Below are 133,612 nucleotides of genomic sequence, written 5' to 3' on the forward strand. Positions count from 1 at the left end.
GTACTTGTAGATATGGTTAAAGTGACTATGCATATATGATTAACAGAAAGTAGCAGCAGCATAAAGAGGGGTTGGTGGGTGGCGGGACACAATGCGATCGCCCGGTTAGCCAATTGGCGAGAGCACTGGTTGGTCGTGCCATTTGAGGTAGTATGTACATATGTACATGAATGTAGAGTTAAATTGACTGTGCATATATGACAAACAGAGTGTAGCAGCAGCTTAAAATAGTGGTGGGGGGGGGCACACAATGCAAATAGTCAGGGTAGCCACTAGATTACCTGTTCAGGAGTCTTATGGCTTGGGGGTAAAAACTGTTGAGAAGCCTTTTTGTCCTAGACATGGCACTCCGCTTGCCATGCGGTAGTAGAGAGAACAGTCTAAGACTGGGGTGGCTGGGGTCTTTGACAATATTTAGGGCCTTCCTCTGACACGGCCTGGTGTAGATGTCCTGGATGGCAGGAAGCTTGGCCCCAGTGATGTACTGGTCCGTACGCACTACCCACTGTAGTGCCTTGCGGTCGGAGGCCGAGCAATTGCCGTAGCAGGTAGTGATGCAACCAGTGCTCTCGATGTTGCAGCTGTAGAACATTTTGAGGATCTCAGGACCCATGCCAAATCTTTTCAGTCTCCTTAGGGGGTATAGGTCTTGTCGTGCCCTCTTCACAGCTGTCTTGGTGTGTTTGGACCATTCTAGTTTGTTGGTGATGTGGACACCAAGGAACTTGAAGCTCTCAACCTGCTCCACTACAGCCCCGTCGATGAGAATGGGGGCGTACTCGGTCGTCCTTTTCCTGTAGTCCACAATCACATCCATAGTCTTGTTTACATTGAGGGAGAGGTTGTTATTCTGGCACCACTGTTGTCCTTGCACCACACGGTCAGGTCTCTGACCTGCTGACTATAGGCTGTATCATCGTTGTCAGTGAACATAGGGTATTATAAGAGTCCCTCCCCATCAGAGTTACAGTACATAGGGTATTATAAGAGTCCCTCCCCATCAGAGTTACAGTACATAGGGTATTATAAGAGTCCCTCCCCATCAGAGTTACAGTACATAGGGTATTATAAGAGTCATCAGAGTTACAGTACATAGGGTATTATAAGAGTCCCTCCCCATCAGAGTTACAGTACATAGGGTATTATAAGAGTCCCTCCCCATCAGAGTTACAGTACATAGGGTATTATAAGAGTCCCTCCCCATCAGAGTTACAGTACATAGGGTATTATAAGAGTCCCTCCCCATCAGAGTTACAGTACATAGGGTATTATAAGAGTCCCTCCCCATCAGAGTTACAGTACATAGGGTATTATAAGAGTCCCTCCCCATCAGAGTTACAGTACATAGGGTATTATAAGAGTCCCTCCCCATCAGAGTTACAGTACATAGGGTATTATAAGAGTCCCTCCCCATCAGAGTTACAGTACATAGGGTATTATAAGAGTCCCTCCCCATCAGAGTTACAGTACATAGGGTATTATAAGAGTCCCTCCCCATCAGAGTTACAGTACATAGGGTATTATAAGAGTCCCTCCCCATCAGAGTTACAGTACATAGGGTATTATAAGAGTCCCTCCCCATCAGAGTTACAGTACATAGGGTATTATAAGAGTCCCTCCCCCCATCAGAGTTACAGTACATAGAGTCCCTCCCCATCAGAGTTACAGTACATAGGGTATTATAAGAGTCCCTCCCCATCAGAGTTACAGTACATAGGGTATTATAAGAGTCCCTCCCCATCAGAGTTACAGTACCCTCCCCATCAGAGTTACAGTACATAGGGTATTATAAGAGTCCCTCCCCATCAGAGTTACAGTACATAGGGTATTATAAGAGTCCCTCCCCATCAGAGTTACAGTACATAGGGTGACAAATGGTATGTTATGTAAAGAAACTTAACCCAAATGAACATACTATGATCAGGACAGTGTGCAGGCCAGGCAGGGGTTCAGGCAGGGGTTCTGAGAACCATGCACTACTATAGACCAGGACCCTAAAGAACCCTATTCCCTACCCTACATGGCCCTCTACACAGTGCACTACTATAGACCTACATAGTGCACTACTATAGACCAGGACCCTAAAGAACCCTATTCCCTATTCAGTGCACTACTATTGATCAGGGCCCACACATCATAGGTGGCTGGTGGGAGGAGGTTAAGGAGGATGGGCTCCTGATAAGGACAATGTAATACATGCCATTCAGCTCTACCAACTGAGCCCCAGTAATAGGGTCAGCGGCAGAGATTCTCAGTGGAGAGAGGGGAGCCAGCCAGGCAGAGTCAGCAAAGGTGGTTCTTCTCTCCTGTGCCTTGCTGTTCACCTTCGCACCACTGGGCCAGACTACACTCAATCAAAGATATAAAGGACCAAACCGAGTCTGCGTGAATAGGCAGAACATTCCATAAAAATGGAGCTCTATAGGAGAAAGCCCTGCCTCCAGCTGTTTGCTTAGAGATTCTAGGGACAGTTAGGAGGCCTGCATCTTGTGAACGTGAATGTAGCGTACGTATAGGTATGTACGGCAGGACCAAATCAGAGAGATAGGTAGGAGCAATCCCATGTAATGCTTTGTAGGTTAACAGTAAAACCTTGAAAACAGCCTTAATTAACAGGAAGCCTTAAGTCAAATCTGTAACTCGGCCACTCAGGAAAACTCATTGTCTTCTTGGTAAGCAACTCCAGCGTAGATGTGACATTGTGTTCTAGGTTATTGTTCTGCTGAAAGGGGAATTCATATCCCAGTGTCTGGTGGAAATCAGACTGAATCAGGTTCTCCTCTAGGATGTTGCCTGTGTCATAAATACCTAAACTTTGATAATCATGTGCTGATATCTACCAGTTTCTTTATTTACTATAATAGACAATGTCCCCTAATGACTCACCTGACAGGTAGTCAAACAAATCAAAAATGTTCTGGCTCACGTTAGATACATGTTTACTATTCTATGTATCATTCAAGTTTTTTAAAAGCCTGAACAAACATGGCTCAAATGTTGTTGATCTCTGAATCTATAGGTTTTTACTGTTGCATTATTTAGTACAGAAATGTCCTGTAAATGAATTGAATTTTTCTGTTGGGGAGATGCACATTAACACAGGCTCAATTTTAGTTAAAAGTTGTCTTTACTTGCAAGACACACAATGAATCATCATGAATCACACCTATCCTGCTGGTGTTACTGCTGTCAGTGTGGGTTGAGCCAGAAAATAGCAGTTGCTCAACAGGAAACACAGACAGAAGCAAACATTTCACATGTTAATCTGTCCGTCCGTCTACCTATCTATTAAATTCATTGGAGCACCATCTCAACACCATGTCTCTCCTTTTAGGGTTTGGATTGCTGACCTGCATAGCATCATCAGGTAGGCTTTTGTGTTTCTCTCAGGTTATGTTGTCTGGGCCTCATAAAGAGCAGTCAACTGTCATACTTCAGTAAAAGTATAGATACCTTCATAGAAAATGTCTCAAGTAAAAGTCACTCAGTAAAATACTACTTGAGTAAAAGTTAAACAATTAAACTTTTTGGAAGCAGACAATGCTCTATAAGGAGGATGGGATCCACTCTAATCACTTCTGTGTCTGGATCCTGTCTCAACACTACAAGGCAGAGTTGAGGCATTGACTGATCAAATCAAGCTCCTCAAATTGTATTTACTCCCATTAAATAGCATTGATATCATTCTGCCACAGCTTCCCATGTTGATAGGTGTATTGTGAACAGTAATTCTGTGCCTGCTATTTTAATTTCCATTGATAGCTCTGTTAGCTCCCGTTAGCTCTGTTGTTAGCGCCACCTATGCTATTAATAGTTTTACAGTATATCAAGCTATCGTTTTGCTACATTTGCTCATAAGCATAGTGTTATTGTTAATAGTTCTATTGTACTGATTTATCTGAATTCTTATATTAGCTCAGGAACCAGGAAGCCCATTGTGGCTAGCTCAACCAGTTCTATTGACTCTTGTGTCACCATGGATACTCCTGCTGTTTTCAAATCTCGCAGAAGGCTTGGACTGTTACATTAAAATGTGCCTGATGTCTAAACTGGATGTTCTTGTTGTGCAGGTGAATGAGGACCCAAAAGCGACTTGGCGAAAACAGAGTCTTTATTCCAGTAAAGGAAATATGCAATACTCCTAGACAAATCGGAGCGGTAAACAAAGCATAAAAAACTAATTCCACTCGTGGTGACGAGGACAGACTGGAGACTCGACCATAAACTGTAGGTTGCCTCGGGAAGGCACCGACCGTAGCAGACTCAGACACCTGCTCACACGCAGCATCTGAGGGAAACACGACACGACAGGGCGAGACAAAGACACAGCACGGTGAACAATATACAAGGATCCGACAGGACAGAAACGGAAGACAAGGGGAGAAATAGGGACTCTAATCAGAGGGCAAGATACGGAACAGGTGTGAAAAGAATAGAAGATTGATTAGGGGAATAGGATCAGCTGGGAGCAGGACCGGAACGATAGAGAGAAGAGAGAGAGGGAGGGAGAGAGAAAAAAAGGGAACGAACCTAAAAAGACCAGCAGGGGGAAAACGAACAGAAGGGAAAGCAAAATGACAAGACAATATAAGACAAAACATGACAGTACCCCCCCACTCACCGAGCGCCTCCTGGCGCACTCGAGGAGGAATCCTGGCGGCAACGGAGGAAATCATCAATCAGCGAACGGTCCAGCACGTCCCGAGACGGAACCCAACTCCTCTCCTCAGGACCGTAACCCTCCCAATCCACTAAGTATTGGTGACCCCGTCCCCGAGAACGCATGTCCATGATCCTACGTACCTTGTAAATAGGTGCGCTCTCGACAAGGACGGGGGGAGGAGGGAAGACGAACGGGGTGCGAAGAAAGGGCTTGACACAGGAGACATGGAAGACAGGATGGACGCGACGAAGATGTCGCGGAAGAAGCAGTCGCACAGCGACAGGATTGACGACCTGGGAGACACGGAACGGACCAATGAACCGCAGAGTCAACTTACGAGAAGCTGTCGTAAGGGGAAGGTTGCGAGTGGAAAGCCACACTCTCTGGCCGCAACAATACCTAGGACTCTTAATCCTACGTTTATTGGCGGCTCTCACAGTCTGTGCCCTGTAACGGCAAAGTGCAGACCTCACCCTCCTCCAGGTGCGCTCACATCGTTGGACAAACGCTTGAGCGGAGGGAACGCTGGACTCGGCAAGCTGGGATGAGAACAGAGGAGGCTGGTAACCCAGACTACTCTGAAACGGAGATAACCCGGTAGCAGACGAAGGAAGCGAGTTGTGAGCGTATTCTGCCCAGGGAGCTGTTCTGCCCAAGACGCAGGGTTTCTAAAAGAAAGGCTGCGTAGTATGCGACCAATCGTCTGATTGGCCCTTTCTGCTTGACCATTAGACTGGGGATGAAACCCGGAAGAGAGACTGACGGACGCACCAATCAAACGACAGAACTCCCTCCAAAACTGTGACGTGAATTGCGGGCCTCTGTCTGAAACGGCGTCTAACGGGAGGCCATGAATTCTGAACACATTCTCGATGATGATTTGTGCCGTCTCCTTAGCGGAAGGAAGTTTAGCGAGGGGAATGAAATGTGCCGCCTTAGAGAACCTATCGACAACCGTAAGAATCACAGTCTTCCCCGCAGACAAAGGCAGACCGGTAATGAAGTCTAAGGCGATGTGAGACCATGGTCGAGAAGGAATGGGAAGCGGTCTGAGACGACCGGCAGGAGGAGAGTTACCTGACTTAGTCTGCGCGCAGTCCGAACAAGCAGCCACGACACGGCGCGTGTCACGCTCCTGAGTAGGCCACCAAAAGCGCTGGCGAATAGAAGCAAGAGTACCTCGAACGCCGGGATGACCAGCTAACTTGGCAGAGTGAGCCCACTGAAGAACAGCCAGACGAGTAGAAACAGGAACGAAAAGAAGGTTACTAGGACAAGCGCGCGGTGACGCAGTGTGCGTGAGTGCTTGCTTAACCTGTCTTTCAATTCCCCAGACTGTCAACCCGACAACACGCCCATAAGGAAGAATCCCCTCGGGATCAGTAGAAGCCACAGAAGAACTAAAGAGACGGGATAAGGCATCAGGCTTGGTGTTCTTACTACCCGGACGGTAAGAAATCACAAACTCGAAACGAGCGAAAAACAACGCCCAACGAGCTTGACGTGCATTAAGTCGTTTGGCAGAACGGATGTACTCAAGGTTCTTATGGTCTGTCCAAACGACAAAAGGAACGGTCGCCCCCTCCAACCACTGTCACCATTCGCCTAGGCCTAAGCGGATGGCGAGCAGTTCGCGGTTACCCACATCCTAGTTGCGTTCCGATGGCGACAAGCGATGAGAAAAATAAGCGCAAGGATGAACCTTATCGTCAGACTGGAAGCGCTGGGATAGAATGGCTCCCACGCCTACCTCTGAAGCGTCAACCTCGACAATGAATTGTCTAGTGACGTCAGGAGTAACGAGGATAGGAGCGGACGTAAAACGTTCTTTGAGAAGATCAAAAGCTCCCTGGGCGGAACCGGACCACTTAAAACACGTCTTGACAGAAGTAAGAGCTGTGAGAGGGGCAGCAACTTGACCGAAATTACAAATGAAACGCCGATAGAAATTAGCGAAACCTAGAAAGCGCTGCAACTCGACACGTGACCTTGGAACGGGCCACTCACTGACAGCTTGGACCTTAGCGGGCTCCATCTGAATGCCTTCAGCGGAAATAACAGAACCGAGAAAAGTAACGGAGGAGACATGAAAAGAGCACTTCTCAGCCTTCACGTAGAGACAATTCTCTAAAAGGCGCTGGAGTACACGTCGAACGTGCTGAACATGAATCTCGAGTGACGGTGAAAAAATCAGGATATCGTCAAAGTAGACAAAAACAAAGATGTTCAGCATGTCTCTCAGAACATCATTAACTAATGCCTGAAAAACAGCTGGCGCATTAGCGAGACCAAACGGCAGAACCCGGTACTCAAAATGCCCTAACGGAGTGTTAAACGCCGTTTTCCACTCGTCCCCCTCTCTGATGCGCACGAGATGGTAAGCGTTACGAAGGTCCAACTTAGTAAAGCACCTGGCTCCATGCAGAATCTCGAAGGCTGATGACATAAGGGGAAGCGGATAACGATTCTTAACCGTTATGTCATTCAGCCCTCGATAATCCACGCAGGGGCGCAGAGTACCGTCCTTCTTCTTAACAAAAAAAAACCCCGCCCCGGCCGGAGAGGAAGAAGGCACTATGGTACCGGCGTCAAGAGACACAGACAAATAATCCTCGAGAGCCTTACGTTCGGGAGCCGACAGAGAGTATAGTCTACCCCGAGGAGGAGTGGTCCCCGGAAGGAGATCAATACTACAATCATACGACCGGTGAGGAGGAAGGGAGTTGGCTCGGGACCGACTGAAGACCGTGCGCAGATCATGATATTCCTCCGGCACTCCTGTCAAATCGCCAGGTTCCTCCTGAGAAGTGGGGACAGAAGAAACGGGAGGGATAGCTGACATTAAACACTTCACATGACAAGAAACGTTCCAGGATAGGATAGAATTACTAGACCAATTAATAGAAGGATTATGACATACTAGCCAGGGATGACCCAAAACAACAGGTGTAAAAGGTGAACGAAAAATCAAAAAGGAAATAGTCTCACTGTGGTTACCAGATACTGTGAGGGTTAAAGGTAGTGTCTCATATCTGATACTGGGGAGATGACTACCATCTAAGGCGAACATGGGCATAGGCTTCTCTAACTGTCTGAAAGGAATGTCATGTTTCCGAGCCCATGCTTCGTCCATAAAACAACCCTCAGCCCCAGAGTCTATCAAGGCACTGCATGTAGCACCCGAACCGGTCCAGCGTAGATGGACCGACATAGTAGTACAGGATCTTGATGGAGAGACCTGAGTAGTAGCGCTCACCAGTAGCCCTCCGCTTACTGATGAGCTCTGGCTTTTACTGGACATGAATTGACAAAATGTCCAGCAAGTCCGCAATAGAGGCACAGGCGGTTGGTGATCCTCCGTTCCCTCTCCTTAGTCGAGATGCGAATACCTCCCAGCTGCATGGGCTCAGTCTCTGAGCCAGAGGAGGGAGATGGTTGCGATGCGGAGCGGGGAAACACCGTTAACGCGAGCTCTCCTCTATGAGCTTGGTGACGAAGATCTACCCGTCGTTCTATGCGGATGGCGAGAGCAATCAAAGAGTCCACACTGGAAGGAACCTCCCGGGAGAGAATCTCATCTTTAACCACTGCGTGGAGTCCCTCCAGAAAACGAGCGAGCAGCGCCGGCTCGTTCCAGTCACTAGAGGCAGCAAGAGTGCGAAACTCTATAGAGTAATCCGTTATGGATCGATCACCTTGACATAGGGAAGCCAGGGCCCTAGAAGCCTCCCTACCAAAAACTGAACGGTCAAAAACCCGAATCATCTCCTCTTTAAAGTTCTGGTAATTGTTAGAACAATCAGCCCTTGCCTCCCAGATAGCTGTGCCCCACTCTCGAGCCCGGCCAGTAAGGAGTGATATGACGTAAGCAACCCGAGCTCTCTCTCTAGAGTATGTGTTGGGTTGGAGAGAGAACACAATATCACACTGGGTGAGAAAGGAGCGGCACTCCGTGGGCTGCCCGGAGTAACAAGGTGGGTTATTAACCCTAGGTTCCGGAGGCTCGGCAGACCAGGAAGTAACAGGTGGCACGAGACGAAGACTCTGGAACTGTCCAGAGAGGTCGGAAACCTGAGCGGCCAGGTTCTCCATGGCATGACGAGCAGCAGACAATTCCTGCTCGTGTCTGCCGAGCATGGCTCCTTGGATCTCGACGGCAGTGTTACGAGCGTCGTCTGTAGTCTGTAGTCGCTGGGTCCATTCTTTGATCGGATCCTTCTGTTGTGCAGGTGAATGAGGACCCAAAAGCGACTTGGCGAAAACAGAGTCTTTATTCCAGTAAAGGAAATATGCAATACTCCTAGACAAATCGGAGCGGTAAACAAAGCATAAAAAAACTAATTCCACTCGTGGTGACGAGGACAGACTGGAGACTCGACCATAAACTGTAGGTTGCCTCGGGAAGGCACCGACCGTAGCAGACTCAGACACCTGCTCACACGCAGCATCTGAGGGAAACACGACACGACAGGGCGAGACAAAGACACAGCACGGTGAACAATATACAAGGATCCGACAGGACAGAAACGGAAGACAAGGGGAGAAATAGGGACTCTAATCAGAGGGCAAGATACGGAACAGGTGTGAAAAGAATAGAAGATTGATTAGGGGAATAGGATCAGCTGGGAGCAGGACCGGAACGATAGAGAGAAGAGAGAGAGGGAGGGAGAGAGAAAAAAAGGGAACGAACCTAAAAAGACCAGCAGGGGGAAAACGAACAGAAGGGAAAGCAAAATGACAAGACAATATAAGACAAAACATGACAGTTCTGGGTGCATGACACTAGTCCAGATGTTTTGTTTATCTCAACATGCAACAATTTCATAGATTTTACTGAGTTACAGTTCTTAAAGTCAATTGAAATAAATAAATTAGGTCTTAATCTATGGATTTCACATGACTGGGAATACAGACATGCATCTCTTGGTCACAGATACCTTAAAATAAAAGATATGGGCGTGGATCAGAAAACCAGTCAGTATCTGGTGTGACCACCATTTGCCTTATACAGCGCGACACATCTCCTTCGCATAGAGTTGATCAGACTGTTGATTGTGGTCTGTGAAAATGTTGTCCCACTCCTCTTCAATGGCTGTGCAAAGTTGCTGCATATTGGTGGGGAACTGTACATGTTGATCCAGAGCATCCACACATGCTCAAAGGGTGAAATGTCTGAGTATGCAGGCCGTGGAAGAACTGGGACATTTTTAGCTTCCAGGAATTGTGTACAGATCCTTGCGACATGGGGCCGTGCATTATCATGCTGAAACATGAGGTGATCGCGCGAATGGATGGATGGCACGGTGATGGGCCTCAGGACCTTGTCATGGTATCTCTGTGCATTCAAATCAATCAAATGCAATTGTGTTCGTTGACCGTAGCTTATGTCTGCCCATACCATAACCGCACCGCCACCATGGGTCACTCTGTTCACAATATTGACAGCACTTACCCACAGCGCCAGACACAAGTTCTGCGGTTGTGAGGCCAGTTGGATGTACAACTACATTGTAGTTGGCTTACGGTAGAAATTAACATTACATTCTCTGGCAACAGCTCTGGTGGATGTTCCTGCAGTCAGCATGCCAATTGCAAATTTGGGACATCTGCTGTGGCATTGTGTTGTGTGACAAAACTGCACATTTTAGAGTGGCCTTTTATTGTCCCCAGCACAAGTTGCACCTGTGTAATGATCATGATGTTTAATCAGCATCTTGATATGCCACACCTGTCAGGTGGATGGATTATCTTGGCAAAGGAGAAATGCTCACTACCAGGGATGTAAACAAATTTGTGACTGACTGCCTTGATTTACTTGACGTCAACATTGAAGAAGCGACTCCGGGATAGTGGCCTTCTAGGCAGAGTTGCAATGAAAAAGCCGTATCTCAGACTGACCAATAAAAATAAAAGATTAGTATTGGCAAAAGAACACAGTCACTGGACAGAGAACTCTGCCTAGAAGGCCAGCATCCCGGAGTCGACCTCATCACTGTTGACGTTGAGACTGGTGTTTTGCTGGTACTATTTAATGAAGCTGCCAGTTGAAGACTTGTGAGGCATCTGTTTCTCAAACTAGACACTCCAATGTACCTGTCCTCTTGCTCAGTTGTGCACCGGGGCCTCCCACTCCACTTTCCATTCTGGTTAGTGCCAGATGCGCTGTTCTGTGACGAGAATAGTACACAGCGTTGTACGAGATTGTACGAGATTTCTCAGAACAAGAATAGACTAACGTGTTTAAGAAGAAAGGTCTTTGTTTCTGGTTATTTTGTGCCTGTAATCAAACCCACATATACTGATGCTCCATATACTCAACTAGTCTAAAGAAGGACAGTTTCATTGCTTCTTTAAGCAGGACAACAGTTTTCATCTGTGCATAATTGCAAAGGGGTTTTCTAATGATCAATTAGCTAATCCAAGTTTATAATTTTAAAGGCTAACAAAACGTGCCATTTGAACACAGGAGTGATGGCTGCTGATATTGGGCCTCTGTACACCTATGTAGATATTCCATAACAAATATATATATATATTTTACAGTAACAATAGTCATTTACAACATTAACAATGTCTACACTGTATTTCTTACCAATTTGATGTTATTTTAAATGGACAAAAATGTGCTTTTTTTCAGAAACAAGGACATTTCTAAGTGATCCAAAACTTTTGAATGGTATACATTTCTGCACATTTGAATGTTGCAACAATAGGACTAGCGTTTGAGTGAGCGAGACAGAACATCATTTTGAAACAAGCCCTGATCCCAATGAATAGACTGCCCCCACATGGAGAAAAAGAGAACTGCTCATTTTCAGCCACTCACAAGGCTCATTTGAATTTCCTGATGCATCAGCAAAATTATCTGCGACAAAAGAGTGATCAAGTTAAGATCTGACATCTGTAGGCCCATCTGACTCGTTCGCTGTTGTCACAGATGATGGAACCCCCTGCCACATAGACAGAGAGCAGGGGGACAGTGGAGGTCTCAGCCCTTCTACTCTCTCCTCCCACCTGAGAGCAGGTGTTGCTGTTACAGCTGGAGGTGACAGAGTTACTGTCAGGACTGGTGACTCAACTCTCTCTGAAAACAAATAGAAACCCCTTATTGTTTGTTTATTAACCTGAGTAGATACCATAATCAGCTGGTGTACCAATGAATCTGATGTACTAGTGGAAAGTATTTTACCTACACACTATGTTTAGCTCTATTGATTGATGTGTATACAAAAACATAATAGAAAACATCTCAGTTTAGCTTGTATCAACAAAAACATATCTACTTTATTACCAGGTAATCATGCAAATATATTCACCTCAAATAACAATATGTGTGAGCTTATATAAAGATGAATCAAAGTTGCCCTCATCAGTTTTCCCACCAGCTTAAGTTACTGAGCACCAACTTTGTCATATTTCATAAATGTGTCAAAGGTCGGCTTGTATATACATTTGATGGAAATAGTTACAAATGTATATCTACTAGGAAGTTGAATAACCGGTTCAGCCCTGTACAGTATCTGCCCAATATAGCACATGGTTAGACACACATCACCATGGAAACTGTAAAGCAGCCTACACTCTTAGAAACATTTTTTTTTTAAAGGGGTCTTCGGCTGTCCCCATAGGAGAACCCTTTTTGGTTCCATGTAGTAACTTCTGTGGAAAAGGATGTAACTGGAACCAAAAAGGGTTCTTCAAAGGGTTCTCCCATGGGGCCAGCCGAATAACCCTTTTAGGCGTTAGATAGCACCTTTTTTTCTAAGAGTGTATGGTGGGACTTTCCTGTCAAAACCACCACAAGGTCACACAAAGAAGAAGTTGTTATTTTCAGTGACAGATTGTTTCCTATGACTCACTGCAGTGACATCGCATGAGCCTTGAGCACACTGCAGTTTTATTTCTTCAAGAGTCCCAGGGCAGATCTGCTCTAGGCCCAAAATTAATTTAATTGGCTTTTTTTGTGCTTTGAGCAAGGAAGCTAGAAAGCTAGCTACTTTATGCTAATGCCATGATTTACAGGTTACTGCTAACATAGCTGCGGGATGTATGTGTCACGAATATTACCGAAGGTGACTCCCCTTCTTGTTCGGGTGGCGCTCGGCGGTCGTCGTCGCCGGTCTACTAGCTATCGCTGATCCGTTGTTCTGTGTTCGTTTAGTTTTGTCTAATTGGTAGCACCTGTTTCTAGTTTGATTGTTAGGATAGGGTTATATATAGTCTGTTTAGCCCGCTTCTGTTTCGTGCGGGCTTGTTCGTCTGTTTTGTTGGTTGAGTGTATTTTGTTTGCATTTTGGGTTTCACGCTGTCCGTTTAATTTTCTGTTCATTTGTGTTTTCACTTTGTACATGTTATGTTTCCGGGACATTAAAGCGTGTTGTTTTTCCCACATCTTTTGCTCTGCGCCTGACTCCACACCTCTTCACTCATTACTGTGACAGTATGGGTGCTGCAGCACCCCCTGATAAATCACAATTTAAAAAAATAATAAGTGCACTAGGCTTTTATTACTCCTGTCTGAGCAGAGAAAAAAACCCGTCGACCAAAATGATCCTAATCAAAAGCATTCCAAATCTGATGTCATAGAAATACAATAATAATATGTCTACGACCCATACCTTCATCATCCAAACCATCATCTTCACTTCCAACAATTGTTTTCATTTTTTAAATTAAATATTAAAACATACAATCAAATTGTTACATACAAACAAACATACAATCTGCAGTGAAGCCACTCAATATATACATTATATTCAGTCATCTAGCAGACACTCCCATCCAGAGCGAACCACAGGAGCAACCAAGGTGAAGCGCCCCGCCCAGGGCCACATCAAACAGATCAGGGAGCCGGACCAGCGACCTATCAGCCACCGGGACAAGCTCCCAACCGCCAGGCCGACAACCATCCAAGATCCTCTAACAGTTCTTGAGAGCTGCCCCATAACTCTCCGATAACCCCCCTAACAGCCCCCCCACCCCGAAATAAACCTCTCATTACACTCAACCCCCACCAAGCCACCGTCCCCCAATGCGCCAACAACCAATAAAAAAGAAGAAGAGGATAACAAAGGAAAACAATAGAAAGCAACACTGCAAAAAACAAAAGACATCAAGGACAACAAAACTCTAAACAGCAAGAACAACTGGATGCGTTTGAGTGCATGTGTGGCACTATTTACGTGTGTCTATCAAATCAAATGTTATTTGTCATATGCGCCGAATACAACAGGTACCTAACAGTGAAATGCTTATTTACAAGCCCTTAAAACAACAATGCAGTTTTAAGAAAAGAGATGAGAATAACAAATAATTAAAGAGCAGCAATGAATAACAATAGTGGGGGTTTATACAGGGTATTACGGTACAGAGTCAATGTGGAGGCTATATACAGGGTATTATGGTACAGAGTCAATGTGGAGGCTATATACAGGGTATTACGGTACAGAGTCAATGTGGAGACTATATACAGGGGGTACCGGTACAGAGTCAATGTGGAGACTATATACAGGGGTACCTGTACAGAGTCAATGTGGAGACTATATACAGGGGTACCGGAACAGAGTCAATGTGGAGACTATATACAGGGGTACCGGTACAGAGTCAATGTGGAGACTATATACAGGGGTACCGGTACAGAGTCAATGTGGAGGCTATATACAGGGGGTACCGGTACAGAGTCAATGTGGAGGCTATATACAGGGGTACCTGTACAGAGTCAATGTGGAGGCTATATACAGGGGGTACCAGTACAGAGTCCATGTGGAGGCTATATACAGGGGGAGTCCATGTGGAGGCTATATACAGGGGTACCTGTACAGAGTCAATGTGGAGGCTATATACAGGGGGTACCGGAACAGAGTCAATGTGGAGACTATATACAGGGGGTACCGGTACAGAGTCAATGTGGAGGCTATATACAGGGGGTACCTGTACAGAGTCAATGTGGAGGCTATATACAGAGGGTACCAGTACAGAGTCCATGTGGAGGCTATATACAGGGGGTACCTGTACAGAGTCAATGTGGAGGCTATATACAGGGGGTACCGGTACAGAGTCCATGTGGAGGCTATATACAGGGGGTACCGGAACAGAGTCAATGTGGAGGCTATATACAGATGGTACCGGTACAGAGTCAATGTGGAGGCTATATACAGGGGGTACCGGTACAGAGTCAATGTGGAGACTATATACAGGGGGTACCGGTACAGAGTCAATGTGGAGACTATATACAGGGGGTACCGGTACAGAGTCAATGTCAAATCAAATCAAATCAAATTTTATTTGTCACATACACATGGTTAGCAGATGTTAATGCGAGTGTAGCGAAATGCTTGTGCTTCTAGTTCCGACAATGCAGTGATAACCAACAAGTAATCTAACTAACAATTCCAAAACTACTGTCTTATACACAGTGTAAGGGGATAAGGAACATGTACATAAGGATATATGAATGAGTGATGGTACAGAGCAGCATACAGTAGATGGTATCGAGTACAGTATATACATATGAGATGAGTGTGTAGACAAAGTAAACAAAGTGGCATAGTTAAAGTGGCTAGTGATACATGTGTTACATAAGGATGCAGTCGATGATGTAGAGTACAGTATATACATATGCATATGAGATGAATAATGTAGGGTAAGTAACATTATATAAGGTAGCATTGTTTAAAGTGGCTAGTGATATATTTACATAATTTCCCATCAATTCCCATTATTAAAATGGCTGGAGTTGGGTCAGTGTCAATGACAGTGTGTTGGCAGCAGCCACTCAGTGTTAGTGGTGGCTGTTTAACAGTCTGATGGCCTTGAGATAGAAGCTGTTTTTCAGTCTCTCAGTCCCAGCTTTGATGCACCTGTACTGACCTCGCCTTCTGGATGATAGCGGGGTGAACAGGCAGTGGTTCGGGTGGTTGATGTCCTTGATGATCTTTATGGCCTTCCTGTAACAACGGGTGGTGTAGGTGTCCTGGAGGGCAGGTAGTTTGCCCCCGGTGATGCGTTGTGCAGTCCTCACTACCCTCTGGAGAGCCTTACGGTTGAGGGCGGAGCAGTTGCCGTACCAGGCGGTGATACAGCCCGCCAGGATGCTCTCGATTGTGCATCTGTAGAAGTTTGTGAGTGCTTTTGGTGACAAGCCGAATTTCTTCAGCCTCCTGAGGTTGAATAGGCGCTGCTGCGCCTTCTTCACGACGCTGTCAGTGTGAGTGGACCAATTCAGTTTGTCTGTGATGTGTATGCCGAGGAACTTAAAACTAGCTACCCTCTCCACTACTGTTCCATCGATGTGGATAGGGGGGTGTTCCCTCTGCTGTTTCCTGAAGTCCACAATCATCTCCTTAGTTTTGTTGACGTTGAGTGTGAGGTTATTTTCCTGACACCACACTCCGAGGGCCCTCACCTCCTCCCTGTAGGCCGTCTCGTCGTTGTTGGTAATCAAGCCTACCACTGTTGTGTCGTCCGCAAACTTGATGATTGAGTTGGAGGCGTGCGTGGCCACGCAGTCGTGGGTGAACAGGGAGTACAGGAGAGGGCTCAGAACGCACCCTTGTGGGGCCCCCGTGTTGAGGATCAGCGGGGAGGAGATGTTGTTGCCTACCCTCACCACCTGGGGGCGGCCCGTCAGGAAGTCCAGTACCCAGTTGCACAGGGCGGGGTCGAGACTATATACAGGGGGTACCGGTACAGAGTCAATGTGGAGGCTATATACAGGGGGTACCGGTACAGAGTCAATGTGGAGGCTATATACAGGGGGTACCGGAACAGAGTCAATGTGGAGGCTATATACAGGGGGTACCAGTACAGAGTCCATGTGGAGGCTATATACAGGGGGTACCTGTACAGAGTCAATGTGGAGGCTATATACAGGGGGTACCGGTACAGAGTCCATGTGGAGGCTATATACAGGGGGTACCGGAACAGAGTCAATGTGGAGGCTATATACAGGGGGTACCGGTACAGAGTCAATGTGGAGACTATATACAGGGGGTACCGGTACAGAGTCAATGTGGAGGCTATATACAGGGGGTACCGGTACAGAGTCAATGTGGAGACTATATACAGGGGGTACCGGTACAGAGTCAATGTGGAGACTATATACAGGGGGTACCGGTACAGAGTCAATGTGGAGACTATATACAGGGGGTACCGGTACAGAGTCAATGTGGAGACTATATACAGGGGGTACCGGTACAGAGTCAATGTGGAGACTATATACAGGGGGTACCGGTACAGAGTCAATGTGGAGACTATATACAGGGGGTACCGGTACAGAGTCAATGTGGAGACTATATACAGGGGGTACCGGTACAGAGTCAATGTGGAGACTATATACAGGGGGTACCGGTACAGAGTCAATGTGGAGACTATATACAGGGGGTACCGGAACAGAGTCAATGTGGCACCGGTGTTGAGGTAATTGAGGTAATAATGTACATGTAGGTAGAGTTATTAAAGTGGTTATGCATAGATAATAATGTGTGTTAATGTCTGTGTGTGTGCACATGTATGTGTGTGTATGTCTGTGTGTGTGCACATGTATGTGTGTGTATATCTGTGTATATATCTCTGTGTGTATATCTGTGTGTATATATCTGTGTGTGTGCACATGTGTGCATTTGAATGCGAGTGCGTCTTTCAACTATGCTGTGATGTTTAACATACAATTTGAATCTATCTAATTGAATAGAATCCCCAGATTGCGAGCTGAAGATGAATACCTTTACTAAGAGTATTAGTATAGTAGCAATCGACTGACCAGGTCTCATCAGATCATCGAACAAAGCTCTTTCTAGGGTCAATTTTAGATTAATGTTAAATCTTGCATAATTTTATATATAAACTCTTTCACCCTGTGGCTTGGAATCGGTACATAAAAAAAAAATTTCCCAGCTATTTTGAAATCTGTAGGGTACAGCTGTCAACATTCTGGTCCTTAAATGAAACTGGTATACTTTCCTATTTCAGCTATTTTTGTTCCACTGCCAGTTTTGATCCTTTATATTGGGCAGACAGACTATGTCCCTACCTCCTCCCACTACCACCTGCCTCCTCCATTTTGGGGGTAATCCTGTAATCAATTGGTTGTAATCTTGGATTGAGCAGACATTCCCAAACAATTATGATATAAAAGACATCATTCTACCATTCCAATTTACAATATAATTTAAAAACAAAACTCCCTTTTCAAACATCTTTTCCATGAATACAGGTATTTTATCAACCAGCACAATTGAGTTCAAACATAATATTTGTTGTAATATTAGTTCTATCTTTTCTGGGGGATGAAATTGAAATTGAATCTGTCTCCTAGAGATGGATGAACGTACTTTGGTGCGAAAAGTTCAAATCAATCCCAGAACAGCAGCAAAGGACTTTGTGAAGATGCCGGAGGAAACAGGTACAAAAGTATCTACATCCACAGTCAAACGAGTCCTTTATTGACATAACCTGAAAGGCCACTCAGAAAGGAAGAAGCCACTGCTCCAAAACCGCCATTAAAAAGCCAGACTACGGTTTGCAACTGCATATGGGGACAAAGATCATACTTTTTGGAGAAGTGTCCCCTGGTCTAATGAAACAAAAATAGAACTGTTTGGCCATAATGACTATTGTTATGTTTGGAAGAAAAAGGATGCACTTCACTGGTGCACTTCACAAAATAGATGGCATGAGGTAGGAAAATGATGTGGATATATTGAAGCAACATCTCAAGACAGTCAGGAAGTTGAAGCTTGGTCGCAAACGGGTCTTCCAAATGGACAATGACCCCAAGCATACTTCCAAAGTTGTGGCAAAATGGCTTAAAGACAACAAAGTCAAGGTATTGGAGTGGCCATCACAAAGCCCTGACCTCAATCCTATAGAACATTTGTGGGCAGAACTGAAAAAGCGTGTGCGAGCAAGGAGGCCTACAAACCTGACTCAGTTACACCAGCTCTGTCAGGAGGAATGGGCCTAAATTCACCCAACTTATTGTAGGAAAGCTTGTGGATGGCTACACGAAACGTTTGCCCCAAGTTAATAAAGGCAATGCTACCAAATACTAATTGAGTGCATGTAAACTTCTGACCCACTGGGAATGTGATGACAGAAATAAAAGCTGAAAGAAATCATTCTCTCTACTATTATTCTGAAGTTTCACATTCTTAAAATGAAGTGGTGATCCTAACTGACCTAAAACAGGGAATTTGTACTAGGATTAAATGTCAGGAATTGTGAAAAACTGAGTTAAAATGTATTTGGCTAAGGTGTATGTAAACTGACTTCAACTGTACATATCTACCTCAATGACCTTGTACCCCTGCACATCGACTGGGTACTGCTACCCCGTGTATATAGTTATATTTACTCATGGTGTATTTATTAATTCATAAGATTTTAACTTTTCTAATATTTCTCTATTTTCTTTCTATCTGCATTGTTGGGAAGGGCCTGTAAGTAAGCATTTCACTGTTAGTCTATACCGGTTGTTTCTCTCTGCATTGTTGGGAAGGGCCTGTAAGTAAGCATTTCACTGTTGTTTCTCTCTGCATTATTGGGAAGTGCAACGATGTGTGCTGAGAGTCAGGAAGTAAGTTCAGGGAGTGAAGGGTTTTAATAAATAAAAGGAACATAATACAAAACAAGAAACACGAACAACTGTCGTGGAAATATCCTCTATTTACCAAATCGTCGGAGCAAACCACACACACAAGTCAGAGTTATCTATCAAAGTCCATCTTTAATTATATCAGCTCTATCACAATCCTGTGACTCTCGGGTAATTCAGTGTCTCTCAATGAATTCTCTGAGAGCCCCTTCCACATTGCCTTTTGAGTTTCAACAGTTCAGTATCTCTAATGAAAAGTTGAGAGTCCCAACACAATGGCAAATGGGATCCTTTACAGCAAAGATACACAGGATAAGAACGCATCGGCATAATTCATTGTTCAGCTTTGTCTCCTCTCTCAAACCCCAGAACCATAAACCAATCCTCCATATCAACAGGCATATATCAAATTGTCATTTAGATGCAACCAATTCTAAATACAACCAATCCTGGACAAGATCACAGAGACACACTGACTGGCACACAGACATTGTGGAGCAAAAGATATGTTTACACATGATGACACTTTGACCTCTCCCCTCTCTGCGGCCCATGCAACTTAGTCTTGACATAGAACAGATAACTGCAACCTCGCCACAGTATTATACAAAAATACCATTCTGATGAGAAGTAACTTACACACATTTGATGAATATAAAACATCTTACATATGTTACCAACAAATTCTGATTCTTCCACGACACAACGCACAGACAGAAAACAGAAACTGCAACAATGACGCCTGGGGAAGGAACCAAAGGGAGTGACATTTATAAGGCAGGTAATCAAGGAGGTGATGGAGCCCAGGTGAGTGTCATAATGAGCTGATGCGTGTAACAATGGTGACAGGTGTGCGCCATAGAAAGCAGACTGGTGACCTAGTGGCTTGAGAGGGAGCAGACGTGACAGGAAGGGCCCGTAAGTCAGCATTTCACTGTTAGTCTACACCTGTTGTTTACGAAGCGTGTGACCATTTTTATTTGGTTGTTACAAGAACATGGGAACATTGCCTTTAAAAGGATTGAATAGAATCCCGGCCTAAGATGATGTTCAAATTCCTGATTATTGTTGGCTAGTCTTTTTCCCCACCATAGCATATAAACTCTCAGGCATGGAGGTCATGGGGGCCATGGTAGTCATGGGGAGGTCTACAGGCAGGGGCTGGTGGTTCACAGGCTGGGGTTGGGGACGTCCCACCATACTGTAGATGGTGGGTGATGCTGGACCTGGAGACATCTGCTGTTCACCGCCTGCTTGACTGTTATCTGGAGTCTGGAGAATAAAATTCACTTCATTAAATATTTCTCAGTAGCTGTTCAATGCTCTACATATACGCACAAAATGAAGATGAGTTTGTTGTTAATTTGGAATTTATATGTTTTCCACTAACAACATTTTCAAAAAATGTCATCGACAGTATCAGTGATGTTAAATATCTTACCCCATCTGTAGCATAATCGGTGTTTATAATATCCTTTATGTCACCTATAAGTCAACCACGTAAAAATCCAACAAATATTTATTAAGAGTTACATTTTCAGATTCGCTATGAGCACCTTTGGAAACTATTCAGACCCCTTGACTTTTTCCACATTTTGTTACTTTACAGCCTTATTCTAAAATGGATTAAACAAATATACCTCAATCTACAAACAATACCCCATAATGACAAAGCGAAAACAGATTTTAAGTTTTTTTAGCAAATGTATAAATGAAAGACAAACACCTTATTTATGTCAGTTCTCAGACCTTTTGCTATGAGACTCTAAATTGGGCTCGGGTCCATCCTGTTTCCATTGATCATCCTTGATGTTTCTACAACTTGATTAGAGTCCACCTGTTGTAAATTCAATTGATTGGACATGATTTCGAAAGGCACAAACCTGTCTTTATAAGGTCCTACTGTTGACAGTGCATGTCAGAGCAAAAACCAAACCATGAGGTCAAAGGTATTGTCCATAGAGCTCAGAGACAGGTTTGTGTCGAGGCACAGATCTGGGGAAGGGTACCAAAACATATCTGCTGCATTGAAGGTACAAGAACACAGTGGCCTCCATCATTCTGAAATGGAAGAAGTTTGGAACCACCAAGACTCTTCCTGGAGCTGGTCGCCCAGCCAAACTGAGCAATTGGGGGGGATGGGACTTTGTCAGGGAGGTGACCAAGAACCCGCTGGTCACTCTGACAGAGCTCTGGAGTTCCTCTGTGGAGATTGGAGAACCTTCCATAAGGATAATCATCTCTGCAGCACTCCACCAATCAGGCCATTATGGTAGAGTGGCCAGAAGGAAGACACTCCTCAGTAAATGGCGTAAGACAGCCGGCTTGGAGTTTGCCAAAAGGCACCTAAAGGACTTTCAGATGATGAGAAACAAGATTCTCTGGTCTGATGAAACCAAGATTGGCCTCTTTGGCCTGAATGCCAAGCGTCACGTCAGGAGGAAACCTGGCACCATCCCTACAGTGAAGCATGGTGGTGGCAGCATCATGCTTTAGGGATGTTTTTCAGCGACAGGGACTGGGAGACATGTCAGGATCGAGGGTAAAGATGAACGGAGCAAAGTACAGATAGATCCTTGAAGAAAACCTGCTCCAGACCGCTCAGGACCTCAGACTGGGGCGAAGGTTCACCTTCCAAAAGGACACTGAACCTAAGCGCACAGCCAAGACAATGCAGGAGTGGCTTTCTCTGAATCTCCTTGAGTGGCCCAGCCAGAGCCTGGACTTGAACCCATTGTAACATCTCTGGAGTGACCTAAAAATAGCTGTGCAGCAACGCTCCCAATCCAATCTGACAGCGCTTGAGAGGATCTGCAGAGAATAATGGGAGAAACTCTCCAAATACAGGTGTGTAGAGCTTGTACTGTCATACCCAGAAAGACTCTAAGCTGTAATCGCTGCCAAAGGTACTTCAACAAAGTACTAAGCAAAGGGTCTCAACATTTATGTAAATGTGACATTTCAGGTTTTATTATTTATATATTAGCAGAATTTTCTAAAAACCTCTTGTTCATGAGGTATTGTGTGTAGATTGATGGGGGGAAAACTAATTAATACATTTTAGAATTAGGCTGTAACATAACAAACGTGGAGAAAATGGGTCTGAATACTTTCCACTGTGTAAATAATGTGGAATCATCCTGTTTATTAGCAGCATTAGGTAGCTTACCTCCATTTTGCTTCTGCCGAATCAAAACAATTAAAACAATTATGATGATGATGATGATGATGATGGCAATGCCACAGACTGTGAGAATGAGTATGACATGGTAGGTGTGGTCTTCTTGATCTGGAAATAGTCAGAAATCATCTAAATCACTACACGCTGAGTGTTACTTTGTGTGTCTGAATGTGTGCGCAAGTAGATAAAACATGTTGACACACCCTACTTGTAGAAAAACTCATGTTGATGAAATGGTCTGATGTTTTTGTGGTCTACGCTACCTGGCTAAATGCTCGCTAGCCTAATGTGTACATGCATTTGTGTCTTACCAGACTTCCCAGAATTAGATACACAAATGATTTTGATTTCCTTGGTGTCGTTGGCCCAGCTGACTTGGTTGCTGTGGTTACAGATGATGGAACCCCCTGCCACATAGACAGAGAGCAGGGGGACAGTGGAGGTCTCAGCCCCTCTACTCTCTCCTCCCACCTGAGAGCAGGTGCTGCTGTTACAGCTGGAGGTGACAGAGATGTTCTGACCTCTGCAGGCCACAGTCATGTTACAGGTGCCATTGATGGAGGAGACAGAGTCCACTGTCAGGACTGGAGGCTCAACTCTCTCTGAAAACAAATCGAACCCCATTATAGTTCATGTATTAACCTGAGTACATGAGTTAGAGTACTTATGAATATGCATTTAACCTGTACACTATGTTTAGCTCAATGTTTAGCTCTATTGATTGATACTGTAACTGTTACTTTATAATAAAATAGAAAACTGTCAAACATACCTTGGACTTTTATCAAGTATTTAGCAACGTTTCTGTCATTGTTACCAGTCACTACTGCAGTATAAAGTCCACTGTCTCCTTCCTGGAGGTTCTTCAGTAGCAGAGAGAAGTTTCCCACCATCAATTCAGCCCTACCTCGGTACCTTTCAAAGGTAACGTTTGGGGGGTACTTTACAACATTGTCTAATGTGTTAAACTTCCAAAATATCACATCAACATCTTCTTTCAGTGTAACATTTGTCTGGACATTCAGGTGAACATCCTGTCCCTTCAGCACAAACACAGAGGTCTCAGCACTGGGCTCTGAAATAAACACACAGAATACTTCATGTAAAAAAAAGATGAAAAAGCCCATTGTACAATGTGACAAATACAGCAGTAGGATATATGAATTTAGTAATGCAACCTCCTAAAGGAATATGTGGAAATGGATTGTTTTTGCAAATAGCCAAACTGACTGACACATTGTAATGATCCAATTTGCAGACTTTGTAGTTTGGGCTAACAATTTGTCTATACACCCTATTTGCTAAACGGTTTAAATATTAACCCATTAAAAAGATCAGCTGCCTTTAGATCAACAGAGTCACAACCTTTGTTACAAGTAATACAGAAGTACTTTTACAGCAAAGAACTAGGATATGATACACACTATCAGCTGTTCAGTTGGGGCGGCAGGTTGGGCCAATAACCAAAAGGTTGCTGGATCGAATCCCCGAGCTGACAAGGTAAAAAGTTAGTTAAGAACAAATTTGTATTTTCAATGACAGCCTAGGAACAGTGGGTTAACTGCCTGTTCAGGGGCAGAACGACAGATTTTGAACCTTGTCAGCTCAGGGGTTTGAACTTGCTACCTTTCGGTTACTAGTCCAATGCTCTAACCGCTAGGCTACCCTGCCGCCCCAGAAAATTAAATAAAAATAATAGAGGTTAAATAAAAATAAAGTTCAGTTTCAGAAAGCATTCAGTAAAAGAAACATGATGAAGTATAACTCCAGGAAGTACAACCTAATCTGCCTAAAAGCATAGATAACTTGGATGCTTATAAATATGGGCACATATTTGTGGTTGATTCTTACAGACACATGTGAAAACAAGTTGAGCTGTGCATTTCCGATAGTGAGAAGTTTTTCTTGCTTCAAATGGCGTTGTTGCATAGTTTCCTGTCAGTAACCTTCTTGTAACTGACACAGAACTTTTCCTCACAGTATTGTATACTATCAGTATACTATCACCACCCAAAATTGCTGTATTACTCATTACTTGTAAACACGTGTATAGCTTCAACATATGTTTAAAACTACAGTATCATCAAAAAATGATGCCCTAAAGGTAATTACACATTTTCAATTTAAAAGTCAATGAATTACTTGAATGTTGTAAAGTTAAACACATCACATGACCTAAAACACATCACATGACCTAAAACTTCAGTACTTCATTAGATTATGACTTCTTCTGAGTTCCTGTGTGATCCACTGGTTAGACAACCAGTACACTGATTAGACCGGTTATAAGCAGAGTAATCAGAACAAATGATACTGCCTGTTACTTACTAACCTACTAATCAGATTATAGACATTTGTCTAATCAATATAATCTATATCACTATACAGATGTCTTATAAAATGTTTTTACCTGAATGATGGAGGAGAGTTAGTAGAATAGAGAGGGTGAAATACATAGTCGCCATACTTTGACAAATGACTAAACATAAATGAGGAAGTATTGTCACATAGGCCTATACTTCCTCTTCCTCTAGAAGGCTTTTATAACAATAACCACAATTCTAAAATCAAATCAAATCAAATCAAATGTATTTATATAGCCCTTCGTACATCAGCTGATATCTCAAAGTGCTGTACAGAAACCCAGCCTAAAACCCCAAACAGCAAACAATGCAGGTGTAAAAGGTGTAAAATGGTGTAAAATGGTGTAAAATGTCCCATGGCATTTGAAAGGACTTGATAACCTGTTTCCAATACACTACACTTACATTTACATTTAAGTCATTTAGCAGACGCTCTTATCCAGAGCGACTTACAAATTGACTTATATAGGAACTGAAAATGCTCTCCAAACTCAGATGTTTGTGAAATTAAAGACATGGTAGAATGCATTTTTATCATGTTACAAATCAACTTAAAAATATTAGATTTGCTATTGTGTAATTATATTTTTTCTAACACGTTTTTAACATGTACATTTCTGGTAGGGCTCTACAATAAAATGCTAATGAATTACTTAAAAATCATACAATGTGATTTTCTGGATTTTTGTTTTAGATTCCGTCTCTCACAGTTGAAGTGTACCTATGATAAAAATTACAGACCTGTACATGCTTTGTAAGTAGGAAAACCTGCAAAATTGGCAGTGTATCAAATACTTGTTCTCCCCACTGTATACACAATAACCCATAATGACAAAGCAAAAAAAAAGATTTTTAGAAATGTTTGAAAATGTATTAAAAAAATAATCCCAACTGTATTCGATGGGGTTGAGGTCAGGGCTCTGTGTAGGCCTGTCAAGATCTTCCACACCGATTTTGACAAACCTTTTCTGTATGGACCTCGCTTTGTGCATTGGGGCATTGTCATGCTGAAACAGGAAAGAGCCTTCCCCTAATCGTTGGAAAAACAGAATCATCTAGAATGTGACTATATGCTGTAGCGTTTAGATTTCCCTTCACTGGAACTAAGGAGCCTGTACTATGAAAAACAGCCCCAGACCATTATTCCTCCTCCACCAAACTTTACATTAGGCACTATGCATTCGGGCAAGTTATGTTCTCATGCACTACATGCTTCAGCACTCGGCAGTCCCATTCTGTGAGCATTTGTGGCCTACCACTTCATGGCTGAGCCGTTGTTGCTCCTAGACGTTTCCAATTTACAATAACAGCACTTACAGTTGACTGGGGCAGCTCTAGCAGGGCAGAAATTTTACGAACAGACTTTTGGAAAGTCATATGACGGTGCCACGTTGAAAGTCAGAGCTATTCAGTAAGGCCATTCTACTGCCAATGTTTGTCTATGGAGATTGCATGACTGTGAGCTCGATTTCATACACGTGTCAGCAACGGGTGTGGCAGAAATAGCCAAATACTCTAATATATATACAGTACTACAGTACAGTCAAAAGTTTGGACACACAGACTCATTCAAAGGTTTTTCTTTATTTTTTACTATTTTCCACATTGTAGAACAATAGTGAATACATCATGTTTTACCAATCGTCTGTATACTACACCTACCTTGTCACAACACAACTGATTGGCTCAAACACATTCATATTTCATGCCTTGTTACTGTGGCAACGACGTTGCCTAATGTCTCTCTCCTTCCTTCCTGTTTTACTGACAGATGACATCTGCTACACTCCTTCTTCCCAAAGCTCCTCCCCTCAGAAGGTGTCAGTTCCAAACACAGACAGACGTTCTAAAGCCCCTATTGGGGGGCAGGCAGCCCTACAGAGTGCCCCGGTGGGGGCGGGACACGGAGGAGGCGTGTTCTGTCTAAGGATGGATGCATTAACATACTCATTGAGCACATCAATGGGCGGTCGGCCCTGTACCTGTGCGACCTCTGGAAGACCTTCCTGGATATGCAGAGGCATTAGAAGTTTTTCCTCCCCAGGCTTACCTTCATGGGGGCCTGGTTCCTGTTCAGGATTCTGTGGTATCTGGTGGCGTTTGTGCAAGGAGCTCTGCTGGGTGAGAGGATGGAGACTAACTGCCTCTCTCTGTGTGTGTGTGTCCTTAACTGCCAGTGTAGTCTTTTTGTGTCTTTTGCCAACAATTACATTGTGACATCAGGTTCTTACCAACCAACTACGAACAAAACATTCTCCTGTAAATGGGATTTACCTCATCGTGTCCCAGACAAATTTCCCCTTGAGGGCAATAGGGAGCCAATTGGGACGCACTCCCAACGTGACCCCCTAGTGAATGTGATGGAACGTTCCCTTCCAGGTGGACATGTCCAGCGACAGCCCCTTCCTCATCCTCCCCCCTCACCTTCTATCACATCATAGACGGCAGCAGCCCGCTCAGGACCTAGGCTACCAAGGCTACGCTACACCTGGTCAGGGCTGTTCCCTTTATAGTGCACTACTTTTAACAAGGGTCAGGGTCAAAAGTAGTGTACTACATAAGAAATAGGGTGCTAGTTGGAATGCAACTTAGAAGTGTGTGTCAGTGCTTTTTCCTGTCCTGAAACACTCTTTTCCCTCCCTCCCTCCCTCCAGCACTGATCATCCCTAACGCCAACACCTCATTTGGCCGCCTTTCCTTCCAGTTCTCTGCTGCCAGTGACTGGAATGAATTGCAAAAATCGCTGAAGCTGGAGACTTATATTTCCCTCACAAACTTTAAATATCAGCTATCTGAGCAGCTAACCGATCGCTGCAGCTGTACATCTGTAAATAGCCCACCCAATCTACCTACCTCATCCCAATATTGTTTATATTTACTTTTCTGCTCTTTTGCACACCAGGACTTGCACATCATCATCTGTTCATTTATCGCTCCAGTGTCAATCTGCCTAATTGTAATTCTTCTCTACAATGACTTTCTTTTTTTCTTCTGTGTCATTGACTTGTTTATTGTTTATTCCATGTTTTTCCATGTGTAACTCTGTGTTGTTGTCTGTGTCACACTGCTTTGCTTTATCTTGGCCAGGTCGCAGTTGTAAATGAGAACTTTTTCTCAACTAGCCTACCTGGTTAAATAAAGGTGAAATAAAGAAAATAAATGCAGAAGCCCCCATCTCATCTAAAGCACCAGATCTGTTCACAGATATTATCCATGCAGAACCAGCAGACGCTAAGTCAACCAGGTTAATGAAATGTGATAAAATGAATAAAGCAGCAAATATTAAAAAGCAAATAATACAAATAAATAAAAAAACGTGACACTGTCTATAGGATGCCAACTTTCCAACAAGTCAGTTCGTCAAATTTCTGGCCTGCTAGAGGTGCCCTGGTCAACTGTAAGGGGTGTTATTGTGAAGTGGAAACATCTAGGAGCAACAACTGCTCAGCCGCAAAGTGGTATGCCACACAAGCTAGAAGAACAAGAAACGCACACCTATTAAGGCGAGGTGCTGGCTAGCGGAGTAGACACTTGAAAATAAAGGAGAGCTTCACACTCTAGGAGCTCAGATGCAAAAATGTAATACCAACGTTTCGACAGCCAAGCTGTCTTCATCAGGGTGACAGAACGGGACCGTCAACTGTAAGGGGTGTTATTGTGAAGTGGAAACGTCTAGGAGCAACTGTTTGTCAGGGGACCTTCATGAAATGGGTTTCCATAGCCGAGGACCTGCACACGACACTATATTCATAAAGAAAATACTTTAAACTCAACATTTTCCTTGACACACAAAAGTACTTGTTACATTTTGATTGGTTAGCAGGACGGGAAAATGGTCCAATTCACGAACGTATTGAGAACACACGTGGTCATCCCTACTGCCTCTGATCTGGTGAACTCACTAAACACAAATGCATCATTTGAAAATGATGTCTGAGTGTTGGAGCGTGCCCCAACAAGAAAATGGTGCCGTCTGGTTTGCTTAATAATAGAATGAATTTCAAGTGATTTATACTTTTACTTTGTATACTTAAGTATATTTAGTACCAAATACTTTTAGAATTTTACTCAAGTAGTATTTTACTGGCTTACTTTCACTTTTACTTGAGTAACTATTAAGGTATCTATACTTTTACTCAAGTATGACAATTGGGTACTTTTTCCATCACTGCACACGAGCGTAATATCACCATGCACAATGCCAAGCATCGGCTGGAGTGGAGTAAAGCATACTGCCATTGGACTCTGGAGCAGTGGAAATGAGTTCACTGGAGTGATGACTCACACTTCACCGTCTAGCAGTCCAACGGATGAATTATGGGTTTGGCGGATTGCAATAAGTGCCATGTGATTTTTAATGACCACAGAGAGTCAGGACACCCATTTAACATTCCATCCAGAAGACTCCATTCTACTCGGGGTGATGTCCTCATCACTGTCCTGGGGTATTGGGAGGAGATCTGTAGTCCAGAGGGCCTCCTTCTGGCCCTCCAACACCACCATTGATACCATAAGTCAATTGTGCAACCTGTAAATGTTTAAGAGGGCAGGATAATTATGATTTAAAAAGTTTAACTGTCCAGATTCCGTCTACACTTGCAATACATCCAGACAATGCGTGGCTGACTACCTCCGGAGGTGAGCAGGAAGATCCCAATCAGATCTCAATTTGACTTTTGATTGTGTCCACCATTTTAGACAGGTGTAGACAATCAGAAAGTGGACAAGACCAGGACAAAGGACACATGTGAGAACCAGTTATAAGTAAACCAGTTTGTTTTCTTCACCACTCACTCCTGCGTCATAAAGACCACTGTCTCCTTCCTGTAGGTTCTTCAGTACTAGAGAGAAGTTTGCCTCACTAAACTCAACCCTGCCTTGGTATTTAGTGTATACTTTCACTGTTGATGATTCATTGGAGTATTTTTACTAAAGTGTGAGATTTGTTAAAAGTCCACTTTAAATCCTCAATATTATTTAGTTTAGCATATCCCTAGACGTCCAGACGAACATTTTCTCCCTTCAGCACAAACCGTTTCAGAGTCTCAATGCTGGACTCTGAAATGAACAGACAGAAAACTTCATGTAAAAATGAACAGTCTACCAAGAACACGTTATAAAAAAATATATATGGTGATTCAATGTACAATTGTAAGTTAACCAGGTGCAATAGGATTGTGCGTTTGCTCAACATTTGGGCATATACAGAGCCTTCAGAAAGTATTCTACATTTTGTTGTATTACAGCCTGAATATAAAATTGATTAAATTAAGATTGTTTTTGTCACTGGCCTACACACAATACCCCATAATGTCAAAGGAATTATGTTTACTGAAAAATTTAGCAAATTCATTAAAAATGAAAAGCTGAAATGTCTTGAGTCAATATGTATTCAACCAAGTTGGTTATGGCCTAAATAAGTTCAGTAGTAAAAATGTGCATAACACATCCCATAATGAGTTGACTCTGTGTGCAATAATAGTGTTTAGAAGACAATGAATGTTCCTGAGTGGCCGAGTTACAGTTTTGACTTTAAAGCTACTTAAATCTATGGCAAGGCCTGAAAATGGTTGTCTTGCAATGATCAGCAACCAATTTGACAGAGCTTGAAGAATTTATAAAATAATAAGGTTAAAATGTTGCACAATCCAGGTGTGGAAAACTTATAGAGACTTTCCCAGAAAGACTCTCAGATGTAATCGCTGCCAAAGGTTATTCTACAATGTACAGACTTATAAATAAATAAATATACTTATTTCATACTGCATTTCATTTTCAAAACATGTTTTCATTTAGTAATTATGGGGTATTGTGCGTAGATGGGTGAGAAAAATATATATATTTCATGCATTTTGATTTCACAACAAAATGTGGAATAAGTCAAGGGGTATGAATACTTTCTGAAGGCACTGTAGCTAAACCAACATACAAACTTTATATATTAAATTTTAGAGGGAGGATCCTAAGCTGACATATGGCATTGTTTTAAGATGTATCATTTAGCTATTTGATTTAGAATTTTAGGACCCTTTAGGTATAAAAAATATATACATACAAAAACAATGATTTGATATGAAATATTACAATTGGCTTTGACTACTAAAGCCCATAGAAATGCATTGAAAGACACATTTATAAATGGCAAAAAAGACAGTCAAAATAAATCGTAAGGAATGCAGTTAAGTGTCTGTCCAATATTTAGGAGATATAAGAACATTCAGGAAATATATATATTTTTTACACATATTTTGGCCCTTTTTTTAGGTAGGTAAAATCGCTGTACTTCCATAAATGTTTTACGGAGACCACCGGAGACAACCTTTGTGTTCGTGAGACTCTCCTCTTTCCATAGAGTGGTTCCATTCATTTCTAGGCCAAAATGTTCGGACGCTACAAACGTTTGCGTGAGAAGACCGATTGTCAGGATGTCTCATGGTCTGACAAATACCGCTGTAGCTCGGCCACCTTCCATCGCATATGTGGAAGGCCGCCATACGATGTGATGCATTGAGACGCAGCCCATACAAAAACACAGATATCTCTAGCTTGAACTGACTGATTTTGTTTTGATTGACAGCGGTGCGTCAACAAACTCTAGGGGTCAAATAAACAAACTAACACATTAGCTGAAATTGTCCTTTAGAAGTCCAAACTCACAGAATTGAGCTCATTAAGCAATTGCTTAAGTTGACTTTTTTTTACAGAGCAACAGTATGTTTATGGTAACTATAGTTGAATTAGCATGAATTACAAAACACTTTGCCTGTTTTCTGTGCATTGTACTAAATCCACCTTAATTCAGAGACCTGTTCTAAGATACAGTATGTTGGGTGATGTTTCATGCATTAAAGTGTTTATGTTCATTGTAGAGTTTGTGGTCTAAAATACAGTAGATATCCATCATGAAACCAGTTGGCTTATAAATGGCTGTCAACGTTCTGTCAATACCACCCCCACCCTCGTGCTGAAGCTGTGGTTTCCACATCCTGTAGCTCAAGGTGTTTCTCACACGTTTATACTATCTCTAAAACGCTATACATTTGCTACTTGTAATTACACAACAGTAAGATTCAACAAATTACAATTAGTTAACCAATTGATCAATGTTAACCGATAGAGCTACTTTCAATGAAATATCATAATATCTGAATTATATTCCATTTCAAATATCATAATATATATTTAAAATATCAGAATTGAATGACTTGCCTAGTTAAATAAAGGTTAAACAAAACAAATAAAATAGTGTTCTAACCACCTATCCCCATACAGAGAGAACCTCTGATACTGTTGTTTGGGATATGACATCAAGGCAAGTGGTAAAGTACAGTAGGAAGCATGACATATCAGGTGTATGACTGGATATCCAGTATATATACATTTGTTTTTGTTGGTTTTACAGGATAGTGACAATTATCTGAAGAACAGTGACTCGTGGACTCTTGTCTTGTGTGTCCTGGTAGGACCCAGGCTACCCTGCCTTGTCCTTCCCCCTTCTTGTCTTATCATGTGAATGTTTTTTGTCACTGTGCTGTTGTCTTTGTAAATAAAACATACAAATTATAAATAGCAAAAAATGACTCATCAACATGTGCGTAGCCCATCCCTAACATCAAGTGAAACTATCAGCACTAACCTATTGCCTGATACCTGCCTTTCCGATCAGATTATTGGTAAACATATCTTAATCAATGCAGCCAATACTAGAGCAAAGATAGAATATTTACCTGATCCTTGGACTAGAGCTGATAGAAAAACAATATAATGTAAGAGAGCTGCCATACTTTTTGTTGAACATACCCAGTAAAACAGGAAGTTAAAGTAAGTTCCTCAACTTGTGTAGCACTGTAACGGTTTCCTTGAGTCGAAGGAGAGGCGGACCAAAACGCAGCATGGTGATTATTCATGGTTCTTTAATAAAGCAACTACACATTAACAAACTAACAAAACAAGAAATGTGAAAATCCAAAACAGCCCTATCTGGTGCAAAAACAGAGACAGGAACAATCACCCACAAAACCCAACACCAAACAGGCTACCTAAATATGGTTCCCAATCAGAGACAATGACTAACAGCTGCCTCTGATTGAGAACCATATCAGGCCAAACATAGAAATAGACAAACTAGACATGTAACATAGAATGCCCACTCAGATCACACCCTGACCAAACAAAACATAGAAACATACAAAGCAAACTATGGTCAGGGTGTGACAAGCACATTATAAGTCACACGATGGGTGGGTTACATATTTTTCAGTCTATGAAGGCATGACTTGGGTAAATTCGAATTGGAGGCAGTCAATGCAGGAAGTAAACTGAAATTCCAATTCAATCATTTACAAAGGGCTTCTATTTACAAAGCCTTCTCTGTAAACTCAAAATGAGGAACTATTTGTGAAAGGTTTTCCATTTTATGATTGTAGATTAAAATCACTTCCTGCATTGACTGACTTTTATATTAAAATGTACCACAACCCTGCAATAAGGAGTCAACATCGTCATGCATTTTCAAATTATACAAGTATTTTGTCTTATGTTGCAAAAGACGTTCTGTAAGTCTGAAACCCTACTGTACCTCTTCAAATAAAATCTTAACACAGTAAGTCAGTCTTATGCCCCCCCCTCCCCAAAAAAGTGCTCTTGTCTTTTACTACTACCACTGATTTTGCTGAAAACTTAATTGTTGCAAAAAAATGGCTTGCTTCGACTGTGATATGTGGTTGTCTCGCCTAAGTATCTTAAAATTAATGCATTAACTAAGTGAACATAGATGCTGGGATTTGAGGAGCAGGTGCAGGTGGTAAGTTTAATATAACAAGAAGCATGAACAAATACAACGTAGGAGCAGCATCTAGACAACAATACTGCCTGGGGAAAGAACCTAAGAGATTGATAGATAAAGGGGAGGTAATGAGTGAGGTAATGGAGTCCAGGTGTGTGTAATAATGAAGTGCGGAATGCGCGTAATGAGGAATGCCAGGTGCGCGTGAAGACGGTTCCCAGGACCGGTGGTTAGTAAACCAGCGATATTGACCACCGGAGGGGAGGAGCGGGAGTAGATGTGACAGTACCCCCCCCCTCATCAAGAGGGACGGCCCCGAGGACGAGGAGCGGACTGGTCCGGGTGGTGAAGATGGAAAATACGGATGATACAGAATGTCCTCGGGACCAACACCGCTCCTTTGGGCCGTATTTTGTACCATTTTAAAGATAATCTTGTTGTTAATCCCATCACAGTGTCCAATTTCAAAAAGGCTTTACAGCGAAAGCACACCGCTGAATCACAGATGAACACAGCCATTTTTGCAGCCAAAGAGAGGAGTCACAAAAAGCAGAAACAAAGATAAAATGAATCACTAACCTTTGATGATCTTCATCAGATGACACTCATAGGACTTCATGTTACACAATACATGTATGTTTTGTTCGATAAAGTGCATATTTATATAAAAAAATCTGATTTTACATTGGCGTGTTATGTTCAGTAGTTCCAAAACTTGTGGTGATTTTGCAGAGAGCCACATCAATTTACAAAAATACTCATAATAAACATTGATATAAAATATACAACTATTATGCATGGAAATATAGATACACTTCTCCTTAACCTTATGAAAACCCAAATCTCTCATTTGGAAGCTAAAATTACATTTCATCTCTTCACCAATAATTGTATATTTAAACATTTAAAAAGCCTAACAATTCCATGAGAATCTGATAACTATAATGTGTAGCCTTTCCACTGTAGAGTTTATGTCATAATATCATTGATGAGAATGTCTCAGATGACAACCGAACTGACATCATATTCATTGGGGAAAGTTTGAATTTTATAGCATTTTATTTAAATCTGGCGCTCTGCATTTCCCCAGGCAATTGGCCAGTTGAGACGCTAGCGTCTCCCTATCAGCTCAGGTGAGAGATTTGTCTGCTTGGAAAAATCAGATTATTCCCCAGTGTCGTGTCTTTGGCTATGCCGGATTAAGTGATATAACATGCTATTCTATAAAATAATTTATCTGTAATTAATATTACCCGATTGAGCTAATCATGTAAATTCAATTAACCAGCCTTGGTGGTCCTTCTGTAGCTCAGTTGGTAGAGCATGGCGCTTGTAACGCCAGGGTAGTGGGTTCGATCCCCGGGATCACCCATACGTAGAATGTATGCACACATGACTGTAAGTCGCTTTGGATAAAAGCGTCTGCTAAATGGCATATAATAATAATAATAATAATAATATAATAATAATAATAACTAGAAAGTCGGGGCACCACGAAATAATATTTATAGAGCAGTTATCGTCCGAATAAATTCTTTAAGGGCTAGTAATATTTTACATCAATAGCAGTCAATATTAATCACCACCTTATTTCAGTCTCATCTGAAAGTTGTAAATTCTTGATTTTCTTCGCAAACCCTGGCTAACAAGTTGAATCAGCAATAAAAAAATTGGGTTTAATTATTTATTTACTAAATACCTAACTAATCACACATAATTACATTTACACAGAATGAATCATACCTTGATTACAAATTATGTCATAAAGGAAAACGTCCCTAGCGGACGGAGCAGATATGACAGCTGGTTACACAAAAGAAAGGGAGGCTGGGTTTGAGTGAAGCGGGAAGACTTGGGGAACAAAGGGAGAAGCCATGCTATCGTGAATACAGTATCTTATTCATTTTAAATGACCATTTGGAAAAGGAAAATGCAATAAATATTTACTCTGAGCTGCGCTTTGGTAGGTTGGTGGTAGATGGTAGATGGAAGGCTGTGTTGCCCAATCGAGTCCTTTGTCCTTTGAAGAATGTCTCTGGTGGTAAATTGATCCGTTGTAGTAACGTCGTTGTGTGGTAGACGGGATACTCTGTCTGTTCTTTCCTAGCCCACGTTTGCAGCTGCTGTTGCTAACTCAACGGCTAGGAGGTATCACTTCTGTAGTGAATAAGAGTTCAAAGTTCATACCATTCACAACCTAAGCTCACGCTGAGGTTGGCTTCGTTCTGTAGTTATTATCTGAACCATTCTGAGATCGGATTGTCATCCTAATGTACCCAGAACATGAGGTTGTAGGTTGTCAAGGGCTTATATAGTGGAGGGAGAAGGGCGTGTTTCACAGGTCTACAGCCCATGTCTCTTCACAGGGGCGGGTCACTGATTGAGCAGAGCCCTAACCTTATGAAAACCCAAATCTCTCATTTGGAAGCTAAAATTACATTTCATCTCTTCACCAATAATTTTATATTTAAACATTTAAAAAGCCCAACAATTCCATGAGAATCTGATAACTATAATGTGTAGCCTTTCTACTGTAGAGTTTATGTCACACTATCATTGATGATAGTCTCAGATGACAACTGAACTGACATCATATTCATTAAGTACCAATGCATATGTCCAACTGGTTGGATTAACATAATATGGTTCATTTCCCCCCAACTTCTGATGATCCCAGAATCTCTATGTTAATCAAGGGATTTTCAAATGTCACATCAGTAGGGTAGAGAGAGGAAAAAGAGGGGGAGAGGTATTTATGACACTGATCTTTCAGTCCATGGAGTCCATGGAGAATAAGAGCACCTCCTATGCCTTTCGCAACAAAAGCTCCAGCTGAAATATCATTGCCAGAATCCATAAATTAAATTGTATAATGAAGCATATGTGTAACTGTATGAAGCGACGGTCTAAAGCCATGGTTATACACATTTCATGTGATGGAACATTGTATCATGTGAAAAGACAGCCTTGAAAATGTTAATCTTGTCTTTTGTGTCATAAACAATCCTGGTTCCTGCGGGGCAGAACGCCCAGAATATTTTCTATATGTTAAAACAGGAGACGGTGCCAGACACATACAGGAACCACACCTGTGTAACTTGTCTGTGGAAGCAGTATAAGACATCTAACGGGACTGCCCTGGGGGGAGCTCACTTCAGACCAGTACTGTCATATTATCCAGGTCTGTGCCCAAACAATTCGAGCTTCTACTTATAATAAATCCACCTTTCCAGAACAAGCCTCTGACTGTTGCCACTTGTTGTAGACCCCCCCAGCCCCCAGCTGTGCCCTGGACACCATATGTGAATTGATTGCCGCCTATCAACCTTCAGAGTTCGTACTGTTAGGTGATGCTTAACACACCGGCCGACCTACAATCTAAACTAGATGCCCTCAATCTCACACAAATAATCAAGGAATCTACCATGTCCAACCCTAAATCAGTAACCATAGAAATCATCCTATCCAAACTGCCCTCTAAAAACACCTCTGCTCTCTTCAACCAGGATCTCAGCGATCACTGCGTCATTGCATGGGTCCGCGGTCAAACGACCACCCCTCATTACTGTCAAAAGCTCCCTAAAACACTTCAGCGAGCAGGCCTTTCTATTCAACCTGGCACAGGTATCCTGGAAGGATATTGACCTCATCCCGTCAGCAGAGGATGCCAGCTTGCTCTTTAAAAGTATTTTCCTCACCATCTTAAATGAGCATGCCGAACAGAAAACCTAGGAATGCACTCACAGCCTTATCTAAAACACCCCAGAGCTCAGTTTTGTCAGTTCAACCATAGGTTAATTACCTTATCTGTTTACTTAATCCACAACCCATTCCTTTCTTCCTAGTTGGAATGGTGTTCATTAACTTTAATTACTCCTTGTCCGTGTCACACAATCCCTTCTTATGAACTCATATTGTTCATCAGATATAATAAAACAGAGTATAAGTTTACTTAGTGACAGTTTCATTTAAAATAAGTCTATTGTTCAGTCATTTAATCATAATTTTCCTAACAGATACTAAAGTCCATGGAGAATAAGATCACCTCCTCCCAGCTGTCTACTGCACTGAGGCTAAGAAACACTTTCACCACCGATAAATCTACGATAATTGATGATTTCAATAAGCATTTTTCTATGGCTGGTCATGCTTTCCACCTGTCTACCCCGGCCAACAACTCTGCACACCCTGCAGCAGCTTGCCGAAGCCCCCCCCCCCCCCCCCCCCACTTCTCCTTCACCCAAATCAAGACAGCTGATGTTCTGAAAGAGCTGCAAAATCTGGATCCCTACAAATCAGCCAGGCTAGATAATCTGGACCTTCTCTCTCTTTCTAAAATTATCAGCCAAAAATGTTAGCCTGTTCAACCTCTATTTCGTATCGTCAGAGATACCCAAATATTTGAAAGCTGCCATTTTCATCCCCATCTTCAAAGGTGGAGACACACTAGACCTAAACTGTTATAGACCTATTTCCATCCTGTCCTGCCTTTCTAAAAATCTTTGCAAGCCAAGTTCTCACACAGATCACCGACCATTTAGAATCCCACCATACCTTCACCACTATGCAATCTGGTTTCCAAACTGGTCATGGGTGCACCTCAGTCACGCTCAAGGTGCTAAACAATATCATAACCGCCATCGATAAAAGACAGTACTGTGCAGCCGTCTTCATCAACCTGGCCAAGGCTTTCGACTCTGTCAATCACTGCATTCTTATCTTCAGACTCAATAGCCTTGGTTTCTCAAATAACTGCCTCACCTGGTTCAGCAATTACTTCTCAGATAGAGTTCAGTGTGTCAAATCGGAGGGCCTGTTGTCCGGACCTCTGGCAGTCTCTATTAGGGTGCCACTGTCATGCAGGTGAAAGAGGAATTCTCGGGCCGACTCTTTTCTCTGTAGTCTTTAATCCAGCTGCTGGTGATTCAATCAAAAAACACAACTTTCACTCGAAATGACGAGGACAAACTGGATACATCTCGATCTTTGAACAGCAGGTGAACAAGGTTGCCTCCAAAGGCAGCTTCAATGCCAGACAGACTCAGACACCTGCTCACCACTGCTTTTAAAGCATCTGATAAAACACGACACGATTGCTGGGCGATAGCATCAATCATGGTTCGGTGAATTGTGGACAACTAAAATACCAGGTCTGGAGACGTAAACACAAAGGAAGAAATAGGGACTCTAATCAGGGGAAAGGATCGGGAACAGGTGTGGGAAGACTAAATGATTGATTAGGGGAATAGGAACAGCTGGGAGCAGGAACGGAACGATAGAGAGAAAGAGAGCGAGAGAGTGAGAGAGGGAGGGGGGAGAGAGAGGGATAGAAAGAGGGAAAGAACCTAATAAGACCAGCAGAGGGAAACGAATAGAATGGGAAGCACAGGGACAAGACAAGATAATAAATGACAAAACATGTTTTAATACCCCAATTAAACACTGTCAATGGCGCAATTTGTAAGAATCTTATTTGCACGGAAAATCATCAATGAGACCAGTCCAACGTCCCAATCGGAACCCAGAGTTTATTCTCAGGACTGAACATGATGCAAATTAATGACCCTTGATTTTCTGTAACGCATGTCCATGATCTTACAGTTGTACCTTGTAAATTACAGACCTCTACATGCTTTGGAAGTAGGGAAAACCTGCAAAACGGGGTGCGATCAAAACTTGTTCTCCCCACTGTATATACAGGTAGATCTACTGCAAGACAGGATGGACATCCGACGATGCGTATTTGTCTGTATAAGGTAGTTGTTGTGAATTTGTTAGATTAGATGTCGCGGAAGAAGCAGTCGCACAGTAGTTGTTGACATTTGGATTACGATATTACTGGGAGACACGGAACGGACCAATGAACACAAAACAGAAAAGTCAACTACACAAAAGCTACGTAAGAGGATGGTTCTCAATCAGGAAAGCCACACTCTCTGGGAACAATACCTTGGACTCTTAATCCTAGAAATACAACTCACAGAACAAAACATAGAATGAAAAACATAGAAGACCTCACCCCAACTCCAGGTGCGCAAACAAAATAGGACATAATAAATGAACGGAAGGTCAGGACTCGGCAAGCTGGGATGAGAACAGAAGCACAGGCATTTCGCAGATACTCTGAAACATCTGATAACCATGGTAGCAGACCAATAAAATTTGACTTGATTAGATTTACATTTTTCTGCCCGTTTGGAGCTGTTCTGCCCAAGACGCAGGGTTTCTGAAAGAAAGGCTGCGTAGTATGCGACCAATCGTCTGATTGGCCCTCTCTGCTTGGACCGTTAGACTGGGGATGAAACCCGGAAGAGATTGATGGACGATAAAAGGGAACGAACTAAACCAATCAAACGAAAACTTAAAAATAACTTTTTCCAAAACTATTACATTGTTGTCGGGCCTCTGTCTCAAACTGCCCAGATTATAAAGAACCTTCAATTCTGAATACATTCCAGATAATGATTTATGCCTGAACTGCTTCAGTCGGAATAAGTCAAAGCAAATCAAATCCCTTTATATAGAACCTTCAAACATCAGCTAAGAATCAAGTCTTCCCCAGCAGACAAAGGCAGACCAGCAATGCAATGTCAGGGGTGTAGAACCATGGTGGAAGGAAAAGCGGTCTGAGAAAACCTAGGAAGAAAGGAGAGGAACCCGACTTATGTGGGGTCCGAACAAGCAGCCTCTTCTGGCAGTGTCACGCTCCTGAGTCGGCCACCAAAACGCTGGCGAAAGATGTTCAAAGTGTTCAACACCGGGATGACCAGCTAACTTGGCAGAGTGAGCCCACTGAAGAACAGCCAGACAGTGGAAACAGGAACGAAAAGGAGGTTACTAGGACAAGCGCGCGGCGACGCAGTGTGCGTGAGTGCTTGCTTAACCTGTCTTTCAATTCCCCAGACTGTTAACCCGACAACACGCCCATAAGGAAGAATCCCCTCGGGGACCACAGAAGAACTAAACAGGTAGGATAAGGCATCAGGCTTGGTGTTCTTGTCCCGGACGGTAAGAAATCACAAAGAAACGAGAGAAAAACAACGCCCAACGAGCATACTTAAGTTCATTAGGAGTCGTTTGGCAGATAACGGATGTACTCAAAGGTTCTTATGGTCTGTCCAAACGACATAAAAAGCTGAGACAGGAGCCCCTCCAGGACCACTGTCCCCATTCGCCACCCCGGGCAGCGGAAACAGGACGGATTACCCACATCACTTTGCGCTCAGATGCCCCCACACCATAGAGAAAAATAAGCCAAGGATGAACCTTACCAGACTGAGAAGGCGCTGGGATAGAATGGCTCCCACGCCACAACCCTGAAGGGGCGGAGCCAACCTCGACAATGAATTGTCTAGTGACATCAGTGAGTAACGAGGATAGGAGCGGACGTAAAACGTTCTTTTAGAAGATCAAAAGCTCCCTGGGCGTGACCGGACCCCTGTAAAACACGTTTGATGCAGAATAAGAGCTGGAGAGGGGCAGCAACTTGACCGAAATTACGAATGAAACGCCGCTCCAGAAATTAGCGAAACCTAAAAAGCGCTGCAGACTCGACAATCATATGACCCACTGAAGAGATGGGTCAATCACTGAAAGACTTGGACCTTGAGAATCCATCTGAATGCCTTCAGCATGGAAATAACGGAACCAGAAAATAACGGATTGAGACATGAAAAGAGCACTTCTCAGCTGTTTACGTAGAGACAATTCTCTAAAGGCGCTGTAGAACACGTCGAACTTGCTGAACATGAATCTATGTGTAGGACGGAGAAAAAATCAGGATATCGTCAAGATAGACAAAAACAAAGATGTTCAGCATGTCTCTCAGAACATCATTAACTAATGCCTGAAAAACAGCTGGCGCATTGGCGAGACCAAACGGCAGAACCCGGTACTCAAAATGCCCAAACGGAGTGTTAAACGCCGTTTTCCACTAGAGGGAATCCCCCTCTCTGATGCGCACAGAGATGGTAAGCGTTAGGCGAAGGTCCAACTTAGTAAAGCCACCTGGCTCCCTGCAGAATCTGAAGGCTGATGACATAAGGGGAAGCGGATAACGATTCTTAACCGTTATGTCATTCAGCCCTGATATCCAAACAGGAACCGCAGAGGACAGGTCCTTCTTCTTAACAAAGGAAAGAACCCCGGACCCGGCCGGAGAGGAAGAAGGCACTATGGAACAGGTGTCAAGAAGACACAGACAAATAATCCTCGAGAGCCTTACGTAGAGAGGAGCCGACAGAGAGTATAGTCTACCCCGAGGAGGAGTGGTCCCCGGAAGGAGATCAAGAACTACAATCATACGACCAGGTGAGGAGGAAGGGAGTGGGGAGCACAGGGACGACTGAAGACCGTGCGCAGATCATGATATTCCTCCGGCACTCCTGTCAAATCGCCAGGTTCCTCCTGAGAAGTAGGGACAGAAGAAACGGGAGGGATGGCAGACATTAAACACTTCACATGACAAGAAAACGTTCCAGGATAGGATAGAATTACTAGACCAATTAATAGAAGGATTATGACATACTAGCCAGGGATGACCCAAAACAACAGGTGTAAACGGTGAACGAAAAATCAAAAAAGAAATAGTCTCACTGTGGTTACCAGATACTGTGAGGGTTAAAGGTAGTGTCTCAAATCTGATACTGGGAAGATGACTACCATCTAAGGCGAACATGGCGGTAGGCTTCTCTAACTCTCTGAAAGGAATGTCATGTTTCCGAACCCATGAACGTCCATGAAACAACCCTCAGCCCCAGAGTCTATCAAGGCACTACATGTGGAAACCGGTCCAGCGTAGATGGACCGACAAAATACAGGATTTTGATGGAGAGACTTGAGTAGTTGCGCTCACCTGTAGCCCTCCGCTTACAGATGAGCTCTGGCTTTTACTGGACATGAATTAACAAAATGTCCAGCAACTCCGGCAAGCTGGGAGAGCACAGGCGGTTGGTGATCCTCCGTTCCCTCTCCTTAGTCGAGATGCGAATCCCTCCCAGCTGCATGGGCTCAGACTCTGAGCCAGAGGAGGGAGATGGTTGCATGCGGAGCAGGGTTTCGTTGATGCGAGCTCTCTTCCACGAGCCCGGTCTGAAGATCTACCCGTCGTTCTATGCGGATGGCGGGGATGCAATCAAAGAGTCCACATCTGAAGGAACCTCCCGGGAGAGAACTCCCTCATCCTTAACCACTGCGTGGAGTCCCTCAGAAAACGAGCGAGCAGCGCCGGCTCGTTCCACTCACTAGAGGCAGCAAGAGTGCGAAACTCAATAGAATAATCCGTTATGGACCGTTCACCTTGGCGGAAGGAAGCCAGGGCCCTAGAAGCCTCCCTACCAAAAACTGAACGGTCAAAAACAGAATCCGAATCATCTCCTCTTTAAAGTTCTGGAACTTGTTAGAGCAATCAGACCCTTGCCTCCCAGATAGCTGTGCCCCATTCTCGAGCCCGGCCAGTAAGGAGTGAAATGACGTAAGCAACCCGAGCTCTCTCTCTAGAGTATGTGTTGGGTTGGAGAGAGAACACAATCTCACACTGCGTGAGAAAGGAGCGGCACTCAGTGGGCTGCCCGGCCAGCAAGGTGGGTTATTAACCCTAGGTTCTGGAGGCTCGGCAGGCCAGGAAGTAACAGGTGGCACGAGACGAGACTCTGGAACTGTCCAGAGAGGTCGGAAACCTGAGCGGCCAGGTTCTCCACGGCATGGCGAGCAGCAGACAATTCCTGCGTCGTGTCTGCCGAGCATGGCTCTTTGGATCCCAGACAGTTAACCCGTCAAGTCGCTAAGGGTCCATTCCTTGGTCGGTTCCTTCTGTCATGCAGGTGAAAGAGGACCCAAAGCGACTTGGCGAAAACAGAGTCTTTAATCCAGTAAAGTAAATACAATCAAAAAAACACAACTTTCACTCGAAATGACGAGGACAAACTGGAGACTCGATCTTGAACAGCAGGTGAACAGCAGGTTGCCTCGGGAAGGCACTTGAACCAGACAGACTCAGACACCTGCTCACCACGCAGCATCTGAGGAAAACACGACACGACAGGGCGATACACAATCACAGCACGGTGAATTCTAAACAAGGAACCGACAGGACAGGAACGGAACACAAAGGAAGAAATAGGGACTCTAATCAGGGGAAAGGATCGGGAACAGGTGTGGGAAGACTAAATGATTGATTAGGGGAATAGGAACAGCTGGGAGCAGGAACGGAACGATAGAGAGAAGAGAGAGCGAGAGAGTGAGAGAGGGAGGGGGAGAGAGAGGGATAGAAAGAGGGAAAGAACCTAATAAGACCAGCAGAGGGAAACGAATAGAATGGGAAGCACAGGGACAAGACAAGATAATAAATGACAAAACATGACAGCCACAGGGTTCAATTCTCGGGCCGACTCTTTTCTCTGTATGTTGCTCTTGCTGCTGGTGATTCTCTGATCCAGCTCTACGCAGACGACACCATTCTGTATACATCTGGCCCTTCTTTGGACACTGTCTTAACAAACCTCCAAACGAGCTTCAATGCCATACAACACTCAACACTCCATACAACTGCTTTTAAATGCTAGTAAAAATAAATGCATGCTCTTCAACCGATTGCTGCCCGGCTAGCATCATGACTCTGGATGGTTCTGAGTTAGAATATGTGGACAACTAAAATACCTAGGTGTCTGGTTAGACTGTAAACTCTCTTTCCAGACTCACACTAAGCATCTCCAATCCAAAATTAAATCTAGAATAGGCTTCCTATTTTGCAACAAAGCCTCTTTCACTCATGCTACCAAACATACACTCATAAAACTGACTATCCTACTGTTACAGGAATTAAATTCCTACATGTTTTAATACCCAATTAAACACTGTCAATTCCTAAGAATTTGTAAGACTCTTATTTGCATAAAATGGACAAGAGACCAGTCTCAAAATCAATCAGCAGAGTTTATTCTCGAGAGTACTGAACATGATGCAAATTAATGACTTGATTTTCTGTAATTTTGTTTTAGATTCCGTCTCTCACAGTTGAAGTGTACCTATGATAAAAAATTACAGACCTCTACATGCTTTGTAAGTAGGGAAAACCTGCAAAACCGGCAGTGTATCAAATACTTGTTCTCCCCACTGTATATACTGTATTCTACACCATCTACTGCACCTTGGCTATGCCGCACGCCATTGCACATCCATATATTTATATGTACATATTCTATTCATCCCTTTACATTTGTGCGTATTTGTCTGTATAAGGTAGTTGTTGTGAATTTGTTAGATTACTTGTTCGATATTACTGTATATGTAACGGTTGTCGTCGGGAGAAGGGCTAGGTGCAATACACAAAACAGAAAACAACTACCTACAAACAGGCTACCTAAGTATGGTTCTCAATCAGAGACAACGATCGACAGCTGCCTCGGATTGGGAACCATACCAGGCCAAACACATAGAAATACAACACACAGAACAAAACATAGAATGAAAAACATAGAATGCCCACCCCAACTCACGCCCTGACCAAACCAAAATAGAGACATAATAAATGAACTAAGGTCAGGACGTGACAGCATAGTCGGAACTAGAAGCACAAGCATTTCGCTATATTCGCATTAACATCTGCTAACCATGTGTATGTGACCAATAAAATTTGACTTGATTAGATTTACATTTTTTTGTACCGTTTGTATGTTTAATTTTAATTCGCATGGATTTTAAAGAGAAATTGAAATGGACGAGCTGATAAAAGGGAATGCCGTATGGAACTAAACTATAAATATGGATTGATGTCTGGAAACTACTATGTTTTATAGAGAAAACCGTGCCTTAAAAATACATTTTTTTTTTAAACTATTACATTGTTGTCTGCCTCTACCTCACACTGCCCAGATTATAAAGAACCTTCACATTCCACTCCCTCCAGTCTATTTATCCTGAACTGCTTCAGTCAATAAATCAAATCAAATCAAATCCCTTTATATAGCCCTTCAAACATCAGCTGAAGTGCTGAAACAGAAACCCAGCCTAAAACCCCAAACAGCAAGCAATGCAGGTGTAGAAGCACGGTGGCTAGGAAAAACTCCCTAGAAAGCCCAAAACCTAGGAAGAAACCTAGAGAGGAACCAGGCTATGTGGGGTGGCCAGTCCTCTTCTGGCAGTGCCAGGTGGAGATTACAACAAAACATAGCCAAGATGTTCAAATGTTCATAAATGACCAGCATGGTCAAATAATAATAATCACAGGCAGAACAGTTGAAACTGGAGCAGCAGCGCGGCCAGGTGGACTGGGGACCACAAGGAGTCATCATGCCAGGTAGTCCTGAGGCATGGTCCTAGGGCTCATGTCCTCGAGAGAGAGAAAGAAAGAAAGAGAGAAAGCCCCCCGACACAAACTATTGCAGCATAAATACTGGAGGCTGAGACAGGAGGGGTCAGGAGACACTGTGTCCCCATCCGATGACACCCCCGGACAGGGCCAAACAGGAAGGATATAACCACACCCACTTTGCCAAAGCACAGCCCCCACACCACTAGAGGGATATCTTCAACCACCAACTTACCATCCTGAGACAAGGCCGAGTATAGCCCATAAAGATCTCCGCCACGGCACAACCCAAGGGGCGGAGCCAACCCAGACAGGAAGATCACATCAGTGACTCAACCCACTCAAGTGACGCACCCCTCCTAGGGACGGCATGAAAGAGCACCTGTAAGCTAGTGACTCAGCCCCTGTAATAGGGTTAGATGCAGAGAATCCCAGTGGAAAGAGGGGAACCGGCCAGGCAGAGACAGCAAGGGCGGTCCGTTGCTCCAGAGCCTTTCCGTTCACCTTCACACTCCTGGGCAAGACTACACTCAATCATATGACCACTGAAGAGATGAGTCTTCAGTAAAGACTTAAAGATTGAGATCGAGTTTGCGTCTCTCACATGGGTAGGCAGACCATTCCATAAAAATTGAGCTATATAGGAGAAAGCCCTACCTCCAGCTGTTTGCTTAGAAATTCTAGGGACAATTAGGAGGCCTGCGTCTTGTGACCATAGTGTATGTGTAGGTATGTACGGCAGGACCAAATCAGAGAGATAGGTAGGAGCAATCCCATGTAATGCTTTGTAGGTTAGCAGTAAATCCTTGAAATCAGGCCTTGCCTTGACAGGAAGCCAGTGTATGGAGGCTAGCACTGGAGTAATATGATCACATGTTTTTGTTCTAGTAAGGATTCTATTCTATCTATTTAGCACTAACTGAAGTTTATTTTGTGCTTTATCCGGGTAGCCGGAAAGTAGAGCATTGCAGTAGTCTAACTGAGAAGTAACAAAATCATGGATTAATTTTTCTGCATCATTTTTGGACAGAAAGTTTCAGATTTTTGCAATGTGATGTAGATGGAAAAAAGCTGTCCTTAAAACAGTCTTGATATGTTTGTCAAAAGAGAGATCAGGGTCCAGAGTAACGCAGAGGTCCTTCACACTTTTATTTGAGACGACTGTACAACCATTAAGATTAATTGTCAGATTCAACAGAAGATCTCTTTGTTTCTTGGGACCTAGAACAAGCATCTCTGTTTAAAAGTAGAAAGTTTGCAGCCATCCACTTCCTTATGTCTGAAACACAGGCTTCTAGCGAGGGCAATTTTGGAGCTTCACCATGTTTCATTGAAATGTACAGCTGTGTGTCATCCGCATAGCAGTGAAAGTTAACATTATGTTTTCGAATGACATCCCCAAGAGGTAAGATATATAGTGAAAACAATAGTGGTCCTAAAACGGAACCTTGAGGAACACCGAAATTGACAGTTGATTTGTCAGAGGAAAAACCATTCACAGAGACAAACTGAGATCTTTCCGACAGATAAGATCTAAACCAGGCCAGAACTTGTCCGTGTAGACCAATTTGTGTTTCCAATCTCTCCAAAAGGATTTGGTGATTGATGGTATCAAAAGCAGCACTAAGGTCTAGGACCACAAGGACAGATGCAGAGCCTCTGTCTGATGCCATTAAAAGGTAATTTACCACCTTCACAAGTGCAGTCTCAGTGCTATGATAGGGTTTAAAACCAGACTGAAGCATTTCGTATACATTGTTTGTCTTCAGGAAGGCAGTGAGTTGTTGCGCAACAGCCTTTTCTAAAAAGTTTGAGAGGAATGGAAGATTCAATATAGGCCAATAGTTTTTTATATTTTCTGGGTCAAGGTTTGGCCTTTTCAAGAGAGGCTTTATTACTGCCACTTTTAGTGAGTTTGGTACACATCCGGTGGATAGAGAGCCGTTTATTATGTTCTACATAGGAGAGCCAAGCACAGGAAGCAGCTCTTTCAGTAGTTTAGTTGGAATAGGGTCCAGTATGCAGCCTGACGGTTTAGAGGTCATGATTATTTCCATCATTGTGTCAAGAGATATAGTACTAAAACACTTGAGTGTCTCTCTTGATCCTAGGTCCTGGCAGAGTTGTGCAGACTCAGGACAACTGAGCTTTGAAGGAATACGCAGATTTAAAGAGGAGTCCGTAATTTGCTTTCTAATAATCATGATCTTTTCCTCAAAGAAGTTCATGAATTTATCACTGCTGAAGTGAAAGCCATCCTCTCTTGGGGAATGCTGCTTTTTAGTTAGCTTTGTGACAGTATCAAAAAGGAATTTTGGATTGTTCTTATTTTCCTCAATTAATTTGGAGAAATAGGATAATCGAGCAGCAGTAAGGGCTCTTCTATACTGCACGGTACTGTCTTTCCAAGCTAGCCGGAAGACTTCCTGTTTGGTGTGGCGCCATTTCCGTTCCAATTTTCTGGAAGCTTGCTTCAGAGCTCTGGTATTTTTTGTATACCAGGGAGCTAGTTTCTTATGAGAAATGTTTTTAGTTTTTAGGGGTACAACTGCATCTAGGGTATTGCGCAAGGTTAAATTGAGTTCCTCAGTTAGGTGGTTAACTGGTTTTTGTCCTCTGACGTCCTTGGGTAGACAGAGGGAGTCTGGAAGGACATCAAGGAATCTTTGTGTTGTCTGTGAATTTATAGCATGACTTTTGATGTTCCTTGGTTGGGGTCTGAGCAGATTATTTGTTGCAATTGCAAATGTAATAAAATGGTGGTCCGATATTCCAGGATTATGACAAAAAACATTAAGATCCACAACATTTATTCCATGGGACAAAACTAGGTCCAGAGTATGACTGTGACAGTGGGTAAGTCCAGAGACATGTTGGACAAAACCCACTGAGTCGATGATGGCTCCGAAAGCCTTTTGGAGTGGGTCTGTGGACTTTTCCATGTGAATATTAAAGTCACCAAAAATTTGAATATTATCTGCTATGACTACAAGGTCCGGTAGGAATTCAGGGAACTCAATGAGGAACGCTGTATACGGCCCGGGAGGCCTGTAAACAGTAGCTATAAAAAGTGATTGAGTAGGCTGCATAGATTTCATGACTAGAAGCTCAAAAGACGAAAACATATATATATTTTTTAGAAATTGAAATTTTCTATCGTAAATGTTAGCAACACCTCCGCCTTTGTGGGATGTGTGGGGGATATGGTCACTAGTGTAGCCAGGAGGCGAGGCCTCATTTAACACAGTAAATTCATCAGGCTTAAGACATGTTTCCGTCAGGCCAATCACATCAAGATTATGATCAGTGATTAGTTCATTGACTATAATTGCCTTTGAAGTAAGGGATCTAACATTAAGCGGTAGTGGTCGATAAGGGCCCTGTCGTTCCATCCCTCTCCTGCGGCCAGGGTCCGAATTTCCAGGGCAAACTCCTGGGCGCTCCTCATCCCCTGCCTGAATCTGTCGCCCGTAATAAAGTGCAGTGACGTGTACTGAACCTGTCGCCCTTAATAAAGTGCAGTGAGGTGTACTGAACCTGTCGCCCGTAATAAAGTACAGTGAGGTGTACTGAACCTGAAGCCCTTAATAAAGTGCAGTGAGGTGCACTGAACCTGACGCCCGTAATAAAGTGCAGTGCGCTATGATAAACAGTGTCCAATGACTTCAATACAGTGGCAGCTGCATTCATATAGACAATATCACCATAATCTATGACTAGTATGAATGTCGACTGAATTATTTGTTTTATGATAGTTAATGAAACACATGGCTCCCCTTTTTGGGTCTCAGTAATTTGGTAGGGGCTGCCCCATCAGAAATGTTAAAAACGTGTTGGAAATACTCTAATTACGCGGCAGGGTAGCCTAGTGGTTAGAGCGTGTGACTAGTAACCGGAAGGTTGCGAGTTCAAACCCCTGAGCTGACAAGGTACAAATCTCTCTTTCTGCCCCTGAACAGGCAGTTAAATCAAATCAAATCAAATCAAATTTATTTATATAGCCCTTTGTACATCAGCTGATATCTCAAAGTGCTGTACAGAAACCCAGCCTAAAACCCCAAACAGCAAACAATGCAGGTGTAAAAGCACGGTGGCTAGGAAAAACTCCCTAGAAAGGCCAAAACCTAGGAAGAAACCTAGAGAGGAACCGGGCTATGTGGGGTGGCCAGTCCTCTTCTGGCTGTGCCGGGTAGAGATTATAACAGAACATGACCAAGATGTTCAAATGTTCATAAATGACCAGCATGGTCAAATAATAATAAGGCAGAACAGTTGAAACTGGAGCAGCAGCACAGTCAGGTGGACTGGGGACAGCAAGGAGCCATCATGTCAGGTAGTCCTGGGGCACGGTCCTAGGGCTCAGGTCCTCCGAGAGAGAGAAAGAAAGAGAGAATTAGAGAGAGCATATGTGGGGTGGCCAGTCCTCTTCTGGCTGTGCCGGGTGGAGATTATAACAGAACGTGGCCAAGATGTTCAAATGTTCATAAATGACCAGCATGGTTGAATAATAGTAAGGCAGAACAGTTGAAACTGGAGCAGGAGCATGGCCAGGTGGACTGGGGACAGCAAGGAGTCCTCATGTCAGGTAGTCCTGGGACATGGTCCTAGGGCCCAGGCCAGTTGAAACTGGAGCAGCAGCATGGCCAGGTGGACTGGGGACAGCAAGGAGTCATCATGTCAGGTAGTCCTGGGGCATGGTTCTAGGGCTCAGGTCCTCCGAGAGAGAGAAAGAAAGAGAGAAGGAGAGAATTAGAGAACGCACACTTAGATTTACACAGGACACCGAATAGGACAGGAGAAGTACTCCAGATAAACAAACTGACCCTAGCCCCCCGACACATAAACTACTGCAGCATAAATACTGGAGGCTGAGACAGGAGGGGTCAGGAGACACTGTGGCCCCATCCGAGGACACCCCCGGACAGGGCCAAACAGGAAGGATATAACCCCACCCACTTTGCCAAAGCACAGCCCCCACACCACTAGAGGGAAATCTTTAACCCACTGTTAACCCACTGTTCCTAGGCTGTCATTGAAAATAAGAATTTGTTCTTAACTGACTTGCCTATTTAAATAAAGGTAAAATAAATTTGAAAAATTACAAAATTACAAATCTTATAGTTACACAAGTTGATTTGTAACATGCTAAAAATGCATTATACCCCGTCTTTAATTTCACAAACACCTGAGTTTGGAGAGCATTTTCAGTTCAGAATGTGTTAATCTTCTGGTTATGGGTGTAAACAGCTACTGGAGGAAGAGGAAGTATAGGCCTATGTGACAATACTTCCTTATTTAGGTTTAGTCATTTATCAAAGCATGGCGACCTTGTGTTTCCCCATCGCTATTCTACTAACTCTTCTCCATCAAGCAGGTAAAAGCATTTTCTGAAACATCTGTATAGTGATATTTATTATATTGATTAGACATGTGTGTCTATAATCTGATTAGTAGGTTAGTAAGTAACAGGTAGTATAATTTGTACTGATTACTCTGCTTATAACCGGTCTAATCAGTGTACTGGTTGTCTAACCAGACGAATCAGTGTACTGGTTGTCTAACCAGTCCAACCAGTGTACTGGTTGTCTAACCAGACGAATCAGTGGGAGAAAAAGGAAATTATATGATTTACTGAACTTTTAAAGTCATGTGTTGTGATGTGTTGAACTTTACCACATTCAAGTAATATATTGACTTTTAAATGGAAAATATGTCATTAACTTTAGGGCAACATTTTTTGATGATACTGTGGTTTTAAACACATGTTGAAGCTAATACACATTTGTTTACAAGTAATGAGTAATACAGCAATTTTGGGTGGTGATAGTATACTGATAGTATACAATACTGTGAGGAAAAGTTCTGTGTCAGTTACAAGAAGGTTACTGACAGGAAACTATGCAACAACGCCATTTGAAGCAAGAAAAACTTCTCACTATCGGAAATGCACAGCTCAACTTGTTTTCACATGTGTCTGTAAGAATCAACCACAAATATGTGCCCATATTTATAAGCATCCAAGTTATTTATGCTTTTAGGCAGATTAGGTTGTACTTCCTGGAGTTATACTTCATCATGTTTATTTTACTGAATGTTTTCTGATACTGAACAGTTGATAGTGTGTATCATATCCTAGTTCTTTATTGTAAAAGTACTTCTGTATTACTTGTAACAAAGGTTGTGACTCTGTTGATCTAAAGGCAGCTGATCTTATTAATGGGTTCATCTTTAAACCGTTTAGCAAATAGGGCGTATTGTTACATCCGTTGTTGAATGAATTAGACTAAAGCGCAGCGTGGAAAGTGTTCATGATATGTAATGCTGAAACACCGACAAAACAACAGAATATAAACGAACGTAAAGTTCTGCAGGGCTAGACAGCAACTGTGTAAAAACAAGATCCCACAAACTAAAGGTGGAAAACAGGCTACCTAGGTATGATTCCCAACCAGAGACAACGATAGACAGCTGCCTCTGATTGGGAACCATATCCCTGGAGAGAGGCTGAATTTGATTTGATTTGATTCGATTTGATTTGATATCCGGCCAACAAAGAAATAGAAAACTAGAATGCCCACCCAAATCACACCCTGACCTAACCAAATAGAGAAATACACAGGCTCTCACACGTCAGGGCATGACACATAGAAAAATTCCTGCTCAAACTACAAGCCTGCAAATTGGATCATTACAATGTGTCAGTCAGTTTGGCTATTTGCAAAAACAATCCATTTCCACATATTCTTTTGGGAGGTTGCGTTACTAAATTCATATATCCTACTGCTGTATTTGTCACATTGTACAATGGGCTTTTTCATCTTTTTTTACATGAAATATTCTGTGTGTTTATTTCAGAGCCCAGTGCTGAGACCTCTGTGTTTGTGCTGAAGGGACAGAATGTTCACCTGAATGTCCAGACAAATGTTACACTGAAAGAAGATGTTGATGTGATATTTTGGAAGTTTAACACATTAGACAATGTTGTAAAGTACCCCCCAAACGTTACCTTTGAAAGGTACCGAGGTAGGGCTGAATTGATGGTGGGAAACTTCTCTCTGCTACTGAAGAACCTCCAGGAAGGAGACAGTGGACTTTATGAAGCAGTAGTGACTGGTAACAATGACAGAAACGTAGCTGCATACTTGATAAAAGTCCAAGGTATGTCTGACAGTTTTCTATTTTATTATAAAGTAACAGTTACAGTATCAATCAATAGAGCTAAACATTGAGCTAAACATAGTGTACAGGTTAAATGCATATTCATAAGTACTCTAACTCATGTACTCAGGTTAATACATGAACTATAATGGGGTTCGATTTGTTTTCAGAGAGAGTTGAGCCTCCAGTCCTGACAGTGAACTCTGTCTCCTCCATCAATGGCACCTGTAACATGACTGTGACCTGCAGAGGTCAGAACATCTCTGTCACCTCCAGCTGTAACAGCAGCACCTGCTCTCAGGTGGGAGGAGAGAGTAGAGGGGCTGAGACCTCCACTGTCCCCCTGCTCTCTGTCTATGTGGCAGGGGGTTCCATCATCTGTAACCACAGCAACCAAGTCAGCTGGGCCAACGACACCAAGGAGATCAAAACAATTTGTCATGAAAAAGGTAAGACAGATTTATACAAACACCGTGCACACACACACACACACACACACACACACACACACACACACACACACACACACACACACACACACACACACACACACACACACACACACACACACACACACACACACACACACACACACACACACACACACACACACACGCTCACACACACACACGCTAGACTAGATGTTATATGCTGACGTATGTTGACGTTTAGATTTTGATGTCCTTGTTATTCCAAAACCAGAGGGGAACAAAGAGGACCATAACTACGCTGTCACAGTCGGGATGCCAGGTCCCATCGTCCACGTCATCATCATCTTTGTTGGATGCGCCTTGATTGGTTGTTGAAAGCTAAATAAAGGTAAGCTCACTGTTCTTGCTTATTACAGAAACCGTACAGTTGTGAATAAAATGGTTCCCTGGAGTAGGGAAGGACGTATAACATACTCAGGGGAGTCAACAACCAATCCGATTCACCTGAAGCAAACTGAAATCATGCCCAACGTGCCAATGGATGTCAAGCCCACCCTCGGAAGCCCCACAATTCTGGCTATAATACCGGGGCTCGCATCCATTTCCAAAATTCATTACAGCACTTTAGTAAGCCCAAAACCCCTGACTGCACAAGGCCAAAATATGTTATACCACATTCTCTCCTTCAGGGAACAGTAGTTATATTCATAACTGTACATTCCCTTTCAGTCGGCCACTCGGTCTAAAACATGCAGACATACAATCAAGCCCCAAGCCGGCTCAGACGGTACCAAACTAGGAGACCCGCCCAAGCACCCACAGGTTCCAACGGATCCAAAAAGGGTCACAGAACCACCTTTTTCCCCTACCTTAATACTTACCTGAGAAGCCTGAATTGTCAGTACCTCATGGGGCCTGAACTGTCAGAGCCCTATATAACAAACCAGAACCTGCTTCAACACGGTTATGTATACTGACACGCTGCCACTGCAGCCCAAGTCCCCAGACCCCACGGTTCCAAGAATAACACTAACTTTGTGAGCCTAAAATGTCAGAACTCATACAAGGAACCTCAAGTCCAAAACAACAGAACACCAAGTCATGACTTGGTAAAACGCACGCGCACTGCATAGCGTGAAGCAGTGTCACTGAAACCCACGGGAAACCTGCAGTAACCTTGGAAGGGTGTACCCGCACACTGCCACGGCAGCCCAATGCTTAAACCAACAGGGAATTGTGGCAACCCGGATAAATGCGTTCTGTCTGCTGCAGCACATCAAGGCAGCCAAAGGCTTAAACCCACAGGGAAACTGTGATAAACCGAAGAAATGTTGCCTGACATCAACCATGACGACCCAACATTTTCCATACACACAAAAAGTTTATTTCTCTCAAATGCTTTGCACAAATATGTTTACATCCTGTTAGTGAGCATTTCTCCGTTTCCAAGATAATCCATCCACCTGACAGGTTTGGTATATCAAGAAGCTGATTAAACATCATGATCATTACACAGGTGCACCTTGTGCAGGGGACAATAAAAGGCCACTCTAAAATGTGCAGTTTTGTCACACAACACAATGCCACAAATCAAGTTGCAGGTTGTGGAGTGTGCAGTTGGCATGCTTACTGCAGGAATGTCCACCAATGTAATTTTAGAGAATTTATCAGTACGTCCAACCGGTCTCGCAATGTGTTTGGCGTTGTGTGGGTGAAAGGTTTGCTGATATATTTGTATTTTTTATGGATCCCCATTAGCTGCTGTCAAGGCAGCTGCTACTCTTCCTGGGTAGTTCTTGTATGCATGTGTCTGTGCCAATGTTTGTGTTGCTTCACAGATCCCGCTGTTCCATAAGTTTTTTTTGATCTGTTTTTTAAATCTAATTTTACTGCTTGCGTCAGGTACTTCATGTGGAATAGAGGTCCATGTAGTCATGGCTCTATGTAGTACTGTGTGCCTCCCATAGTCTGTTCTGATCGTGGGGACTGTGAAGAGATCTCTTGTGGCATGTCTTGTGCAGTATGCATGGGTGTCCGAGCTGTGTGCCAGTAGTTTAGACAGACAGCTCGGTGCATTCAACATATCAATACCTCTCATATATAAAAGTAGTGATGAAGTCAATCTCTCTTCCACTTTTAGCCAGGAGAGATTGACATGCATATTATCGATATTAGCTCTCTGTGTACATCCAAGAGCCAGGAGTGCTGCCCTGTTTTGATCAAATTACAATTTTCCTGAGTCCTTTTTTGTGGCACCTGACCACACGACTGAACAGTAGTCAAGGTGCAACAAAACTAGGGCTTTTAGGACCTGCTTTGTTGATAGTGTTGTTAAGAAGGCAGAGTATCGCTTTATTATAGACAGGATGCTCCCCATCTTAGCTACTAAATCTTAGCTACTAAATCTTCGCTACTAAATGCCTTTTATGCTCGCTTCGAGGCAAGCAACACTGAAGCATGCACAAGAGCACCAGCTGTTCTGGATGACTGTCTGATAACTCTCTCGGTAGCCGATGTGAATAAAACCTTTAAATAGGTCAACATTCACAAAGCCGCTGGGCCAGATGGATTACTAGGACGTATACTCAAAGCATGTGCGGACCAATCGCACTCCACACCGCCCTTTCTCACCTGGACAAAAGGAACACCTATGTGAGAATGCTGTTCATCGACTACAGCTCAGCGTTCAACACCATAGTGCCCAAGAAGCTCATCACTAAGCTAAGGACTCTCGCACTAAACACTTCCCTCTGCAACTGGATCCTGGACTGCCTGACGGGCCGCCCCCAGGTGGTAAGACTAGGCAACAACACGTCTGCCACGCTGATCCTTAACACTGTGGCCCCTCAGGGGTGTGTACCTAGTCCCCTCCTGTATTCCCTGTTCACCTACGACTGTGTGGCCAAACATGACTCCAACACCATCATTTAGTTTGCTGACGACACAACAGTGGTAGGCCTGATCACAGACAACGATGAGACGGCCTACAGGGAGGAAGTCAGTTAACTGGCAGTGTGGTGCCAGGACAACAACCTCTCCCTCAATGTGAGCAAGACAAAGGAGCTCATCGTGGACTACAGGAAAAGGTGGTCTGAACAGGCCCCCATTAACATCGACGGGGCTGTAGTGGAGCGGGTTGAGAGCTTCATGTTCCTTGGTGTCCACATCACCAATGACTGATCTTGTTCCAAACATACCAAGACAGTCGTGAAGAGGGCATGACAAAACCTTTTCCCCCTCAGGAGACTGAAAAGATTTGGCATGGGTCCCCAGATCCTCAAAAGGTTCTACAGCTGCACCATCGAGAGCATCCTGACCGGTTGCATCACCGCCTGGTATGGCAACTGCTCGGCATCTGACCGTAAGGCGCTAAAGAGGGTAGTACGAACGGGCCAGTACATCACTGGGGCCTAGCTTCCTGCCATCCAGGACCTATATAATAGGCGGTGTCAGAGGAAAGCCCATACAATTGTCAGAGACTCCAGTCACCCAAGTTAAAGACTGTTTTCTCTGCTACCGCATGGTAAGTGGTAACCGGAGCGCCAAGTCTAGGACCAAAAGGCTCCTCAACAGATTCTACCCCCAAGCCATTAGACTGCTGAACAATTCATAAAAATCGCCACCGGACAATTTACATTGACCCCCATCTTGTACACTGCTGCTACTCGCTGTTTGTTTGTTACCTATGCATAGTCACTTCGCCCCCACCTACATGTACAGATTACCTCAACTAGCCTGTACTGCACACTGACTCGGTACCGGTGCCCCCTGTATATAGCCTCGTTATATTTTATTCCTATTGTGTTACCTTTAATTATTACTTTTTGTTTTTGCCTAGGTAAATATTTTGTTCTTCTCAAACTGCACTGTTTGTTAAGGGCTTGTAAGTAAGCATTTCACTGTAAAGTCTACACATGTGGCAAATAAAATTGGATTGATTTGATCAATATGTTTTGGCCATGACAGTTTACAATCTAGGGTTACTCCAATCAGTTTAGTCATCTCAACTTGCTCAATTTCCACATTATTTATCCAATATTTAGTTGAGGTTTTTTTGAGTTTACTGAGTGTTTTGTTCCAAATACAATGCTTTAAGTTTTAGAAATATTTAGGACTAACTTATTCCTTGCCACCCACTCTGAAACTAACTGCAGCTCTTTTTTGAGGGTTTGCAGTCATTTCAGTCGCTGTAGTAGCTGACATGTAAAGTGTTGAGTCATCCGCATACATAGACACTCTGGCTTTACTCAAAGTCGGTGGCATGTCATTAGTAAAAATGGAAAAAGCAAGGGGCCTAAACAGTTACTGTGGGTAATTCCTGATTCTAACTGGATTATATTTGAGGCTTCCATTAAAGAACCCCATCTGTGTTCTGTTAGACAAGTAACTCTTTGTCCACATTATAGCAGGGTGTTTAAAGCCAAAACAGGCCGTTTTTCCAGCAGCAGACTATGATCAATAATGTCAAAAGCTGCACTGAGGTCTAACAAGACAGCCCCCACAATAATTTTATCATCAATTTCTCTCAGCCAATCATCAGTCATTTGTGTAAGTGCTGTGCTTCTTGAGTGTTCTTCCCTATTAGCATGCTGAAATTCTGTTGTCAGTTTGTTTACTGTAAAATACCATTGTATCCAGTCAAACCAAATGTTAACTAAGGGTTGGTAACAGGATAATTGGTTGGCTATTTTAGCCAGTAAAGGGGGCTTTACTATTCTTGGGTAGCGGAATGACTTTAGCTTCCCTCCTAGCCTGAGGGCACACACTCTCTAGTAGGCTTAAATTGAAGATGTGTCAAATAGGAGTGGCAATATCATCTGCTATTATCCTCAGTAATTTTCCATCCAGATTGTCAGACCCTGGTGGTTTGTCATTGTTGATGATAGACAGCAATCATTTTTTCACCTCGTCCACACTGACTTTACGGAGTTCAAAAGTACAATTCTTGTCTTTCATAATTTGGGCCGATATCATTGGATGTGGAGTGTCAGCGTTTGTTGCTGGCATGTCATCCCTAAGTTTGCTTATCTTGCCAATGATAAAGTCATTAAAGTAGTTGGCAATATCAGTGGACTTTGTGATGAATGAGCCATCTGATTCAATGAATGATGGAGCCGAGTTGGCTTTTTTTCCCCAAAATGTCATTTAAGGTGCCCCAAAGCTTTTTACTGTCATTGTTTATATAATTTCTCTTTGTTTCATAGTGTGGTTTATTTGTTATTTTATTTAGTTACATGATTTCTTAATTTGCAGTAAGTTTACCAATCATTTGGGCTGCCACAAAGGTGGGTCTGGGTGGGCATCTATCCGCCGTGGCGGCTCTGGTGCGGGACGTTGATCCCCCTCCACCTCTGGCTTACCCCACTTAGGTGGCGCCTCTAGAGCGGGGACCCTCGCCTCCGACCCCGGACTGGGGACCTTCGTAGCGGGCCCCGGACTGGGGCGACTCTGGCGACACACAGGAGACCTGGCTCTGGGAGCCGGTACAGGACTCACCAGGCTGGGGAGACATACAGGAGGCCTCTTCCTTGGCCGAGGCACCGGATACACTGGGCCGTGGAGGCGCACTGGCGGTCTCGAGCGCAGAGCTGGCATCACCCATTCTGGCTGGATGCCCGCTTTCACCCGGCAAATGCAGGGCGCTGGCACCCAGCACACCGGCCGTGAATGCGCAGCCTCAACACAGTGCACATCACCTCATAGCACGGGGCATGACCAGTCACATGCTCGCCATGGTAACCACAGGGAGTTGGCTCAGGTCTACTACCTGACTCTGCCACACTCCCCGTGTGCCCCCCCAAAACATTTTTTGGGGCTGCCTCTCGGGCTTCTTTGCCAGCCGTGTTCGTGTCGCCAACTCCATTCTCCGGTATCCCTCCTCGCACTGTTCTAGAGAATCCCAGGCGGGCTCCGACACTCTCCCTGGGTCGACCGACCACCTCTCTATCTCCTCCCAGGTTGTCTCATACTCCAGATAGCGCTGCTCCCATGTCCAGGACTCCCTTTCACGCTGCTCCTCCTTATAACACTGCTTGGTCCGTTGGTGGTGGGAAGTTCTGTCACGGCTGTTGAAGGGAGAGGACCAAGGTGCAGCGTGGTGAGGGTACATTTTCTTTATTTTAAGCAAAATGACGCTAAACAAAACAATAAACACTACAAACACCAACCGTGAAGCTCAAAAGCAAAGTGCTCTAAACAACATCAACTTCCCACAAACACAGATGGGGAAAAAGGGTACCTAAGTATGGTTCCCAATCAGAGACAACGATAGACAGCTGTCCCTGATTGAGAACCATACCCGGCCAAACACAAAGAAATAGAAAACATAGAACACAAAACATAGAATGCCCACCCCAACTCATGCCCAGACCAAACCAAAATAGAGACATTAAACGGATCTCCAAGGTCAGGGCGTGACAACACCACAGACAGATCACCACAGATCATCAACATATGAATCACTACAAAACTTATTGTATGACCTCTTATACAGTATATTAGGGCCCAGCCTTTGGAACTTTGATTTTCCTAGATATGGCTATTATATTGTGATCACTACATCCTATGGATTTGGATACTGCTATAAAGCACAATTCTGCAGCATTAGTAAAGATGTGATCAATACATGTTGTTGATTTCATTCCTGTGCTGTTTGTAACTACCCTGGTAGGTTGACTGATAACCTGAACCAGGTTGCAGGTACTGGTTACAGTTCAGTTTTTTCCTGAGTGGGCAGCTTGATGATACCCTGTCAATATTTAAATCACCCAGAAAATATATTTCTTTGTTGATATCATATACATTATCAATCATTTCACACATATTATCCAGATACTGACTGTTAGCACTTGGTGATCTATAGCAGCTTCCCACCAGAATGGGCTTTAGCTGAGGACAGATGAACCTGTAGCCATATTACTTTAACAGTATTTAACATTAGATCGTCTCTAGGCTTTACAGGAATGTGGTCCTGAATATAGACTGCAACACCGTCCCCGTTGGCATTCATGTATATGAATGTCATCTGCTACAAGCAAGTTATTGACTTCATGGACCTTGTTTCTTAATATGGGCTATTTTTAGCACTTTTCTGGGTTGCTTGATTGTTTTTAATGCTTTACTGGGAAGCTTACCAGAGGTAGACTTCCTCATGTTATTTACATTGGAGCTGATAGTGCAGGGTGAGCTGCATAATATGGTCTTCCTACTATTGCACACTGCCTCAGTGTTAACAGTGTAACTCTGGTTTATAGGCTCATGATTACTGCTTACAATAGCTGGAGGATAAACAGATGTATTCGGTGCAATTAGGGGTACATAAATTAAATTACTTATATTGTGTTTGCCAATGCCTCTAAGATCATGTACATTTGATGCAGCATTATGACGACTCATTGTCACAATTGTAGGGATTAATTGAGCTGGTCTTGGATCATTTACCAGTCATTGTTTCAACGCAGAAGAGATATGCGTGGACAGAGTCCAGGAGCCAAGATGATTTGGATGGACTCTGTCATTCCTGTAGAGTATCTTCTGTTTCCAGAAGGTGTCAAAGTTATCGATAAAAGTTACTTTTAGCCAGATGTGTAATGACATCAGTCTGCTGAATATTTCACACTTTCTTTTTCACATGTAGTCATGGCTCTATGTAGTACTGTGCGCCTCCCACAATCTGTTCTGGACTTGGGGACTGTGAAGAGACCTCTGGTGGCATGTCTTGTGCGGTATGCTTGGGTGTCTGAGCTGTGTGCTAGTATTTTAAACAGACAGCTCAGTATCTTTAGCGTGTCAATCTCTCAATCTCAATCTCTCTTCACTTTGAGCCATGAGAGATTGACATGCATGTCAGTAGCGTTAGCTCTCCGTGTACTTTTAAGGGCCAGCTGTGCTGCCCTGTTCTGAGCCAACTGCAATTTTCACAAATCCTGACTACACTACTGAACAGTAGTCCAGGTGCACCAAAACCAGGGCCTGTAGGACCTGCCTTGTTGATAGTGTTGTTAAGAAGACAGAGTAGCGCTTTTGTTTCAATATGTTTTGACCATGACAGTTTACAGTCCAGCATTACTCCACCTTGTCGTGTCTCTACTATCATTAAATTGAAGACTTGTAGTTTTTATCAAAGATTCTCTGTAATTAGTATTACGCGATCAACTGATTAATCATGTAATTAACTAGGAAGTGGGGGCATTTCCTAAAATAACTTTTCAGATATTTTATCTGATCAATTAGTCTTTGAATTAATGAATTATTTACTTTACCTCACGTTAGTCTCATTTCAAACGTCGTAAATTGTTGGTTATATGCACAAACCCAGTCTTCACTATGAATCGATCAATAAATCAATTGTCAATTCACAGAAATGCATAAACAAACAGTAAATATGGTTACAAGAAATGACAGGAGAATGTGCCCTAGTGGGCTGAACCGGCATGGTAGGAGAATGTGCCCTAGTGGGCTAAACCGGTATGGTAGGAGAATGTGCCCCTAGTGGGCTGAACCGGCATGGTAGGAGAATGTGCCCTAGTGGGCTGAACCCGCATGGTAGGAGAATGTGCCCCTAGTGGGCTGAACCGGCATGGTAGGAGAATGTGCCCCTAGTGGGCTGAACCGGCATGGTAGGAGAATGTGCCCTAGTGGGCTGAACCGGCATGGTAGGAGAATGTGCCCTAGTGGGCTGAACCAGCATGGTAGGAGAATGTGCCCTAGTGGGCTGAACCGGCATGGTAGGAGAATGTGCCCCTAGTGGGCTGAACCGGCATGGTAGGAGAATGTGCCCTAGTGGGCTGAACCGGCATGGTAGGAGAATGTGCCCCTAGTGGGCTGAACCGGCATGGTAGGAGAATGTGCCCCTAGTGGGCTGAACCGGCATGGTAGGAGAATGTGCCCTAGTGGGCTGAACCGGCATGGTAGGAGAATGTGCCCTAGTGGGCTGAACCGGCATGGTAGGAGAATGTGCCCTAGTGGGCTGAACCGGCATGGTAGGAGAATGTGCCCCTAGTGGGCTGAACCGGCATGGTAGGAGAATGTGCCCCTAGTGGGCTGAACCGGCATGGTAGGAGAATGTGCCCTAGTGGGCTGAACCGGCATGGTAGGAGAATGTGCCCCTAGTGGGCTGAACCGGCATGGTAGGAGAATGTGCCCTAGTGGGCTGAACCGGCATGGTAGGAGAATGTGCCCTAGTGGGCTGAACCGGCATGGTAGGAGAATGTGCCCCTAGTGGGCTGAACCGGCATGGTAGGAGAATGTGCCCTAGTGGGCTGAACCGGCATGGTAGGAGAATGTGCCCCTAGTGGGCTGAACCGGCATGGTAGGAGAATGTGCCCCTAGTGGGCTGAACCGGCATGGTAGGAGAATGTGCCCCTAGTGGGCTGAACCGGCATGGTAGGAGAATGTGCCCTAGTGGGCTGAACCGGCATGGTAGGAGAATGTGCCCCTAGTGGGCTGAACCGGCATGGTAGGAGAATGTGCCCTAGTGGGCTGAACCGGCATGGTAGGAGAATGTGCCCCTAGTGGGCTGAACCGGCATGGTAGGAGAATGTGCCCTAGTGGGCTGAACCGGCATGGTAGGAGAATGTGCCCTAGTGGGCTGAACCGGCATGGTAGGAGAATGTGCCCTAGTGGGCTGAACCGGCATGGTAGGAGAATGTGCCCTAGTGGGCTGAACCGGCATGGTAGGAGAATGTGCCCTAGTGGGCTGAACCGGCATGGTAGGAGAATGTGCCCTAGTGGGCTGAACCGGCATGGCGGCTTGTTAGACAAAAGGGGAAGTGGGGGTCGACTAAGAAGTCATTACAGAGTGATAATTATAATAATTGAAATGCTAATCCTTTGCATATGAACGCTCACTCATTCGGGAACAATTGCAATCAATATATATATTTACGCTCAGTGTGTCGTCTTGATCGCTGGTGAAAAGTTTGTTTCTTTTGTAGAATTGTCCGTCTCTCTCCCTCTCTCTGTCTTGGTTATAGGGGATAGTTCAGAGTGACATTCATTAATATGTTACAGAATGAATGTTTCGGCGGTTGTCGTTCTTCGCGTTCAATGATACCGAATTCCTAGCTGCAGACTAGTAATTAATATCAAAGACTTGTTCTTATTCTGTCGGTATCGATAGTGTAAGAGTTTAACCACGTAGTATGGTTAAAAGATTCAGCAATGGTCCACAACCTTTGTACTCTCCTAATGGAGAAACACATGGTCTGGTGATAATTTCTCAAAGTTGGGTTTTATTCGGAATGGCAGAAAGGGGCTGTCCAAGGATGTCTGACCCTAACTGGGCTCAGGGGCGGTCCTCTGATTTAGTTAACTCCAATCCCCTTTTTCAGTTTTCCTTCTTTAAACATACCAAAATCACATTGTACAATTGTGTAAACAGTATTATACTCACTCATTCATCTTATACAACAATTAGATGTAAACCTCATATCTGAGGCTATTATATAAACAGCGTTATGGTAATGTAGCCACACCGTCTCCCATGAGCTTCCCCAAGTTGTGACAAACGGACCAGTTCGTAGCTGGATTCTTCACCGATCTTTTATACATTCTCCGGAACATGAAATTTGTTCGTACCTCAAGTTCTGTGAGGTGGAAGGAATTCCTTTGTGCTCCATGAACATTTACTCTGCCTCTTATACTATGTGGCCATGTAGGCAGGGTCTTCTCAGGAATTTACAACCTCTCTCTGATCACAGCATCATAGTTGAAGGAGGTTTAGGGTTTAGTGAATGATTTGTCCCAAATACAATGCCTTTAGTTTTGGAAATATTTAGGACTAACTTATTCCTTGCTACCCATTCTGAAACGAACTGCAGCTCTTTGTTAAGTGTTGCAGTCATTTCAATTGCTGTAGTAGCTGACGCGTATAGTGTTGAGTCATCCATTCCTTCATTCTGCAGTCTTAACTCATCCCAAACCATCTCAATTGGGTTGAAGTAAGGTAATTGTGGAGGCCAGGTCATCTGATGCCCCACTCCATCACTCTCCTTCTTGATCAAATAGCCCTTACACAGCCTGGAGGTTTGTTGGTGTCCTGTTGAAAAACAAATGATTGTCCTACTAAGTGCAATCAGATTGGATTGCGTATCGCTGCAGAGTGCTGTGGTAGACATGCTGGTTAAGTGTGCCTTGAATTCGAAATAAATCACAGACAGTGTCACCAGCAAAGCACCTCCACACCATCACACCTCCTCCTCCATGCTTCACGATGGGAACCACACATGCGCAGATCATCCATTCACCTATTCTGCATCTCACTAAGACACAGTGGTTGGAACCAAAAATCTCACATTTGGACTCGTCAGACCAATGGAAAAATGTCCACCGATATAATGTCCATTGCTCGTGTTTCTTGGCTGAACCAAGCCTCTTCTTATTATTGGTGTCCTTTAGTAGTAGTTTCTTTGCAGCAATTAGACCATGAAAGCCTGATTCAGCATTCTCCTCTGAACAGTTGAATTTGAAATGTGTCTGTTACTTGAACTCTGTGAAGCATTTGTTTGGGCTGCAATTTCTGAGGCTGGTAACTAATGAACTTATCCTGTCAAATATAAAATCGATTTTGATTTGTTTAACACGTTTTTGGTTATTACACGATTCCATGTGTGTTATTTCAAAGTGTTGATGTCTTCACATTTATTCTACAATGTAAAAAATAGTCAAAATTAAGAAAAGCCCTGGAATGAGTAAGTGTGTCCAAACTTTTGACTGGTACTGTATGTAAATAAGGTATTTCTGTTTTTTATTTTAAATAATATTTGCAAACATTTCTAAAAACCTGTTTTCACTTTATGGGGTGTTGTGTGTAGAATGATGAGTACATTTTAAAAAAACAAGGCTAGAACAAGGCTGTACAGTAACAAAATGTGGAAAAGGTAAAGGTGTCTGAACGCTTTCTGAATGCACTCTAGTTGCGAGCCACAGAATTATAGCCAGGAAAGAGGGGCTTCTGAGGGTGGGCTTGGCATCCATTGGCCCATTGGGCATCGTTTCAGTTTGCATCAGGTGAATAGGATTGGTCGTTGACTCCCTAGTGTGTTATACCTTGTGAGCGACTGAAAGTTAACACATTATGTTAATCAAACTTTTGTGAAAACTGTTGAAAACAGGATGTAGTCATTTCACATTATTTAAATTCATAGCTCATTTTATTGTATTTTTATGTAGTTGATTTAAAGGTGACAGAGGGGAAATTATAATGACAGAGTATGCTATATTCAGGGTAAGATACCATATATATTTAACATCACTGATACTGTGTCATTGTTGATGCCATTTTTTAAAATGCAGTTAGTGGAAAATGTATACATTCTAAAATGCTGAGAAATAATGTTAATTTCTTATATTATAGAGCATTGAACCACTGAGAAATATTTAATTTATTGATTTGAGGTAATTAATAACCTTGTTTTATAACCGGGTCACCGTTCATAAATTCACAGTGAAAATGTTACTGTATGTTTTTATTCTCCAGACTCCAGGTAACAGTCATGTAGGTGGTGAAGAGCAGGAATCTCCAGGTCCAGCATCACCCTCCAGCTACAGTATGGTGGGACTACCCCAACTCCAGCCTATGAACCATTCCACTATGATGGGAGACCAGTCTCCACCTGAGGACTTTCCCATGACCTCCATGACCATGCCTGAGAGTTTAAATGCTACTGTATGGTGGGGAAAAATAGAAGCAAACAATAATCAGGAATTTTAACATCATCTTAGACCAGGATTCTATCACAGCTTTTTGTCAGCTATACACCTTTGAAGGCAATGTTCCCGCGTTCACTGAGAAAACATTCAATTCAGTTCAGTCGGGAAAGTATGTTTAAATGTACATAGCTGACAAACCATGATCAAATTGAATTTTGGCCTAAGACCGCGGAATATCCGTGCTGTAGCGTGATTGAAATTTAAAGGCAATGTACCTGCTTGTGTGGGGACTGCATCGGTAAACTCTGCATATGTCGGCTCAATTGGAAATTACCTTTACATTTCTATCATGCTACAATTCGGATATTCTTCCAAACAACAATCAACTACAGATGAAGGATCTTAATTTGACCACACTGTTGTTGCAGGAAATGCAAACTTGTAGTGTATTCAAGGTTTAAAAATGCTTCTAAAGTTTGGAATTTACACTTTAAAATTTCAAACTTGATTTGCCAATACAAAAAATCTAAAACCTCAACAAACATTTTCATTCATTATATCCCCATAATCCTGATGCTTCAGGATATTTTCCTGCTGTGAGAAACTGGTCAAATTAAGATCCTACATCTGTAAGCACAGCTGTCTGAAAATGTTAAATATATTATTTTTTTCCTTGTAACATTTCTGAACCATCATGACAGTAGTATGCTGTACAAGTACAGAAAAATAAGTGAACATTTCAAATAATTTATCATAGTGGGTATTAAACAGAAACAAATCATTTATCCTAGTGGGTACTAAACAGAAACACATCATTCATCTTAATGGGTATTAAACAGAAACACATCATTCATCTTAATGGGTATTAAACAGAAACACGTCATTCATCTTAATGGATATTAAACAGAAACACATCATTCATCTTAATGGGTATTAAACAGAAACAAATCATGTATCATAGTGGGTATTAAACAGAAACACATCATTCATCTTAATGGGTATTAAACAGAAACACATCATTCATCTTAATGGGTATTAAACAGAAACAAATCATGTATCATAGTGGGTATTAAACAGAAACACATCATTCATCTTAATGGGTATTAAACAGAAACACATCATTCATCTTAATGGGTATTAAACAGAAACACATCATTCATCTTAATGGGTATTAAACAGAAACACGTCATTCATCTTAATGGGTATTAAACAGAAACACATCATTCATCTTAATGGGTATTAAACAGAAACACATCATTCATCTTAATGGGTATTAAACAGAAACAAATCATGTATCATAGTGGGTATTAAACAGAAACACATCATTCATCTTAATGGGTATTAAACAGAAACACATCGTTCATCTTAATGGGTATTAAACAGAAACAAATAATGTATCATAGTGGGTATTAAACAGAAACACATCATTCATCTTAATGGGTATTAAACAGAAACACATCATTCATCTTAATGGGTATTAAACAGAAACACATCATTCATCTTAATGGGTATTAAACAGAAACAAATCATGTATCATAGTGGGTATTAAACAGAAACACATCATTCATCTTAATGGGTATTAAACAGAAACACATCGTTCATCTTAATGGGTATTAAACAGAAACAAATCATGTATCATAGTGGGTATTAAACAGAAACACAGCATTCATCTTAATGGGTATTAAACAGAAACACATCATTCATCTTAATGGGTATTAAACAGAAACACATCATTCATCTTAATGGGTATTAAACAGAAACACATCGTTCATCTTAATGGGTATTAAACAGAAACAAATCATTTATCCTAGTGGGTACTAAACAGAAACATATCATTCATCTTAATGGGTATTAAACAGAAACACATCGTTCATCTTAATGGGTATTAAACAGAAACACATCATTCATCTTAATGGGTATTAAACAGAAACAAATAATGTATCATAGTGGGTATTAAACAGAAACACATCATTCATCTTAATGGGTATTAAACAGAAACAAATAATTTATCCTAGTGGGTACTAAACAGAAACACATCGTTCATCTTAATGGGTATTAAACAGAAACACATCATTCATCTTAATGGGTATTAAATAGAAACACATCGTTCATCTTAATGGGTATTAAACAGAAAAAAATAATGTATCATAGTGGGTACTAAACAGAAACAAATGAACCAAAAACATGTGATACTGTACAGTCAGATATTCTTATATCATGTTATGCTGTGCATTATACTATGCCATGTAATGCTATATTATGGCAGGCCCTCATAATATGCCTTGAAATGCTATGCTATCTTACATTAGGCTAAAGACATGCTACAGTACTTTGGCGACTGGTAAGTGTTTTTTTCCTTTGGGCTGTATGTTTCAATGTGTAGTTCATACATGCATAATCTATACGCAGAATTAACGTTTTACCTCAATAAGCAGCTGTTTTCTGGAAGCTGTGCGGCACCATTTTCAACGTGCGCCAGCACCGTAGAAATTCGCGTTTCAGCCGATGAGCTTCAGCCCCTTGCCATTTGAGTGACAGCTAACAAGACACACACACCCACACACAGCAGAGCGAGAGAGAGCAATGAAGTGTTACACATATCTGCACATTTGTGGCGTAGCACGCAATTTTCAGGTCCCACTTTTGGCTTGTGAGCGTTACTTTCAGAACTACTTCCTAAAAAATATAACAAATCAAATAAAAATATATAAGGTATGTTATTTATATAGCAACAAATGAAAAGAAAAAGTAAATATTTTTGAAAACTTTTTAAATTACCCAATCTGGTTTACATGTGCAGGCAACATCCTTCTGTTTATGTGTACTGTACATTGTTACATAAAAAGAAACATCATTATTGTTACATAAAAAGGAACATCATCTGCTGCTGTATGGGGCGGCAGGGTAGCCTAGTGGTTTGAGCGTTGGATTAGCAGTCGAACGGTTGAAAATTCAAATCCCGAGCTGACAAGGTACAAATCTGTCGTTGAACAGGCAATTAACCCACTGTTCCTAGGCCGTCATTGAAAATAAGAATTTGTTCTTAACTGACTTGCCTAGTTAAATAAAGATAACAAATAAAACAAATAATTGAAAATAATATCGTCACTGTGGGAAGCCCTGTCAATTGTAAAAATACAATAAACATAATTTTGTCACTGGTGGGCTTAAATCAGTGTTGTTTGTAGAATGTATCATGATGACCAGCCTCACAGATACCAGGAGGATCTTCAACATGTACACAGACACGCCAGCAGGGGGAGACACTGGGCTACAACAGTTAGACATTATGTTACAGTTCCTCTAGTCCAGCACATCAGACAAAAGGGTTGGGACACTTCCATTTCAATTCCAGTCAATACAGAAAGTAAAACAAATTCCAATTCCTAATTTTCCAAATTGAAAAGCATTGGAATTGACCATTACCCTGCTAGACACTTCAACAATTAGCCTGGGGACTACCCTGAGTTTACAGTTCCTGAAATGTGTATAGTTCCTACAATAATGTTCCCTGCCTGTAGTTCAGGCCCTGAAGCAAGGATATGCATATTATTGGTACCATTTGAAAGGAAACACTTTACAGTTTATGGAAATGTGAAAGTAATGTAGTGGAATATAACACAATAGATCTGGTAAAAGATAATAGAAAGAGAAAACCGTTATTTTGTATTTTTTTACCATCATCTTTGAAATGCAAGAGAAAGGCCATAATGTTTTATTAGTCCTTAGATTTTCAAGCTGATATAACTCAACTGTAATTAAACCACTCAGGAAAATTCTATGTCGTCTTGGTAAGCAACTCCAGTGTATCTTTGGCCTTGTTTTGGGTTATTGTCCTGCTGAAAGGTGAATTTGTCTCCCAGTGTCTGATGGAAAGTAGACTGAACCAGGTTTTCCTCTAGGATTTTGGCTGCGCGTAGCTCTATTCCATTTATGTTTAAACAAACTCCTTAGTCCTTGCAGATGACAAGCATATCCACAACATGATGCAGTCACCACCATGCTTGAAAACAATGTGTTGCATTTTCCCCAAACATAACGCTTTGCATCCAGGACAAAGGTAAACTGTTTCTATAAAAAATAACAACTTCAAGAAGGGAACCTGCCTAAATGATTATCGACCCGTAGAACTCATGTCGGTAGCCACAAAGTGCTTTGAAAAGCTGGTCATGCTTCACATCAACACCATCATGCCGAGACCCACCTCAATTCGCGTACCACCCCAACAGATCCACAGAGGATGCAATCTCAATCACACTCCACACTGCCCATTCCCACCTGGACAAAATGAACACCTATGTTAGTGCTGTTCATTGACTACAGCTCAGTGTTCAACACCATAGTACCAACAAAGTTCATCACTAAGCTAAGGACCCTGGGACTAAACACCTCCCTCTGCAACTGGATCCTGGACTTCCTGATGGGCTGCCACCAGGTGGTGAGGGTAGACAACAACACATCTGCCACCCTAATCCTCAACACTGGGGCCCCTCAGGGGTGTCTGCTTATTCCCCTCCTGTACTCCCTGTTCACCTACGACTGTGTGGCTAAGCACGACTCCAACACCATCATTAAGTTTGCTGATGACACAACAGTGGTAGGCCTGATCACCGACAACGATTATACAGCCTATAAGTGGGAGGTCAGAGACCTGGCAGTGTGGTGCCAGGACAACAACCTCTCCCTCAATGTGAGCAAGACAAAGGAGCTGATCGTGGACAATAGGAAAAAGAGGGCCAAAATGGCCCCCATTAACATCGACAGGCCTGAAGTGGCAGGGGTCAAGAGTTTCAAGGTCCTTGGTGTCTACATCACCACTGAACTATCTTGGTCCAAACACACCAAGACAGTTGTGAAGAGGGCACGACAACAGCTTTCCCCCCTCAGGAGACTGACAAGAATTACCATGGGTCCCCAGCTTCACCTGGAATGTTTTTTCAACGGTCTTGAAGGAGTTCCCTCATATGCTGAGCACTTGTTGGCTGCTTTTCCTTCACACTGTGGTCCAACTCATCCCAAACAATCTCATTTGGGTTGAGGTTGGGTGATTGTGGAGGCCAGGTCATCTGATGCAGCACTCAATCACTCTCCTTTTTGGTCAATTAGCCCTAACATAGCCTGGAGGTGTGTTTTGAGTCATTGTCCTGTTGAAAAACATGATAGTCCCACTAAGCGCAAACCAGATGGGGTGGTGTATCACTGCTGTGGTAGCCATGCAGGTTAGGTGTGCTTTGAATTCTAAATAAATCAAAGACAGTGTCACCAGCAAACCACCCGCACACCATCACACCTCCACCTCCATGCTTCTCAGTGGGAATCACACATGTGGAGATCATTCATTCACCAACTATGCGTCTCACAAAGCTGTAGGAACCAAAAATCTAAAATCTTGGCTCATCAGACCAAAGGACCAATTTCCACCGGTCTAATGTCAATTGCTTCTGTTTCTTGGCCCAAGAAAGTCTCTTCTTCTTATTGGTGTCCTTTAGATGTGGTTTCTTTGCAGCAATTCAACCATGAAGGCCTAATTCACTCAGTATCCTCTGAAACATTGATGTTGAGATGTGCCTGTTACTTGACCTCTGTGAAGCATTTATTTGGGTGATGCATCTGAGGTGCAGTTAACTGTAATGATCTTTTCCTCTGCAGCAGAAGTAACTCTGGGTCTTTATTTCCTGTGGAGAGCCAGTTTCATCACAGCATTTGATGGTTTTTGCAACTGCACTTGAAGAAACGTTCAAAGTTCTTGAAATGTTCCACATTGACTGACCTTCACGTCTTAAAGTAATGATGGACTGTCGTTTCTCTTCGCTTATTTGAGCTGTTCTTGCCATCATATGAACTTGGTCTTTTACCAAATAGGGCCATCTTCTGTATACCACCCCTGCCTTGCAACTGATTGTCTCAAACGCATTAAGAAGGAAAGAAATTACACAAATGAACTTTTAAGAAGGCACACCTGTTAATTGAAATGCATTCCAGGTGACTACCTCATGAAGCTGGTTGAGAGAATGCCAAGAGTGTTCAAAGCTGTCATCAAGCGCAAAGGATGGCTACTTTGAAGAATCTCAAATATAAAATATATTTTGATTTGTTTAACACTTTTTTTGGTTACTACATGATTCCATATGTGTTATTTCATAGTTTTGATGGCTTTACAAATATTCTACAATGTAGAAAATAGTAAAAAATAAAGAAAACCCCTTGAATGAGTAGGTGTGTCCAAACTTTTGACTGATACTGTATATATAAACAATACTTTTAAGAATGCTAATGTATTACCAACAACGGTGAAAAGCCGGAAGCAGAATGCCATGAACCGTTATTACCTGGAAATCCTTTTATGATGTTGTGCAGGTATACTATTCATGAGCTCACCTTGACTGACAGATTTTTGAAACACCCTTGTGAGCAGAGCAAAGAGTTGATCATGGACTGTTGGACATCAGACAAACAGCAGCAATATCCTGTATTTCTATTGTTTTGTAACGAAAACCAGAGTACAGTTCACTGATACACTTTGTAACGCCTGAGTCACATTAGAAGCTTACACATAAGGGAATGTACATGAAAACAGTCCTTCTCCACATTTAAGAACTCTGCGCCGGCGGGGGAGGAAGAGGGACGCATAAACCCAGCAGTGAGAGACTCCTCAATATACCCTTCCATTGCTTTGGTCTCCGTACCCGACAGGGAATAAAGTCGCACCCGTGGAGGTGTAGTGCCCAGGAGAAGGTCGATGGCGCAGTCATAGGGCCGATGCGCAGGAAGCGAGGAGGCACGGGCCTTGCTGAAAACCTCCCGGAGGTCCTGGTATTCTGCTGTAACGGCGGAGAGGTTCAGGGATTTTCCCAAGCCCGTGTCGTCCCAGGGCAAGGAGTGCCGACTTCAGGCAATGCTCATGGCGAAACGGGGTCCAACCCAGGATAGAACCAGGAGCCCAGTCGATCAGAGGATTGTGCCTCTGGAACCAGGAGAACCCCAAAACCATGAGTGCATGAGGGGATTCAATGGGCAGGAACTGCATACTCTCACTGTGATTGCCTGACACTCTAAGGTTAATGGGAAATGTAGTGTGGGGGACTGCCAATAGAGCACCCTTCCAACGCTCTGACATCCATAGGAATGGAGGGGTTGTGTGGGGATTCCCTGTTTCAACACAAGGGTAGCATCCATAAAGCTCTCGTCGTCCATAGAGTCAATGAGTACCCGGAGAGATTTGGAATTGTCGCCCCACAACAGGGTAGCATGGAGAGGGGTACGAGCAATGTAGGATGGGAAACTCCCCGTACAACTCACCAGTGTACTCGTACCTACTTGATGAATCTGGGTTTTTAATGGCAGGTAGCTAAGAAATGTCCTGTAGCTCCACAAAATGGACAGCTAGGGGTGTTAAGTCTGCATAAGCGCTTAGCCAGAGACATTTTAGCCCAGCCCAGTTGCATGGGCTCCGAAGGAGGCGAGTCGGCGAGTCCCGAGAGAACTCGGGTGACATCGGGTTCACTCGGACATGTCGACTTCGGGGGTTTCCGGGTTTCCACGGAGGTGGCGACAGGGCACAGATTCTCTCTCCCTCTTACGTTCTCGTAGCCGCCCATCGATCCAGATGGTCAAGGCTATGAGGGAGGTCCATGGGCAGCTCCCGGGCTGCGAGCTCATCTTTGATCACCCTCGATAATCCGTGAAGGAACATGTCGAACAATGCTTCCGGGTTCCTGGCACGCTCAGCCACCAGTGTGCTAAAATCCATTGCATAGTCTGCCACACTACGGGAGTCTTGACGTAGCTGGAGCAGCTGACGAGCAACTTATCTCCTGGACAATGGAGAATCAAACACCTTCCGTACTTCCGCCACAAACTCCTCCAGACTTAAGCAGATGGCGGACTGTTGCTCCCACACCGCCATGGCCCAGGTGGGTGCCCTCCCAGACATCAGTATTATGAGTTACGCTATCCTCGAGGGGTGAGAGGGGAATGAAGAAGGCTGCAGCTCGAAGATGAGGGAGCATTGGGAGAGAAATGCCCGGCAGGTTCCAGAATCTCCGCTGTAGAGCTCCGGAGAAGGTAAGCAGGGTTCTTCGGACACTTGGGTAGGCTGGGAAGAAACGGCGCTGGTAGCGGGGTTGCTGAGAGTCTGAGGGATTACTGGTGTGGCCCCCTGCCTAGTAGGGAATTCGCGGAATTGCTCCAGCAATGTATCGAACGCCTGGTCATGGCGTTCTGCCAGGGTATGGAGTCACTCCGTAAGGCATTGCAGTAACTCCTTGTGTCTTCCAATGGTGGCTCCTTTCTGGAAGGCTTTGCATTGTGGAGTTGGTCTGTTTGCTGGGTTAGTAATGGCCAGTTCGTACTATCATGACTATGATATGACCCAGATGCAGACACAGGAGGTGGATAGTACAGTTATTTTTTTAAATAATAAATAAATAAAAACTGTAACCTTTATTTAACTAGGCAAGTCAGTTAAGAACAAATACTTATTTACAATGACAGCCTACACCAGACAAACTCGGACAACACTGCTCTATGGGACTCCGAATCACAGAAAGGTTTTGATACAGCCTGGAATCGAACCAGGGTGTCTGTAGTGATCCTTCTAGCACTGAGATGCAGTGCCTTAGACCGCTGCGCCACTTGGGAGTTCTCAGATGATGTATTGTAAACACTGGGCAGGCAAAGGGCAGGTGGAGGACAGGCAGAGGTTTGTAATCAGGTCAGAGTCAGGCAGGTAGGCTCGGGGTCAGGGTAGGCAGAATAGTCAAAACCAGGAAAACTAGGAAACAAGAAGATGGGAAAGCACGCTGGTAAGACCTGACAAGACAAGGTGAATTGCAACAGACAAACAGAGAACATAAGTATAAATGCACAGGGGATAATGGGGAAGATGGGCAACACCTGGAGGGGCGTGGAGACAAGCACAAAGACTGCTGAAACAGATCAGGATGTGACACATTATAAATTGCAATATGTTCAGAATTGTTTGTATTGATCAGACATGTATTTGATCATAGGCCAGCATAGCCAAAATGTTGATCAACATGAACACTCATGAGAAATAAAAGCGACATAACATTTTTATTAGAGCCATATGCCTAATATAGGAACCTGGTCACCCTACAATGTGCAGGACCCCATTGATTCGTCCAATTTGTAACACTCTGTCATGTTTTGTCTTATATTGTCTTGTCATTATGCTTTTCCTTCTGTTCGTTTCCCCCTGCTGGTCTTATTAGGTTCGTTCCCTTTTTCTATCCCTCTCTCTCCCCCTCCCTCTCTCTCCTCTCTCTATCGTTCCGTTCCTGCTCCCAGCTGTTCCTCATTCTCCTAACTCACTCATTTAGTCTTTTCACACCTGTCCCCTATTTTGCCCTCTGATTAGAGCCCTATTTCTCCCCTTGTTTTCCGCTTCTGTCCTTGTCGGATCCTATGATGTTCGCTGTGCTGTGTCATTGTCTCGCCCTGTCGTGTCTTGTCTCCTTCAGATGCTGCGTGTGAGCAGGTGTCTAAGTCTGCTACGGTCGGTGTCTTCCCGAGGCAACCTGCAGTCAATGGTCGAGTCTCCAGTCTGTCCTCGTCACTACGAGTGGATTTTAGTTTTTCATGTTTTGTTTTCTTCTTATATTGTCCAGGAGTATACTTTTGCCAGTTACTGGAATAAAGACTCTGTTTTCGCTAAGTCGCTTTTGGGTCCTCATTCACCTGCATAACACACTCATCTCCCGTCTGAATGCTTGTAAAAAATAATACAAAGTAACAAAGTGTCATGTCATATAACGTAGAAGTTAATTACTTAGGCTTTAGGAAATACAACCATCTACAGAGATTGATGGGGAGTGGAGTGGGAGAGGAGAGCGACCCATGTGCCCCGATTCAATTAAGCAGGCTTCAGTCACCCACTTGGCTTCAGTCATCCCCAAGATTTAAGCTGGAGACAAATCCAGCTATATACTCCTCCTTGTCAGGCCTCTCAGACTGGACAGAGGGGTCCTGGGAAGGACAGCTCGCACAGCTTCCCCACATATAGGTGCTGCATCAAGGGTGACCTCATTTAAGAGACAAAAGGAGTGTGGAGTGTGTTTTTCCGGCATGCTGTTAGTTTGCTAGCTAAAAGTCACAACACAGATAAAAAGGGTATCGTTCTGCCACGTTCTGCTTGAGCTACAGTATCTTACGGTTTGCAAACAAAGCCGTATGATGCACACGTGGTTTCATTGAATTGGATGAAAATCATGATTTTCACTATTAGTGACCTTTAAATGTTACTGTAGGTGGTGGTTCCAGGATGACAGCCAGTGAGGCAGCACAAAACAGCAGAAGAAGATAGAAGTGGTGGAGAAGTCATTGGGCCACGCAGGCCAGTCAACCGATACTGTTAGTTGTTGAGCTAGGTACTGGAGCTAGTTACTGGAGTGACAGACAGTAGCTTCATCTCATAGTACCAATACAGATTATGGCCCCTTGGGTGTAGGTTGAAGTTTCACTTAGGTACAGATCTAGGATCAGCTTCCCTGGCCCATTGAGAGAGAGGGAGGGGTGTCACAGACCATGTGATGCACTATGGAACTTTTGAACCGATACTAGATAGGAACATTTCATACTCTTATGAACTTTAACATATTGCTATTCTATATTTATAATATTTCAATATTACAGAAAATGCCTGATCATACATGGCTCAACTGTTTTTCTATTAATCTCTTGCTTTTATTAAACCTTCTTCAATTCAAACAAATGACTGAATTGACTTTTCTGCTGTGGAAAAGCACATAGAGACAGCCTCAATTGTAGTTTAAAGTCGGTAACTCATATGATGCCTTTTGCACCCTCATGAGGATGTGGTCGGCGACACTTTGCTTCTTGAATGTCTAATATCTTGAAACCTTGACTGCTGACATGCATAACATTTTGGTGCTGTATTAACAGTGGACTAATGAAAACCTTTTTGGAGTGGATTTTTCCTGTAAAGCCTCCAGGTTTGATACATTATGAGGCTATTGTAATGCTTTGAAAGATGTGTCATGTCATGAGCATGTATGCCCCTCTTAAAATATGCTATTACCTGACTAATGATGATCCTGATCCTGACTAATGATCCTGACTAATGATGATCCTGATCCTGACTAATGATGATCCTGATCCTGACTAATGATCCTGACTAATGATGATCCTGATCCTGACTAATGATCCTGACTAATGATGATCCTGATCCTGACTAATGATCCTGACTAATGATGATCCTGATCCTGACTAATGATCCTGACTAATGATGATCCTGATCCTGACTAATGATCCTGACTAATGATTATCCTGATCCTGACTAATGATCCTGACTAATGATGATCCTAATGATCCTGACTAATGATCCTGACTAATGATGATCCTGATCCTGACTAATGATCCTGACTAATGATGATCCTGATCCTGACTAATGATCCTGACTAATGATGATCCTGATCCTGACTAATGATGATCCTGATCCTGACTAATGATGATCCTGATCCTGACTAATGATCCTGACTAATGATGATCCTGATCCTGACTAATGATCCTGACTAATGATGATCCTGATCCTGACTAATGATCCTGACTAATGATGATCCTGATCCTGACTAATGATGATCCTGATCCTGACTAATGATCCTGACTAATGATGATCCTGATCCTGACTAATGATGATCCTGATCCTGACTAACGATCCTGACTAATGATGATCCTGATCCTGACTAATGATGATCCTGATCCTGACTAATGATGATCCTGATCCTGACTAATGATCCTGACTAATGATGATCCTGACTAATGATGATCCTGACTAATGATGATCCTGACTAATGATGATCCTGATCCTGACTAATGATCCTGACTAATGATCCTGACTAATGATGATCCTGACTAATGATGATCCTGATCCTGACTAATGATGATCCTGATCCTGACTAATGATCCTGACTAATGATGATCCTGATCCTGACTAATGATGATCCTGATCCTGACTAATGATCCTGACTAATGATGATCCTGATCCTGACTAATGATCCTGACTAATCCATTTTGTGTCAGGTGACATTTTGATACATAGAATAAATAACTTATCACAAGACATTATAAAAATTCATACATGCTTTTAACAAGCTATAAAGCATTTATATTGGCAGGCTTTAAGTAAAGTGAAAGACACATGAGTTCCATGAACCACACGTAGCCTGCTGGTGTTACTTCTGTCAGTGTGGTTTGAGCCAGAAATAGATTTTAATTGTAGCTTAACTCAACAGGAAACACAGATACAAGTAAAGAGACTTTTTACACAGTATCCTATTTTCTACCTTTTTCTGGACAATGAAGCCCCCTTTGACTACCATCAGTGTTGAAAAAGTATCTAATTTGGGGGTTTGGATTGATGACCTGCATAACATGTTCAGGGGTGCAACAAAACCAAAAAAATGTCATTCAAACAGAAGGGGGAACTAACAAAGAGTCACTGACAACAACCAAAACGAATCAGGTGGGGTTATAGGAGGGGTTCTGAAAGACACTCAAGGGGGTGTCCACTGAAAGACCACACTAAAAATAAAATGGTTCTTGGAGGACCTTTCAGGATAATTGAAGGTTAAAAAAGTTCCTTAAGGTTAATTTAAGAACCTTAAACACTGCCATCAGTTCTAATTATTTTGACCTTTGTAGACTTAAGGGGTGCTTTGAAGAACCCTTTTCAAAATAAGGGTTTGTTTTGGAACTAGCAGTGCGCTCGTGAGTAAAGGGTGCTCGTGCCTATAATTGAAATTGAGAATGTTGGCCAAAAGATGCACTGGGAAGCGGGAAGCGTGTGGATGGTTGGAAACACACAGATAAGAGATGACTTACAACTGATCAATGTGAAAGGTGAGTAAACATTAGCTATTCGCTAGCTAAGATAATAATTAATCAAACAACTCTATCATCAAAAAGCTCTACTGAACAAAATTATAAAGGCAACGTGTACAGTGTTGGTCCCATGTTCCATGAGCTGAAATAAAAGATCCCCAAAAGTTTCCATAAGCACAAAAAGCATATTTCTCTCAAATGTTGTGCACAAGTTTGTTTACATCCCTGTTAGAGGGCATTTCTCATTTGCCAAGATAATCCATCCACAGGGGTGTCATATCAAGAAGCTGATTTAACAGCATGATCATTACACAAGTGCACCTTGTTCTGGGGACAATAAAAGACCACTCTAAAATGTGCAGTTTTGTCAGATAACACAATGCCACAAATGTCTCAAGTTTTGAGGGAGAGTGCAATTGGCATGCTGACTTCAGGAATGTCCACCAGAGCTGTTGCCAGAGAATTGAATGTTAATTTCTCTACCATAAATCGCCTCCAACGTCATTTTAGAGAATTTTAGAAAACCGGCCTCACAACCACAGACCCCATTTAACCACGCCAGACCAGGACCTCCACATCCGGCTTCTTCACCTGCGGGATTGTCTGAGACCAGCAACCCTGACAGCTGTTGAAACAGGAGTATTTCTGTCTGTAATAAAGCCCTTTTGTAGGGAAAAAAATAATTCTGATTGGCTGGGCCTGGCTCTCCATATGCCCTCCCAGGCCCACCCATGGCTGCACCCCTGTCCAGTCATGTGAAATCCATAGGTTAATGCCTAATTCATTGATTTCAATTGACTGATTTCCTTATATGAACTGTAACTCAGTAAAATCTTTTCAGGCTGCGTTTATATTTTTGTTCAGTATAAATAAACAGTAACCAGCGCTCTTCCTGTAGTACAATACATGTTACAATGATATTCAATTATGATAAATTAAATACTGGTATTTCAATGCACACCTCAAACTACTGTGCTAATGCTACGCTCGGTTGCAGCAGCTTTTCTATAATAAAACAATGCTAGTGGCAAATAGCAAACCCACAATGGGAACAATAAAATAGCATAATATTCACAATAGCTTGGAAATGCTGCATTTCCCATAGCATCCCTACACAACTGGTGCTGTAGCCTCCAATGAAACAGCGGGAGAAGTTGGCAAACCCCAGGAAACGTTGTAGCTGCACCCTGGACGTCGGTTGGGACCAATTCACTTCTGCTTTCAACTTTTCAGGGTCCATCTGGACATTTCCTTCAGTGATGACATATCCGAGAAAGGTGATTGCAGAACGGTGGAACTCACACTTCTCCGCTTTCACAAATAACTGGTTCTCCAGGAGGTGCTGAAGGACTTGTTGAACATGGAAGACTTGTTCTTGGGCAGAACGGGAAAACACCAAGATGTCGTCGAGGTTTACGAACACGAATCAATTGAACATGTCCCAGAGCACATCGTTTACCAGGGCCTGGAAGACAGTGGTGAGTTGGTGAGTCCAAACAGCATGACCAGGTACTCATAATGTCCACTGGCAGTGTTGAAGGCAGTCTTCCACTCATCTCCTTCGCATATCAGAACCAGGTGGTATGCATTCCGAAGGCCCAGCTTGGAGAAGATGGTAGCCTTCTGGAGAGGTTCGAAAGCCGAGGAGAGGAGTGGTAGGGGGTTACGATTCTTGACCGTTAAGTCATTAATCAATGCACGGATGCAGCGTCTTGTTCTTCTTTTCCACAAAGAAAAACCCTGCGCAGGCAGGGGATGCAGAAGGACAGATGCAGAAGGACAGCCAGAGAGTCCTCAATATACTCCATGGCCTTGGTCTCTGGGCCGGATAGGGAATATAGCCAACCACGAGGCGGTGTGGTGCCTGGGAGAAGGTCAATGGCACAATCGTAGGGACAATGCGGGGGAAGAGAAGTAGCCCGTGCCTTGCTGAAGACCTCCAGGATGTCATGGTACTCTGCGGGAACGGCAGAGAAATGCGAGGCTTTACTTAAGCCCTGAGGAGGTCTCAGGGAAGGCTGCGCCACTTTGAGACAATGGGAATGACAGAACAGACTCCAACCCAGGATTGAACTCGTGGTCCAGTTAATAACGGGGTTGTGTTTTTGGAGCAAAGAAAATCTCAAAACAACAGGAACATGGGGGACTCAAAGAGGAAAAGCTGCATAGCCTCACTGCGATTTCTTGAAACCCGCAGATTAACAGGAACAGTGCTGTGGGTAACACTTCCAATGGCTTAGCGTCCATGGGAAGAGAGAGGAGTTGAATGAGGATACATAATTCAGAAACTAGGGTAGAGGCCATAAAACTCTGATCCGCCCGGAGTCAATGAACACCCGAAGAGACTTAGACTGGTCTCCCCACAGCAGTATCATAAAAAGGAGTGTGGATGATGGGAATTAGAGGATTCCCAGTTTCTCACCAGAGAACTGGTCCTTCTGTAGCTCAGTTGGTAGAGCATGGCGCTTGTAATGCCAGGGTAGTGGGTTCGATCCCCGGGACCACCCATACGTAGAATGTATGCACACATGACTGTAAGTTGCTTTGGATAAAAGCGTCTGATAAATGGCATATATTATTATATATATATTACTTGTACCTACTAAAGAAATAGGTCTCTTAACAGGGCAGGTGGCAATATAATGTCCCGCAGCCCCACAGTACCGATAACAGTTGGAACTCAGTGTACGAGAACGTTCCCTAGGCGATAGTCCAGCTCTGCCCAGTTGCATAGGCTCATGAGTAACCGACTCACTCGTCACCGATGATTCGAGGGAACTCGGGTGGCTTCGGCTCCTCTCTGAAGTGCACACTTCAGGGACCTCTGAGGTGAGCACGCAGCAGTGGATGAATGAATGTTCCTGAGACCCGACCTCCTCTCACTCCGACGTTGTCGTAGACGCCCAACAATCCTAATCGTGAGGGAATCGAGGTCCAATGGTAACCCCTGCGCTGCAAACTTCTCTTTTATTTCCCCCTGAAGGAAGGTGTTGAACAGAACCTCCAGGTTCCAGGCACTCTCAGCGGCCAATGTGTGAAACTCTACCGCGTATTTTCTGCTGGCTTGCCTCACCACCACAGAAAGCACTGAGCTAGGCTGAAACACCTGCATTTTGGAGCTCCATTACTCAAGGAAACAAAAAATAAACCATGTTTGTAAGCGGCTTTATTAACTCAATGATATATATTTTTTACATTGTTTGCAAACTGATATGTGACACGTATTAATGCCAAAATAACATGCAACACAGGCAACACAGGCAAGCCCATTGCTAAAAATGTTGGGCTCAAAACACCTGCCCTGAATGACAGGTACCACTGCATCTAGGCAACATTTACAGATCATTTCCGAGTTAGCTAGCATATGCAGCATTTATTGTGAAAGCCGTCTCAGCGAATGCAGGAACATTGGCTTTAAAAGATGCTTAGCCAACAAAGGGCGATCTAATAAAATCGGAGTTAATCCCAGCCTAGAATAATGTTAAAATTCATGATTATTGTTGGCTAGTCTTTTCCCCCACCACAGCATATAAACTCTCAGGCATGGAGGTCATGGTGGCCATGGGGAGGTCCACAGGCAAAGGCTGGTGGTTAACAGGCTGGGGTTGGGGTAGTCCCACCATACTGTAGATGGAGGGTGATGCTGGACCTGGAGATTCCTGCTCTTCACCACCTATTTGACTGTTACCTGGAGTCTGGAGAATAAAAACATACAGTAACAACTTCACTATGAATTTATGAACGGTGACCCGGTTATAAAACAAGGTCATTAATTACCTCAAATCAATAAATGTAATATTTCTCAGTGGCTGTTCAATGCGCTAAAATGTAAGCATTAAATGAACGTAACTTTATCTTTAATTAAGAATGTATACATTTTCCAATATCATTTTAGTTTTTTAAATGACAGTAGCTGAGGTACAGTATCTTACCCTGACTGTAGCATACTCTGTGTTTATCATTTCCTCTTTGTCACCTATAATTCAACAACATAAAAATAGAATAAACATTTAAAAGTAAGATGTTCAGAGACGCTCCATATATATATGAACTGTTTAATATACACCACATTGTAACGGGATCTGGACACCCCTTCAAATTGGTGAATTCGGCTATTTCTGCCACACCCATTGCTGATAGGTGTATAAAATCGAGCACAGTTGTGCAACCTCTATAGACAAACAATGGCAGTAGAATGGCCTTACTGAACAGGTCAATGACTTTCAACGTGGCAACATCATAGGATGTCACCTTTCCAACAAGTCAGTTCGTAAAATTTCTGCACTGCTAGAGCTGCCCCGGTCAACTGTAAGTGCTGTTATTGTGAAGTGGAAACGTCTAGGAGCAACAACGGCTCAGCCACGAAGAACTGTTCATCGGGAGCTTCATGATATGGGTTTCTATGGCCGAGCAGCCACACTCAAGCCTAAGATTGGAGTGGTGTAAAGCTTGCCACCAAAGTTTGGTGTAGGAGGAATAATGGTCTGGAGCTTTTTTTCATGGTTTGGGCTAGACCCCTTAGTTCCAGTGAAATCTTAACGCTACAGCATACAATGACATTCTAGATTATTCTGTGCTTCCAACTTTGTGCAACAGTTTGGGGAATACCCTTTCCTGTTTTCAGCATGACAATGCCTCTGTGCACAAAGTGAGGTCCATACAGAAATGGTTTGTTGAGATCAGTGAGGAAGAACTTGAAAGACCTGCATAGAGCCCTGACCTCAACCAAATTGAACAGCTTTGGGATGAAATAGAATAACGACTGCGAGCCAGGCCTAATCACCCAACACCAGTGACCGACCTCGCTAATGCTCTTGTGGCTGAATGGAAGCAAGTTCCCGCCACAATGTTCCAACATCTAATGGTACTAGCATTGCCAAAAGAGTGGAGGCTGTTATAGCAGCAAAGGAGGGGACCACCTCCATATTAATGCCCATGATTTTGGAATGAGATGTTCGACGAGCAGCTGTACACATACTTTTGGCAATGTAGTGTATATATACAGTACCAGTCAAAGGTTTGGACACACCTACTCATTCAAGGGCTTTTCTTTATTTTGACTATTTTCTACATTGAGAATGCAGAAAGTGTGAAAGCTGTCACTAAGGCAAAAGGTGGCTACTTTTAAGAATCTCAAATATAAAATATTTGTTTAACCCTTTTTTGGTTACTACATGATTCCATATGTGTTATTTCATCATTTGGATGTGTTCACTAATATTCTACAATGTATAAAATAGTAAAAATGAAGAAAAACCCTTAAATGAGTAGGTGTGTCCAAACTTTGACTGGTAGTGTATATACACTACCGTTCAAATGTTTGGGGTCACTTAGAAATGTCCTTGTTTTTGAAAGAAAAGCTAATTTTTTGGCCATTAACATACCATGAAATTGATCAGAAATACAGTGTAGACATTGTTAATGTTGTAAATGACTACTGTAGCTGGAAACGGCAGATTCTTTCGAGTTCCTCTGTCCAGTGTCTGTTCTTTAGCCCATTTTTATATTTTATCATTATTGGCCAGTCTGAGATATGGCTTTTCCTTTGCAACTCTGCCTAGAAGGCCAGCATCCCGGAGTCGCCTCTTCACTGTTGAGACTGGTGTTTTGCGGGTACTATTTAATGAAGCAGCCATTTGAGGACTTGTGAGGTGTCTATTTCTCAAACTAGACACTAATGTACTTGTCCTCTTTCTCAGTTGTGCACCAGGGCCTCCCACTCCACTTTCTATTCTGGTTAGAACCAGTTTGTGCTGTTCTGTAATGTCTCGCATTGATTAGCCTTAATTTCTCAGAACAAGAATAGACTGATGAGTTTCTGAAGAACATTCTTTGTTTATGGCCATTTTCAGCCTGTTATCAAACCCACAAATGCTGATGTTCCAGATACTCAACTAGTCTAAAGAAGGCCCGTTTTATTGCTTAACAACAGTTTTTAGCTGTGCTAACATGATTGCAAAAGGGTTTTCTAATGATCAATTCGCCTTTTTATAATGATAAACTTGGATTAGCAAACACAACGTGCCATTGGAACACAGGAGCGATGGTTGCTGAAAATGGGCCTCTGTACGCCTCTGTAGATATTCCATTAAAAATGAGCCGTTTCCAGCTACTATAGTCATTTACAGCATCAACAATGTATTTCTGATCAATTTTATGTTACTTTAATGGACAAAAAATAGCCTTTCTTTCAAAAACCAGGACATTTCTATGTGACCCCAAACTTTTGAACGGTAGTGTAAGTGTACTGTATATGTATGTATGTATTTGTGTGTGTATATAATATATACAAAATTGACATTTAATCACATCCTGTTCTCACCAGTATTCACAATAGTTAATGAAGTTACTGTAATAAGATTGCTCCTGAGCTTACCTTCATTTATCTTTCGCCAAAGAACCATGCTAATCAGGACGAATAATCCAACTATGATGAGGACACTGACAGGTATCCAGACTTTGACATCGGAGTTGTCGTCCACTTCCTCCCGCGATAGATCCTCTGCTTCCTCCCACAAAATATAAAAATCAGCAAAGCATATATTTTTTATTTCACCTTTTTTTTAACCAGGTTGACCAGTTGAGAACAAGTTCTAATTTACAACTGCAACCTGGCCAAGATAAAGCAAAGCAGTGCGGCACAAACACAGAGTTAGACATGGATTAAACAAACATACAGTTTGTAGCCTGGTTACTCTAGGTTTCTTCCTAGGTTTTGGCCTTTCTAGGGAGTTTTTCCTTGCCACCGTGCTTCTACACCTGCATTGCTTGCTGTTTGGGGTTTTAGGCTGGGTTTCTGTACAGCACTTTGATATCAGCTGATGTAAGAAGGGCTTTATAAATAAATGTGATTTGATACAGTCAATAACACAATAGAAAAGTCTCTGTACAGTGTGTGGAAATGAGGTAAGATACAGGAGGTAAGGCAATAAATAGGCCATGGTGGTGAAATAATTACAATTGAGCAATTAAAACACTGGAGTGATAGATGTGCAAAAGATGAATGTGCAAGTAGAGATACTGGGGTGCAAAGGAACAAAAAAATAACAGTATGGAGATGAGGTAGTTGTATGGGCTATTTACAGATGGGCTATGTACAGGTGCAGTGATATGTGAGCTGCTCTGACAGCTGGTGCTTAAAGTTAGGGAGGGAGATATGAGTCTCAAGCTTCAGTGATTTTTGCAATTGGTTCCAGTCATTGGCAGCAGAGAATTGGAAGGAAAGGCGGCCAAAGTAGGAATTGGCTTTGGGGGTGACCAGTGAAATATACCTGCTGGAGCGCGTGGTATGGGTGGGTGCTGCTATGGTGACCAGTGAGCTGAAATAAGGCGGGGCTTTACCTAGCAGGGTCTTGTAGATGATCTGGAGCCAGTGGGTTTGGCAACCAATATGAAGCGAGGGCCAGCCAACGAGAGCATACAGGTCGAGGTGGTGAGTAGTATATAGGGTTGGTGACAAAACGGATGGCACTGTGATAGACTGCATCCAATTTGCTGAGTAGAGTGTTGGAGGCTATTTTGTAAATTACGTCGCCAAAGTCAAGGATCGGTAGGATGGTCAGTTTACGAGGGTATGTTTGGCAGCATGAGTGAAGGATGCTTTGTTGTTTTTGAAGCCGATTTTAGATTTAATTTTGGATTGGAGATGCTTAACGTGAGTCTGGAAGGAGAGTTTACAATCTAGTCAAACACCTAGGTATTTGTAGTTGTCCACATATTCTAAGTCAGAACCGTCCAGAGTAGTGGTGCTGGATGGGCGGACAGGTGCAGGCAGTGATTGGTTGAAGAGTATGCATTTAGTTTAACTTGCATTTAAGAGCAGTTGGAGGCTATGGAAGGAGAGTTGTATGGCATTGAAGCTCATCTAGCGGTTAGTTAACAGTGTCCAAAGAAGGGCCAGAAGTATACAGAATGATGTCGTCTGCGTAGAGGTGGATCAGAGAATCATCAGCAGCAAGAGTGACATCATTGAGAAGAGAGTCGGCCTGAGAATTGAACCCTGTGGTACCCCCATAGAGACTGCCAGAGGTCCGGACAACAGGCCCTCCGATTTGACACACTGAACTCTGAGAAGTAGTTGATGAACCAGGCGAGGCAGTCATTTGAGAGACCAAGGCTGTTGAGTCTGCCGATAAGAATGTGGTGATTGACAGTCGAAAGCCTTGGCCAGGTCGATGAATACAGGTGCACAGTATTGTCTCTTATCGATGGCGGTTATGATCAGGTTTAGGACCTTGAGTGTGGCTGAGTTGCACCCGAGACCAGCTCGGAAACCAGATTGCATGGTGGAGAAAGTACGGTGGTATTCAAAATGGTTGGTGATCTGTTTGTTAACTTGGCTTTCGAAGGCCTTAGAATGGCAGGGTATGATAGATCGGTCTGTAGCAGTGTGGGTCTGGAGTGTCTCCCCCTTTGAAGAGGGGGATGACCTTGGCAGCTTTCCAATCTTTGGGGATCTCAGACGATATGAAAGAGAGGTTGAAAAGGCTAGTAATAGGGGTTGCAACCAATGCAGCGGATCATTTTAGAAAGGGTCCAGATTGTCTAGCCCGGCTGATTCGTAGGGGTCCAGATTTTGCAGCTTTTTCAGAACATCGGCTATCTGGATTTGGGTGAAGGAGAAATGGGGAGGCTTGGGAAAGTTGCTGTGGGGGGGGGTACAGGGCTGTTGACCAGGGTAGGTGTAGCCAGGTGGAAAGCATGGCCAGCCGTAGAAAAATGCTTATTGAAATTCTCAATTATAGTGGATTTATCGGCGGTGACATTGTTTCCTAGCCTCAGTGCAGTGGGCAGCTGGGAGGAGGTGATCTTGGTTCCTTAACTTCCCTGAAAAGTTGCATATTCCTGGTGCTATTCGATGCTAATGCAGTACACCACAGGATGTTTTTGTGCTGGTCAAGGGCAGTCAGGTCTGGAGTGGAGTTTATATGACATGTAGTCTAGTTTGTGTGTGCATGTACAGGTGTCATTGATGGTGGAGTCAGTTCACTGTCAGGACTGGAGGCACAACTCACTGAAAACATATAGAAACCTGTCATGCAGGTGAAAGAGGACCCAAAAGCGACTTGGCGAAAACAGAGTCTTTAATCCAGTAAAGTAAATACAAACAAAAAACACAACTTTCACTCGAAATGACGAGGACAAACTGGAGACTCGATCTTGAACAGCAGGTGAACAGCAGGTTGCCTCGGGAAGGCACTTGAACCAGACAGACTCAGACACCTGCTCACCACGCAGCATCTGAGGAAAACACGACACGACAGGGCGATACACAAACACAGCGCGGTGAATTCTAGACAAGGAACCGACAGGACAGGAACGGAACACAAAGGAAGAAATAGGGACTCTAATCAGGGGAAAGGATCGGGAACAGGTGTGGGAAGACTAAATGATTGATTAGGGGAATAGGAACAGCTGGGAGCAGGAACGGAACGATAGAGAGAAGAGAGAGCGAGAGAGTGAGAGAGGGAGGGGGAGAGAGAGGGATAGAAAGAGGGAAAGAACCTAATAAGACCAGCAGAGGGAAACGAATAGAATGGGAAGCACAGGGACAAGACAAGATAATAAATGACAAAACATGACAGTACCCCCCACTCACCGAGCGCCTCCTGGCGCACTCGAGGAGGAATCCTGGCGGCAACGGAGGAAATCATCAATGAGTGAACGGTCCAGCACGTCCCGAGACGGAACCCAACTCCTCTCCTCAGGACCGTAACCCTCCCAATCCACTAAGTATTGGTGACCCCGTCCCGAGAACGCATGTCCATGATCTTATGTACCTTGTAAATAGGTGCGCTCTCGACAAGGACGGGAGGGGGAGGGAAGACGAACGGGGTGCGAAGAAAGGGCTTGACACAGGAGACATGGAAGACAGGATGGACGCGACGAAGATGTCGCGGAAGAAGCAGTCGCACAGCGACAGGATTGACGACCTGGGAGACACGGAACGGACCAATGAACCGCGGAGTCAACTTACGAGAAGCTGTCGTAAGAGGAAGGTTGCGAGTGGAAAGCCACACTCTCTGGCCGCAACAATACCTTGGACTCTTAATCCTGCGTTTATTGGCGGCTCTCACAGTCTGTGCCCTGTAACGGCAAAGTGCAGACCTCACCCTCCTCCAGGTGCGCTCACAACGTTGGACAAACGCTTGAGCGGAGGGAACGCTGGACTCGGCAAGCTGGGATGAGAACAGAGGAGGCTGGTAACCCAGACTACTCTGAAACGGAGATAACCCGGTAGCAGACGAAGGAAGCGAATTGTGAGCGTATTCTGCCCAGGGAGCTGTTCTGCCCAAGACGCAGGGTTTCTGAAAGAAAGGCTGCGTAGTATGCGACCAATCGTCTGATTGGCCCTCTCTGCTTGACCGTTAGACTGGGGATGAAACCCGGAAGAGAGACTGACGGACGCACCAATCAAACGACAGAACTCCCTCCAAAACTGTGACGTGAATTGCGGGCCTCTGTCTGAAACGGCGTCTAACGGGAGGCCATGAATTCTGAATACATTCTCGATAATGATTTGTGCCGTCTCATTAGCGGAAGGAAGTTTAGCGAGGGGAATGAAATGTGCCGCCTTAGAGAACCTATCGACAACCGTAAGAATCACAGTCTTCCCCGCAGACAAAGGCAGACCGGTAATGAAGTCTAGGGCGATGTGAGACCATGGTCGAGAAGGAATGGGAGCGGTCTGAGACGACCGGCAGGAGGAGAGTTACCCGACTTAGTCTGCGCGCAGTCCGAACAAGCAGCCACGAAACGGCGCGTGTCACGCTCCTGAGTCGGCCACCAAAAGCGCTGGCGAATAGACGCAAGAGTGCCTCGAACACCGGGATGACCAGCTAACTTGGCAGAGTGAGCCCACTGAAGAACAGCCAGACGAGTGGAAACAGGAACGAAAAGGAGGTTACTAGGACAAGCGCGCGGCGACGCAGTGTGCGTGAGTGCTTGCTTAACCTGTCTTTCAATTCCCCAGACTGTTAACCCGACAACACGCCCATAAGGAAGAATCCCTCGGGATCAGTAGAAGCCACAGAAGAACTAAACAGACGGGATAAGGCATCAGGCTTGGTGTTCTTGCTACCCGGACGGTAAGAAATCACAAACTCGAAACGAGCGAAAAACAACGCCCAACGAGCTTGACGGGCATTAAGTCGTTTGGCAGAACGGATGTACTCAAGGTTCTTATGGTCTGTCCAAACGACAAAAGGAACGGTCGCCCCCTCCAACCACTGTCGCCATTCGCCTAGGGCTAAGCGGATGGCGAGCAGTTCACGGTTACCCACATCATAGTTGCGCTCAGATGGCGACAGGCGATGAGAAAAATAAGCGCAAGGATGAACCTTATCGTCAGACTGGAAGCGCTGGGATAGAATGGCTCCCACGCCTACCTCTGAAGCGTCAACCTCGACAATGAATTGTCTAGTGACGTCAGGAGTAACGAGGATAGGAGCGGACGTAAAACGTTCTTTTAGAAGATCAAAAGCTCCCTGGGCGGAACCGGACCACTTAAAACACGTCTTGACAGAAGTAAGAGCTGTGAGAGGGGCAGCAACTTGACCGAAATTACGAATGAAACGCCGATAGAAATTAGCGAAACCTAAAAGCGCTGCAACTCGACACGTGACCTTGGAACGGGCCAATCACTGACAGCTTGGACCTTAGCGGAATCCATCTGAATGCCTTCAGCGGAAATAACGGAACCGAGAAAAGTAACGGAGGAGACATGAAAAGAGCACTTCTCAGACTTTACGTAGAGACAATTCTCTAAAAGGCGCTGTAGAACACGTCGAACGTGCTGAACATGAATCTCGAGTGACGGAGAAAAAATCAGGATGTCGTCAAGATAGACAAAAACAAAGATGTTCAGCATGTCTCTCAGAACATCATTAACTAATGCCTGAAAAACAGCTGGCGCATTGGCGAGACCAAACGGCAGAACCCGGTACTCAAAATGCCCTAACGGAGTGTTAAACGCCGTTTTCCACTCGTCCCCCTCTCTGATGCGCACGAGATGGTAAGCGTTACGAAGGTCCAACTTAGTAAAGCACCTGGCTCCCTGCAGAATCTCGAAGGCTGATGACATAAGGGGAAGCGGATAACGATTCTTAACCGTTATGTCATTCAGCCCTCGATAATCCACGCAGGGGCGCAGAGTACCGTCCTTCTTCTTAACAAAAAAGAACCCCGCCCCGGCCGGAGAGGAAGAAGGCACTATGGTACCGGCGTCAAGAGACACAGACAAATAATCCTCGAGAGCCTTACGTTCGGGAGCCGACAGAGAGTATAGTCTACCCCGAGGAGGAGTGGTCCCCGGAAGGAGATCAATACTACAATCATACGACCGGTGAGGAGGAAGGGAGTTGGCTCGGGACCGACTGAAGACCGTGCGCAGATCATGATATTCCTCCGGCACTCCTGTCAAATCGCCAGGTTCCTCCTGAGAAGTAGGGACAGAAGAAACGGGAGGGATGGCAGACATTAAACACTTCACATGACAAGAAACGTTCCAGGATAGGATAGAATTACTAGACCAATTAATAGAAGGATTATGACATACTAGCCAGGGATGACCCAAAACAACAGGTGTAAACGGTGAACGAAAAATCAAAAAAGAAATAGTCTCACTGTGGTTACCAGATACTGTGAGGGTTAAAGGTAGTGTCTCAAATCTGATACTGGGAAGATGACTACCATCTAAGGCGAACATGGGCGTAGGCTTCTCTAACTCTCTGAAAGGAATGTCATGTTTCCGAACCCATGCTTCGTCCATGAAACAACCCTCAGCCCCAGAGTCTATCAAGGCACTACATGTAGCACCCGAACCGGTCCAGCGTAGATGGACCGACAAAGTAGTACAGGATTTTGATGGAGAGACTTGAGTAGTTGCGCTCACCTGTAGCCCTCCGCTTACAGATGAGCTCTGGCTTTACTGGACATGAATTAACAAAATGTCCAGCAACTCCGCAATAGAGGCACAGGCGGTTGGTGATCCTCCGTTCCCTCTCCTTAGTCGAGATGCGAATCCCTCCCAGCTGCATGGGCTCAGACCCTGAGCCAGAGGAGGGAGATGGTTGCGATGCGGAGCAGGGAAACACCGTTGATGCGAGCTCTCTTCCACGAGCCCGGTGACGAAGATCTACCCGTCGTTCTATGCGGATGGCGAGAGCAATCAAAGAGTCCACATCTGAAGGAACCTCCCGGGAGAGAATCTCATCCTTAACCACTGCGTGGAGTCCCTCCAGAAAACGAGCGAGCAGCGCCGGCTCGTTCCACTCACTAGAGGCAGCAAGAGTGCGAAACTCAATAGAATAATCCGTTATGGACCGTTCACCTTGGCATAAGGAAGCCAGGGCCCTAGAAGCCTCCTACCAAAAACTGAACGGTCAAAAACCCGAATCATCTCCTCTTTAAAGTTCTGGAACTTGTTAGAGCAATCAGCCCTTGCCTCCCAGATAGCTGTGCCCCATTCTCGAGCCCGGCCAGTAAGGAGTGAAATGACGTAAGCAACCCGAGCTCTCTCTCTAGAGTATGTGTTGGGTTGGAGAGAGAACACAATCTCACACTGCGTGAGAAAGGAGCGGCACTCAGTGGGCTGCCCGGAGTAGCAAGGTGGGTTATTAACCCTAGGTTCTGGAGGCTCGGCAGGCCAGGAAGTAACAGGTGGCACGAGACGTAGACTCTGGAACTGTCCAGAGAGGTCGGAAACCTGAGCGGCCAGGTTCTCCACGGCATGGCGAGCAGCAGACAATTCCTGCTCGTGTCTGCCGAGCATGGCTCCTTGGATCTCGACGGCAGTGTAACGAGCGTCTGAAGTCGCTGGGTCCATTCCTTGGTCGGTTCCTTCTGTCATGCAGGTGAAAGAGGACCCAAAAGCGACTTGGCGAAAACAGAGTCTTTAATCCATTAAAGTAAATACAAACAAAAAACACAACTTTCACTCGAAATGACGAGGACAAACTGGAGACTCGATCTTGAACAGCAGGTGAACAGCAGGTTGCCTCGGGAAGGCACTTGAACCAGACAGACTCAGACACCTGCTCACCACGCAGCATCTGAGGAAAACACGACACGACAGGGCGATACACAAACACAGCGCGGTGAATTCTAGACAAGGAACCGACAGGACAGGAACGGAACACAAAGGAAGAAATAGGGACTCTAATCAGGGGAAAGGATCGGGAACAGGTGTGGGAAGACTAAATGATTGATTAGGGGAATAGGAACAGCTGGGAGCAGGAACGGAACGATAGAGAGAAGAGAGAGCGAGAGAGTGAGAGAGGGAGGGGGAGAGAGAGGGATAGAAAGAGGGAAAGAACCTAATAAGACCAGCAGAGGGAAACGAATAGAATGGGAAGCACAGGGACAAGACAAGATAATAAATGACAAAACATGACAGAAACCATTTATTGTTAGTGCTTTAACCTGAGTACATAAGCTAGAGTCCCAATGAATATGCATTTAACCTGCACACCATGTTTAGCTCTATTGATTGATACTGTAACTGTCACTATATAATAAAATAGAAAAAAACTGTCAAACATACCTTGGACTTTTATCAAGTATGCAGCTACGTTGCAGTCTTTTTCACCACTCACTACTGCATCATAAAGTCCACTGTCTCCTTCCTGGAGGTTCTTCAGTAGCAGAGAGAAGTCTCCCTCACTAAATTCAGCCCTACCTCGGTACCTTTCAAAGGTAACGTTTGGGGGGAACTTTACAACATTGGCTGATCTGTTAAACTTCCAAAATATCACATCAACATCTTCTTTCAGTGTAACATTTGTCTGGACATTCAGGTGAACATCCTGTCCCTTCAGCACAAACATAGAGGTCTCAGCACTGGGCTCTGAAATAAACACACAGAATACTTCATGTAAAAAAATATAAAAAAGCCCATCGTACAATGTGACAAATACAGCAGTAGGATATGAATTTAGCAACGCAACCTCCCAAAGGAATGTGTGCACATTTTTAGTTTTTGCAAATAGCCAAACTGACTGACACATCGTAATGACCCAATTTGCAGACTTTGTAGTTTGGGCTAGAATTGATCTATACACCCTATTTGCTAAATGGTTTAAATATTAACCCATTAAAAAGATCAGCTGCCTTTAGATCAGAGTCAAAACTTTTGTTACAAGTAATACATAAGTACTTTTACAATAAAGAACTGGGATATGATACACACTATCAACTGTTCAGTTGGGGCGGCAGGTTGGGCCAATAACCAAAAGGTTGCTGGATCGAATCCCTGAGCTGACAAGGTAAAAATCTGTCGTTCTGCCGCTTAACAAGGCAGTTCACCCACTGTTCCTTGGTAGGCTGTCATTGTAAATGAGAATGTGTTCTAACTGACTTACCTAGTTAAATAAAGGTTTAATAAAAATAAAGTTCAGTTTCAGAAACCGTTCAGTAAAAGCAACTTGATGAATTATAACTCCAGGAAGTACAACCTAATCTGCCTAAAAGCATAGATAACTTGGGTGCTCAAGAGAGGGGGTCTTTTTCAGCCCACATATTTGTGGTTGGCTGACAGACATGTCTAAAAACAGCTGAGCTGTTTTTCCGGTAGTGAGAAGTTCCATGCTACAAATGGCGTAGTTTCCTGTCACCGACTTTACTGTAATGACTCTGAACTTGTTCTTACAATAGTACAGTATGCTATCACAACCAAACATGGTTGTATTACTCATTGTTGTATTACAAAACATATTTAAAACAGTTTTTTTTAATGTGCCCTACAGTTAATTACATACTGTACTTCCAATTTAAAAGTCTATCAATTACTTGAATGTTGTAAAAAAAAAACATAACACATGACTTAAAACTTTAGTACTTCATCTATGTTCACCCACTGGCTAGACATCTAGTACCCACTGGCTAGACATCCAGCACCCACTGGCTAGACATCCAGTACCCACTGGCTAGACATCCAGTACCCACTGGCTAGACATCCAGCACCCACTGGCTAGACATCCAGTACCCACTGGCTAGACATCCAGTACCCACTGGCTAGACATCCAGCACCCACTGGCTAGACATCCAGTACCCACTGGCTAGACATCCAGTACCCACTGGCTAGACATCCAGCACCCACTGGCTAGACATCCAGTACCCACTGGCTAGACATCCAGTACCCACTGGCTAGACATCCAGCACCCACTGGCTAGACATCCAGTACCCACTGGCTAGACATCTAGTACCCACTGGCTAGACATCCAGTACCCACTGGCTAGACATCCAGTACCCACTGGCTAGACATCCAGTACCCACTGGCTAGACATCTAGTACCCACTGGCTAGACATCCAGTACCCACTGGCTAGACATCCAGTACCCACTGGCTAGACATCCAGTACCCACTGGCTAGACATCTAGTACCCACTGGCTAGACATCCAGTACCCACTGGCTAGACATCCAGTACCCACTGGCTAGACATCAGTACCCACTGGCTAGACATCCAGCACCCACTGGCTAGACATCTAGTACCCACTGGCTAGACATCCAGTACCCACTGGCTAGACATCTAGTACCCACTGGCTAGACATCCAGTACCCACTGGCTAGACATCCAGTACCCACTGGCTAGACATCCAGCACCCACTGGCTAGACATCTAGTACCCACTGGCTAGACATCCAGTACCCACTGGCTAGACATCCAGTACCCACTGGCTAGACATCCAGTACCCACTGGCTAGACATCCAGTACCCACTGGCTAGACATCCAGCACCCACTGGCTAGACATCCAGTACCCACTGGCTAGACATCCAGCACCCACTGGCTAGACATCTAGTACCCACTGGCTAGACATCCAGCACCCACTGGCTAGACATCCAGTACCCACTGGCTAGACATCCAGTACCCACTGGCTAGACATCCAGCACCCACTGGCTAGACATCCAGTACCCACTGGCTAGACATCCAGCACCCACTGGCTAGACATCCAGTACCCACTGGCTAGACATCCAGTACCCACTGGCTAGACATCCAGTACCCACTGGCCAGACATCCAGTACCCACTGGCTAGACATCCAGTACCCACTGGCTAGACATCCAGCACCCACTGGCTAGACATCCAGCACCCACTGGCCAGACCCACTGGCTAGACATCCAGTACCCACTGGCTAGACATCCAGTACCCACTGGCTAGACATCCAGTACCCACTGGCTAGACATCCAGTACCCACTGGCTAGACATCCAGTACCCACTGGCTAGACATCCAGTACCCACTGGCTAGACATCCAGCACCCACTGGCTAGACATCCAGCACCCACTGGCTAGACATCCAGCACCCACTGGCTAGACATCCAGTACCCACTGGCTAGACATCCAGTACCCACTGGCTAGACATCCAGCACCCACTGGCTAGACATCCAGCACCCACTGGCTAGACATCCAGCACCCACTGGCTAGACATCCAGTACCCACTGGCTAGACATCCAGTACCCACTGGCTAGACATCCAGCACCCACTGGCTAGACATCCAGTACCCACTGGCTAGACATCCAGCACCCACTGGCTAGACATCCAGTACCCACTGGCTAGACATCCAGCACCCACTGGCTAGACATCCAGCACCCACTGGCTAGACATCCAGCACCCACTGGCTAGACATCCAGCACCCACTGGCCAGACATCCAGTACCCACTGGCTAGACATCCAGCACCCACTGGCTAGACATCCAGCACCCACTGGCTAGACATCCAGCACCCACTGGCTAGACATCCAGTACCCACTGGCTAGACATCCAGTACCCACTGGCTAGACATCCAGCACCCACTGGCTAGACATCCAGCACCCACTGGCTAGACATCCAGCACCCACTGGCTAGACATCCAGTACCCACTGGCTAGACATCCAGTACCCACTGGCTAGACATCCAGCACCCACTGGCTAGACATCCAGTACCCACTGGCTAGACATCCAGCACCCACTGGCTAGACATCCAGTACCCACTGGCTAGACATCCAGCACCCACTGGCTAGACATCCAGCACCCACTGGCTAGACATCCAGCACCCACTGGCTAGACATCCAGCACCCACTGGCTAGACATCCAGCACCCACTGGCTAGACATCCAGTACCCACTGGCTAGACATCCAGTACCCACTGGCTAGACATCCAGCACCCACTGGCTAGACATCCAGTACCCACTGGCTAGACATCCAGTACCCACTGGCTAGACATCCAGCACCCACTGGCTAGACATCCAGTACCCACCAGACATCCAGTACCCACTGGCTAGACATCCAGCACCCACTGGCTAGACATCCAGTACCCACTGGCTAGACATCCAGTACCCACTGGCTAGACATCCAGCACCCACTGGCTAGACACCCACTGGCTAGACATCCAGCACCCACTGGCTAGACATCCAGTACCCACTGGCTAGACATCCAGCACCCACTGGCTAGACATCCAGTACCCACTGGCTAGACATCCAGCACCCACTGGCTAGACATCCAGCACCCACTGGCTAGACATCCAGTACCCACTGGCTAGACATCCAGCACCCACTGGCTAGACATCCAGTACCCACTGGCTAGACATCCAGCACCCACTGGCTAGACATCCAGCACCCACTGGCTAGACATCCAGTACCCACTGGCTAGACATCCAGCACCCACTGGCTAGACATCCAGCACCCACTGGCTAGACATCCAGCACCCACTGGCTAGACATCCAGCACCCACTGGCTAGACATCCAGCACCCACTGGCTAGACATCCAGCACCCACTGGCTAGACATCCAGCACCCACTGGCTAGACATCCAGCACCCACTGGCTAGACATCCAGCACCCACTGGCTAGACATCCAGCACCCACTGGCTAGACATCCAGCACCCACTGGCTAGACATCCAGCACCCACTGGCTAGACATCCAGCACCCACTGGCTAGACATCCAGTACCCACTGGCTAGACATCCAGTACCCACTGGCTAGACATCCAGTACCCACTGGCTAGACATCCAGTACCCACTGGCTAGACATCCATCCAGCTAGACCCACTGGCTAGACATCCAGCACCCACTGGCTAGACATCCAGTACCCACTGGCTAGACATCCAGCACCCACTGGCTAGACATCCAGTACCCACTGGCTAGACATCCAGCACCCACTGGCTAGACATCCAGTACCCACTGGCTAGACATCCAGCACCCACTGGCTAGACATCCAGTACCCACTGGCTAGACATCCAGCACCCACTGGCTAGACATCCAGCACCCACTGGCTAGACATCCAGCACCCACTGGCTAGACATCCAGCACCCACTGGCTAGACATCCAGCACCCACTGGCTAGACATCCAGCACCCACTGGCTAGACATCCAGCACCCACTGGCTAGACATCCAGCACCCACTGGCTAGACATCCAGCACCCACTGGCTAGACATCCAGCACCCACTGGCTAGACATCCAGCACCCACTGGCTAGACATCCAGCACCCACTGGCTAGACATCCAGCACCCACTGGCTAGACATCCAGCACCCACTGGCTAGACATCCAGCACCCACTGGCTAGACATCCAGCACCCACTGGCTAGACATCCAGCACCCACTGGCTAGACATCCAGCACCCACTGGCTAGACATCCAGCACCCACTGGCTAGACATCCAGCACCCACTGGCTAGACATCCAGCACCCACTGGCTAGACATCCAGCACCCACTGGCTAGACATCCAGCACCCACTGGCTAGACATCCAGCACCCACTGGCTAGACATCCAGCACCCACTGGCTAGACATCCAGCACCCACTGGCTAGACATCCAGTACCCACTGGCTAGACATCCAGTACCCACTGGCTAGACATCCAGTACCCACTGGCTAGACATCCAGCACCCACTGGCTAGACATCCAGCACCCACTGGCTAGACATCCAGCACCCACTGGCTAGACATCCAGTACCCACTGGCTAGACATCCAGTACCCACTGGCTAGACATCCAGTACCCACTGGCTAGACATCTAGTACCCACTGGCTAGACATCCAGTACCCACTGGCTAGACATCCAGTACCCACTGGCTAGACATCCAGTACCCACTGGCTAGACATCCAGTACCCACTGGCTAGACATCCAGCACCCACTGGCTAGACATCCAGCACCCACTGGCTAGACATCCAGCACCCACTGGCTAGACATCTAGCACCCACTGGCTAGACATCCAGTACCCACTGGCTAGACATCCAGCACCCACTGGCTAGACATCCAGCACCCACTGGCTAGACATCCAGCACCCACTGGCTAGACATCTAGCACCCACTGGCTAGACATCCAGTACCCACTGGCTAGACATCCAGCACCCACTGGCTAGACATCCAGCACCCACTGGCTAGACATCCAGCACCCACTGGCTAGACATCCAGCACCCACTGGCTAGACATCCAGCACCCACTGGCTAGACATCCAGCACCCACTGGCTAGACATCCAGCACCCACTGGCTAGACATCCAGCACCCACTGGCTAGACATCCAGCACCCACTGGCTAGACATCCAGTACCCACTGGCTAGACATCTAGTACCCACTGGCTAGACATCCAGCACCCACTGGCTAGACATCCAGTACCCACTGGCTAGACATCTAGTACCCACTGGCTAGACATCCAGCACCCACTGGCTAGACATCCAGCACCCACTGGCTAGACATCCAGCACCCACTGGCTAGACATCCAGTACCCACTGGCTAGACATCTAGTACCCACTGGCTAGACATCCAGCACCCACTGGCTAGACATCCAGTACCCACTGGCTAGACATCTAGTACCCACTGGCTAGACATCCAGCACCCACTGGCTAGACATCCAGCACCCACTGGCTAGACATCCAGCACCCACTGGCTAGACATCCAGCACCCACTGGCTAGACATCCAGTACCCACTGGCTAGACATCCAGTACCCACTGGCTAGACATCTAGTACCCACTGGCTAGACATCCAGCACCCACTGGCTAGACATCCAGCACCCACTGGCTAGACATCCAGCACCCACTGGCTAGACATCCAGTACCCACTGGCTAGACATCCAGCACCCACTGGCTAGACATCCAGTACCCACTGGCTAGACATCCAGCACCCACTGGCTAGACAACCAGTACCCACTGGCTGGACATCCAGTACACATGGGGTGGCAGAGTAGCCTAGTGGTTAGAGCATTGGACTAGTAACCGAAAGGTTGTAAGTTCAAATCCCCGAGCTGACAAGGTACACAATCTGTCATTCTGCCCCTGAACAGGCAGTTAACCCACTGTTCCTAGGGTGTCATTGAAAATAAGAATTTGATCTTAACTGACTTGCCTAGTAAAATAAAGTTAAAATAAAAAGTTTAAAAACTGGCTAGACATCCAATAAAATGGCCACCCAGACTATTTACATTTGTTTTTACACTGCTGCTACTCGCTGTTTATTATCTATGCATAGTCACTTTACAAATTACCTCGACTACCCTGTACCCCTGCACACTGACTGTACCGGTACCCCCTGTATATAGTCTCGTTATTGTTATGTACATTTCTTGTGTTACTTTGTTTATTAAGTACATATTTTATTAAATCTATTTATTGAATTGTTGGTTAAGGGCTTGTAAGTAAGCATTTCACTGTAAGATACAATTTGATTTGGACTGGTTATAAGCAGAGTAATTAGTACAAATTATACTGCCTGTTACTTACTAACCTACTAATCAGATTATAGACACATGTCTAATCAATATATTAAATATCACTATACAGATGTCTTATAAAATGTTTTACCTGAATGATGGAGGAGAGTTAGTAGAATAGGGAGGGTGAAACGCACAGTCACCATACTTTGACAAATGACTAAACCTAAATGAGGAAGTATTATCACATAGGTCTAGACTTCCTTACTCTAGTAGGTTTTTATACCCATAACCACACAAAACATTGTTTACAATTCTAAAATGTTATACATGGCATGTGAAACAACTTGATAACCTGTTTCCAATATATTTGAAATGTATTTAGGAAATTTATTTTATTTAACCAGATATAAAATCTCTTTTTCAAGAGCGCCCTGGCCGAGATAGGCAGCACCAAGTCATAACAAAAATTAGACACACAACATGAAAAACTGCAAGTAATCTAGTAAAAACCATTGAATTCACAAGAGTATAACAAAATCATAAAACAGCTAATTAAAAACCATTGACAGGTCAGGGAATCAGCCTCAAAATCCTTCAATGATTTACAAACACCAATTGGGACAGGGTCTTCCAGTTTAAAAGTATTTTGTAAGGCGTTCCAAGACGATGGCGCAGAGTACATAAAAGCCCTTTTTACCAAATTCAGTTTGGACATTTTGAACAGTTAGCAGGATTAAAGTCCAGCGAACGAAGAGAGCACCCACCACATTTCTGAACAATAAAAATGCCTCCCCCAAAGAAGGTAGTAAACCCAAAATGGCTTTGTAAATAAAAGTATACCAGCGCCAGAGCCTACGAGTGACTAGAGAAGGCCAGCCAACCCTGGTATACAAAATGCAGTGGTGCGTAAGGGTTTTGCAGTTTAAAATAAATCTCAAAGTGCCATGGTAATGAGTGTCAATTGATCTCAAACACTGAGCGGAAGCATTTATATATAAAATATCCCTATAGTCTAGTAAAGGCATAAATGTAGCTGATACTAGCCTCCTGGCTTCAAAAGAAAAACAGGCCTTATTCCTAAAATAAAATCCCAATATCAACTTCAATTTGTATATAAGTTGTTGAATATGCAATTTAAAAGAGAAGCAGTCAATTGAAATTCCAAGACAGGTAGTAATAGGTGAAAGGTTTCTTGCATTTAAAAAAAACATTAGTTTAGTTGTCAGTATTGAGGATAAGCTTCAATTGACACAAGGTATGTTGAACAGCATGTAAAGCAGTTTTCAAGTTCTGGAAAGCTTTTGTAAGAGACGAGGCACAACAGTAAATGTTACAAATCCAGGAAGAGGGCCTGAGCTGGACCCAAGGAAAGAATTAAAAGTATTCAAAAACACCCCTAAGCTAGACTAGCCTATTTCAACAGCTAACTAACCAAAAATACAATGGCTGGTGCGCCCGGTTCTAACCAGTGTTTTTAACAAAGTTTACCTACGGGTAGTGTATGCCCATTACTCATAGGTGAGGACAAAGTGATATAGAGGTGCTCAAACAAAAGAGAGCTCAATACATAAGAGATAAAGACATAGTAGGTGAGAGTGAACCATAGAGATCTACAGGCATATGGCATTTACAGAGCGACTGAGCTCTAGAGAAAACAACTGACAGGGTTTTTAAACCAAGGGAAAGGAACTGTGATTGGGTAGGAAACAGGAGGAGGTGTGTTTTCTGATTGATGATTGATTGGTGACTGATTGGGGAGTGATGATTGCCACCTGTGAGGGGAGAAGGAGAGAAAAGAAACACACACACACAGGATACACACAGGATACACACAGGATACTTGTATCTGTAACAGTAAATAACAGTATCGTCAGCGTAAAAATGAAGTTGTGCATTTTGGACATTTTTGTCTAAATCATTTATATAAATAATGAATAAGAGAGGACCAAGTACAGAGCCTTGGGGCACACCATTAAAGACAGACAATTTAACAGACATAAGCCCATCAAATTGAGTGCACTGAGTTCTATCAGACAGATAGTTAGCAAACCATGCAACTGCATGCTCCGAAAGACCAACACTCGACAATCTCTGCCTTAGTATAGCATGTTTTTTGTTTTTTGTCAAGGGCTTCAGTGATATCATTTAAAACCTTCATGGCTGCTGTAATTATGTTATGCTTCTTTCTGAAGCCTGATTGGTACATTGATCAAATAGCGTTAGTAAATAAAAACTATTTTAGCTGTTCACTTACAAGGGTTTCAAGTATTTTCACCAGGGGTGACAGCTTTGAGATTGGCCTATAATTATTTAAAAGAGTTGGATCTCCCCCTTTTAAAAGTGGTAGGACAAATGCTGATTTCCAGACCTTTGGAATGTCATTCCATTCCAGGGTTAGATTGAACAGAGATGTAAGCGGTTCAGCTATGAAATCAGCTGCCAGATTTAAAAGCAGGGATCCAAAAGATCAGGACCTGCAGGCTTTCTCTGATCTAAGGATTTCAGGGCTTTATGTATCACCTGCATTGAGAATGGCAAAAAGATAAAAGTTTGACCAGCTCTCACTGGTTCAACCACACAGGGTTGTACAGAGACAAAGGACAGCCTACCAGATGATACAAAGTGCTCATTGAAACAATTCATCATTTCAGTTTTGTCATATATAGAAACCGTGTCCTTAAAAACACATGACGGTAATTTATTAACATTACTGTTACCAGACATAGACTTAATAGCCTTCCAAAACCTTCTAGGGTCATTCAGGTTATCAGTGGTAACAGACAAAAAATATTCAGACTTGGCCTTCCTGAGAAGAAAAGAACACTTGTTTCGTAACTGCCTAAAAATAAGCCAATCAGCATCAGAACATGATTTCCTTGCTTTAGCCCAGGCTAGATTATAGTTGTGAATAAGACAAGACAGCTCAGAAGAAAATCATGGATTATCCCGCCCTTTAACCCTGAACCTGCGGAATAGGGCATATTTGTTTACTATTTTGAAAAAAACATCATGAAAGAATTTCCAGGCAGTTTCCACATCAGGGATAAGCTCAATCTTGCTCCAGTCAAAATAAAACAAATCATGAAAGAAAGCCTGCTCACTAAAACACTTCAAATTTCTCTTACGAATAAAACATGGGTTTTAGATTTGTTATTGTGTAGTTATTGTCAAGAGGTGAGTGTAGCTGGTGCATCGAAGTCAGGCGCAGGAGAGCAAAGATGAGTGGACAAAGCACTTTACTAAGGCAATCATCAGAACGCAATAGTGTCACAAAACAAATGCCCGACTATCCAGTTGAGAAAACAAGACAAAACAAGTGGAAAATGAAAGGTGGATCGGCAATGGCTTGAAGACCGGTGACGCCGACCGCCGAACAAGGAGAGGGACCGACTTCGGTGGAAGTCGTGACAGTACCCCCCCTCCGGCGACCCGGAGTGTGAGGGGGCAACCCGGAGGGTGAGGGGGGAGACCCGGAGGGTGAGGGGGGCGACCCGGAGGGTGAGGTGTAGGGAAGTCGTGACAGTTGTACTATTTCCAACACTTTTTTAGAGTGGGCATTTCTGATAGGGCAGCCCCTACCAAATTACTGACACCCAAATAGGGGAGCCATGCCTTTCATTAACTAGCAGAAAACAAATAATTCAGTCGACGTTCATACCGGTCATAGATTATGGTGATATTGTCTATATGAATGCAGCTGCCACTGTATTGAAGTCATTGGACACTGTTTATCATAGCGCACTGCACTTTATGAAGGACGACAGTCTCACATTGAATGACGCTGGAGAGACGAAGCAGGTACGGGGAGGTAAACATTTAATAAATAAAGGACATGAAACGAGACAAGAACAGCATCAGCAACTAATACTTAAGACAAAAAACAATCAATGCAGTAGCAGGGAACAGAGTAAGGGAACTGACAAATATAGGGGAGGAAAAAAACAGATAAGTATGTCCAGTTGAGGCCAATATCGCTGATGCACGTGACGAGGGAAGGCAGGCGTGCGTAATAATGGATGATGGAGTGGGCGATGAAGGGCAGCCCGGCGCCCTCAAGCATCAGCGGGGAGAAAATCGGGAGCAGATGTGACAGTACCCCCCCCCCCCCCTCTTGGGGCGCAACCCGGCGTCCCAACAACCGGCACATGATCCTGAGGAAGGTGATGGATCAGCCCAGAACTACACGGCAGGACCTGGTCAATGACCTGAAGAGAGCTGGGACCACAGTCTCAAAGAAAACCATTAATAACACACAAATCCTGCAGTGCACGCAAAGTCCCCCTGCTCAAGCCAGCGCATGTCCAGGCCCGTCTGAAGTTTGCCAATGACCATCTGGATGATCCAGAGGAGGAATGGGAGAAGGTCATGTGGTCTGATGAGACAAAAATAGAGCTTTTTTGGTCTAAACTCCACTCGCCGTGTTTGGAGGAAGAAGAAGGATGAGTACAACCCCAAGAACACCATCCCAACCGTGAAGCATGGAGGTAAAAACATCATTCTTTGGGGATGCTTTTCTGCAAAGGGGACAGGAAGACTGCACCATATTGAGGGGAGGATGGATGGGGCCATGTATCGTGAGATCTTGGACAACAACCTCCTTCCCTCAGTAAGAGCATTGAAGATGGGTCGTGGCTTGGTCTTCCAGCAAGACAACGACGCGAAACACAGAGCCAGGGCAACTAAGGAGTGGCTCCGTAAGAAGCATCTCAAGGTCCTGGAGTGGCCTAGCCAGTTTCCAGACCTGAACCCAATAGAAAATCTTTGGAGGGAGCTGAAAGTCCATATTGCCCAGTGGCAGCCCCGAAATATGAAGGATCTGGAGAAGGTCTGTATGGAGGAGTGGGCCAAAATCCCTTCTGCAGTGTGTGCAAATATGGTCAAGAACTACAGGAAACGTATGATCTCTGTAATTGCAAACAAAGGTTTCTGTACCAAATATTAAGTTCTGCTTTTCTGATGTATCAAATACTTATGTCATGCAATAAAATGCTAATTAATCATACAATGTGATTTTCTGGATTGTTGTTTTAGATTTCCGTCTCTCACAGTTGAAGTGTACCTATGATAAAAAATTACAGACCTCTACATACTTTGTAAGTAGTGTGGCAAAGAAGGGGGTCGAGTGATAAGTGGCAGATATGTGAGAGCAGAGCTAGTAAACGGGCTCTGCCCGATCACTAAAATGGCCACCCCTGTCAGAACTACAGATCACAAAATGGCCGACCGCCAAAACTACAAGTCCCAGAAGCAAGGGGAACCCTCAGAAGGTGGAGCCGACTCACAGATAAAGGGTCAAGAGAAACCAGGAAGAGGAAGAGAGAGGGCTGGAAGGAGCTATGAACAATAGAGAAAGAGACTATAGAGATTGGCTGGATTTACCGTGTATGAGCTGGATTGTTTGGACTTACCTGTTGGCGTTTGGACCTGGACCTACCGAGAACCCGATTCGTGTACCGAACCCTGCTATCCTTGACCTCGCCTAAGGCCTGGGTGGACCAGGACGGAGAAACAAACACACAGGTACTGTCCTGTTCGAAAGAACTCTCATTCTTGGGTGATTTGGTGACAGTTTACCACTTAGTTTGTGACAAACGCTCCTAACCTTGAAGAGGTTTGCCACACGTGGTGGAGGATGCGGGCATGGACTAACATACCACTGGTTAGATAGAAGGAAAAAATAAATAAATGTTCAGTTAGCACTCCAAGGGGAGTCAGTTTTTTTTGTTTTGGCTTTGTTTGGTTAGGACAGTTTTTCAGGAAAATGAGTATGGAGGAGCCATACAGGCCCTGTTACAAGCGGCGGCAGCCCAACAAGAGGCAACTAGAGCTCAACAAATAGTTCATCAGGATGCAATGCGAATGTATCAGGACACGTTACAGATCCAGCATCGCACCAACCAGCTGCTCATAGAAGAGCAAGAGAGAAACACCCGGGAGTTAAGAGAAGGCCTAAAGGGGCTAGCGGACCAAATTGGGGCTCAATTACCAGCTGCAAATACCCAGAGGAGGGCCAATCATTTTCTTCAAAAAATGACAGCGCAGGATGATGTGGAAGCATATCTTACCACCTTCGAAAGGACGGCAGAGAGGGAGAAGTGGCCGAAAGAAGAATGGGCAGGGCTTCTGGCACCATACCTGGCAGGGGACGCTCAAAAAGCGTATTTCGACCTGGAGTTGAAAGAAGCACAGGATTACGATAAACTAAAGGGGGAGATCCTGACTAGACTGGGATTGACAGATACCGTGAGGGCACACCGCTTCCACCAGTGGTCCTACCGACCGGGACAACCCCCACGAACACAGATGTTCGACTTGATTCACCTGGCACGGAAATGGTTGCGACCAGAGACCCGGTCATCCGCCGAGATTGTCGAGACCATCGTACTCAACCAGTTTCAGCGAGGTCTACCCCAAGAAGTGAGACGATGGGTTGGCCAGAACGAGGTATTTTCCGCCGACCATCTCGTGGGCCTGGTTGAACGGTATTGTACGGCAAGAACAGCTGAGCATGCACAGGAGGAAAGATTCCCGTTCCCCAGGCATGGGCGAACCAGCGGACAGGGTAAGGCTGTCCCAACATATAGAGGGGGAAGAGAGCAGCGTGTGGCCATGAGGAAAGAATCAGATTCAGGCCAAGACACTAAGGGAAAAAACGGAAACCGGGACTGGGTGTCGAGGGGTCTCCCCCGAACCCCTATTATCTGTTACAATTGTAATCAACCAGGACATATTGCAGCCTATTGCCCTATTAAAGAAGAGCCAATGCAATGTAACCTCGGTGAAAATGAAGATGATATACGGTATGCATGTCCTGTTGTAACCACTGTACTTGAAAGATCAAGAAACAAACATATGTGCAGGGTGAAGATTGAAGGGAAAGAGGTTGAAGCACTGCTGGATTCCGGCAGTATGCTAACCCTGGTCGTTGCAGGCCTAGTGCCGAATCATAAACTGGATACAAGACAGGATATCAGTGTTACATGCATTCATGGGGATACCCGTCTGTACCCCACGGCCTTAGTGAGCATACAAACAGAGGACGGTCTGCTGGATTATGAGGTCGGCGTGGTCCCAAAGATGCCATATGATGTAATATTGGGTAGAGACTTTCCTAACTTTGCGAAGTTAGGCCACAAGAATGGCATATTTGAGAATCCAACAACCCTGACCAAGCAGGAAGAAGCATGGGGCCTTCAACCAAAGCCAAGAAAAGAGGTCTCCCAGGGGACAACATCACAGGTGCTAGTAGGGGAGGAAGAGGATGAAGTGACAAACCTCGCTGATGACGAACAGCCCGGTACTAGTGGGGCTGGGGTTGATCTGACTCCAGAGGACGACGATATAGAACCAGCAGACCTGGCAGAGTCCTTGACTAATTTTGGGACGGCCCAAAACCAGGATCCAACCCTGCAACAAGCCAGAGCAGATGTGCAGGTCGTAGATGGTACTCCCATAAATGGTGGGATGATGCCTAATAGTTTTCCCCACTTCATCATGAAAAAGGGTTTGGTGTACAGAGTCTCGAAAATAGGGGTTGATGTGGTGGAACAGTTGTTGGTTCCCACTCGGTACCGGAGGACAGTACTGGATCTAGCTCATGGGCACATTCTGGGTGGACACCTTGGTATCGATAAAACCCGAGACCGGATTGTAAGGAGGTTTTACTGGCCAGGAATTCAAGCTGAAGTGGCTCGGCATTGTGGAGAGTGCCCGGAGTGCCAGTTAACAGCTCCCGACCAGCTTTTAGAAGCCCGTTAGTGCCACTCCCCATAATCGAAACGCCATTTGAGAGGATAGCGATGGATTTAGTGGGCCCACTACCCAAATCCGCCAGAGGGCACCAATACATTCTGGTCATTCTAGATTATGCCACTCGCTACCCAGAAGCCATTCCCCTTCGGACGATGACTTCCAAAAATATCGCAAAGGAATTAGTGCTCTTGTTCACCAGGGTAGGGGTTCCAAAGGAGATCCTTACCGACCAGGGGACCCCTTTATGTCCCGCCTTATGGCGGACCTTTGTAAACTGTGGCAGGTGAAACAGTTGAGGACATCGGTTTACCATCCTCAGACGGACAGGCTGGTTGAGAGATTCAACCGAACCCTGAAGTCAATGCTCAGGAAGGTAATCGATAAGGATGGGAAAAACTGGGATTGCATGTTGCCGTATCTGATGTTTGCCATTAGAGAGGTTCCTCAAGCCTCGCTGGGGTTTTCTCCCTTTGAGCTGGTATATGGGAGGCATCCCCGGGGAATCTTAGACATTGCCCGGGAAACCTGGGAGCACCAATCCACCCCGTATACTAGTGTCATAGAGCACGTCACGGCAATGCAAGACAGGATAGCCACAGTCATGCCCATCGTCAGAGAGCACATGAGACAAACACAAGAACACCAGCGGCACACTTATAACCGGCAGGCTACCCTGAGGGAATTTCAACCGGGAGATAAGGTGTTAGTGCTGATCCCCACAGTAGAGTGTAAACTACTAGCCACATGGAAAGGGCCATATGAAGTACTGGAGAGAATAGGAGAAGTCAATTATCGGATCCGACAGCCAGGTCGACGGCCCCAGGAACAGATTTATCACATAAACCTGTTAAAAGCATGGAGAGAGAGAGAAACATTAATGGTCACATACCCCACACACATTCAGGAGACAGCCGAAGTAAATATTTCACCCACTCTGTCCCCAGCGCAAGTACAGGAAGTAAAGACCCTGATCCAGAAAAACAGAGATGTGTTTTCAGAGGTACCTGGCCGAACTGAGGTTACGGCTCATGATATCGTTTCCCTACCAGGGAGAAAAGTGAGTATGAGGCCATATCGGGTACCCGAGGCTCGACGGGCCGCGATTAGAGCAGAGACTGAGAAAATGTTGACAGCTGGAGTGGTTGAAGAGTCACATAGTGAGTGGTCTAGCCCAATTGTGATGGTCTCCAAGCCCGATGGGTCGTTGCGGTTCTGTAACGACTTTCGGAAGGTAAATGAAATCTCGAAGTTTGATGCCTACCCCATGCCCCGAGTAGATGAACTACTGGAGAAAATTGGTCATGCTCGGTACATTACGACCCTTGATCTGACAAAAGGGTACTGGCAAATTCCTCTGACCCCCAGGGCCAAAGAAAAGACAGCCTTTGCAACACCTGACGGTTTGTTTCAATACACTGTCATGCCATTCGGCTTACACGGGGCCCCAGCAACCTTTCAACGGCTTATGGACAAAGTCCTAAAACCGCACAAGGCATACGCCGCAGCTTATTTAGATGACGTGGGGATCTACAGCCCAGATTGGGAATCCCACTTACCCCGGGTACAGGCAGTGTTAGATGCCCTTAGAAAGGCAGGGCTCACGGCAAACCCTGCCAAGTGTTATGTAGGGTTAGAGGAAACAGAGTATCTGGGATACACTGTGGGAAGAGGGTTAATCAAACCCCAACATAAGAAGGTGAAGGCAATTAGAGAATGGCCGAAACCAGTAAATAATAAGCAGGTCCGAGCCTTCCTAGGGCTGACCGGTTACTACCGGAAGTTCATCCCAAGTTATGCCACAGTGGCCGCCCCACTTACCGACATGACTAGAGCCAGAGGGCCAAACATGGTCAAATGGGATGAAAGGGCCACCAAAGCATTTAGGACATTACAGGAGGCTCTCTGTTGTAACCCAGTGCTGGTGGTACCAGACTTTGAGAGAGAGTTTGTGGTTCAGACAGATGCCTCAGAGGTCGGCTTGGGAGCAGTGCTATCCCAAGAGGTAGAAGGGGTGGAACACCCCATCCTGTTTTTAAGCAGGAAGCTGGAACCACGGGAAACCAACTACTCAGTCGTTGAGAAAGAGGCGCTGGCAGTAAAGTGGGCTCTAGAAAGCCTGAAGTACTACCTGCTGGTGCGCCACTTCACCCTCATCAGTGACCATGCCCCACTCACCTGGATGCATAGGGCTAAAGAGAAGAACGCTCGGGTGATGCGGTGGTTTTTGAGTCTCCAACCGTTTCATTTTGACTTGAAACACAGAGCAGGGAAGGAAATGGGAAACGTGGATGGGTTATCCCGCATGCACGCATATTTTGCTGCGGTAGCCCGACCTAGGGGGTCGGATCTAGGGGGAGAGATATGTGGCAAAGAAGGGGGTCGAGTGATAAGTGGCAGATATGTGAGAGCAGAGCTAGTAAACGGGCTCTGCCCGATCACTAAAATGGCCACCCCTGTCAGAACTACAGATCACAAAATGGCCGACCGCCAAAACTACAAGTCCCAGAAGCAAGGGGAACCCTCAGAAGGTGGAGCCGACTCACAGATAAAGGGTCAAGAGAAACCAGGAAGAGGAAGAGAGAGGGCTGGAAGGAGCTATGAACAATAGAGAAAGAGACTATAGAGATTGGCTGGATTTACCGTGTATGAGCTGGATTGTTTGGACTTACCTGTTGGCGTTTGGACCTGGACCTACCGAGAACCCGATTCGTGTACCGAACCCTGCTATCCTTGACCTCGCCTAAGGCCTGGGTGGACCAGGACGGAGAAACAAACACACATGTACTGTCCTGTTCGAAAGAACTCTCATTCTTGGGTGATTTGGTGACAGTTTACCACTTAGTTTGTGACAAACGCTCCTAACCTTGAAGAGGTTTGCCACAGTAGGAAAACCTGAAAAATCGGCAATGTATCAAATACTTGTTCTCCCCACTGTATATTTTTATGCTAAACATTTTGGGACTATATCAACAATGGACTAATGAAACAAATACCAAAATATAGTTTTCATAGCAACAAAACACTCAGTCTTCAAGGCCTCTGAGAGAACAAATTAGAACAAAACAATAAAATACAAAAATCCTTCCAAGTCCACAGTCCATCTTCATCAACTTTACATCCTTCATCATCATCATCATGGTAATACTGGTTGGGTTCCCCTTCACAGACGTTGCATGCATCAACCAATGGTTGCGTGCCACATCATTGACTGTGCCGTCAGGCACCAGATTGCTTTAACATGCTGTGTGATGTGGTTAGCTGATAAGTGAAAAACATATCTAGGCATTGTAAGATCTGGAATGCTCCAGCAATATCTGTTATGTCTGAGCAGAGGAACACGACCAATATCTCCAGAATGACATTATCATGATGAGACTTGTGTCCAAATACTATTTGAAATTGTTCAAATGTGCCTTTAAACAGCCTGATGTCATGGCTTTAGAAGCTTGTGATAGGCTAATTGACATCATTTGAGTCAATTGGAGGTGTACCTGTGGATGTATTTCAAGGCCTACCTTCAAACTCAGTGCTTCTCTGCTTGACATCATGGAAAATCAAAAGAAATCAGCCAAGACCTCAGAAAAAATATCGCTAAGGAAGGAGACATGTTCTGTCTCCTAGAGATGAAACATACTTTGGTGCGAAAAGTGCAAATCAATCCCAGAACAACAGCAAAGGACCTTGTGAAGTTGCTGGAAGAAACAGGTACAAAAGTATCTATATCCACAGTAAAACAAGTCCTATATCGACAACCTGAAGGGCCGCTCAGCAAGGGAGAAGCCACTGCTCCAAAACTGCCGTAAAAAGGCTATGGTTTGTAACTGCACATGGGGACAAAGATCGTACTTTTTGGAGAAATGTCCTCTGGTCTGATGAAACAAAAATTGAACTGTTTGACCATCGTTATGTTTGGAGGAAAATGGGGGAGGCTTGGACACAGTTCAAGTTGTCTGGGTAGCCATTTGATTAGATGTTCAGGAGTCTTATGGCTTGGGGGTAAAAGCTGTTGAGAAGCCTTTTGGTTCTAGAATTGGCGCTCCGGTGCTGCTTACCATGCAGTAGCAGAGAGAACAGTCTATGACTGGGGTGGCTGGTGTCTTTGACAATTTTTTGGGCCTTCCTCTGACACCGTCTGGTGTAGAGGTCCTGGATGGCAGGCAGCTTGGCCCCAGTGATGTACTGGGCCATACGCTCTACCCACTGTAGTGCCTTGCAGTCGGAGGGTTAGCTGTTGCCGTACCAGGCGTACCAGTGATGCAACCAGTCAGGATGCTCTCAATGTTGCAGCTGTAGAACCTGATGACCCATGCCAAATCTTTTTAGTTTCCTGCAGGGGAATAGGCTTTGTCGTGCCATCTTCACGACTGTATTGGTGTGGTTGGACCATTCTAGTTTGTTGGTGATGTGGACACCAAGAAACTTGAAACTCTCAACCTGCTCCACTACAGCCCCGTCGATGAGAATGGGGGCGTTCTTGGTCCTCCTTTTCCTGTAGTCCACGATTATCTCCTTTGTCTTGATCACGTTGAGGGATAGGTTGTTGTTCTGGCACCACCCGGCCAGGTCTCTGACCTCCTCCCTATAGGCGGTCTCGTCGTTGTCTGTGATCAGGCCCACCATTGTTGCGTGGTCTGCAAACTTAATGATGGTGTTGGAATAGACCTGCCAGTTGGTCAGCACATGCCGGGAGCACACGTCCTGGTAATCCGTCTGGCCCAGCGACCTTGTGAGTTTTGACCTGTTTTAAGGTCTTACTCACGTCGGCTATGGAGAGCGGGATCACACAGTCGTACGGAACAGCTGATGCTCTCATGCATGCCTCAGTGTTGCTTGCCTGGAAGCGAGCATTGAAGTCATTTAGCTCGTCTGGTAAGCTCGTGTCACTGGGCAACTCGCAGCTGTGCTTCTCTTTGTAGTCTGTAATAGTTTGCAGGCTCTACTACATCCGACCGGTGTAGTACTATTCAATCTTAGTCCTGTATTGGCGCTTTGCCTGTTTGATGGTTCGTCTGTGGGCATAGCAGGAGTTCTTATAAGCTTCCGGGTTAGAGTCCCGCACCTTGAAAGCGGCAGCTCTACCCTTTAGCTGAGTGCAGATGTTGCCTGTAATCCATGGCTGTCACGCCTTGGTCATTGTATCTTGTGTTTTTGTTATATGTTTGGGTAGGCCAGGGTGTGACATGGGTTTATATGTTGTATTTCGTATTAGGGTTTGTATTAATTGGGAGTGTGTATTATTAGGGGTGTGTCTAGTTAGGCTTGGCTGCCTGAGGCGATTCCTAATTGGAGTCAGCTGATTCTAGTTGTCTCGGATTGGGAACCGTATTTAGGTAGCCTGAGTGCGCGTTGTATTTCGTGGGTGATTGTACCTGTCTTAGTGTTAGTCACCAGATAAGCTGTATTAGTTTCATTCGTTTGTTGTTTTATTCTTCCGTTATTTCATGTACCGTATTAGCTTCATTAAAAGTCATGAGTAACCTACACGCTGCATTTCGGTCTGACTTTCTACAAACAACAGACAAAGATCATTACAGAATCACCCACCACGATTCACAGACCGAGCAGTGTGTGAACTGGCAGGATCTGAAGGAGGACGATATGGATTATACTACGTGGGAAGAAATCGACAGGTGGGCGGCCGACCCAGGGCGTGTGCAGGAGCCCACCTGGGATTCCCTACAGCAATGCGAAGAGGGCTACAGGCGAATCGAATCAACGAAAAAGACACGCCGGAAAAACGGAGAGGCGCTGGTTTAAACAGGCAGCGACAGCTGGAGCAGCAAAGGGAGGATTAATTATTTGGAGAATGGACATGGGAAGACGTATTGGATGGTAAAGGTTGTTACACTTGGGAGGAGATATTGGCCGGAAGAGATCGCCTCCCATGGGAACAGGTGGAGGCACTTAGGAGAGCAGAGGCAGCGGGAGATAGGAGCCGACGATACGAGGGAACACGGTTGGCAAGGAAACCGGAAAAACAGCCCCAAAAAATTATTGGGGGGGAGCTAGAAGGGAGAATAGTTATGCCAGGTAGGAGACCTGCGCATACTCCCTGTGCTCACCGTTGGGCTAGAGAGACCGGGCAGGCACCGTGTTATGCTATGGAGCGCACGGTGTTTTCAGTGCGGGAGCATAGCCCGGTGAGGCACATACCAGCTCTTCCTATTGGCCGGGCTAGAGTGGGCATCGAGCCAGGGAAGCTTGGGCAGGCTCGGTGCTCTAGAGCTCCAGTGCGCCTGCACGGTCCGGTCTATCCAGAGCCACCTCTACACACCAGTCCTCCGGTAGCAGCTCCCCGCACCAGGCTTCCTGTGCGTGTCCTCGTGCCAGTACCACCAGTTCCAGCACCACGCACCAGGCCTCCAGTGCGCCTCGCCTGTTTAGCGCAGCCAGAGCTTTTCTCCTCTCCTGCGCTGCCGGAGTCTCCTGTCTGTCCAGCGCCACCAGTGCTCCCAGTCGGCCCAGCGCGTCCAGTGCGCATCGCCTGTTCAGCACAGCCAGTGCTTTTCTCCCCTCCTGTGCTATCGGAGTCTCCAGCCTGTTTAGCGCAGCCAGAGCCTTTCTCCTCTCCGGCGCTGCCGGAGTCTCCTGTCTGTCCAGCGCCACCAGTGCTACCAGTCGGCCCAGCGCGTCCAGTGCGCCTCGCCTGTTCAGCACAACCAGAGCTTTTCTCCTCTCCTGCACTGTTGGAGTCTCCTGCCTGTTCAGCTCAGCCAGAGCCTTTCTCCTCTCCTGTGCTGCCGGAGTCTCCTGTTGGCCCAGCGTCACCAGTCTGCCAGGATCCACCAGAAGTGCCAGTCTGCCAGGATCCGCCAGAAGTGCCAGTCTGCCAAGATCTTCTAGATCGGCCAGACAACCTTAATCATCCAGGTCCACCAGCCAGCCAGGATTTACCGGAGCCTACTACCTGCCTGAGCTTCCTCTCAGTACTGAGCTTCCTCTCAGTACTAGGCTCCCTCTCTGTACTGGGCTCCCTTTCAGTACCGAGCTTCCTCTCAGTACCGAGCTTCCCCTCAGTACCGGGCTTCCCCTCAGTACCGGGCTTCCCCTCAGTACCGGGCTGCTTCGGTCCCGGGCTGCCCCTCTGTCCCGGGCTGCCCCTCTGTCCCGAGCTGCCCCTCAGTTATGTGGGGATCAGGGTGAGGACTATTAGGCCATGGTCGGCGGAGAAGGTGGATTATCCTAGGACGCGTAGGGGAGGAACTAGGACATTTATGGAGTGGGGTCCACGTCCCGAGCCAGAACCGCCACCATGGACAGACGCCCACCCAGACCCTCCCTATGCTCTTGAGGTGCGTCCCGGAGTCCGCACCTTAGGGGGGGGTTCTGTCACGCCTTGGTCATTGTATCTTGTGTTTTTGTTATATGTTTGGGTAGGCCAGGGTGTGACATGGGTTTATATGTTGTATTTCGTATTAGGGTTTGTATTAATTGGGAGTGTGTATTATTAGGGGTGTGTCTAGTTAGGCTTGGCTGCCTGAGGCGATTCCTAATTGGAGTCAGCTGATTCTAGTTGTCTCGGATTGGGAACCGTATTTAGGTAGCCTGAGTGCGCGTTGTATTTCGTGGGTGATTGTACCTGTCTTAGTGTTAGTCACCAGATAAGCTGTATTAGTTTCATTCGTTTGTTGTTTTATTCTTCCGTTATTTCATGTACCGTATTAGCTTCATTAAAAGTCATGAGTAACCTACACGCTGCATTTCGGTCTGACTTTCTACAAACAACAGAAGAAGATCATTACAATGGCTTCTGTTTGGGGTATGTAAAGTCATTGTCACAGTCTGTGACGTTGCCATCATCATAATTGTCCTGATTTGGGGAAAGCTAAATAAGCATACTCTTACTGCTCCTACTGCAGGATTACTCTTATTACCGTAACTTATATTAATATGAAGTAAACTATGTGAAAACTGTTGATTTCAGGATGTGATGATTTCACAGTATTTACATAGCGACTCTGAAGATCAAATGTGTACATATTTGTTGGATTGTTATGTGGTTGATTTATAGGATATGCTATGGTGGGGAAAACCACTAACAATAATCAGAATTTTTAATGTCGTCTTATTCTCTTTAGGAAGCAGACTTTGTGAGTTTTGTCAATCGAGCTTTCTCAATCAACGGATAACATTTTCACTTCTACTGCAACAATTCATCTTGTGCTAAAAGCATTGCACCAAGACAGTAGCAACATCAAACACCTTTAGTAAAGACCGACATGCATAACTAGCTGGCCAGCTTGTAAGTAGAATAGTCTAGCAGTATCCATGAGAATGAATCATTTTCCATCATCCCACTTCTCCCTTTTATAATAGAATTGGTCAGTGCTCGCCATACTCTACCATCTCCACCATTTTCAAAGTGATGGAGTTTGGCTATAGCACTAACCACACTCCATTATCTCCACTAGATTCAAAGTGATGGAGTTTGGCTATAGCACTAACCACACTCCATTATCTCCACTAAATTCAAAGTGATCAAGTGTGTGTGTGTAAATACAGTGGTGTAAAGTACTTAAAGTAAGAATACTTTGAAGTACTACTTAAGTAGTTTTGTGGGGGTATCTGTACTTTACTATTTATATTTATGGCCACTTTTACTTTTACTTCACTACATTCCTAAAGAAATATTATTTTACTCCCTCCAATTTCCCTGACACCCGAAAGTACTCGTTACATTTTGAATGCTCATCTAGGCTAATTCATGCACCTATCAATATAACGCGTTGTTACCCCTACTGCCTTCCAACTGGCTGACTTAATAAACACCTATACTCGGTTTTTAAATTATGTCTAAGTGTTGGAGTGTGTCCTTAACTGTCCATAATGTTAAACTATATATACATTTGTCCCGGATGGTTTGCTTAATTTCAGGAATTTGATGTATAGCATTGACTTTCACTTTTTTACTTTTACTATGACAGTTGAGTACTTTTTCCACCACTGTACTTAATAAATACATTTTAAACCAATTTAAACAATCCCTCCATCAGTGCTCAGACTGTCCAAAATAGGCTGAGAGAGGCTGGACTGATGGCTTGTAAGCCTGTAGTAAGGCAGGTCCTCACCAGACATCACCGGCACCAAAGTTGCCTATGGGCACAAACCCACCATCGCTGGACCAGACAGGACTGGCAAAACGTGCTCTTCATGGAGGGTCCGTCATGGTCTGGGGCCATGTGTCACAGCATTATCAGACTGAGCTTGTTGTCATTGCAGGCAATCGCAACGCTGTGTGTTACAGGAAAGACATCCTCCTCCCTTATGTGGTACCCTGCCTGCAGGCTCATCCTGACATGACCCTCCAGCATGACAAAGCTACCAGTCATACTGCTCGTTCTATCCGTGATTTCCTGCAAGACAGGAATGTCAGTGTTCTGCCATGGCCAGCGAAGAGCCCGGATCCCAATCCCATTGAGCACGTCTGGGACCTGTTGAATTGGAGGGTGAGTGCTAGGGCCATTCCCCCCAGACATGTCCGGGAACTTGCAGGTGCCTAGGTGGAAGAGTGGGGTAACATCTCACAGCAAGAACTGGTCAATATTGTGCAGTCCATGAGGAGGAGATGCACTGCAGTACTTAATGCAGCTGGTGGCCAAACCAGATACCCTCTACCACTTTAAACACCCCCCCCCCCTTTGTTCAGGGACAGATAGTTCCATTTCTATTAGTTACAAACTTGTTCAGTTTATGTCTCAGTTGTTGAATCTTCTTATGTTCATACAAATATATACACACATATCTTCACATTTCTCTCAAGTGCTGACAGTCATCCACTCATCTCTTTCAACTCAGTTTACCCGACAGGAAGTTCCCCAACACTAACTTGACACATGAAAACCATGGTTACCACCAGAGGCAGAAATAGAAGTGTGTGCTTGTAAGAGTCACTGGGTGTGTGTCCCAAATGGCACCCTATTCCCTATGTAGTGCACTACCTTTAACCACAACCCGAAGGACCCTGTTCAAAAGTAGGGCACTACATAGGGAATAGGGTGCTATTTGAGTCTAAAGGCTCTCTGGTTTAAGACAGAGTTGTGACCTACAACATAGAATAGACCTAGAACGCATCCTTCTGCTACTGTTTATTACTCCAATTAGCTCTCCTTGATTACCTAGAAAAATATTATTTCCTATAAATGCAAGCATTTCTCTACACCCGCAGTAACATTTAACACAAGGTTAAAATCACAACTCTATATTCTATCCAGTAATGAGCGCTACAAAAGTTCCTGAGGTGCCAACGTACTTAATAAAGTGTTAACTGCGGTTCCTCTGTATCGACAATAACAGATACATCTGTGCAGACAACGCAGACTGACACATATACACAGCAAGTTAAAATAGCATGTTCTCCTGTCTTCTTCATTTCCAGTCAAAGACCAGTGCTTTAGCTGGCATATTCTACAGCACATTGGCACATAACAACAATATCATCATGAAATCTATAGTGTTACATATGTATATGTTTTGAAAGTGTATGGATGAACAGATGGTCCAGAAGAAAGACTAAAGTGCATCCCAAATGGCACTCTATTCCCTATAAAGTTCACTACTTTTGACCAGGGTCCATGGAGCTCTATAAAGGGAATTGGATGGCATTTGGGACACAGCGGAAGCATTCAGGGCATTTCCATGGCCTCCTCCGTCCCCAACACACTGAGCTCCTTTACATCTCTCTCTACGTACCAATATCATGCAAATTAACAAGTAATGAATTCATCATTTGAATAGTTGTAGTAAACGGTAACAGACCCTGCTTAGAATCCAGTATATGCCAGACCTGGGTTCAAATAGTATTTAAAATCTTTCAAATACTTTTGAGCATTCGCTTGAGTCTACCTGAAGTGCTAAATGGGCAGAGTTGACCAATGTCGGGACTATTCTATTGGTTCCATTAAAACAGGAAAGATCAATCAAGCACAGATTAAGTATTTGAGATTATTTCAAATAGTATTTGAACCCAGGTCTGCTGTTTGTCTCTGGAAGTGACACACCTTCTGAAGGGAGGAGCTTCGGGAAGAAGGAGTGTAGCAGATGTCATCTGTAAGTAAAACAGGAAGGAAGGAGAGAGACATTAGGCAACGTCGTTGCCACAGTAACAAGGCATGAAATATTAACTGTGGACAAGTTTTGAGCATCCTGTAGTAAAGATGTTAGCCAGTTAAACTATTAAAAATTACAACATCAGACCACACAAGAGCAACAAAAGTGCATTGCAATGCATTGCCATTTAGAAGGTTGAAGTTAGAAGTTAGGGACAGGGTTGGCTCTGCAAGTCACTCATGATAAAACGAGACTAGAGCTTTAATGGTCAAACACAAAGGGATGCCTTCAATCAAAGCCGGTTACCGGGTGTGTGTCAGTGGAGGCTGCTGAGAGGAAGATGGCTCATAATAATGGCTGAAATGGAGTCAGTGGAATGGTATCTAAAACATCAAAGACCTGCTTTCCATGCAGTTGATACCACTCCATTGACTCCATTCCAGCCATTATTATGAGCAGTCCTCCCATCAGCATCCACCACTTTGTACGTCCCAAATGGCACCCTATGCACTCTAGGCCCTGGTCAAAAGTAGGGCACTAGATAGGGAATTGGGTGTCATTTGGGACAAAGGCAAAGAGTCCTGCACACGGACACTCTGACTTGCTTCCACAAAGCATGTTGACCAGAAGTTGGGCAAGGCGAAGCGGAAGAGAAGATGATGAAACAATTAGAAATCTGAAATTAAAGGGATTCTGGACCAATTAAATGAAGGGAAATTCTCTGCTAAAACATTGAGTTTATTTAGAATAAGTTGGGTTTTTTACGACACGACTGTACTGTTGATTCCAACAAGAAGGACTTTCAGTGGACAAAGAGTGAACTTCTATCTAGAAACAGGATATGGTGATAAGAGTTAGCAAGGAAGGCCAACATTCACTTACTGGTTTCCCTGCACTTTTCAAACCTTCCCTTCTTGAACTGAAGAGGTGATTCCTCAACTCATAGAAGGCAGTTTAATAAAACATTTGATTCTTTATTGTTAAAACCAAGCTGTTTAAAATGGCCCATAGCCTTCCTCTGGGTTTTACAGATATACACATGAAGCTTTTTATTGGCCTTCACTTTAAAGCTGCTCTTTATCTTATTCTGGGTGTATTAAACCCACTGTATTCCCCAATATGTGTATAATTGATGTTACCAGGCAGGGACTGTAGTCTACTGCAATAGTATAGTAATAAGGCCGCTGGCTAAACACACAATGTTCTTTCCTCTACGTATTACTTAAACTAATGCACACACACACACAAAGTGAGGTAAAAAGTAAACATAGAAATTGCTCCGCTACAATGCAGTGTTCTAATGAGTGTTCATTACACATCTCTGGTAACTCTGCAACTCCTTCATAATTACAATGATAGTATTGAAAATGTTCTCCGTGTCCCTGTCTTCACTCTCTCCCTCGCTCTCACACACACACGCTCTCTCTTTCTCGTCCTCCCGTTCTGTCTGAATGTGCCCAAACCATCAAGATAACAGATTGTTAATAAAAACTTCACCAAAAGAAGTGTAAACGTAACCGACCAGTACCTTTCCAGTAGGATGCATTCCGTCTCCATGACAACACATCTGCTCTTGTACTGTGGTATTATCACAGTAATATCAACTGAATCAAAAACGTTTCTTCCTCTAAACTACAAAGGTGTGTTGCATGTTTCTCTCTCTCTCTCCTTCTCCTTCTCCATCCTATCCCCATCACCTTCTTTAAAACAGTTTTTAATTTGCATATCTGAAGAAGTGCATGATATTGTTAATCGCTCCCTGTTCACAGACTCTTTCCCCACCTCACTAAAAACTGTTATGGTGAAACCCCTTCTGAAGAAGAATTTGCATGATTCTTCCGTTATCGGCTAATCTCCGGCATTCAATTCTTAAACAAAATTCTGGAGAAATTGGTGTTCAAATAGATTTTTTTTTAAAGTGCTAACAGTATTTTAGAAAAATTCCAACTCAGAGAAAATTCACCTCACATGTGGTGTTCCACGAGGTTCGATTTTATATAGAGTCCCACACCTTGAAAGCGGCAGCTCTACCCTTTAGCTCAGTGCAAATGTTGCCTGTAATCCATGGCTTCTGGTTGGGGTATGTACGTACAGTCACTGTGGGGACGATGTCCTCGATGCACTTATTGATAAAGCCAGTGACTGATGTGGTGTACTCCTCAATGTCATCGGAAGAATCCCGGAACATGTTCCAGTCTGTGATAGCAAAGCAGTCCTGTACTTTAGCATCTGCTTCATCTGACCACTTTATAGACCGAGTCACTGGTGCTTCCTGCTTTAATTTTTGCTTGTAAGCAGGAATCAGGAGGATAGAGTTGTGGTCGGATTTACCAAATGGAGGGTGAGGGAGAGCTTTGTACACGTCTCTGTGTGTGGAGTAAAGATGATCTAGATTTTTTTTTCCCTCTGGCTGCACATTTAACATGTTGATAGAAATTTGGTAAAACTGATTTAAGTTTCCCTGCATTAAAGTCTCCGGCCACTAGGAGCGCCGCCTCTGGGTGAGTGGTTTACTGTTTGCTTATTTCCTTATACAGCTGAGTGAATGCAGTCTAGGTGCCAGCATCTGTCGGCGGTGGTAAATAAACAGCCACGAAAAGTATGGGTGAAAACTCTCTAGGCAAGTAGTGTGGCCTGCAATTTATCACAATATACTCTACTTCAGGCGAGCAAAATCTAGAGACTTCCTCAGATTTCGTGCACCAACTGTTTACAAATATTCACAGTTTTTGATGTCCCATTGGAAGGATATTCATGATCGTACCTCGTCTAATTTATTGTCCAATGATTGCACGTTGGCGAGTAGTATTGACGGTAACGGCAGCTTTCCCAGTGGCCTTCGCCAGGTCCTGACCAGGCATCCGGCTCTTTGTCCTCTGTACCTGCGTCGCTTACTCTTGCAAATAACCGGGATATCGGTCCTGTGGGGTGTTTGGAGAATGTCTTGTGCGTCGTCTTTGTTGTAGAAGAAATCTTTGTCTAATCCGAGGTGAGTGGTCGCTGTCTGTCACGCCCTGGCCATAGAGAGGCTTTTATTCTCTATTTTGGCTAGGCCAGAGTGTGACTAGGGTGGGCATTCTATGTTCTTTTTTCTATGTTTTTGTATTTCTTTGTTTTTGGCCGGGTATGGTTCTCAATCAGGGACAGCTGTCTATCGTTGTCTCTGATTGGGAACCATACTTAGGTAGCTCTTGTCCACATGGGTTTGTGGGTAGTTAATATCTGTATTATTAGTTTCCTTACATAACTGTTAGTTTTCCTCTTTGTTATTTTTTGTTTTAGTGTTCTGATTTTTAATAAAATATCATGAACACGTCTCACGCTGCGCCTTGGTCCAGTCATTCACAGGAAGAGGATCGTTACACTGTCCTGATATCCAGAAGCTCTTTTTTTGACGTAAGATCTGTTTGCAGAAACATTATGTACAAAATAATTTACAAATAATGCGAAAAAAAAACTGGTTGGGCGCCCATAAAACTGATGCCATTTATACCGGGGCCATTTTATTTAATAGTGAATGAAGACATTAAAACTATGAAATAACACATCTGGAATCACGTTGTAACCAAAAAAGTGTTAAACAAATCAAAATATATGTTATATTTGAGATTATTCAAAGTAGCCACCCTTTGCCTTGATGACAACTTTGCACACTCTTGGCATTCTCTCAACCAGCTTCATGAGGTAGTCACCTGGAATGCATTTCAATTAACAGGTGTGCCTTGTTAAAAGTTCATTTATGGAATTTCTCTCCTTCATGTGTTTGAGCCAATCAGTTGTGTTGTGACAAGGTAGAGGTGATATATAGAAGATACACCTATTTGGTAACAGACGAAGTCCATATTATGGCAAGAACAGCTCAAATAAGCAAAGAGAAACACCAATCCATCTTTAAGTTTCCTCAAGTGTCGTCGCAAAAATCATCAAGCGCTATGATGAAACTGGCTCTCATGAGGACCACCACAGGAAAGGATAAGTTCATTAGAGTTACCCGCCTCAGAAATTGCAGCCCAAATAAATGCTTCACAGATTTGAATTAACAGACACACCTCAACATCAACTATTCAGAGAAGACTGCGTGAATCAGGCCTTCGTGGTCAAATTGCTGCAAAGAAATCACTACTAGAGGACACCGAAAATAAGAAGAGACTTTCTTGGGCCAAGAAACACGAGCAATGGACATTAGACCGATGGAAATCTGTCCTCTTGGTTTGATGAGTCCAAATTTGAGATTTTTGGTTCCAACCATGGTGTCTTTGTGAGACGCAGAGTTGGTGAACGGATGATGTCTGCATGTGTAGTTCCCACCGTGAAGCATGGAGGAGGAGGTGTAATGGTGTGGGGGTGCTTTGCTGGTGACACTGTCTGTGATTTATTTAGACTTCAAGGCACACTTAACCAGCATGGCTACCACAGCATTCTGCAGCGATACACCATCCCATCTGGTTTGTGTTTAGTGGGACAATCATTAGTTTTTCAACAGGACAATGACCCAATACACCTCCAGGCTGTGTAAGGGCTATTTGACCAAGAAGGAGAGTGACGGAGTGCTGCATCAGATGACCTGGCCTTCACAATCACCCGAACTCAACCCAATTGAGATGGTTTGGGATGACATGGACCGCAGAGTGAAGGAAAAGCAGCCAACAAGTGCTCAGCATATGTGGAAAGATGGTTGAGAGCATACCAAGAGTGTGCAAAACTGTCATCAAGGCAAAAGGTGGCTACCTTAAAGAATCTCAAATATAAAATATATTTAGATTTTACTTAACACTTTTTTGGTTACTACATGATTCCATGTGCTATTTCATAGTTTTGATGTCTTCAGTATTCTACAATATAGAAAATAGTAAAAAAAATAAAGAAAAAACATTGAATGAGTAGGTGTGTCCAAACTTTTGACTGGTACTCTAGGTTTTTGTTGTAAAAGTGCACTAACTAAGATATAGCTTTTTCTTCCACTCTGTATAGTGCACTACATTTGGGCGTGCCCATTAGTGCCCTCAATGCCCCTTTATTCTCCGGCAAGAGCGTCTGAACACAGTGTCCTGCTGGAGGGAAACACATCAAGAGAAACGTCTGTGAAGGGAATACAACTGCACTTCTGTCCTGCGTCCCAAATGGCACCCTTTTCCCTATACAGTGAGCGCCCATAGGGATCTTATCCAAAGTAGTGCACTAAATAGGGAATAGGATGCCATTTGTGAGTCAGACCCTGGCTAATGAATGAGAGGGTGACCCAGCGTTTCTCGAATGAAAGACAGAATGAATAAGATGCAGGGGAAAATGTGAATACAATGGACAGGAAGGGCTACTGGCCAGATAAAAAACGACACACACACACACACATATATAGACACACACACACACACACACATATACACACACACGCACAAATATAGACAAACACACGCACACACACACACACAAATATAGACACACACACACACACAAATATAGACACACACATACACACACACACACACAAATATAGACACACACACACACACAAATATAGACACACACACACACACAAATATAGACACACACACACACAAATATAGACACACACACACACACAAATACAGACACACACACACACACACATACACACACACACATATAGACAAACACACACACACACACACACATATAGACAAACACACACACACACACACACACACAAATATAGACGCACACACACACACACACACACACAAATATACACACACACACAAATATAGACACACACACACACACACACAAATATAGACACACACACACGCACGCACACACACACACAAATATAGACACACACGCACGCACACACACACACACACGCACACACACACACACACACACACACGCACACGCACGCACGCACGCACACACCCACACGCACACACACACACACACAAATATAGACACACACACACAAATATAGACACACACACGCACACACACACACACACCAGAGTGTAGAGTGTTACCTCCTCTTTATTCATCTGTTGGCTCTCCAGTCTTTTGATGCCGTTTCCTATTCTGTCATCTGCATTAGCATTCACTTCCTCAGCACACTCTGTTTACGTTCCAAATGGCACCCTATTCCCTATATAGTGCATGGGCCTGGTCAAAAGTAGTGCTTTTAAAAAAAACTTTGACCTTTTGCCACATTTCAGGCTTCAAACATAAAGATATAAAACTGTATTTTTTCGTGAAGAATCAACAACAAGTGGGACACAATTTATTTGTTTATTTTTTTATTTTACCTTTATTTAACCAGGTAGGCTAGTTGAGAACAAGTTCTCATTTGCAACTGCGACCTGGTCAAGATAAAGCATAGCAGTGTGAGCAGACAACACAGAGTTACACATGGAGTAAACAATTAACAATTCAATAACACAAGAGGAAGAAAAAAAGTGGAGTCTATATACAATGTGTGCAAAAGGCATGAGGTAGGCGAATAATTACAATTTTACAGATTAACACTGGAGTGATAAATGATCAGATGGTCATGTACAGGTAGAGATATTGGTGTGCAAAAGAGCAGAAAAGTAAATAAATAAAAACAGTATGGGGATGAGGTAGGTAAAAATGGGTGGGCTATTTGCCGATAGACTATGTACAGCTGCAGCGATCGGTTAGCTGCTCAGATAGCAGATGTTTGAAGTTGGTGAGGGAGATAAAAGTCTCCAACTTCAGCGATTTTTGCAATTCGTTCCAGTCACAGGCAGCAGAGAACTGGGACGAAAGGCGGCCAAATGAGGTGTTGGCTTTAGGGATGAGGAAGTGGAACGACATTTATTGGATATTTCACACTTTTTTAACGAATCAAAAACTGAAAAATTGGCCGTGCAAAATTATTCAGCCCCCTTAAGTTAATACTTTGTAGCGCCACCTTTTGCTGCGATTACAGCTGTAAGTCGCTTGGGGTATGTCTCTATCAGTTTTGCACATCGAGAGACTGACATTTTTTTCCCATTACTCCTTGCAAAACAGCTCGAGCTCAGTGAGGTTGGATGGAGAGCATTTGTGAACAGCAGTTTTCAGTTATTTCCACAGATTCTCAATTGGATTCAGGTCTGGACTTTGACTTGGCCATTCTAACACCTGGATATGTTTATTTTTTAACCATTCCATTGTAGATTTTGCTTTATGTTTTGGATCAGTGTCTTGTTGGAAGACAAATCTCCGTCCCAGTCTCAGGTCTTTTGCAGACTCCATCAGGTTTTCTTCCAGAATGGTCCTGTATTTGGCTCTATCCATCTTCCCATCAATTTTAACCATCTTCCCTGTCCCTGCTGAAGAAAAGCAGGCCCAAACCATGATGCTGCCACCACCATGTTTGACAGTGGGGATGATGTGTTCAGGGTGATGAGCTGTGTTGCTTTTACGCCAAACATAACGTTTTGCATTGTTGCCAAAAAGTTCAATTTTGGTTTAATCTGACCAGAGCACCTTCTTCCACATGTTTGGTGTGTCTCCCAGGTGGCTTGTGGCAAACTTTAAACTACACTTTTTATGGATATCTTTAAGAAATGGCTTTCTTCTTGCCACTCTTCCATAAAGGCCAGATTTGTGCAATATACGACTGATTGTTGTCCTATGGACAGAGTCTCCCACCTCAGCTGTAGATCTCTGCAGTTCATCCAGAGTGATCATGGGCCTCTTGGCTACATCTCTGATCAGTCTTCTCCTTGTATGAGCTGAAAGTTTAGAGAGATGGCCAGGTCTTGGTAGATTTGCAGTGGTCTGATACTCCTTCCATTTCAATATTATCGCTTGCACAGTGCTCCTTGGGATGTTTAAATGCATGGGAAATATTTTTGTATCCAAATCCGGCTTTAAACTTCTTCACAACAGTATCTCGGACCTGCCTGGTGTGTTCCTTGTTCTTCATGATGCTCTCTGCGCTTTTAACGGACCTCTGAGACTATCACAGTGCAGGTGCATTTATACGGAGACTTGATTACACACAGGTGGATTGTATTTATCATCATTAGTCATTTAGGTCAACATTGGATCATTCAGAGATCCTCACTGAACTTCTGGAGAGAGTTTGCTGCACTGAAAGTAAAGGGGCTGAATAATTTTGCACGCCCAATTTTCAGTTTTTGATTTGTTAAGAGTTTGAAATATCCAATAAATGTCGTTCCACTTCATGATTGTGTCCCACTTGTTGTTGATTCTTCACAAAAAAATACAATTTTATATCTTTATGTTTGAAGCCTGAAATGTGGCAAAAGGTCGCAAAGTTCAAGGGGGCCGAATACTTTCGCAAGGCACTGTACATACATACATACATACATACATACATACATACATACATACATACATACATACATACATACATACATACATACATACATACATACATACATACATACATACATACATACATACATACATACATACATACATACATACATACATACATACATACATACATACATACAGTGCTGGGAATCAAACCCACTGCCTTGTTGTTACAAGTGCCATGCTCTACCAACTGAGCAAGAAAGGACACAACAGAAGTGTCAGTGTAACTAATGGCTTACAATACAACTCACAGTTCACCATTTGGCCAGTAGAAGGCGCCAGATGCCTACTCCTCCTCTCACGTTAGTTAATGCAAGGATGCAGGCTGATGTAAGAACCAGTTGGGTCGGTACCACTCCTGGACCACCCAAGTCAAGCTATTAGGCAGTTTAGGTCAGTCTTTGTACCTGGCACCCAATTCCTTATATATTGCACTATTTTTGACCAGATCTCTATGGGCCCTGGTCAAAAGTAGTTCAGTATAAGAGAATGCCAAGAGGGTGCCATTTGGCCAGTCTTTCTCTGTGCATAACTTATTTGAACCAGTGACAGATTTGGCTGACAAGCCAATGTAAACACAGCTAAAAGGCCTCTGATCTGAATACCAAATAGCAGTTACATAACATTAGGCTATGTAGGCTACATACCAGAACACATTAAGCTCTGTTCTATTCAACCAGGTCAGCTACTGAATGAACACAAACACACTAACACATATCTGATTTTAAATTCATGTGAAACGTTTGGCCCCTAATGAGTTTTGTGTTTAGGATGACATTGTAAGAGGTAAAACGATGTGAAAGAGGTGTGTACTGTACCCAGGCCAATAATTATATGGTATACATTGGAACACAATTTTCTTAAAGGGGCAGCGTCCTATTTTGAGATGTAAGAAAATCTTCTCAAAATCCATTTAGAAACAAAAATGTATACAATTAATACAATGCAATTCTAAAGAATGGAGTGAACATCATTTTAATACTTATAATAACCAAATATAGCCTATGAATAGCTGCATATATAGAGAAAACAAGACCCCAATGCATTTAAATACTACACCATGTCCCGGCCAGTAGAAATTCTGTTCGGGCCAGTAGGTTTTGGATCAACTGGCCCGATCGAGCCAAAAAAGTTAACGTTGGACCCTATCAAAGCCTACGAATAGGACCCAGAGTTTTACCTGACCAGGTCATGAGATTTGTAAAAACTCCAGACCCCAGAAAAGACACACAAATTTTGACACAACACTTTTGAACCTGTGCTGCCATGTCCGTTGTCTGTCTGTCTGTCTGTCTGTCTGTCTGTCTGTCTGTCTGTCTGTCTGTCTGTCTGTCTGTCTGTCTGTCTGTCTGTCTGTCTGTCTGTCTGTCTGTCTGTCTGTCTGTCTGTCTGTCTGTCTGTCTGTCTGTCTGTCTGTCTGTCTGTCTGTCTGTCTTTGTGTGGTGAAGGTCAGGTTGGGTCTGTATTATGCAGTTGGGAGGTGCATAATAACATACCTTATGTAGCCTAGTTGTAATATGTTTAGTCTATGTTTATTGATACGTTTATTGATTAAAAAGATGGCGTGCAATCTGTTTCCAATCAAATTTTATTGGTCACATACACGTGTTTAGCAGATGTTATTGCAGGTGTAGTGAAATGCTTGTGCTTCTAGTTCCGACAGTCCAGTAATATCTAAAAAGTCATATCTAACAATTTCACAACATATACCCAATAGACACAAATCTAAAGTAAAGGAATAGAAGTAATAATATATAAATACATGGATGAGTGATGTCAGAGAGGCATAGACTGAGATCAAGTAGATAGTATAGATGACAGTATATATACAGTTGAAGTTGGAAGTTTACGTCGCTTAGGACACCTACTTTGTACATGACACAAGTAATTTTTCCAACAATTGTTTACAGACAGATTATTTCACTTATAATTCACTGTATCACAATTCCAGTGGGTTAGAAGTTTACATACACTAAGTTGACTGTGCCTTTAAACAGCTTGGAATATTCCAGAACATGATGTCATGGCTTTAGAAGCTTCTGATAGGCTAATTGACATCATTTGAGTCAATTGTAGGTGTACCTGTGGATGTATTTCAAGGCCTACCTTCAAACTCAGTGCGTCTTTGCTTTACATCATGGGAAAATCAAAAGAAATCAGCCAAGACCTCAGAAGAAAGATTATAGATCACCACAAGTCTGGTTCATCCTTGGGAGCAATTTCCAAATGCCTGAAGGCACCACGTTCATCTGTACAAACAATAGTATGCAAGTATAAATACCATGGGACCACGCAGCCGTCATACCGCTAAGGAAGGAGACGGGTTCTGTCTCCTAGAGATGAATGTACTTTGGTGCGAAAAGAGCAAATCAATCCCAGAACAACAGCAATGGACCTTGTGAAGATGCTGGAGGAAACAGGTACAAAAGTATCTATATCCACAGTAAAACGAGTCCTATATGGACATAACCTGAAAGGCCGCTCAGCAAGGAAGAAGCAACTGCTCCAAAAACTCCATAAAAAAGCCAGACTACAGTTTGCTCCTGCACATGGGGACAAAGATCGTACTTTTTGGAGAAATGTCCTCTGGTCTGTTGATACAAAAATGTAACTGTTTGGCATTAATGACCATCATTATGTTTGGATGAAAAAGGGGGAGGCTTGCAAGTCGAAGAACACCATCCTAACCGTGAAGCATGGGGGTTGCAGCATTATGTTGTGGGGGTGCTTTGCTGCAGGAGGGATTGGTGCACTTCACAAAAGAATAGATGTCATCATGAGGAGGGGAAATTATGTGGATATATTGAAGCAACATCTCAAGACATCAGTCAGGAAGTTAAAGCTTGGTCGCAAATGGGTCTTCCAAATGGACAATGACCCCAAGCATACTTCCAAAGTTGTGGCAAAATGGCTTAAGGGCAACAAAGTCAAGGTACTGGAGTTGCCATCACAAAGCCCTGACCTCAATCCCATAGAAATCTGTGGGCAGAAGCGAAAAAGCGTGTGCGAATAAAAAGGCCTACAAACATGAGTCAGTTACACCAGCTCTGTCAGGAGGAATGGGCCAAAATTCACCCAATTTATTGTGGGAAGCTACCCAAAACATTTGACCCAAGTTAAACAATTTAAAGGCAATGCTACCAAATACTAATTGGGTGTATGTAAACTTCTGACCCATTGGGAATGTGATGAAATAAATAATTCTCTACTATTATTCTGACATTTCACATTCTTAAAATAAAGTGGTGATCCTAACTGACCTAAGACAGGGAATTTTTACTGGGATTAAATGTCAGGAATTGTGTAAAACTGAGTTTAAATGTATTTGGCTAAGGCGTATGTAAACTTCTGACTTCAATTGTATATATGAGATGTGTAATGCAATATATGTAAACATTATTAAAGTGACATTAAAGTGGCCAATGATTTCAAGTCTGTGTATGTAGGCTGCAGCCTCTCTGTGCTTGTGATGGCTATTAAACAGTCTGATGGCCTTGAGATAGAAGCTGTATTTCAGTCTCTCGGTCCCAGCTTTGATGCACCTGTACTGACTTCGCCTTCTGGATGATAACGTGGTGAACAGGAAGTGGCTCGGGTGGTTGTTGTCCTTGATGATCTTTTTGGCCTTCCTGTGACATCGGGTTCTGTAGGTGTCCTGGAGGGCAGATAGTTTGCCCCCGGTGATGCGTTGTGCAGACCGCACCACCCTCTGGAGAGCCCTGCGGTTGTGGGCGGTGCACTTGCCGTACCAGGTGGTGATACAGCCTGACAGGATGCTCTAAATTGTGCATCTATATACGTTTGTGAGGGTTTTAGGTGACAAGACAAATTTCTTCAGCCTCCTGAGGTTGAAGAGGCGCTGTTCCGCCTTCTTCACCACACTGTCTGTGAGGGTGGACCATTTCAGTTTGTCGGTGATGTTGTACGCAGAGGAACTTAAAACTTTCCACGTTCTCCACTGGTGTCCCGTCGATGTCGATTGGAGGGTGCTCCCTCTGTTGCTTCCTGAAGTCTACGATCAGTCTTCTTCTGCTTTTATGGAGTGTATATAGTGCAACCAGTTTTAGGCTATTGCTTCTCATGATGACACAAATATTTGACAGTAAATAGCCACCCATTGTTTCATAAGACCTGTTTTTCTTCTTCTTCAAATCCTGAAGTGATGCTGCATTCACGTCATGTCGGAAACTTGGAAATTCTGAAATGTTTGACTTTCTAATGAAGAAAGACAATACACAACTTGGGAAGTGTCAGAATCAATTTGAATCAGACTTGACATGAACGCAGCATAACTCTCTCATCGGACATAACTCAAAACTCATGGAAACCATGTGTTTGATGTGTTCGATACCATTCAATTTATTCTGTTCCAGACATTAATATGAGCCCTTCCTCCCCAATTACGGTGCCACCACCACTTGGTGCAGTTTGAGGCCATGTGGAGGAGAGTGATAGGGGCGGTGGAGATGGGGGTGTGAGCAGGTGGGTCTGGGCAGGGGTGATGTTGTCAATGTTTGTGTCTGGCTGTATGTTGTTGTTTGTACGTGGATGTTTTGTATTGTAAAAAAGATATATACACTACCGGTCAAAAGTTTTAGAACACCTACTCATTCAAGGGTTTTTTCTTTATTTGTACTATTTTCTACATTGTAGAATAATAGTAAAGACATCAAAACTATGGAATAACACATATAGAATCATGTAGTAACCAAAAAAGTGTTTAACAAAATATATTTTATATTTGAGATTCTTCAAAGTCGCCACCCTTTGCCTTGATGACAGCTTTACACACTCATGGTATTCTCTCAACCAGCTTCATGAGGTAATGTAATGTAATGAATGCATTCCAATTAAAATGCGTGCCTTCTTAAAAGTTCAGTTGTGGAATTTCTTTCCTTCTTAATGCTAGTGAGCCAATCAGTTGTGTTGTGACAAGGTGTGTTGTGTGTGTGTGTGTGTGTGGGGGGGGGGGGGGGGGGGGGGGGGGTATACACAGATAATATGGAAAGAACAGCTCAAATAAGCAAAGAGAAACAACAGTCCATCATTACTTTAAGACATGAAGGTCAGTCAATACATACAATTTCAAGAACTTTGAGTTTCTTCAAGTGCAGTCGCAAAACCCATCAAGTGCTGTGATGAAACTAGCTCTCATGAGGACCACCGCAGGAATGGAAGACACAGAGTTACCAATGCTGTAGAGGACAAGTTCATTCGAGTCACAAGCCTCAGAAATTGCAGCCCAAATAAATACTTAATTTAGTTCAAGTAACAGACACATCTCAACATCAACTTTTCAGAGGAGACTGATGGAATCAAGGCACACTTAACCAGCATGGCTACCACAGTATTCTGCAGCGATACGCCATCCCATCTTGTTTGGGTTCATGTGGGACCATCATTTGTTTTTCAACAGGACAATGACCCAACACACCTCCAGGCTGTATAAGGGCTATTTTACCGAGAAGGAGAGTGATGGAGTGCTGCAGCAGATGACCTGGCCTCCACAATCCCCCAACCTCAACCCAATTGAGACGGTTTGGGATGTGTCGGAACGCAGAGTGAAGTAAAAGCAGCCAACAAGTGCTCAGCATATGTGGGAACTCCTTCAAGACTGTTGGAAAAGCATTCCAGGTGAAGCTGGTTGAGAGAATGCCAAGACTGTGCAAAGCTGTCATCAAGGCAAAGGGTGGCTAATTGAAGAATCTCAAATATAAAATATATTTTGATTTGTTTAACACTTTTTTGGTTACTACATGATTCCATATGTGTTATTTCATAGTTTTGATTTCTTCACTATTATACTACAATGTAGAAAATAGTACAAATAAATAAAAACCCTTGAATGAGTAGGTGTTCTTAAACTTTTGACTGGTCGTGTATATATCTAATTTTAACTCAG

General features: G+C 44.2%; 2 protein-coding genes across 2 annotated transcripts; one reads left to right on the plus strand and one right to left on the minus strand.

Moving 5' to 3' along the window:
• Positions 1-19,989: 19,989 nt before the first annotated feature.
• LOC124009287 (SLAM family member 5-like) lies at positions 19,990-100,814 on the minus strand. The gene is made up of 6 exons (XM_046320924.1): positions 100,742-100,814; positions 93,536-93,838; positions 22,749-23,039; positions 22,426-22,545; positions 20,698-20,741; positions 19,990-20,528 (listed from the first exon to the last, which is right to left on the minus strand). The coding sequence occupies exons 1-6, from the start codon at positions 100,794-100,796 to the stop codon at positions 20,319-20,321; spliced, it is 1,023 nt and encodes a 340-aa protein (XP_046176880.1). The 5' UTR covers positions 100,797-100,814; the 3' UTR covers positions 19,990-20,318.
• Positions 51,135-69,293, plus strand: LOC124009288 (SLAM family member 5-like). The gene is made up of 5 exons (XM_046320925.1): positions 51,135-51,266; positions 52,748-53,050; positions 53,221-53,499; positions 53,753-53,869; positions 65,960-69,293. Exons 1-4 carry the CDS (start codon positions 51,212-51,214, stop codon positions 53,854-53,856), a joined length of 741 nt encoding a protein of 246 aa, XP_046176881.1. The 5' UTR covers positions 51,135-51,211; the 3' UTR covers positions 53,857-53,869; positions 65,960-69,293.
• Positions 100,815-133,612: the final 32,798 nt, after the last annotated feature.

The sequence above is a fragment of the Oncorhynchus gorbuscha genome, linkage group LG22, assembly GCF_021184085.1.
Source record: "Oncorhynchus gorbuscha isolate QuinsamMale2020 ecotype Even-year linkage group LG22, OgorEven_v1.0, whole genome shotgun sequence".
NCBI classification, from domain to species: domain Eukaryota; kingdom Metazoa; phylum Chordata; class Actinopteri; order Salmoniformes; family Salmonidae; genus Oncorhynchus; species Oncorhynchus gorbuscha.

Bases quoted from the DNA above. Each gene is read 5' to 3' on its own strand.
- LOC124009287 (XM_046320924.1), bottom strand. From the start codon at position 100,796: ATGGTGACTGTGCGTTTCACCCTCCCTATTCTACTAACTCTCCTCCAT. The intron at 23,040-93,535 runs GTATGTTTGACA...ATTTGTTTTCAG, and splicing joins ATACTTGATAAAAGTCCAAG to AGAGAGTTGAGCCTCCAGTC. The intron at 22,546-22,748 runs GTAAGACACAAA...GACTATTTCCAG, and splicing joins ATCTAATTCTGGGAAGTCTG to ATCAAGAAGACCACACCTAC.
- LOC124009288 (XM_046320925.1), top strand. From the start codon at position 51,212: ATGGCGACCTTGTGTTTCCCCATCGCTATTCTACTAACTCTTCTCCAT. The intron at 51,267-52,747 runs GTAAAAGCATTT...TGTTTATTTCAG, and splicing joins AACTCTTCTCCATCAAGCAG to AGCCCAGTGCTGAGACCTCT. The intron at 53,051-53,220 runs GTATGTCTGACA...ATTTGTTTTCAG, and splicing joins ATACTTGATAAAAGTCCAAG to AGAGAGTTGAGCCTCCAGTC.